The sequence below is a fragment of the Somniosus microcephalus genome, chromosome 15 (assembly GCF_052327205.1).
Source record: "Somniosus microcephalus isolate GS21.2 chromosome 15, FLI_Smic_1.0, whole genome shotgun sequence".
Taxonomy (NCBI): Eukaryota; Metazoa; Chordata; class Chondrichthyes; order Squaliformes; family Somniosidae; genus Somniosus; species Somniosus microcephalus.
In genome coordinates, this window is record NC_141001.1 from 86,957,296 (window position 1) to 87,101,474 (window position 144,179).

Genomic DNA, 144,179 nt, shown 5'->3' on the forward strand with positions numbered 1-144,179 from the left:
AGATTTGGGTGTCCTCGTGCAAGAAACATACAAAGCTCACATGCAGGTACAGCAAGTCATAAGGAAGGCAAATGGCATGTTCGCCTTTATTGCAAGGGGGTTGGAGCAAGGAAGTCTTGCTACAATTGTACAGGGCTTAGGTGAGACCACACCTGGAGTACTGTGCACAGTTTTGGTCTCCTTATCTAAGGAATGATGTACTTGCTTTGGAGGCGGTGCAACAAAGGTTCACTCGATTGATTCCTGGGATGAGAGGGCTGTCCTATGATGAGAGATTGTGTAGAATGGGCCGATACTCTCTGGAGTTTAGAAGAATGAGAGGTGATCTCATTGAAACATACAAGATTCTGAAGGGGATTTACAGGGTTGCTTCCCCTGGCTGTAGTGTCTAGAACTAGGGGGCATAGTCTCAGGATAAGTTGGCCATTTAAGACTGAAATGAGGAGGAATTTCTTCACTCAGAGGGTTGTGAATCTTTGGAATTCTCTATCCCAGAGGGCTGTGAATGCTGAGTCTTTGAGTATATTCAAGGCTGAGATCGATAGATTTTTGGACTCTAGGGGAATCAAGGGATATGGGGATCGGGCGGGAAAGTGGAGTTGAGGTCGATGATCAGCCATGATCTTAATTGAATGGCGGAGCAGGCTCGAAGGGCCACATGACCTACTGCTGTTCTATGTTCTTATCTTAAGCCCCACTATGGACTTGAGTGCTTTACCTAAACTGACACTTCAGTGTTGTCAGAGATGCTGTCATAACAATTGTGATGTTAAACCATGGCCCTGTCTGCCTGCTCAGCTGGATGTAAATCATTGTATGTCACTATTTGAAAAGTAGTGGGAGTTCCCGTGATACCCTAGTCAACATCAGCCCTAATATCAGATTATCTAGTTATTCATTCATTTGTTTTTTATGGGCCCCTGCAATTTGCTTACCACGTTTGCTTAGATAACAATAGTGAATGTATTTCAAAAGTAATTCACTTGACTCTAAAGCACGTGGAGACGTCCTGAGGACCAGAAAGAAGTTATATTATTTCACGTTTTTTGCTTTCTATGTGCATCATTAAAACTACAAACAAATCTCATTTCAATAGATGTGCACATGTGTGAACGGCACATTTTTATCGCAGGTCCAAAGTCAGGATGTCTGCCTGCTCCTCTGACCGCAGTAAACCATCAGCAGGGGATCCCCTTCAGCAGTGTTGGGGTCGTGCAGAAACAGCACGCACTATTGGAGGCGGCAACTGCTCCTGCGTAACGTGCTACAGGAAGAGGTTCTGCGATGTAAAACACACCAGCAGAGAGGTTGCCTTGCCTTTAGCTGCTGTTTACTGCAGCGTTAGTGCTGCCGGATGTTGACACATACAGCTGACAGCGACCGGAAAGTAAACTTGCAGTGCCGCCCACTGGAAAGATCCGTTTTACCAGGTTTTCGTGGTAAGGGTCTTGCCAAACCGAATAAATTTACCGGCTACGCGAGACCCGCACTTCAGTTACGTTATCGCAGCACAAAATAAGCTTTTGCTAACATGATGCAATTAGCTCCTTAGGATTGGTACTCGTCTGGTTTTTTTTGAGTGGGTTGTCTGAAAATTTCTAAAATGTAAACCAGACGTCAAAAGTTAATTTTATTTTTTTTCCATTTTCGGGTCTTCTGATTTTCTTGCTGACAAAATACAATAATTCAAACCCCAATCTCATTTTCTGACCCAATTCCTATTTTCTGCCCTACCCCTGTTCAGTTTTGGACTTGGTAAAATGTGGCATCCTTATTAGTTCCCGCAATAATAAGCAATATCAGTGATGAATGAGCATGAAAAATGGCCAGTGGATAGGATTTTAGCATTAGTCATTGTCTTAGGTCCTCGCCACAAACCCTGTTCCCTAGCCACCAACTCCATCCCTCTCCCTAGTCACTGTCGGAGGCAGAACCAGATTGTTTGCAACCTTGTCGTCCTATTTCACCCTGAGATAAGCTTCCGACAACATATCTGCTCCATCACCAAGACCGCCTACTTCCACCTTTGTAACATCGCCCGTCTCCATCCCTGCCTCAATTCATCTGCTGAAAACCTCATCCATGCCTTTGTTACCTCCAGACTTGATTATTCCAGTGCTCCCCTGGCCGGCGTCCCATCTTCCAAGCTCCATAAACTTGAGCTCATCCCAAAGCTCTGCTGCCTGTATCCGAAGTCCTATCACGTCCTGTTCACCCATCACCCCTGTGCTCGCTGATCTGCATTTCCTCCTGGTTCGGCAACGCCTTGATTCTAAAATTCTCAACCCTGTTTTCAAATCCCTCCGTGACCTTGCCCCTCCCAATCTCTGTAACCTCCTCCAGTCCTACAATACTCCAAGATCTCTGCACTTCTCCAATTCTGGCCTCTTGTTCATCCCCAATTTTAATAGCTCCAGCATTGGCGGCTGTGCCTTCAGCTTCCGAGGCCCTAAGTTCTGGAATTCCCTCCCTAAGCCTCTCCACCTCCAACTCTCCTTTAAGACGTGGCTTAAAGACTACCTGTCCTAAAATCTCCTTATGTGGCTCAGTGTCAAGCTTTTCTTGATAATGCTCCTGTGAAGCGCTTTGGGACGTTTTACTACATTAAAGGCGCTATGTAAATGAAAGTTGTTGTTCTGACAGCTCGATCTCGTGTTCCTCTACTTTTCTTTTAGTGTGCTATGGCAGCGAGGAAGTGAGATTAACAAGACTCATGGCAGACAAAAGACAGCGGGCAAGAGTGCAGGGTTCGTGGGCAGGCCCCAGTAAGACCGCAGCAAGCTCATTTCAAGGTATGACATGCAAACAGGAATTTAAAAAAATCAACATTTTTTTAGAAAACTTAGGTTATTACTGAAGCAGAAAATTCGGATTGTTGCTATCATGGGGAATGAGAATGGTTATCAGTGTTTACATATTGAATGAATAAGGGACTTATAGTTTTACTAAAAACTAAAATAGCGAATGCATAATCTGAGTTTTGCTCAGTGCTTTTTTGTTTATTAAACTATCTCATAAGAACATAAGAAATAGGAGCAGGAGTAGGCCAATCGGCCCCTCGAGCCTGCTCCGCCATTCAATAAGATCATGGCTGATCTGATCCTAACCGCCAATCTACTATCACAGAACCATCTCCTGCATCTAACAGAATTAGACACACGAAATAGGAGCAGGAGCAGGCTACACGGCCCCTGGGCCCGCTCCGCTACCCACAGGGCCATGACCGATCCAAACCTAGACTCATGTCCAAATTCCTGCCCGCTCCCCGTAACCCTTAATTCCCTTTACGTCTAGGAAACTGTCTATTTCTGTTTTAAATTTATGTAATGATGTAGCTTCTACAGTTTTTTGGGGCAGCATATTCCATGGACCTACCACCCTCTGAGTGAAGTAGTTCCTCCTCATCTCAGTTTTGAAAGAGCAGCCCCTTATTCTAAGACTATGCCCCCTAGTTCTAGTTTCACCCATCATCAGAAACATCTTCCCTGCATCCACCCGATCCAACTCCTTCACAATCTTATATGTTTCAATAAGATCGCCTCTCATTCTTCTGAACTCCAATGAGTAGAGTCCCAATCTACTGAACCTCTCCTCATATGTCCATCCCCTCATCCCCGGGATTAACCGAGTGAACCTTCTTTGTACTGACTCGAGAGCAAGTATGTCCTTTCTTAAGTATGGACACCAAAACTGTACGCGGTATTCCAGGTGCGGTCTCACCAATACCTTGTACAACTGAAGCAATACCTCCCTATTTTTATATTCTATCCCCCTAGCAATGAAAGCCAACATTCCATTGGCCTTCTTAATCACTTGCTGCACCTGCATACTAACCTTTTGAGTTTCGTGCACCAGGACCCCCAGATCCCTTTGTACTTCAGTACTTTCCAGTTTCTTGCCATTAAGATAATAACTTGCTCTACGATTTTTCCTGCCAAAGTGCATAACCTCACACTTTCCAGTATTGTATTCCATCTGCCAAATCTCTGCCCACTTACTTAGCCTGTCTATGTCTCCTTGAAGGTTTTTTATGTCCTCCTCACTCACTACTTTCCCCCCCATCTTAGTATCATCTGCAAACTTTGATATGTTACACTCGGTCCCCTCCTCCAAATCGTTAATATAGATTGTAAAGAGTTGGGGACCCAGCACTGACCCCTGTGGAACACCACTAGTTACTGATTGCCAGTCTGAGAATGAACCATTTATCCCAACTCTCTGCCTTCTGTTAGATAGCCAATCCTCTATCCATGCCAGAATATTACCCCCAATCCCGTGATTTTTTATCTTAAGCAATAATCTTTTGTGTGGCACCTTGTCAAATGCCTTTTGGAAGTCTAAATACACTACGTCCACTGGTTCCCCTTTATCCACCCTATATGTTACTTCCTCAAAGAACTCCAGCAAATTTGTCAAACATGACTTCCCCTTCATAAAACCATGCTCACTTTGTCCTATTAAATTATGATTATCCAAATGTCCTGTTACTGTCTCCTTAATAATGGACTCCAAAATTTTACCTACCACAAATGTTAGGCTAACCGGTCTATAGTTTCCAGCCTTCTGTCTACTGCCCTTTTTAAATAAGGGTGTTACATTAGCAGTTTTCCAGACTGCCAGGACCATTGCCGAGTCCAGGGAGTTTTGGAAAATTATTACCAATGCATCCACAATCCCTACCGCCACTTCCCTCAAGACCCTAGGATGTAAGCCATCAGGTCCAGGTGATTTATCCGCCTTGAGTCCCATTATTTTACCGAGTACCACTTCCTTAGTGATTTTGATCATGTTTAGCTCCTCCCCCCCCCCCCCCCCCCCCCCCCCTTTAGCCCCCTGTTTGTCCAGTGTTGGGATATTCTTAGTGTCTTCTACTGTCAAGACTGATGTAAAATATTCATTCAGTGTTTTTGCCATCTCCATATTTCCCACCATTAATTTCCCGGTCTCATCCTCTAAGGGACCAACATTTACTTTAGCCACCCTTTTTCTTTTTATATAACTATAAAAACTCTTACTATCTGTTTTTATATTTTTTGCTAATTTACTTTCATAATCTATCTTCCCTTTCTTAATCAATCTTTTTGTTATTTTTTGCTGTCTTTTAAAGTTTTCCCAATCCTCTATCCTCCCACTAGATTTGGCTACCTTATATGCCCTTGTTTTTAGTCGAATACTATCCTTAATTTCTTTACTTAGCCACGGATGGCTGTCTTTTCTTTTACACCCTTTTCTTCTCAGTGGAATATATATTTTTTGGAAGTTGTAAAATAACTCCTTAAATGTACACCACTGATCATGTATCGTCTTACCCTTTAATCTATTTTCCCAATCCACTCTACTCAATTCCGCTCTCATACCTTCATAGTCTCCTTTATTCAAGCTTAGCACGCTTGTTTGAGATCCAACCTTCTCACCCTCTAATTGAATATGGAATTCAACCATGTTATGGTCACTCATTCCAAGGGGATCCTTTACTAGGACATTTTTAATTAATCCTGTCTCGTTACACAGGACCAGATCTAAGGTTGCCTGCCCCCTGGTCGGTTCAGTTACATACTGCTCAAGAAACCCATCCCTAATACACTCAATGAACTCATCCTCAAGGCAGCCCTGCCCAATTTGATTTGTCCAATTAATATGATAGTTAAAATCCCCCATAATTATAGATGTTCCCTTATTACAAGCCTCAACTATTTCCTGATTGATACTCCGTCCAACAGAGTTGCCACAGTTCGGAGGCCTATAGACTACGCCCACTAGTGTTTTTTTCCCCTTATTATTCCTTACCTCCACCCAAACTGTTTCATTGTCCTGATCTTTTGACGCAATATCATTTCTCTGTATTACAGTGATTCCTTCCTTTATTAACATAGCCACCCCGCCTCCCCTTCCTTCCTGCCTGTCCTTCCTGATCGTTAAATAACCTGGTATGTTTAATTCCCAGGCATTGTTACCCTGCAGCCATGTTTCTGTAATGGCCACAAGATCATACCCATATGTAGTTATTTGTGCCATTAACTCATCTATTTTGTTGCGAATGCTACGTGCATTCAGATAGAGAACTTTCAGAGATGTTTTGTGACACTTAGTTCCTGCTTTTGCCCTTTTTATTACTTTACCTTTTACTCCATACCTTCTGCCCCTTCCTGACATGCTCTGGTTTTTAATTTCCCCACTGCTACCTAAGTCTATGACCTTCTCTGTTGTCATTTGTATTATTTGCTCTCTAGGAACCTCCCCCCCACTAGTTAGTTTAAAGCCCTCTCTACAGCCCTAGTTATATGATCCGCCAGGACTCTAGCCCCAGCACTGGCCAAGTGAAGCCCGTCCCAACGGAACAGCTCCCTCCTGCCCCAGTACTGGTGCCAGTGTCCCAGGAAGCAAAACCCATTTCTCCCACACCAGTCTTTGAGCCACGCATTTAACTCTCTAATTTTATTTGTCCTAGCCAAATTCGCTCGTGGCTCAGGTAATAATCCAGAGATTATTACCCTTGTGGTTCTGCTTTTTAATTTGGCCCCTAGCTGCTCAAACTCCCTCAGCAGAACCTCCTTCCTTGTCCTAGCTATGTCGTTGGTACCAACATGGACCACGACAACTGGATCCTCCCCCTCCCACTCCAAGTTTCTCTCCAGTCCAGAGGAGATGTCCTTAACCCTGGCACCGGGCAGGCAACACAGCCTTCGGGACTCTCGCTCTCGGCTGCAGAGAACTCTATCTATCCCCCGAACGATACTATCCCCTACCACTACAACATTTCTTTTAACTCCCCCCACTTGAATGGCCCCCCGCTCCACGGTGCTGTGGCCAGGTTGCTCATCCTCCCCACAGTCCCTGTTCCCATCCTCACAGGGAGTAAGAGCCTCGAACCTGTTGGACAAGTGCAAGGGCTGCGGCTCCTCCAACACTACCTCCTGGATCCCCGTACCTGCCTCACTTCTAGTCACACCATCCTGACCCTGGCCACGGACTACATCTGAATTAATTAATCTAATTGGTGTGACTACCTCCTGATACAGAGTCCAGGTAACTCTCCCCCTCCCTGATGTGCCTCAGTGTTTGAAGCTCGGTCTCCAGCTCTTCAACACGGAGCCGGAATTCCTCGAGCAGCCAACACTTACTGCAAATGTGATCACCGTGAGCATCAATGGTGTCCTCCAGCTCCCACATATTGCAGCAGCAACACATCGCCTGATCTCCCATTCTATATAATTAATTAAATTTATTAAAATTATTCTTAAATACCCTCTGCCTCGATTCTAGATGGTGAATATCACACCTTAGAAACTATAAACCAAGGAGATTTAAGCTTAAAAAGGGAGAAATACTTACCAACCAATCACTTACCTGCTTTGTGGTGACGTCACACCTTGAATACTTTTTACCTCTCTCCTTCCCTGAGATTGGAGATTGGTGAGGCCTACCTGAGCCTCTGGGGCCTCTTGTAGTCGCTCTGCCGCTCAGCTCCGCTTCCACCCGCTGCCGATGCTGCACTGGGGCCTACCTGAGCCTCTGGGGCCTCTTGTAGTCGCTCTGCCGCTCAGCTCCGCCTCCACCCGCTGCCGATGCCGCACTGGGGCCTACCTGAGCCTCTGGGGCCTCTTGTAGTCGCTCTGCCGCTCAGCTCCGCCTCCACCCGCTGCCGATGCCGCACTGGGGCCTACCTGAGCCTCTGGGGCCTCTTGTAGTCGCTCTGCCGCTCAGCTCCGCCTCCACCCACTGCCGATGCCGCACTGGGGCCTACCTGAGCCTCTGGGGCCTCTTGTAGTCGCTCTGCCGCTCAGCTCCGCCTCCACCCGCTGCCGATGCCGCACTGGGGCCTACCTGAGCCTCTGGGGCCTCTTGTAGTCGCTCTGCCGCTCAGCTCCGCCTCCACCCGCTGCCGATGCCGCACTCGTCCCACTGCCTTATCTTGTTTACATACTGCATCTAATGAAGTTTTGTCAGTGATGTGCCTCAATAATTCCGAGACTCGATGTTAGCGAAACAAAACAAGGCTTTTATTAACTTAGAAAGTAACACGTAAGAGAGAGAGGTATCTTCCTTCTGGAGACTGAGGCCAGACTGAGCTAGCTTACAAAAGGGGCCAGGTATGGGCGGAGCCCTACACACACAGCACATTCCAATAAACAATACAATGAGGACTGGGGGAAGGGAAATGACACTGAAACCGACCACAGTCACAGGCAGTGATGAATGGAATATTTCATCACATTCACCCCTTCTATAGATTTAGTCTGTTCGGGGGTTTGATAGTCCTCTGCGACCGACGTGGCTGTTGTGGTGCCGCGGGTGTCGGCTGGGTGTCCCCGGTAGTCTCCTGGGTCTCTGCCGGGGGTGCCGCCAGGGTTGTTGAAGGGGTAGTTGGTGGGGGTGCCGTTGGTCGATGTTCTTCCGGGGGTGATGAAAGAGTAGTGGGTGGGTAAGAGTTGCTGTGATCGTTGTTGCTGCTATTGCCGTGGTTGTTGTCGATGCCGGCTGGGGCGACGTCTTTTATGGACACGGTGTCCTCCCTTCCGTCGGCGTGCCGGACATATGCGTATTGGGGGTTGGCGTGGAGTAGGTGTACTGGCTCCACGAGAGGGTCCGTCTTGTGGCCCCTCACATGCCTTCGCACGAGTACCGGACCTGGGGTGGAGAGCCATGACGGCATGGATACGCCTGAGGTGGATTTCCGGGGAAAGACAAACATTCGTTCATGAGGCGTGGCATTAGTGGCCGTACACAATAGCGACCGTATCGAATGGAGCACATCCGAGAGGACTTCCTGCCAGCGGGAGATAGGGAGGCCCTTGGTCCTTAGAGCTAGAATGACTGCTTTCCATACTGTCCCGTTCTCTTGCTCCACTTGGCCGTTACCCCAGGGGTTGTAGCTGGTGGTACAGCTCGTGGCGATCCCCTTGGACAGCATGTACTGGCGTAGCTCTTCACTCATGAAGGACGCCCCCCTATCCGTATGGATGTAGCTCGGCATACCGAACAGGCAGAACAGGCTGTTGAGGCATTTAATGACCGTGGCACTGGTCATGTCTGGGCAGGGGAAGGCGAATGGGAACCGGGAGTATTCGTCCACAATGTTCAGGAAGTAAACATTGCGGTCGACGGACGGGAGGGGGCCCTTGAAATCTAAGCTGAGCCGCTCAAAGGGCCGTGTAGCTTTGATTAAGTGGGCTCTATCTGGGCGGTAGAACCGAGGCTTGCACTCAGCGCAAGTGCGGCAGTTCCTGGTCAGAGACCGAACTTCCTCAATCGAGTAGGGTAAGTTACGGGACTTTATGAAGTGGAACAGCCGCGTGACCCCTGGGTGGCAGAGGTCGTTGTGGAGGGTCTGTAGCCGATCCCCGGTGGCGCTGGCACACATCCCTCGTGAGAGGGCGTCAGGGGATTCGTTAAGGGCCCCTGGCCGGTAAATGATGTCGTACTCGAAGGTGGAGAGCTCGATCCGCCACCTAAGAATCTTATCATTTTTGATCTTCCCCCTCTGTTTATTATTGAACATAAACGCTACCGACCACTGGTCGGTAAGTAGGGTGAAGCGTTTGCCGGCTAGGTAGTGGCGCCAGTGGCGCACTGCCTCCACGATGGCTTGGGCCTCCTTTTCCACGGAGGAGTGTCTGATCTCGGGCCCTTGGAGGGTCCTCGAGAAGAAAGCTACGGGCCGCCCCGCCTGGTTGAGGGTGGCCGCCAAGGCGAAGTCAGACGCATCACTTTCCACTTGAAATGGAGTGTTCTCGTCCACTGCCTGTAGCGTGGCCCGCTCAGTATCCTGCTTAATGCTTTTGAAGGCGGCGTGGGCCTCAGCAGAGAGCGGAAAAGAGGATGCTTTCAAGAGGGGGCGGGCTTTGTCGGAGTAGTTGGGGACCCATTGGGAATAATAAGAAAATAACCCCAGGCACCTTTTCAGGGCTTTGGGAGTGTTGGGCAGGGGCAGCTCCCGTAGGGGGCGCAATCGGTCGGGGTCTGGTCCGATTTCCCCATTCTCCACCGCGCTGCCTAGTATGCAGAGGCGTGTGGTGTTGAAAACGCACTTGTCCTCGTTGTAGGTGAGGTTGAGTTTTTGTGCGGTTTCCAGGAACCTCTCGAGGTTCGAGTCGTGATCCTGCTGATTGTGGCCGCAGATGGTGACGTTGTCGAGGTAGGGGAAGGTTGCCTGCAAGTGGTGGTCATCGACCATGCGGTCCATCGCCCTCTGAAAAACCGAGACCCCATTCGTCACCCCAAAGGGGACTCTGAGGAATTGGTAGAGGCGTCCGTTCGCCTCGAAGGCGGTGTACGGGCGGTCCTCTGGTCTGATAGGGAGCTGGTGGTACGCTGACTTGAGGTCGATGGTGGAGAACACCCGGTATTGGGCGATTTGGTTCACCATTTCTGATATGCGGGGTAGCGGGTAGGCGTCTAGTTGGGTGTACCTGTTGATCGTTTGACTATAGTCGATCACCATCCGTTTCTTCTCGCTACCCCTTACCACTACCACTTGGGCGCGCCACGGGCTGTTGCTGCGTTCAATAATGCGCTCTTTCAGGAGCCTGTCTACCTCGGTCGCGATAAACCGCCTGTCCTCCCAGCTGTACCTCCTGCTTTTGGTCGCTATTGGCCGGCAGTTAGGGGTAAGGTTCGCGAATAGCGAAGGCGGCTTTACCTTCAGGGTAGCCAGACCGCACACTGTGAGGGGCGGCTGGGACCCACCGTACTTGAGCGTGATGCTTTGGTGGTTGCACTGGAAATCCAGGCCCAAGATCACGCTCGCACATAGGTTCTTCATGATTAATACTTTAAAATTATCGTATACAGTTCCGTTAACGCCCAATTGTACCGTGCAGTAACCCAGAATGGTCGATGTCTGGGTTTTATCAGCCATAGAGATGGTACCCTGAGCAGGGACCACCTTTAGGGAGAGTTGCTGTGCCAGTTCAGGGTGGATAAAACTCTCCGTGCTTCCACTGTCAATTAAACATTTAACCCGGCACCCGTTTACCTCGATGTCCACCATTGATTTGGATAGCGGGTGCGGCCTGGTCTGGTCCACTGTGACCGATGCCACTGTAGGGCCCTGATCGATACAAGATGACGTCCACGCTGTCTGCTCATAAGATGGCGGACCCCACGAGGTCGGGCAAGATGGCGTCCAAGATGGCCGCTCCCACAGCGCACACGCGGCGGTGGCGGGTTTTCCGGCGGTTGGTTTTCCGGCGGGGTTCCCTCTGCACACCTTCCCGAAGTGCCCCTTCTTACCGCACTTAAAGCAGGTGGTGCCTTTCGCCGGGCACAGGTTTCTGGTGTGTTTTGGCTGCCCGCAGAAGTAGCAGTTGGGTCCCTGACGCGTCGCGGCTGTCGTAGGGCTTCTGGGGGGAGAGCGGGGCCCCGCCGGTGTCGGGCTGCCGGGCGGGGAAGATGCCTTCCAAGATGGCGGCGCACACGTGGCGGCGTGGACGGCGCGGGCTGAAGAGTAGGCGTCCGAGTTTCTCTGGGCCACATCCAGGGATCGTGCGGTGTCCGCAGCCTGTTTCAGGTCCAACCCCGTTTTTTCCAGCAGTCTTTGCCGGATGTAAGTGGAGCTGAGGCCTGTGATAAAGGCATCCCGAACAAGCTCGTCAGTGTACACTGTGGCTTTTACATCTCGGCACTTACAGTCTTTGCCAAGCATTTTCAGGGTGCTTAGGAACTCCTCCACCAATTCCCCAGGTCGCTGTGCGCGAGTAGCGAGCAGATGCCTAGCATACACCTCATTCGTAGGCTGCTGGTAATGCGCCTTTAAGATGTCGCAGGCGGCCAGGTACGTATCGGCGTCTTGGATGAGGGGGTAAACCCGGTGGCTTACCCAATTCCGCAGAATTCCGAGTCTCATCCTCGCAGCGTCCGTAGCGTCTTTGACGGCTGCGGAATTGTCCAGGAAGAATTCCATACACTCAAACCAGTGTCCGAAGCGTGCTGATGCGTCCGGAGCATGTTGATCCAAATCCAAACGTTCGGGTTTCAGGAGTTGATCCATAGTGTTGAAAAATAAATTTGTAAAATTGATGTGCCTCAATAATTCCGAGACTCGATGTTAGCGAAACAAAACAAGGCTTTTATTAACTTAGAAAGTAACACGTAAGAGAGAGAGGTATCTTCCTTCTGGAGACTGAGGCCAGACTGAGCTAGCTTACAAAAGGGGCCAGGTATGGGCGGAGCCCTACACACACAGCACATTCCAATAAACAATACAATGAGGACTGGGGGAAGGGAAATGACACTGAAACCGACCACAGTCACAGGCAGTGATGAATGGAATATTTCATCACAGTCAGTTCATTTTAATTCTTTAACAATGTCAAGAGATATGGAATCTTAATAATAAACCATAGCTGCTGCTATGGAAACCTATGTTCACAGCACTTTAGCATTGCTACACAGTTGCTGTGTGGTGAGTTATGCAGCCTGAGGGCACAGTGTTAGAGTATCGGATTCTGAATTAGGACGCCCAAATTTGCGTCCCAGTCTCAACTGACAGTTAGAATTGGGGTTTGCCCATTGAGTTCACCAGTTTTACTTGGATCACCAGGGGAAGATGAGGTCCTTTTCCCTTCCTCTTCTCTCTGTACTTCCCCCCATTGCTTAAGGGCAGGACGTGCCAGAATGACTGAAGCATTGACGTGTAACAATGCGCACAGGATGGAACATTCAGCCTTCCTGATCAAAGATAATATATATGAATTGTGGAGGAGGTAAGGGAATGACTGAAGCAAATTTAATACTAAAATTTTCTAAACATTCAATAAGTGTACAGGATATCAATCCTTCACAAGCTACATAAATTTTGATGGGCTTCAGTACCCAAGTAGTTAACATTTTCTGTTAATATATAAAATGATAGTGACGTCAATACTTTATTGTGCTGTCATTACTGTGGCAATGTAATTTTTTTTTCTTGCTTTTGGGACAACACAAATGCTATTAAGTGTCATGTTTGGAAAAAATTAGATGAAAACACCATCCATGGGTCCAAACGACACATAAATGGATCCTCTGTAGACTCAACAGCATTTCTGCACCATAATGAAAAATAGAACATTTTATCAAAAGAATGTAATTGCTTTCTCAATTTTCAGTTGTGCTTCATATTATTCAGCACAACAACTGTACCTCAAATCATTTTTTTAGATTTTTTTTTCCCCTTCTCCTTGGGACTCCCACACAAGTGATCTGATCCAGGCTCCTGCAAATAGAGTCATAGAGTTTTACAGCACAGAAAGAGGCCCTTCGGCCCATCGTGTCTGCGCCGCCCATCCATCCCTGTCCAGTCTAATCCCATTTTCCAGCATTTGGTCCATAGCCTTGTATGCAATGGCATTTCAAGTGCTCATCCAAATGCTTCTTGAATGTTGTGAGGGTTCCTGCCTCTACCACCCTTTTAGGCATTGAGTTCCACATTCCAACCACCCTCTGGGTGAAAAAGTTCCTCCTCAAATCCCCTCTAAATCTCCTGCCCCTTACCCTGAATCTATGCCCCCTTGTTATTGACCCCCCTACTAAGGGGAAAAGTTCCTCTTTGTCTACCCTATCTATGCCCCTCATCATTTTGTACACCTCAATCAGGTCCCCCCTCAGCCTTCTTTGCTCCAAGGAAAACAACCCCAGCCTGTTTAGTCTTTCTTCATAGCTGAGGCGCTCCATCCCAGGTAACATCCTGGTGAATCTTCTCTGCACCCTCTCCAAAGCAATCACGTCCTTCCTATAGTGAGGCGACCAGAACTGCACACAGTACTCCAGCTGTGGCCTCACCAGCGTTTTGTACAGCTCCATCATAACCTCCCTGCTCTTATATTCTATGCCTCGGCTAATGAAGGCAAGTATCCCATATGCCTTTTTAACCACCTTATCTACCTGTTCCGCTGCCTTCAGAGATCTATGTACATGCACACCAAGGTCCCTCTGACCCTCTGTACTTCCTAGGGTCCTACCACTCATTGTGTATTCCCTTGCCTTATTTGTCTGGCCAAAATGCATCACCTCGCACTTTTCAGGGTTAAATTCCATTTGCCACTTTTGCGCCCAACTGACCAACCCGTCTATATCGTCCTGCAGCCTGAGGCTTTCCTCCTTGCAATTTACCACCCCACCAATTTTCATGTCATCTGCAAACTTACTGATCATCCCTTTTACATTCTCATCCAAATCATTTATGTAGATCACAAACAACAAGGGACCCAGCACCGATCCCTGAGGTACCCCACTGGACACAGGCTTCCAGTCACAAAAGCAACCTTCGACCATCACCCTCTGCCTCCTGCCACTCAGCCAGTTTAGGATCCAACGCGCCAAGGCACCCTGGATCCCATGGGCTCTTACCTTCTTGACCAGTCTCCTATGCGGGACTTTGTCAAAAGCTTTACTGAAGTCCATGTAAACCACATCCACAGCATTTCCCTCATCCACCTCCCTAGTCACCCCCTCGAAAAATTCAATCAGATTTGTCAGACATGATTTACCCTTGACAAAGCCATGCTGACTATCCCCGATTAATCCTTGCCTCTCCAAGTGGAGACTAATTTTGTCCCTCAGAATTTTTTCCAATAATTTCCCTACCACAGATGTTAGGCTCACTGGCCTGTAATTCCCTGGTTTATCCCTGCTACCCTTCTTGTATAATGGTACTACATTAGCTGTTCTCCAGTCCTCTGGTACATCCCCTGTGGCCAGAGAGGTTCTGAAAATTTGTGTCAGAGCCCCTGCAATCTCCTCCTTTGCCTCCCACAGCAGCCTGGGATACATCTCGTCCGGGCCTGGGGATTTATCCACTTTTTGGCCTGCTAAAACCGCTAGCACCTCCTCCCTCTCGATGCTAATATGTTCAAGTATGTCACAGTCCCCTTGCCCGATTTCTATGTCTGCATCGTCTTTCTCCATAGTGAACACAGATGCAAAAAATTCATTTAAAACCCCACCTACATCATCTGGCTCTACACACAGATTGCCACTTTGGGCCCTACCCTTTCCCTGGTTATCCTCTTGCCCTTAATATACTTATAAAACATCTTAGGATTTTCCTTTATTTTGCTCGCCAGTGTTATTTCATGGCCCCTCCTCGCCCTCCTAATTTCTTTTTTAAGTATGCCCCTGCACTTTTTATACTCCTCTAGGGCTTCTTCCGTCTTTAGTCTTTTGTAACTGCCAAAAGCCCCCCTTTTATTTCTAATGCATTTTTGTATCTCCCTTGTCATCCAAGGTTCCCTTTGCTTGTTGGTCCCACCCTTGACCTTTACAGGAACATGTTGGCGCTGTACTCTCTCTATTACCCTTCTGAAAGTCTCCCACTGTTTTGATGTGGATTTTCCTATAAGTAGCTGCTCCCAGTCCACTTTGGCCAGATCCTGCCTTATCATATTAAAATCGTCCTTCCCCCAATTTAGAACCCTTATTTCCGGGCCGTCTTTGTCTTTTTCCATGACCACCTTAAATTTCACCGAATTATGGTCACTGTCGCCAAAATGCTCTCCTACTGATACTTCCACCACTTGCCCGGCTACATTCCCCAGAATTGGGTCCAGTACCGCCCCCTCTCTTGTAGGACTTTCTACATGTTGGCTCAAAAAGCTCTCCTGGATGCACTTTAAGAATTCTGCACCCTCTAAGCCTTTCACACTCTGACTATCCCAATTTATATTGGGGAAGTTGAAATCCCCCACTATTATTACCCTATTATTTTCACACTTCTCTGAGATTTGCCTACATATCTGTTCCTCTATCTCCCCCTGACTGTTTGCTGGGAGTGTACTATAGGCCCCCAAAGTGCTTGCCCCCTTTTTGTTTTTAAGTTCTACCCATATGGCCTCATTTGAGGAACCCGCTAATATATCATCCCTCCTTACAGCAGTAATTGACTCCTTAATTAATATTGCAACACCCCCTCCCCTTTTACACCCCCCTCTGTCTCGCCTGAAGATTCTATACCCCGGAATATTGAGCTGCCAGTCCTGACCCTCCCTCAACCATGTCTCCGTGATGGCAACAATATCGTACTCCCATGTGTTCAACAACAACTTCAGTTCATCCACCTTATTTGCAAGACTCCTTGCATTAAAATAAATGCCTTCCAGCCCTGCCATATTCCCTTTTGCCTTCACATATTTGCTCTGCCTTCCCAGCTGACTTGTTTTTTCCTCTGTATTTGGCTGTAAATCACCCCCTACTATAGCTCCACTCTGTACCCCATCCCCCTGCCAAGTTAGTTTAAACCCCCCCCAGCAGTGCTAGCAAACCTCCCCGCAAGGATATTGGTTCCCCTCTGGTTCAGGTGTAAACCGTCCGACTTGTACAAGTCCCACCTTTCCCAGAAGCAGACCCAGTGATCCAGGAAACTAAAGCCCTCCCTCCTGCACCATCCCTTTAGCCACGCATTCATCTGTTCTATCTTCCTATTTCTATACTCACTAGCACGTGGCACCGGGAGTAATCCAGAGATTACAACCTTTGAGGTCCTGCTCTTTAATCCTTCACCTAGCTCCCTAAATTCTTGCTGCAGGACCTCATCCCTCTTTTTACCTATGTCGTTGGTACCAATGTGGACCACGACCTCTGGCTGTTCACCCTCCCCCCTCCAGAATGCCCTGCAGCCAGCCGCTCAGTGATATCCTTGACCCTGGCACCAGGGAGGCAACAAACCATCCTGGATTCACGTCTACGGCCACAGAAACGCCTATCTGTTCCCCTTACTATAGAATCCCCTACCACTATTGCTCTCCCACTCTTTTTCCCCCCTTCCTGGGCAGCAGGAGCACCCCCAGTGCCAGGAAGTTGGCTGCTGCTGCCCTCCCCTGGTGAGTCATCCCCCTCAACAGTATCCAAAGCGGTATACTTGTTTGAGAGGGGAATGGTCACAGGGGTCTCCTGCACTACCTGCCTGCTTCTATTGCTCCGCCTGGTGGTCACCCATTTCCTGTCTTCCTGTGCAGCCCTTCCCTGCGGTGTGATCAACTCACTAAACGTGCTATCCACGACCCTCTCAGCATCGTGAATGCTCAACAACCCATCCACCCGCAGCTCCAGCGCCTCAATGCGGTCTGCTAGTAGCTGCAGATGGATGCATCTCTGGCACACGTGGTCATCAGGGGCACCGGGGTCCCTGAATTCCCACATAGAGCAAGAGGAGCTGTTAAGCCAACTAATAGGAGGTAGTCTGGAATGATTCACTTTGATTTTTCCCATAGAGAGGTGGTTGGCCTTTGCTTGGCATTCCCTCTCCAGTTATATTTTAAATTGGGAATTGCAAGTGTGAACTTTTATTCTACTGTTCCATGGCATTGATGTTGATGCTCCATCATGCCTAATCACGTTTGTAGACATCATATTATCAGTTCTGACAAAGTCTACAGCTGAAACCTTGACCTATCTCTTCAGATGCTGAAGAATATGCTGTATATTTTCAGCATGTTGTTTGTATTTCGTATTTCCAGTATTTGAAGTTTTTGCTGTTTTATGATTTTTTTGGTAAATGTCAGGATTTGAAACCCGAGTGCAAGTTGCTATTCAAATCCTGCCATAGCCTCCAAGTATTTGATTGGATTATGTAACAGAATCATAAAAGGTCTCACTGGTTATGGCGGAAATATTAAATTAGTACTTTGCATCGGTCTTCACCCTTGAAGATGATGCTCAACTATTAGAATTTAATAACGTTACTAACAAAACTAGTATTAACATAAATGAACATATTGTTTTAGAAAGAATTAAGAACTTGAAAGTAGATAGAGCAGCCGGGCCAGATGATATCCACCTGAGGGTTCTCGGGGAGATGGGGCATGTGCTGTGCGAGCCCCTAGCCTGTGTTTTTAATAGCTCACTGCACTCTGGAATGGTTCCTATAGACTGCAAGGAGGCTAATGTAGTCCCCATCTTTAAAAAAGGTGACGAGACAGACCCGGGTAACTATAGACCCATTAGTTTAACATCAGTAATAGGCAAGATGTTTGAAGGAATCATTAGGGATGCAATATATGAATACTTGGATAGAGAGGGACATATTAGGGACACCCAACATGCTTCATAAAAAGGTCATGTCTTACAAATCTAATTCTATTTTTTGAAGAAGTTACAAAGTTGGTGGATGAGGGAAGTCCAGGTGACAGTGTCTACTTAGATTTCCAAAAAGCTTTTGATAAGGTACCGCATAAGAGGCTTCTCTATAAAATTGATGCCTCTGGTATTAGTGGTAATATATTGAACTGGATTCAGAACTGGCTGGCAGGACGTAGGCAGAAAGTAGTTCTAGATGGATTTGGATCTGTTTGGAGACCGGTCACCAGTGGTGTCCTGCAGGGATCAGTGTTGGGACCGTTGCTCTTTACTATTTTTATTAATGATCTGGATGTAGGTGTTGAGGGCACAATCTGCAAATTTGCAGATGATGCCAAGATCTGTGCAAGTGTTAGAACTGTAGATGATGCTCGACTGCTTCAGGCAGATCTTAATGTGTTGGGAGATTGGGCTCGACTGGAAAATTATGTATAACTTAGATAAGTGTAGTGTTATGCACATGGGCAGGGCAGGGCAGATGCTCAACATTCATACACCCGTCAGGGAAATGCATTAAAGATGGTGCAGATAGAATGGGATTTGGGAATTCTAGTGCATACTTCCTTAAAGGTACATGCCGTCAGCGATAGCTAGAGCAAATAGGGTCTTTAAAAAGGTGACAAGACAGACCCGGGTAACTATAGGACAATTGAGTACAAGATGAAGCATACTGTTTTGTCCTTGTACAAGACCTTAGTCAGGCCGCACTTGGAATACTGTGTCCAGTTTTGGTCTCCTCACATGGTGGGTGATATTGAGGCTTTGGAAAGGGTGCCGAGGAGGGCCACTCGAGTAATTTCCAGTCTAAAGCATCTTAGTTATCAAGATAGCCTAAAAGAGTTGGGACTTTATACGTAAGAGAAGCGTAGATTTAGGGGGGATCTGATTGAGGTTTATAAGATAATGAAGGGAATAGATTGTGTTCCAGCTGACAGTTTATTTCAATTAAACAGGTTAGGCAGGACATGGGGTCACAAATAAAAGTAGTATAAGGCTAGATCTAGGTTAGATGTCAGGAGGCGGGTCTTTGCCCAGAGAATAGTGGACCTCTGGAACAGGCTGCCGTCTCGTTCGCTGAATTCCTTCAAGTGAGAGCTGGATTTGTTTCTGGCTGGGGCGGAGATCACCTCTTTCAGAAGGTAGGTACTGCAGGGAATTCAGGGCCAGAGTGGTGATCTGGACTAGTTTTGATCGCCTAGATAGGCCGGAGAGGAATTTCCCAGATTTTTTTCCCCAAATTGGCCTAGGTTTTTAATCTTTTTTGCCTCTCGCAGGAGATCACGTGGTTTCGGGCGGGGTGGAGTGCATATGTTGTGATACACAAGGTATCGCAATTGTGTAAGACAGGCTCGATGGAGCTGATGGTCTTTACCTGTCCGTCATTGTTCGTAACCACTTATCAGGTAGCTCATCAAATTCTGCAGCATGGTGTGATATTTCATCTAGTTAGTGTAGGGGCATCAATAAAACTCATATTTTTAATTTAAATTTAAAATAAAGATGCTAAATAATTGCAAGCTGTTATGTAGTTAAGGCTTATTTAAGAAAAAGAAATAATGTATTTTTTTTTTCTTTTTAGAAGCCTAAATAATCCTTTTACCATTTGGGTTGAGGAAATGCTTAAAGCTGCAAATGACCCTCTTATTTGCTTGTTGCATCCCTGAGGCAGTTGATTGATGACAGTACATGTCCAGATGAGGGCACCAAGTGCTTAGCAACACTAATGACAACATTTGCAAATCACATTTTTTGAACAGTTGGACGCTGCTCATTGTTTGTGCATATGAAACTAACACTGCTGTGCCTGAAATAGTCATTTTTGCTTTGGTTACTGGATTAGTGTTATCTTATGTCAGGAGTTGGGAGATCTGCCATCCTATCGCAAAAAGCACATTTCTCTTTTTTGTTGTTTTTGTGAGGGTAACGATCTTTTTTAAAATGTGTTTTCTTTCCTTTCCTCAATTGTGTCTCCCCCTGCCACGCAGTGCCCATGGCTGAGAGATTTGAGTTCCTCCCAGATTCCTACCATTAGTTCTCTGGATCTGTTCATTGCTATTTAAGGCCATCGAGGGAAGGATTCTTCGCTCTCTGATTAAGCGCTTGGGCTCTTCTCAATATTTATTCGAAGTACTAGAGGTCAGAGCATGTACGCAACGATGTGGGGTATTGTAGATGTGAAGTCACATCCCACCTTGGTGCTAACTATGCAGGGCACTCTAACACACTGCTGACATGCAGGATTCTTAAAAAGCTTATTGATTTTCCCTTTATGAAAACAAAGGAATTGAATAATATACTGTCAGTATAGGACATAGAGTGATGGCCATGATTTCCCACATGGTGAGTTGCCAATTATGACTTGAAAGCAGAGTTGCCCAAGACCACTCTTCTGTACTTCATGAAGGATAGTTTAAGAGCAGTAATAGCAGAGGTCAGAGTGAATTGCCTGAATGTAGCAGAGGAAGAACCTGAAGAGGGGGGGGAAATCCAAAATAGTGGGGGGGGGGGGTGGGGGGGTGCGAAGAAGAGGTCAATTAAGGGGGATGTGACCAAGTCCCTTTCACTGTCCTTTATCCAGCTGCCAGTATTTTGTTCCACCTCACAGATGCCATGTTCTCCCACAAAATCATTAGTTGAATGGGCCTAATGAGATGATTGATTTCACAATAATTGACTTGAGACCATTTAAAAAATCACATGTTCTGGTGGAAACTTTAATATGAGACTGGAGGAAAAAATATCAAAATAACTGAAATGCCTACATAGAAATGTAGTCTTGTTAGAATATGCATCTTAATGGATGAGTGCATGCAAACTTTTAATTTTTAAAATGTTGCAATGATGGGACACCCTGTATCATTGGTGTATTTAGAATTGACGATGTTGATTTAGAATATAATGTAAAGGAGCATTTTGTGTTTGTAATATCTGCATTTTAAAGTGTAGTGTGACCCATTAACTTTTAGCTAGCAGACATTCTTCAGAAAATGTTGCTGGAGCGCACTGGCCACCGAAAGAAGAGGCTGCAGCTGATAGAAGATTTGTCTTTCAAGATCCAACAGAGGTAATCTAAAGAATGGAATGTTTTTTTTTAAGTATGTGATCCTATCTTGCTTAGTACATTGGGTCCAATTTTACATGCAGTATGATGCAATCCACTGACGTACAGTACATACCACTAATATCCAAAGTACACAAGAATCAAATGTGCCTTTCATGAATAGAGGCCAACTTTATATTTTGCTTGATACAAACCAGCAACAAACTTACCAGAAATGAAGCCACATCCCTGCGTTCACTCCACAGGTAAACCATGGGAGCATGAGGACAGAAGAAGTACATATTTCCCCAGGCAGGATGATCTTTGCAAGTGCAGTCATACTTTTCTCATGGGAAAAGAAAGTGCAGACATGCTCCTCCTTGATCATTGCTTAATGCAATAAAAATATGTTTCAAAAAGCTGTATGCTAAAGTATTGTGCTGTAAAGTGTTCCATGCAATCTGTTCCCCGTCCCAAAGCACAGTATAGTGTATTAATTTATTAACCCTGGGACAATTCAATTCAGTACTTTTTATTATGCATCAAGTCACAATGCTGGTTAACATTGATTTAAATGTTAGCCAATGGCATTGGTGTAATACAAAATGCTGAATATTCTGTGGTATAACTTCTTGATGCATGCTAGTTGCCCCCCAATTTTACTGTTTTTAACAAATCGCAACTGTAAATCACACCAGTGTACACGTTCCTGTTCTGTTTTTAAAGGGCATAGGATGTGCATCGTAAATTATTGAATGCTTTCTGCTTCGCTTTGCACATCGCAGTATGTATTGAGGGTATATTCGCTCCTGAACAGTCTGTAATCCAGGTGGATATAGAATGTTTGATTCCAGCTGTCTGTTTTTCAAAACATCTAAAAGGCTTGGTGGCTAGTATTGTATGCATGAAAACACACATGTGGCTTATTTATCAGAACTATTGATGAGGGAAGATTCTTGATCTTATCCGCCTTCTATAGTACAGAATTGCTTTAGGAAATGGTTCTGTTAATTAGGATTTTTGCTCTTTGGCTGTAAAAAATCGCTGCACATATGTGTTTTATATTTTTGCTGTATTATAATTTTGGTACTGAAACCAAAGGCAGAACCTGGGTTTGTGCTTCTGATATTCAGTAAGCCACTCCAATATAGGCTTCTTATAAGTTAAAGGGAACAAAATCACTACACTTAGAGTTAAAAATTATCAAATGAATGGGTTAATTTGTTCCTGCTATAAAGGGGCTATTACAAACTGTGCTGGATGATTTTATTGATTTTTAAGACCAAAAAAAGTCATTAGTACCTGCATTAACAATAGGAATATTGAGAATTATTAAATCGGATACTCTTAAATTGCTATCTTGCCTTTTTTATTTTGCTTCCTAAGTGGTGCCTACAGTGTGATGAAAGACCAAGATTAATGTGTGATTGATGAGGATAATTAATGTTTAAGTAAATTGTTGTGGTGATTGGATGAGTTCGGGCATAGGAAACTTCAAGTGAGTAACTGTATGTTGTGTGGGTGTGTGATAGCGTGGGCGATAGTGATGCATTGGAGAGGTAACTGTGTGAGCGACAGACTGTGGGTGACTTGTTTACTTCTGATTCAGAATAGAGAGAATATAGTTGTGTTTTGAGGACTGAGTGGCTAGGACAGGTAGTTTTCTCTGTCACTTCTCCTAGAGATGACATTCCAAATGATTTCTATTCCTAATGTTTTTGTAGAAACAGGATTTAAAAAAAAATCCTCTGTACTAAATTTAACCAGCAAAACTGATAATCTGCCTCTCGGAAGCCTTTCTGTTTTGAGGACACAAGTGACCTCTTACCAGTGCGAATGTTGAAATTGGTTTCTCTTGCAACTCACCCTACAAATTCTTTCCTCCTTGTGTGGGGACGGTCTGGTACCCACTTCATTAGTAGAACTGAGACGGGGAACTATGAGTATAAATCTGCATCCTCCCCACTGTGCTGCGCTTGTTAGTTTACCAATGTGATGTAGTTCTTGACCACCCTACATTTCAGTTTTGTTTTTCAATTTTGCTTCTCTTTTTTTCTCGTGCTTTTCCCAGGTTGTTAGAAAATGCACGAGTGGCCCGAGTTGACGTAGTGGCTTTCTCTGTGAGGAAGCACCTGGCCTCCACTTGGCTCCACTCCTGTGATCTGACCAAAATTGAGAATTTGACATGTAAACAAGTGTACAATTGGTCAGTTTAAAAGCAGCTTTGGGATCAGTCCTCTCCATAGAGGAATGGTGTATAGCATGGAAGGAATCTAAAAGGGAAAAAAATCAGTAAGGATAGTGTTAGAGTTGAATATATAAGTACAGGAAACTTTCTGGTATCCGGCACTGACGGGACCGAGTTGGTGCCGTTAGATCAAAACTGCCATATAAACCAGTGGCAATGTTAAAACATACAGAGCTTTTCAGCTCTGTGTGAATCAACAAACCCTGTTGCTTAGCAACAGCTTCAAAACAGTCGGCTGCAGCTGTAAGCGTCTCTAGCTGAAGCTGTTGCTTAGCTACAGACCTTGCAGAGCCTGACTGGGGAAAAAAAAAGCAACGAGATGTAAAAAAAACTTATAGAAAACGGCTCCTGAATTTTGCCGATAGATAGAGCTTTCCGGACTTTTAACCTCCGGTTAAACAAAAGTTTCCTGTAGTCTTTTTTTCCAAAGTAATTACTGTTTTTAAAAAAAAAATGACAGAAACAAAAGGTGTAATAAATTCATATAATCAGGTTGTCCTTTTGGAAAACTTAGACATACTTCAGGTTACGGACTTTTTTATGACCATAACCTTGAATATTCAACCAAAAATTACATACTCACAGGATCGGATCAAATCTTCCTGGAAAAAGTAAAGAAGTGATACGCCGTGAGTTGCGAATCTCCAAAACTTGCTGGCCAATTTACGCCACTCCGCCATTTGCTTCGTACAACTGGCATCTCACCCTTAGCCTCCATGTTATTTTTAAGAACTTGCTGAATTTGCACATTAATTGCCCATTAAACTCGCCGCAGAAAGTTAGGGCTCATAATTAACAGCCTAAGTACCTTTTTAACAATGTGATAATTGTTAATGCAATGCCAATCAATCTCTCCGACCCAGAAAGGGGACAGTTGAAATGGTTGCATCTCACTCCTGCACGTAATAAATTCTTCTTAGAGTTTTAAAATTAAAAATTTTTAAATTGTTTTCTTACTTTTTATAGCACTTAGCATTGACTTCTAGTTAACTTTTGCCTCCTCCTAGTCACTCATTTTAGTGGAACACCAGGAGGTGCTGGGAGCTGTACCTCAGTGCTATGTTTTTATGTCTAAAGGACAAAATAGAAAAAATCTGCAAACTAAAAATATAATAATGAATAGTCAGCATGGATTTCAAAAGAGAAAGTCTTGTTTGACCAACCTCATTAAATTCTTTGAAGAGATAACAGAGAGAGTAGACAAGGGTAATGCAGTGGATGTAATATATCTAAATTTCCAAAAAGGTACTTCAGTGAGATACTACGTAATAGACTAATGAATGAAGTCAGAGCATGCGGAGTCAGGGGATAAATAGCAGAATGAATAGCTAGCTAACTGCAAGACAAAAAGCAGAGAGATGGGGTAAAGGGTAGCTATTCAGAGTGGTAGAAGGTGGGAAGTGGGGTCCCACAAGGATCAGTGCTGGAACCACTGTTCACAATTTAGACTTTGGAATCAAAATAGGGAATTCAGAAGAAACTTCTTTACCCAGAGAGTGATGAGAATGTGGAACTCGCTACCACAGGGAGTAGTTCAGGTGAATAGTATAGTTGTATTTAAGGGGAAGCTAGATAAACATATGAGAGATAGGAATAGAGAGTTATGCAGCTAGAGTTAAATAAGGTAAGATAGGAGAAGGCTCGTGTGGAGCAAGAACATAAGAAATAGGAGCAGGAGTAGGCCATTCGGCCCCTCGAGCCTGCTCCGCCATTCAATAAGATCATGGCTGATCCAATCTTGGCCTCAACACCACTTTCCCGCTCTCTCCCCATATCCCTTGACTCCCTTGTAGTTCAAATGTCTGCATGCCGGCATGGGCCGAATGGCCTGTTTCTGTGCTGTATATTCTATCTAATTCTATGTAAAATTGTGTAACGGAAGCACTTCCATTGCGAAGTTGGCCCTTCTGAGACAAAACTATTTTGTGTTGAATACACAAGGTTAAAGCTATTTTAAGGCTTAACCCTGTAACATCCTAAGTACCTATCCAGGAATGTTTAAACTGTATCATTTTAAATTGCAATAACAATTTAGCAAGCAAGCCATTTATTGAGATTCAAAGCAGAATACCACTTAAATGTTAACTATAAGAGGGTGTTCTGTTCTAGCCCTTACAATACTATGTTTTCATATTATTATCTCTAGCCCTACAACCCTCCGAGATCTCTGCGCTCCTCCATTTCTGGCCTCTTGAGCATTCCCAGTTTTAATCGCTCCACCATTGGCGGCCGTGCCTTCAGCTACCAAGGTCCAAAACTCTGGAATTCACTCCCTTAACCTTTCCGCCTCTCTACCTCTCTTTCCTCCTTTAAGATGCTCCTTAAAACCCACTTCTTTGACCAAGCTTTTGGTCATCTGCCCTAATATCTCCTTATGTGGTTCGGTGTCATATTTTGTTTGACAACGCTCCTGTGAAGCACCTTACTACAGTATTAAAGGTGCTATATAAATACAAGTTGTTGTTGTTAACTTCTAAACTATACACAAACCTTGTGTAAAATAACTGATAGTCTGTGAATGTTGAATTCTCTGTATCCTTTTAAACATTCATAAATAGTTTCTTTGCTGCTAAAAAGGTGAGGGATTGTGGCAGATCGGCAACTCACTTTACACTACACCCGATTTTCTTTTCCATTGACTTACAATGGAAAAGGAAATCAGGTGTGGTGGAAAATGGGCTCCAGATTCGCTATGAGCCAGTTTCGCACTGCTGGTGAAAACAATTTTCACCCCAAGGTGACAAAAATTCAAACAGATTTTAAAACAAGTGCAGTATAAAAAGCTTATCCTCTCATCTCTTCCTACCCCCCCAAAAATGGATTTTACCAACTGAAGGTTGCTATTGCCAGGCAATTATACTTGTGTCATGAATAGCATGAATATTCTAATATCTTTAAAGGATTTGTAATGCATTCTCCTTCTGGTAAAGGTCTTTCCTGATTGCTTAACATTACTTCAATAATTTGACTTTTTTTTAATCAAATGTGCAGTACTTTCATTCTTTTGTGTAACTTGTTTCCTCGTTAGGTTCAGCGTAAAATTCCAGAAGAAAGGATCATTGAGTAAGTACATAAGTGCCATTCTGTATCACTCTTAGTAAAAAAAACTTAGGCCTAGAAATTGGGTTGGGGCGCAAAAGTCGCCTGAACGCAGGATTTAGCGCAGCGATCGGAGTGATACCGATCGCCAGAAATTCAGTTTCAGTGCCCCTCGAGGGAGATGGGGCGAGGCTCGAGGCGCTCCGCGTCCCTCTTAGGGCGCTGAAACTGATTATCGCAGCGCAACGTGCCGCAGCGCCACATGCTGCGGCACGGCACGCTGCGGTACTGCAGGCCTTCCTCCCACTGTTAAGGGGGAGGTGCTTGCAACAGCGCGATCCCCGCTCGCGAGTGCTGGCAAATGAGCCCAGCACCAAGGAGAAGTGCCGGGCTCTCGGGGAAACAGCCAGCAATGCCGCGGGGGGGGGGGGAGTTAGGAGGCCGGGGACGGAGGTGCTGGCAGGCGGCCGCCGAAAAAGCGGCCGCCCCGCACCTCTACCTTAACTTGCGCCGCTGCCGGCACAGTAAGGCCCCGTGAACCGGGCGCGGGTAGCGAGCGGCGCAACTGCGGCGTTCGCTACCAAATATCACGAACGGGGCACGAATGGGGCGGTGCGCACACCGATGACGTCATCGGTGGCGGCGCAGCGCAAATGCCTAACGCCACCATTAGCGCCCCTACTGAATATCGCCGGAGACGCAGCCAGTGGCGCTACAGCCACTGACTGCCTCTTTAGGCGCTAACAGGTGGCGCTACTCACCCAATTTCTCCCCCTTAAAGTCCTGCACTGTAATGTTTCTCATACTGATGCAGAATATTATCGTAGGCTATGATCTTTTGTTATGCTGTGAAAGTGATGAATGCAAACTGTTCCGAGAAGACCTAAAACAGCACATGTCTGGCTGTATCAGCAATTTGCAGTCCAGTTCCCAAAAAGCCAAGTCCTCAATCTTTGCCATAGAGTCAGAGTCACCGCTTCTTTCCCATAGGGAAAATAACAGACACATTCCAGGTACAAAATTCCAGTTTGCATAGAAAATATCCAATATTGGAAGTAATCTTGGGGCTCACACGTCAGTTGTAAACTGCTCAAACAGTAGCTTATGACATCGGATCTGACTCCCAAGTTGATTTTGCTGCTTGGGGATCAACTGCAGCTGTTACTCGCTAATAAGCACTAGTTTCCCTTTTAAGTCTGCTATGTTTGCATAGATACAACATACCTAAACCATAAATTAATTGGCTATGTTGTTACACACTACTAGATTATCTCACGCATCAAAGTTAATTCTTTTTCTGTGGGCTCATACTAATGATTGCTATTTTGGCCTAATTTTTAATCTTGTGTGTTTACTTCCTGATGATATGGAAGGTGCTGTATTTAAGGAAGTTTGTTCTATCCGTGTATATCATTTCAGATTTCTTCCTATCATTAATATTGATTTTTTTTCCAGGATGGTTTGAAATGCTCTGGGTAGGTAAAAGATTTCCCGTTTCATAGCTGCATTTTTGTGACTAAATTGGCTGATAAGTAGTCACAGGAATGCAGTCATAAAATAAAAAGTATTGAAGTCAGGAAAAACTCTGAAAATCCTCATTATACAAGGAAAATTTCATTACTATGAGAGGATTATGTGTGATAAATTGGTTTTCTGGCTTATGTATGTTTTCAGTGCTATGTAAAAATCCTCCAAGGACATTTCAACTCATTGTCTTAAGTCTTCCTCCATCTCTGACTGGGTTTCACTAAAACTGTTTTCAGATTGCTATTTAAAATGCTCCTGAGTAGTTTCAACTTGGGAATCATTATAGTAATATGGATTTTAAACAGCTGTGATTTTATGTTCAAATGAGCAGATTACAGTAAGAAAGGCAAGGTGGATCGGAGAGTCTGAATCATGCATTTGGAGACAATGGCCAACCGAAGAACAAATATTGTTTCAATTATAGTATAAACTAAACATCTATTTGAAGAGCAGTAAATTACAGAAAATAAATTACAAATTATTAGTCCTAGTGATGTTCCAATTTATGCATTCAATGCCATTGGTTTATTTTCCATATTGTATCCAACCAGTCTTGCCGGTTTCCACCTCGGATGTTAAACAAATTATTTCTTTGTTCTTAAGCAAAGGTGGTTTATTTGAAATCAGCAGTGGGCCAACAGGAGTTTCCAGGTAAGAAATGAAGGTTTTTCTTCTGTTCTATGTGTGAAAAGTCAGGGTAGAATGACTAATTTTGGAGATTTGCTTATCTTTGTACATTTTCTTTGTGAGTCACAATGTTGTATAACAAGAACCTGGAATTAGTGATTTAAATGCTGAATCATGAAAATTCACATTAAATTTAAGTGGATGGCCTTCACAGCTCCTGAAAGGTGCAGCCTCAAGTTAAGATATAATTCCAGTAGTGCTGGGAGCCCCCTGGTACTTTCCCAAGTGGATATGCTTTATTGCTTCATGAGATAGTCTGCTCAGAGACTGTTCGGCCATGAGGCATCACAATCATTTCCAGTCCTTCCCCGCGCACAAACTTTTCCAACAGGGTTCCTGTTCCTTTACAGTAACTCATGGTGGACATTTTTGCTCTCTAGCTCAGGGGCACTAAGGCCACTTGTAACAGCACCCTTACTGTCATTCCGATTTGAGATTAGCTAATTACAAGGCACAAGTAAGGAGTGAGATGGAATACTCTCCACTTGCCTGGTTGAGTGCAGCTCCAACAACACCCAAGAAGCTCGACACCATCCAGGACAAAGCAGCCCGTTTGATTGGCACCCCATCCACCACCTTAAACATTCACTCCCTCCACCACGGGCGTACCGTGGCTGCAGTGTGTACCATCTACAAGATGCACTGCAGCAACTCACCAAGGCTTCTTCGGCAGCACCTCCCAAACCTGCAACCTCTTCCACCTAGAAGGACAAGGGCAGCAGGCGCATGGAAACACCATCACCACCAAGTCACACGCCATCCTGACTTAGAAGTATATCGCCGATCCTTCATCGTTGCTGGGTCAAAATCCTGGAACTCCCTCCCTAACAGCACTGTGGGAGTACCTTCACCACATGGACTGCAGCGGTTCAAGAAGGCGGCTCACTACCACCTTCTCAAGGGCAATTAAGGATGGGCAATAAATGCTGACCTTGCCAGCGACGCCCACATCCCATAAACGAATAAAAAAATTAATTCAGTACAGACTCGGGATCAAATTTTGTAAGTTCCTGGTCTGTATGGTTCAGTACCATTTTGGGTGGCTCACTGGGTGTTTTTTTCATGAATAGCCAAAATGGCAGCAGTCTTTGCGATATAGGATTTCTCTCATCAAATAATGGTTAATTGGACATTATTAAATCCTTACTCAACAAATAATCCTTTTATTCCTCAGTTGTAATTTAACCAAATTGAAGGAGCTATATGTTTTTAGAAAACTTTTATTCAAAAGAAATCAAATTTTTATTTTTTTTAAATGAAACTGCAGTTTTGTTGTTTTACAATGTTTAAGGTTCTAGAACTGCACAACTATAATGCTCAAATCAACTGCCTCAATGGTTCAAGTTTTCTTTAGTCTCGCAGGAAAAAACTTGACGTGGTCTTCCTTTTGATGTAGCATTTCTTACTGCCATTTCAGTGATGAAGTGTGTTGCTGTGAATGGTTACACAATGAAAAAAGATATGACTACCAAAACCTTGTATTCTGGTAATCTAACAGCAAAAGTATATATTGAAAGATAGTCATGCACTTCAGTCTGCCAACCTTAATTGTGATGTGTTAGCTGGATTGTTTTGTAGTGCCTTGCAGTAGTTTCATTTTCTGCTGCCAAGTTCCCCAGTGACCAGTACCTGTCTCTCTGCTCCCCAATCTGTGCCATTCAGTTTGCCATTGTTTTCTGCATTCTCTACTGGGCTGATTTCCCACTGCCCTGCTCCCAAAATTGGTGCAATTTAGAGAAGAAATTGATGATAACCTTTTCCTCCCATTTTGGTCCTTAATAGCACTGCACTTCCTCTATGGCTCTTCTGATATTTTGAAGAGAGCACAGCAATATAAATTTCATCCAAATGAATATCCGAGACCTTTGCACTTTAGCTTTCTCTAATAGCACTGGGTGCAGTTCAGAAAAACAGTGCTACTGATTCCAGAGCTGCCATTTAGGTGCTATCTGTCTTAAGGGGCAGGCTCCTGCTGCCAAGTAAGGTCTTTATTTTTGGCCTTTTGAATAAAAAATGGCTTTGGTGCTTCTGTACTTATTGCAGAATGCTATTAGTATTTTACACCTAGTGATGATGGCAGTGCTCAGTACTGTGCCACCTGTCCTTTTGTGATGTGGCTTATTTGGAGGCAGCTGCTGAAGTCATTCTCTGAGCACCTGGCCATTTCCTGAGCACCTGTTTCTGCCCAAAAATGCCCCCACTTGGTGCCTCTTTCGTTTAACTTGGGCCCTTGAGCAAGTTTGGATGCTCCGCTCCTCGGCCCAGTGGACTGCACATCTGGTGCGTTCCATACTAATTACATCCAAACTGCACTGGGGATGGGGGACATATTGGCCTTATTTTTTTATTGCTTCACTCTTACTCCTCCATACCCACCAAAACAAAAGCTTAAAAATAGAAAATACAGCATCATAAATCAGATTGTAGGGTATCAGCATTCGAATAAACGTTTACAGTACCTGGAAATTATATCCTAAAACGTCTAGGTTTTACAGACAAGCCAGAGAAACTTTTTCAGTTTATTCTAACTTTTTTCTTCTGATATTTTTCCATTACCAGACTGCATCTGAAACCTGGTTTTGTTGACCCAAAGGAAGCTGATTGGATGTTTGAACAGCTGCATATGGAAATACCCTGGCGCCAAAAATCTAACATCAGACAGGGTTTGTTTCATCTTCGCATTTTTGTAGTTTTCTAGTATATTGTATTTGTGATAGAAATATTTAAAGTTTAATCCTAGTGCCCCAAAATTTACAAAATATAGGGATTTGTATTTTTTTCCCCTTGCAAGTGACCTGTGTCCAGGTTTCTGTTAATACAACTCATAAACCAGCTACTAGAAGGCGTGAGTGATGTGTATTCTCGCTTTTCTCCCTCGAGTGAACCACCCCAATTAGGTATGTCTTTCAAATAGTCCATCTTAGAATTCATAACCTATCATTAATGCACTTTGCCACCTCAAATATTATTTTTTGTTTTTTGCTTTTGGCTCCCACTGGAGCCACTGTGCCACGAGAGAAGAACCGGTCTGTACATGATCAATAATGAACTGTTGCTTGGTCTACTCTGTAACTTTTATAGCTTAATTCAAAACACTTTTAACTTGTGCAGTATCTGATTCAAATTTAAGTGATGTCTTATTTGCAGCATTTGTTGATGAAGTTAGATCGTCATTGGGCTGATAATCTTGTTACCGTCACAAAAAGTCTACTGAGTTAATGTTAACAGAACATCTATTATATTAATGGTACATTTTTAAAATCTTAACAGTCTCTACAAACTTAAGGTTGGTCAAAAATGCTAATATTTAATATTCCATTCGTAATTTCTCTTCAGTCCTCTTTAGTGAACGTTTGGGGCCTTCAGAAAGCTAGGTTTCAACTGTCATATGTTCCACTGAGGCCTTACAGGGACGCAAATGGAGAATTTCCCTGGGAAGCCCCAGAACCCCACCACCCCTGCCCCAGACTTGCCCCCTTGACATAAGTAGGCGGCAGTAGGTGGGGCCTAAGGCTCCCCCAACAAGAATTTTTTCTCTCCCACATGGCAACTGTCTCTCATTCTGCCAACACCTAATCTAGAGCCGTCTTTTGTCTCCACTAGTCCTATCACCATCTCGTCTCGTTTTGAATACCTCTTAATGTCTCTTCACTTCTCTCTTGTTCTCTCCCAGCCTGGCCTTTCAATCTGTTTCATTTCCTGTGCCTTTCCAGTCTTGACAAAGGGTTTGACCCGAAACGTTGACTCTATTTTCTCTTCACGGATGTTACCTGGTCGTCTGAGTTTTTCCAGCATTTTCTGTTGTTATTAAGAATTTAAAGGTCCTGTCTAAACAATGCGGAATCCCAGCAGAGCTAATTCCGGCCCATATTCTGGGCAGAGATGGGACTTGTGTCCTCTCCCAGCTCAGGAATTTCTGGGCCTAGATATTTAGAGAAGGCAGCAGACACTTTGAATTTTGCTCAAGACATGCTACAGTCTCCTGAGAAGAGTTGTTAAAATAAGCTACAAACCATTGCAGTCATTTTAACAGACCTTTTTGGACTCCATTCAGGGAAGCGAAATAAGTATTTACAACACTAGTATATTTTGAGTGTACTGGGGAAAGAAAGCTAGCAGGACTAGTCTCAGTCTACAGAAAAGTACTTCCTGTCAGATTTATAGAACACTAATCTGCACCCCAGCCTTTAGCGCCTACATGCAGAAGCAGTTGCAGTGAAAAATTATGTATGCATAAACAAAAAAACTTACCTTTAAACTGGATTAACATCCCTATGCTTATTCGTACATGATCAATAATGAACTGTTGCTTGGTCTACTCTAATTTTTATAGCTTAATTTGAAGCACTTTTAACTTGTGCAGTATCTCATTTGAATTTAAGTGATGTCTTATTTGCAGCATTTGTAGATCATCATTGGGATGCTGATAATCTTGTTACTAACACAAAAGGTCTACTGAGTTAATGTTAACGGAACATCTATTATTTTAATGGTTAATGGAACTTTTTTTTATTTTAATAGTCTCTACAAACTTAAGGTTGGTCAAAAAGCTACTATTTTTAATATTCCATTTGTAATTTAAAGGCTTGCTTACTGATGGATTCTGTGGTTATTAATTTTTATGATGGCAGGTTGTTCAGCAATTTATTTCAAATGCGCTCATCGCTCAAGTGTTTGTTGGACCATTAAGACTGAAGGCCAGAGTCTGCAAAATTTTGAAAAGTTTTACATTTGGAGATCAACTGTTCTCTGTAGAGGGACTGAATCGATGTAAAATTGATGTTTCTTGCTAAGCACTGCTTTACTACTATGCCTTTACTCCGTACACTACAGACACACTTTTACTGCATTTATGTGGTAAATAAAAAGAGGTTTGTATGCTAATTGTGCCAAATCCAGTCTCCATTCAGAACACTAAATGCTTGGAGTTCTGTCAGGTGTTCTCTCAACCTGCAAACTTGGGCACTGGCCCTAATAATCACCGTTCTATCCTCAAGCACCAATTGAGTGCTAGTGAGTCCAGAAATAGGACGGTGGAGCAGATGAATGCATGGCTGGAGAGATGGTGTAGGAGGGAGGGCTTTAGATTCCTGAGGCATTGGGACCATTTCTGGGGGAGGTGGAACCTGTACAAGTCGGAGGGTTGCACCTCAGCGGAGCCGGAACCAATATCCTCGCGGTGAGGTTTGCTAGTGCTGTTGGGGAGGGTTTAAACTAGCTTGGTAGGGGGATGGAAACCTGAGAGTATTTTCAGAAGGGAGAGAAGCAAAGCTGGAAATGGAGGGCAGAAAATTAATAAGCAAGTTTGGAAGGCAGAGGAAACAAGGGCTAGGAAATAGACAACAAGGCAGTTTGGCAATGCTAAATGGTATATACTTTAATGCTCGGAGTCTAGGAAATAAGGGAGATGAGCTAAGGGCACAGATAGACACGTGGGAGTATGATATTAAAGCCATTACTGAGACATGGCTGAAAGAAGGGCAGGAATGGCAGCTCAATATTCCTGGTTACAGGGTTTTCAGGTGAGATAGAGAGGGGGTTAAAAAAAGGAGGGGGTCGCAGTCTTGATTAAAGAGACAATTACAGCTGTGAGGAGGGATGATATCCTAGAAGGATCATCAAATGAGGCCATATGGGTTGAACTAAAGAACAAAAAAGGGGCAATCACACTGCTGGGAGTGGACTATAGACTCCCAAACAGTCTGAGGGAGATAGAAGAGCAAATTTGTAGGCAAATGTCTGACAAGTGCAAACACAATAGGGCAGTAATAGTGGGGGATTTCAATTACCCCAATATTAACTGGGATACTACCAGTGTAAAAGGTGTAGAGGGCACAGAATTCTTAAATTGCATTCTGGAGAGCTTTTTTAGCCAATATGTAGCAAGCCCAATAAGAGGGGGAGGCAGTTCTGGATTTAGTTTTAGGGAATGAAGCTGGGCAGGTGGAAGGAGTATCAGTGGGAGAGCTTTTTTGTGGTAGTGCTCATAATTCAGTTAGTTTTCGCATAATTATGGAAAAGAACAAAGAAAAAACAGGAGTAAGGGTTCTAAATTGGGGACGGCCAATTCATGGCTAACTAAGGAAGTAAAGGATGGTATCAATTTGAAAACGAAGGCATACAATGTTGCCAAGATTGGTGGGAGGCCAGAGGATTGGGAAATTTTTAAAAACCAGTAAAGGATGACTAAAAAATAATAAAGCGGGTGAAGATGAATTATAGAAACATAGAAGATAGGCCCCATTCGGCCCCTCGAGCCTGCTCTGCCATTCAATGAGATCATAGCTGATCATCCAAATTCAGTACCCTGTTCCTGCCTTCTCTCCATATCCCTTGATCCCTTTAGCCTTAAGAAATATATCTAACTCCTTCTTGAATATATTTAATGATTTGGCCTCTACTGCCTTCTGTGGTAGAGAATTCCACAGGTTCACCACTCTCTGGGTGAAGAAATTCCTCCTCATCTCTGTCCTAAATGGCTTACCCCTTATCCTTAGACTGTGACCCCTGGTTCTGGACTCCCCGACCATCGAGAACATCCTTCCTGCATCCAGTCTGTCTAGTCCTGTTAGAATGTTATAAGTTTCAATGAGATCCCCTCTCATTCTTCTAAACTCCAGCAAGTATAAGCCCAATCGACCCAATCTCTCCTCATACGTCATTCCTGCCATCCCATGTATCAGCCTGGTGAATCTTCGCTGCACTCCCTCCATGGCAAGAACATCCTTCCTCAGATAAGGCGACAAAAACTGCACACGATACTCGAGATGTGGTCTCACCAAGGCCCTGTACAACTGCAGCAAGACATCCTTGTTCCTGTACTCAAACCCCCTCGCTACGAAGGCCAACGTACCATTTGCCGCCTTAACCGCCTGCTGCACCTGCATGCTTACCTTATGAGAGTAAACTGGCAAAAAATATTAAAACAGAAAGTAAGAGCTTCTACAGGTATATAAAAAGGAAGAGAGTAGCTAAAGTAAACATTGGTCCCTTAGAGGATGAGAATGGGGAATTAATAATGGGGAATGGGGAAATGGCAGAGAATCTGAACAAATATTTGTGTCTGTCTTCACGGTAGAAGACACTAACAACATCCCAATAATGGATAATCAAGGGGTCACAGGGAGGGGGGAACTAAAGACAATGGCCTAGAAATTCACTATAGCCCTGTTTGGGGCGCCAGCCTCGCCAGGGTGCTAAAAGTAGCGCCCCGGAAGCATTTGCAGCCGCCCGCCGGAAATTCAGTTGGAGCGTCCCAGAGGGAAGCGTGGCGCTACTGGAGGCACCCCGCATCCCTCTTGGGGCGCTGCAACTGAATATCGTAGCAGGCCTTCCTCCCCTATTTAAAGGGGAGGGGCCTTGTTTTGCGCGATCTGGGGCCCAGCTGGGCCCCCCGAGGCTCGCGAGTGCCGGCAAAAGAGCCCGGCACCAAGGAGAAGTGCCGGGCTCTTGGAACGCAGCCGGCACTCTGCGGGGGGGGGGCGGTGATCAGGAGGCCGGGGACGGCAGCGCGGAGAGGTGCTGGCAGGCGGCAGCAACAAAAATGGCCGCCCCACACCCCTCCTTTAATTTGCGCCTCTACCGCCGCAGGAAGGCCCCCCTGAACCGGTCACACATAGCGTCCGGCGCTTCCTAATATCGCGGCCGGGGCGTCAGAGGGGCGCTGCGCACACTGATGACGTCATCGGTAGCGGCGCAGCGCTAACGGTTAGCGCCACCATTAGCATCCTGCTGAATTTAGCAGGAGGCGTGGCCAGTGGCTTCCGACCCACTTAGCGCCCTCTTAAGGCGCTAACGGGTGGCGCAGCCCACTGAATTTCTAGGCCAATCACTATTACTAAGGAAAAAGTACTTGGTAAAATAATGGGACTAAAAGATGACAAGTCCCCTGGACCAGATGTCCTGCATCCAGGCTCTTAAAAGAAGTGGCTGCAGAGATAGTGGATGCATTGGTTGCAATATACCAAAATTCCCTGGACTCTGGAGAGGTCCCAGCGGATTGGAAAACCGCAAATGTAACACCTCTATTTAAGAAAGAAGGGAGGCAGAAAGCAGGATACTATAGACCAGGTAGCCTAACATCTGTCGTTGGGGAAAATGCTGGAGTCCTTCATTAAGGAAGCAGTAGCAGGGCATTTGGAAAATCATAATGCAGTCAAGCAGAGTCAGCATGGCTTTATGAAAGGGAAATCATGTTTAACAAATTTGCTGGAGTTCTTTGAGGATGTAACGAGCAGGGTGGATGTGGAGTATTTGGATTTCCAGAAGGCATTCGATAAGGTGCCACATAAAAGGTTAATGCATAAGATAAGAGCTCACGGAGTTGGGGGTAATATATTAGCATGGCTACAGAATTGGCTAACTAACAGAAAGCAGAGAGTCAGGATAAATGGGTCATTTTCCAGTTGACAAACGGTAACTAGTGAGGTGCCACAGGGATCAGTGCTGGGGCCTCAACTATTTACAATCTACATTAATGACTTGGATGAAGGGTCCGAGTGTAATGTAGCCAAGTTTGCAGATGATACAAAGATAGGTGGGAAAGGAAGTTGTGCAGAAGACTCCGAATCTGCAAAGGGATATAGACAGGCTAAGTGAGTGGGCAAACATTTGGCAGATGGAGTATAATGTGGGAAAGTGCGAGGTTATACATTTTGGCAGAAAAAATATAAAAGCAAATTATTATTTAAATGGAGAGAGATTACAAAATGCTACAGTTTAGAGGGACCTGGGGGTCCTTGTGCATGAAACACAAAAAGTTAGCATACAGGTACAGCAAGTAATCAAAAAGGCAAATGGAATGTTGGCCTTTATATCAAGGGGGTTGGAGTATAAAAGCAGGGAAGTCCTGCTACAACTGTACAGGGTATTGGTGAGACCACACCTTGAGTACTGCGTACAGTTTTGGTCTCCTTATTTAAGGAAGGATATACTTGCATTGGAGGCAGTTCAGAGACGATTCACTCGGTTAATTCCTGAGATGAGGGGGTTGACTTATGAAGAAAAGTTTAGCAGGTTGGGCCTATACTCATTGGAATTTAGAAGAATGAGAGGTGATCTTATTGAAACATATAAGATACTGAGGGGGCTCGACAAGGTAGATGCAGAGAGGATGTTTCCCCTCGTGGAGAAATCTAGAACTCGGGGGCATAGTTTCAGAATAAAGGGTCGTCCTTTTAGAACTGAGATGAGGAGGAATTTCTTCTTTGAGGATCGTAAATCTGTGGAATTCTCTGCCCCAGGGAGCTGCGGAGGCTGGGTCATTAAATTCATTTGAGATGGAGATAGGCAGATTTTTGCAAGATAAGGGAGTGAAGGGTTATGGGGAGCGGGCAGGTAAATGGCTTTGAGCCCAAGATCAGCCATGATATTGAATGGCGGAGCAGGCTCGAGGGGCCAAGTGGCCTATTCCTGCTCCTATTTCTTATGTTCTTATGTTTTACTAGGTTGAGAAGTGATTTAGCAAAAGTGGACTGGAAACAGTTACTTGAAGGTAAATCAGTGTCAGAGCAGTGGGAGGCATTCAAGAGGGAGATGCATGGAGTTCAGGGTAAACATGTTCTCACAAAGAAAAAGGGTAGCGCTGCCAAATTTAGAGGCCCCTGGATGACAAGGTGCATACAGGGTAAGATAAGGCAAAAAAAGGAAGCCTATATCAGATATCGTGAGCTCAATACTGCAGAATGTCTAGAAGAGTATAGAAAGTGTAAGGGTGAAATTAAGAAGGGAATTAGGAAAGCAAAAAGAGGGCATGAAAAAAATACTGGCAAGTAGAATCAAAGAAAACCCAAAGATCTTTTATAATTACTTAAAGATAAAGAGGATAACTAAGAAAAGAGTAGGGCCTATCAGGGACCAAAATGGTGATCTGTGTGTGGAGGTGGAGGACGTGGGTAAGGTACGTAATGAATACTCTGCAGCTGTATTCACAAAGGAGGGGGACGATGCCGACGTTGAAGTTAAGGGGGAAGATAATGAAATATTGGACAGGATAAACATAGTAAGAGAGGAAGTACTAAGGGGTTTAGTATCCTTGAAAGTAGATAAATCGCCAGGGCTGGATGAAATATATCCAAGGCTATTAAAAGAAGCAAGAGAGGAAATTGCAGAGACTCTGACCATCATTTTCCAATCCTCCCTGGCTACAGGAGTGGTGCCAGAGGATTGGAGAACTGCTAATGTTGTACCATTGTTTAAAAAGGGAGGAAGGGATAAACCGAGCAATTACAGGCCAGTTAGTTTAACCTCGGTGGTGGGCAAATTACTGGAATCAATTCTGAGGGACAGTATAAACCTTCATTTACAAAGACACAGATTAATCAAGGACAGTCAGCATGGTTTTGTTGAGGGAATTTTGTGTTTGACTAACTTGATTGAATTTTTTGAGGAAGTAACGAGGCGGGTCGATGAGGGCAGTGCATTTGATGTGGTCTACATGGATGTTAGCAAGGCTTTTGACAAGGTCCCACATGGCAGGCTGGTCAAAAAAGTAAAAGCCCATGGGATGCAAGGGAGAGTAACAAATTGGATCCAAAATTGGCTCAGTGACAGGAATCAAAAGGTAATGGTTGAGGGGAGTTTTTGCGACTGGAAGGCTGTTTCCAATGCAGTTCCACAGGGCTCAGTACTCGGTCCCTTACTTTTTGTGGTATATATTAATAATTTAGACTTAAATGTAGGGGGCATGATAAAGAAATTTGCAGATGATACTAAAATTGGCCGTGTGGTTGACAGTGAGGAGGAAAGTTTTAGACTGCAGGAAGATATCGATGAACTGGTCAGCTGGGCAGAAAAGTGGCAAATGGAATTCAATCCGGAAAAGTGTGAGGTAATGCATTTGGGGAGGGGCAACAAGGCAAGGGAATACACAATTAATGGGAGGATACTGAGAGGTGTGGAGGAACAGAGGGACCTTGGAGTGTATATCCACAGATCCTTAAAGGTAGCAGGACAGGTCGATAAAGTAGTTAAAAAGGCATACGGAATGCTTTCCTTTTTATTAGCTGAGGCATAGAATATAAGAGCAGGGAAGTTATGCTAGAACTGTATAAAACACTAGTTAGGCCTCAGCTAGAGTACTGCGTACAGTTCTGGTCACCACATTACAGGAAGGATGTGATTGCACTAGAGAGGGTACAGAGGAGATTTACGAGGATGTTGCCAGGACTGGAAAACTTTAGCTATGAGGAAAGATTGGATAGGCTGGGTTGTTTCCCTTGGAACAGAGGAGGCTGAGGGGAGATTTAATTAAGATGTATAAAATTATGAGGGGTCTAGATAGAGTGGATAGGAAGGACCTATTTCCCTTAGCAGAGGGGTCAAAAACCAGGGGGCATAGATTTAAAGTAGTTGGTAGAAGGATGAGAGGGGAGATGAGGGGGAAAAAATGTCACCCAAAGGGTGGTGGGGGTCTGGAACTAACTGCCCGAAAGGGTGGTAAAGGCAGAAACCCTCATCACATTTGAAAAGTACTTGGATGTGCACTTGAAGAGTCGTAACCTGCAGGGCTACGGACCTAGTGCTGGAAGGTGGGTAGCTCTTTTCCGACCGGCACGGACACGATGGGCTGAATGGCGGCCTCCTGTGTCATAATTTTTCTATGATAGTGATTCATTTTCACTGCTTTGCCATAGACATTTTCACCGGATCTGATCATTTACTTTCTCACTAGGCTGTGGTTGCCTATTGCAATGAGTCCTAGTGGGAACTGTCTGTTAGATTTTACATTCAGAAATGGTAATAGCCAAACTAAAATGAAACATTCTGAATGTAGTGTTCTCTCCTCAAAATGCTCACACATATATCTATACCTTGATTATAGTACTAACATACTAATGCTCATTAAAACCAATTTGATCTTGGTTCAAGAATAAATACCGGAGTTGGACTGGGGTGGACAAATGTAAGAAGTCACACAACACCAGGTTATAGTCCAACAGCTTTATTTGAAATCACAAGCTTTCGGAGCGCTGCTCCTTCGTCAGGTAAATAATTAGAGGAGCAATTAGGATCCAGTGATAGCTCTGATGTAACAAAGAGCAAGAGAGAATAATGTTGTCGGGGGTAAAGATAAGAGAATGGATCTTCAGTTCCTCGGCTTCATCCCTTTCTGACACCGATGCCTTCTCCAGAGCAGTCCTGTTCACTGCTCAAGGTCATTTTCCATTGGAGTTGCTTGGACCCCTGCATGGGAGGTTGATTGATTTTATATATACCTATATATATTGGTTGTGTCCCTCCAGTGGTTCTGACAAATCCTACCCTAAGAGGAAATTATGTATTCAATTCATCTTAATCAGGCAAAATCCCTGAAGGTAGGATCTCTTTCCAAGAATGCTGTTCCAGAGTGTGACCAAGTAATCACTCAGACACATCTGATTAACTTGTCATGCATATAGGGAAGTTAGTGAGGTTCGTCCTAGTCCCTTCCCTTCTATTTTTGTTTCTTTACCTTCCTATCTCTATCTTTTTTCTTATTGAGAATGGGACCACATTAGTGATGCGATGTGTCTGTTTTTATTGCAAGTTTGTACTAAATAGTCTAAATTTCTTTGTTTTTTATAGCATGGGTATTGACCTGTGTTCTATTTTTCATTCCCCACCCTGAATAGCAATATAAGTACTGTGAAGACAAGAGTGCCGCAAACACACTGCTGTTTGTCTGAACGCCACTTATCTGAATTGGCCAGACCTTCCAATATGCCCAGTATTTTTCATCATGCTGTACCTTTTTCTGCTAAATTAATATAATTTAATACAGTACGACATTGGAATTATTGTGATCAGCTAACCAAACATTTCACTTACTGAAACAGTGGTGTTTCCTGAACTGATTGGTTAAATGGCGTGCACTTTGGTGTTACCTTCCTTTTTTATTAATCGTTCCTGGGAAGTCGGCGTCGCTGGCAAGGCCAACATTTATTGCCCATCCCTAGTTGCCCTTGAGAAGGTGGTGGTGAGCTGCCTTCTTGAACCACTGCAGTCTGCGTGGTGGAGGTTCTCCCATAGTACTGTTAGGGAGGGAGTTCCAGGATTTTTGACCCAGCGGCTGTGAAGGAATGGCGATATATTTCCTAGTGTGTGACTTGGAAGAGAACTTGGAGGTGATGATGTTCCCATGCGCCTGCTGCCCTTGTCCTTCTAGGTGGTAGAGATCGTAGGTTTGGGAGGTGCTGTCGAAGAAGCCATGGTGAGTTGCTGCAGTGCATCTTGTAGATGGTACAGACTGCAGCCACGGTGTACCGGTGGTGGAGGGAGTGAATGTTTAAGGTGGTGAATGGGGTGCCAATCAAGCGGGTTGCTTTGTCCTGGATGGTGTCGAACTTCGAGTGTTGTTGGAGCTGCACTCATCCAGGCAAGTGGAGAGTATTCCATCACACTCCTTACTTGTGCCTTGTAGATGGTGGAAAGGCTTTGGGGAGTCAGGAGATGAGACACTCGTCGCAGAATGTCCAGCCTCTGACCTTTTCTTATAGCTACAGTATTTATGTGGCTGGTCCAGTTAAGTTTCTGGTCAATGGTGACCCCTCCCCAGGATGTTGATGTTGGGGGATTCGGTGATGGTAATGCCGTTGAATGTCAAGGGGCGGTGGTTAGGCTCTCTCTTGTTGGAAATAGTCATTGCCTGGCACTTGTGTGGCGCGAATGTTACCTGCCACTTATCAGCCCAAGCCTGAATATTGTCCAGGTCTTGTTGCATGCGGGCATAGACTGCTTCATTATCTGAGGAGTTGCAAATGGAGCTGAACACTGTACAATCATCTGCGAACATCCTCACTTTTGACCTTATGATGGAGGGAAGGTCATTGATGAAGCAGCTGAAGATGGTTGGGTCTAGGATACTGCCCTGAGGAACTCCTGCAGTGATGTCCTGGGGCTGAGATGATTGTCCTCCAACAACCACCTTAATTTGTGCTAGGTATGAATCCAGCCAGTGGAGAGTCTTTCCCCTGATTCCCATTGACTTCAATTTTACTAGGACTCACTCGGTCAAATGCTGCCTTGATGTCAAGGGCAGTCACTCTCACCTCACCTCTGGAATTCACCTCTTTTGTCCATGTTTGGACCAAGGCTGTAATGTGGTTTGGAGCCGAGTGGTCCTGGTGGAACCCAAACTGAACATCAGTGAGCAGGTTATTGGTAAGTAAGTGCCCCTTGATAGCATTGTCACCAATACCTTCCATCACTTTGCTGGGGCAGTAAATGGCCAGATTGGATTTGTCCTGTTTTTTTGTGGACAGGACATACCTGGTCAGTTTTCCACATTGTTGGGTAGATGTCAGTGTTGTAGCTGTACTGGAACAGCTTGGCTAGAGGCGCGGCTAGTTTTGGAGCACAAGTCTTCAGCACGACAGCCGGGATATTGTCGAGGCCCATAGCCTTTGCTGTATCCAGTGCGCTCAGCTGTTTCTAGATATCATGTGGAGTGAATCGAATTGGCCGAAGACTGGCTTCTGTGATGTTGGGGACCTCAGGAGGAAGCCGAGATGGATCATCCACTCTTCACTTCTGGCTGAAGATGGTTGGAAATGCTTCAGCCTTGTCTTTTGCACTCACGTTCTGGGCGCTGCCATCATTGAGGTTTGGGGATGTTCATGGCGCCGCCTCCTCCCATCAGTTGTTTAATGGTCCTCCACCATTCACGACTGGATGTGGCAGGACTGCAGAGCTTTGATCAGATTTGTTGATTGTGGGATTAAACTGACAACTTTTATAAACTGATTGCCTAGCTTCTGATTTCTGTTTTGAAGCAAGATTAGAATCATAGAATGGTTACAGCACGGAAGAAGGCCGTTCGGCCCGTCGAGCCCATGCCGACTCTTCAGCTAGTCCCACTCCCCTGCCCTTTCCCTGTAGCCCTGCAAATTTTTTCCCTTAGATACTTATCCAACTTCCTTTTGAAAGATAAGATCGAGTCTGCCTCCACCTCATTCTTTAAGTGCATTCCAGATCTTAACCACTCGCTGCGTAAAAAAGCTTTTCCTCATGCCGCCTTTGGTTCTTCTGCCAATCACCTTAAATCTGTGTCCTCTGGTTCTCGACCCTTCTGCCAATGGGAACAGTTTCTCGCTATCCAGACCCCTCATGATTTTGAACACCTCTATCAAATCTCCTCTCAATCTTCTCTGCTCCAAGGAGAACAACCCCAGCTTCTCCAGTCTATCAACATAACTGAAGTCCCTCATTCCTGGAATCATTCTCGTAAATCTTTTCTGCACCTTCTCTAATCCTTCCTAAAGTGTGGTGCCCAGAATTGGACACAGTACTCCAGTTGTGGGCCGAACCAGTGTTTTATACAGGTTCATCATAATTTCCATTGTTACTATGCAATATAACAGTGTTCCATAAAACAAACTTAACATTTTGTACTCTTTGTTCTTATCATTTCAGAAGTGCTTTGTGAATAATTTCAGTTGCCCCATCATTTTAAAGGAAACATTCCATAGTGTTCCTTTCAATATGAAACATGGATAGACTATCCAAGAGGGTGCATTGGGAGAGGAGGAGGAGGAAACCGAATGAAACTACCCTGATAGATCAGTTACTTGTATTATGTGTTTTGAAGTGCAACTCCAAACCTGATGTGTTTGAAACAACCACTATAATGTCTAAAATGGTAAAAGAGTAAAGCAGAGATATTTTTTAAATTGCAACCTACCTGAAGGGACTTGTATTTGTTTCATTGTCAGCTTGTAGATAGTGACTGAAGACTATGGGGGCATCACAGCCAAACTCTCTCCTTTCCTCACCAGACATCCATAATGATGCACTTTCCAGCAGGGTCATAGAATGGACTCGAGTGAGAATCGTGGCTGATTCTCTTTTTGACTTGCTCTTGCTTGATATTGTGGAAATCCTGTTTTAAGGATCAATACAAAAGACTATAATGTGGTATATTTGGAACTATATAATGTTGGTGAAAGGACTTATTTTCACCTGTGAATGTTTTATGTGCTGCAGATAGATCATATCAGGAGCCACGACTCACAGCCTGGTATGGAGAGCTCCCTTATACATACTCCCGCTCGACTATGAAATCAAACCCTCGTGTATGTTATTTCAGCTTCTTTAAAACAAACTACCCATCTGTGATGCTATCCTTGGATACACCAGGTTTTTTTTTAATGATCTGGTGATAATCTATTGTGTTCCATTTAGTGGCACCCTTTGCTGACTATGCTGAAGGATCACATTGAGGAAGTAACTGGATATACCTTTAATTCTCTTCTTTGCAATCTGTATCGAAATGGCAAGGACAGCATTGATTGGCACAGTGATGATGAACCATTGCTGGGAAGAAACCCTATTATTGCATCACTCAGCTTTGGGGAAACCAGGAACTTTGAAATGAGGAAAAAACCACCTCCAGTAAGTTCAGCTTTTATTTTAAATCGCTTTAGAGACAAAGGACATCACATAATTGTATTATGATAAAATTAAGTGAAATACAGTCAAATCTGAATTATCACCTGTAATAGAGGGAAACCCCAGTAGTTAATGGTAATTGACAAAAAAATCAAGAGTTGGTCTTGCACATATAACACAGCAATACTATAGACACGGTAATAAAAACACATACAAATAACAAAAGAAATATTATGATGTCGTTTATTAATAAAATAATTTGAACTAGAAATAACTGAAGAAATGTTATTTGATTGTTTAAAGAGGAAATGTCTCGTGCGTGATTTTGTCTGGCAAAAATTCAAAGATAATCAGGATAATTGGAATATGGATAATCAAGGTTCCACTATATTACAGAACAAAGCGAGTTGCAGGTTATTTTATATTCGTGGTAGATCTCCTATGGCATTGCTCAAGGTGAGTCGGAGGTTATGGTGTTACAAGGGGCTGAGAGCTTGGATATGAGAATGGGGGGAGAGGGTGTACATCATCACGGTACAAATTTGATGAGTTTGTGACAGTGATTTTTCCTTGGTTTGTGAAGCATTGGTTTTTCCTTGTCCACTGCAGGTAGATAAAGACTTGTTTCCTGGTACAGTACATCAAAATCACATAAATAAGTAAACCCGCATGTAACTGCATAAATCTTTTTAATATAGTTGCCTCTGAAAGAGCTCAAAGGTTAATGCTTTGCATTGTTTTGATTTTTTATATATAAGTAAATAAATTCATAAGTTACTTCTGAAGTATTCCTGGCTGCAGATAAATCTTCCCTGTCTTTTCACTGCTGTCATTCCTCAATGATGCCACTTCCATCACTGGATGAGGGAAGGGATGAGCTGACAAAGTCCTGGCGCACTCTGTGAATACCCAGTCTGGCTGTAAATCATTAAAATTAATCACCTTCCCCAGCTCCAAAATGTGGGCATGTTTATTAGATTGTGAAGGGCCTTAGTGCATGCTTGGACTTTTCCTACACACAGTCACAGTGGAGCATGCTGTGATCTGTAATCTGCTACCTTGTTTGGGCTTCCTTTGAGCTGACCGTGATAGCTCTGGGAAGTCCCATGAACTCGGCTTGAATGCTTCTCAATCTTGGAGATATTTTAAACACAAAAAAAGGTACGTTAAATATTGTAATTTTTTTGTCTTTATTATATTGCAAACTTTATTTCTGGAAGTAAATCTTCAGCTTAATGGAGAAACCAAGATGGTGGCTGACATGATTTTCATTTTCAAATTACACCTCTGACTGTGACTTTCTTATCCATCCTTCTTGTCTGCAACCTCGCTGTGGTGTTTGATAAAACCATCCTCCTCCACCATCCAGTTCTGTGGGATTACCATTGCATGCTTCAACTCCTATCTATCTGATTGTAGCCAGCACATCTCCAGAACTGGTTGGCGGACAGAAAGCAAAGAGTTGGAATAAACGGGTCGTTTTCCGAGTGGCAGGCAGTGTGGTGATTATTCTTGTTTTATAAGAAGCATTGTAATTGGTTGCCTGTTTTCCTGCCTTGAGATATATGCTGTAAACTTATTGGTTAGTTGATTCCATGTGACCTGTGGTGGCCATCTTAAATTCAGTTTTCTACAGTGGTTGAGACTGGGTGCTCAACATGTACTTGCTGGTTTTTTAAGGTTAATAAAGCCTAGCTTTTGAAAGGCAATCTACTCTTTATTTCAATTTATTAACCTTTTGCTATAATGGAACGATATCTTCGACCGGAACGATTTAATGCTGACCCTAATTCTGCAGGAGTGGATGATCAATGGAAACATTGGTATCGTACATTTAAAAACTTTTTGGGTGTGTTGGATCAGCAATTTCTGAATAAGTTGGATATACTAATCAACTACATTGCTCCGGATGTGTATAAGTATATTTTGGACTGTGAAACTTATGAATTGGCTATTGCTACGTTGGAAAATTTTTTTGTTAAACCCAAAAATGAGGTATTTGCACGTCACCTTTTATCTGCCCATAGGCAGCAGGCGGGAGAATCCTTGGATGCTTATTTACAAGCACTCCGGCGCCTTGGTGCTAACTGTAATTATAAGGCCGTGTCTGCAGAAGAACATAAGGAAGAGTCGGTACGGGATGCATTTATTAATGGATTACTGTCTAGATCAATTCGTCAGCGGTTATTAGAAAATAAGACTTTGGATCTTAAGAGTGCTTTTGAGCAAGCCTCTACATTGGATTTGGCTCAGAGAAGTTCGGATTCTTATGCTCTTTTTGATCGGCCTGCGACCGTGGTTTCGGCAGTTCCGGATGAAAGGGAGTTACGTGGATTTAATAAGAGTGGTTTACCAGATTCCGAAACAGTTTCTACTTCGGCAGCTGTTGCCTCTTGGATTCAGAAGTGTTATTTTTGCGGGAACGCCCGGCACCCCCGTCTGAAGTGCCCTGCCCGGGAGGCTGTGTGTAGTAAATGCGGCAAGGGAGGTCATTATGCACGTGTTTGCAAATCGGTTGCCTCCTCTGCGACCATTCAGCCTTTAGATAGGGCGTTTATTGCATCAGTTTCTGCCGCCTTTTCCCATGGCCTAAACAAAGCTATAGTTATGGCCCAAGTTAATGGGTTAGAAGTGAAGGCCCTTATAGATACGGGCAGTACTGAGAGCTTTATAAGTTTTCAGTTTGTGAGGGAGAAGCGTTTGAAAATTTTGCCTGTTTCCTATCAGGTGTGTATGGCTCAGACGACTCTCACCTCACAAGTAGCTGGTTGTTGCCTTGTGAAATTAATTCTCCTAGGTAATACGTATACTGATATACGCCTATCCGTTCTGCCTAATCTCTGTGCGGACATTTTGATTGGTCATGATGTGCTTCAATTACATGAGTCCCTCAGTCTTTCTTTCGGAGGAACCAAGCAACTTTTGTCTATTTGTGGATTAACTTCTTTATTCATTTCTCCATTATCACTTTTTTCCAATTTGATGCCGGACTGTAAGCCAATTGCTACCAAGTCAAGAAGGTATAGCAGTCAGGATAAAGAATTTATTAATTCTGAAGTTCAACGTCTTTTATCGGGAGGAATCATTGAACCTAGTTTTTCGCCCTGGTGGGCACAGGTAGTTGTCACCACTAATGAGAGACATAAGAAGCGAATGGTGATAGACTACTCTCAAACTATTAACAGGTATACTCAATTAGATGCGTACCCCCTGCCTAAGATTGATGAGCTTATCAATAAAGTATCTCAATATAAGGTTTTTAGCACTATTGACCTAAAGAGTGCTTATCATCAGATTCCTATCGCTAAGAGGGACAAACCATATACGGCCTTTGAAGCTGGCGGAAAGCTGTACCAGTTTTGCCGAGTACCATTCGGTGTTACTAACGGTGTCGCCTGTTTTCAACGGGCAATGGATGCTTTTATAAGTGATAACTCTCTCTCTGACACCTTCTCATATTTAGATGACATCACGGTGTGTGGCAAATCAAGGGTGGAGCACGATTTTAATCTAGAAAGATTCCTTCAAGTTGCGGAAAAAGTTGGCTTAACTTTCAATAAAGAGAAGTGTATCTTTTCGACCACCGAGGTAAATTTACTGGGGTATATTATCTCGGGAAACAAGATTAAACCAGATCCAGAACGGCTGCGACCACTGAGTTACCTTGCCCTACTAATTCTAAGGCCTTGCAACGAGTTGTTGGACTGTTTTCTTATTATTCTAATTGGATTGCAAACTTCTCGCAGAAGATCCGGCCCCTTATTCGGGTTACGACATATCCTCTATCATGGGAGGCCAGGATGTGTTTTGATAATCTTAAAAAGGATATCCTTGGAGCAGTTGTGCATTCTATTGATGAGCAGGTTCCCTTTGTGATTGAGACGGACGCTTCCGATTTTGCAATTGGGGCTACCCTGAACCAAAATGGAAGACCTGTGGCCTTTTTCTCACGTACTCTGAGCAATAGTGAGCAGAGACATTCATCAATAGAGAGAAAGGCGTACGCAATAGTAGAAGCACTGCGTAAATGGAGACATTATTTATCTGGGCGACATTTTACGTTAGTAACTGACCAAAAATCTGTGTCCTTCATGTTTGATGTCAAACATTTCGGAAAGATTAAGAATGATAAAATAATGAGGTGGAGGATCGAGTTGGCATGCTATCATTTCGATATAGTCTATCGTCCGGGGAAGGATAATGTTGCCGCTGATGCGCTGTCGAGGGCTTATTGTTCTGTGCTTCACGGAGATACGCTTATTAATCTTCATAATGCTTTGTGCCATCCTGGTGTTACGAGGATGATACACTTCGTACGCAGTAAGAATTTGCCCTTTTCAGTTGAAGACGTCAAGCGGATGACTTCGTCATGCTCTGTCTGCGCCCGGTGTAAACCGAATTTCTTTAAGCCTCAACGAGCTCATCTTATAAAGGCTACTTCTCCCTTTGAACGCCTGAGCGTTGATTTTAAGGGGCCTCTTCCTTCAACGACTCAGAATCGATATATATTTACTGTTGTGGATGAGTTTTCAAGGTTCCCTTTTGCTTTTCCTTGTGCAGATGTATCAGCTGCTACAGTTATTAAATGTCTGACTCAACTTTTTGTCATCTTTGGGATGCCTGCGTATATCCATTCGGATCAGGGAAGTTCTTTTATGTCTTCCCAGTTGAAGGCATACCTCCAGAGTCGGGGAATTTCTACTAGCAGAACTACCCCGTATAATCCCCAGGGTAATGGACAGTGTGAACGATACAATGGGGTGATCTGGAAGGCAGTTATGTTGGCTTTGACATCCCGGAACCTTAAGAATACACAGTGGGAAATGGTACTGCCTGATGCCCTGCATGCCATTAGATCATTGCTTTCAACGGCTACTAATGTGACCCCCCATGAAAGGCTCTTCAACTATCCGCGGAGATCCACTACGGGATATTCGGTACCTTCATGGCTTACTATGCAGGGACCTGTGCTGCTCCGACGCCATGTTAGACTGTCAAAGTATGATCCTTTAGTGGAGGAGGTGGAGCTATTGGAGGCAAATTCCCAATATGCTCACATTCGATTCCAAGGTGGGAAAAAAAGTACGGTTTCAGTTAAAGACTTAGCTCCTTGTGGTGGCCAGCCCTCTCCTGAGGACATTAACAATAGCCATAATTCAGATAATGTTGATGTCGTCACAGATACTACGAACATTTCCAATCCTATTGCAGACACTTACAATTCTCTTAGTCTGCCCCCGATGGATGTTCATGACCCTCCCAGTCTACCTTCTAATGGGACTTCCAATCCGGAAACCGTTGATAATTGGGATGTTGATAGCCTCCCTGCAGAAGATATTTCTGTGTCTCCTGGTGTGGGAGGGCAAGGAACTCCATCAAGGCTAAGAAGGTCGACACGAACAAGATATCCGGTCGACCGATTAAAAATGGACTTTTAAAATAATTAATTAATTAATAGTAAAATTTTAAAATTGTTGAAGGCATTATACATGTATTGCTCTAGTCATAAATAACTAATTGTAAACTGTAAAGGCTACCTAGGTTGAAGTATATTTTAAAAGGAGGGGTGAATGTGCTGATTATTCTTGTTTTATAAGAAGCATTGTAATTGGTTGCCTGTTTTCCTGCCTTGAGATATATGCTGTAAACTTATTGGTTAGTTGATTCCATGTGACCTGTGGTGGCCATCTTAAATTCAGTTTTCTACAGTGGTTGAGACTGGGTGCTCAACATGTACTTGCTGGTTTTTTAAGGTTAATAAAGCCTAGCTTTTGAAAGGCAATCTACTCTTTATTTCAGGCAGTGACTAGTGGGGTACCGCAAGGATCGGTCCTAGGACCCCAGCTGTTCACAATATATATTAATGATCTGGACGAGGGAATTGGATGTAATATCTCCAAATTTGCAGATGACACAAAGCTGGGTGGGAGGGTAAGCTGTGAGGAGGATGTCGTGAAACTCCAGTACGATTTGGACAGGTTGGGTGATTGGGCAGAAACATGGCAAATGCACTATAATGTGGATAAATGTGAGGTTATCCACTTTGGTGGCAAAAACAGGAAGGCAGATTATTATTTGAATGGCAATAGATTGGGAGAAGGGGAAGTGCAAAGAGACCTGGGTGTTATTGTGCACCAGTCGCTGAAGGTAAGCATGCAGCTGCAGCAGGCGGTTAAGAAGGCAAATGGTATGTTGGCCTTCGTAGCGAGAGGGTTCGAGTACAAGAACAAGGATGTCTTGCTGCAGTTGTACAGGGCCTTGATGAGACCACACCTTGAGTATTGTGTGCAGTTTTGGTCACCTTACCTGAGGAAGGACGTTCTTGCCATGGAGGGAGTGCAGCAAAGATTCACCAGGCTGATACCTGGGATGGCAGGAATGACGTACGAGGAGAGATTGTGTCGATTGGGCTTATACTCACTGGAGTTTAGAAGATTGAGAGGGGATCTCATCGAAACCTATAAAATTCTGTCAGGTCTGGACAGACTAGATGCAAAAAGGATGTTTCTGATGGCCGGGGAGTCCAGAACCAGGGGTCATAGTCTAAGGATAAGGGGTAAGCCATTTAGGACAGAAATGAGGAGGAATTTCTTCACCCAGAGAGTGGTGAACCTGTGGAATTCTCTGCCACAGAGGGCGGTGGAGGCCAGTTCATTAAATATATTCAAGAAAGAGTTGGATATGTTTCTTGAGGCTAAAGGGATCAAGGGATATGGGGAGAAGGCAGGGACAGGGTACTGAATTTGGATGATCAGCCATGATCTCATTGAATGGTGGAGCAGGCTCGAAGGGCCGAATGGCCTACTCCTGCTCCAATCTTCTATGTTTCTATGTTTCTCTTCCTGCCTCCACGTTGTCTGTAAGGATTTATTTTCAATAGCCTTCTCTTTCGCATCTATATGCTGTCCCTTGGAAACATTGTCCACAGACACCGGGTTAGTTTCTATACATATGCTGACAACACCCAGCTCTTTCTCTCCAGTATCTCTGTGCTGTCAGACTGACTGATCAACATTGCCATGGGTGAGTCAAAATGTCCTCCAGCTAAACATCAGGAAGACCAAAGCCACTATTTTTGCAGCCACCATAAACTCCACTCTCTTGTGACTGACTCTATCCCTTTCCCCAGCCACTTGCTCAGCATGAACTAGACCCTGAAAAACCTTAGCATTCTGTTCAGTCAGAGCTGAGATTCAGACTTCACATCCTATCTGTCACCAAGACCACTTATCTCCACCTAAGCCCCTCCACCAGTAAGACCTATTGTCACCACTAAACTTGATTTCTCCAATGCCCTCCTTGATAGCCTCCCATGCTACACTATGCAAAATGTAGCCACACGTATCCTGTTCCTCACCAAGTCCAGCTTGCCTTTCAACCCCAACCTTCCTAACCTGCACTGGCTCCCTGTCCTCCATGTATTTAACTTAAAATCCTCAACCTTGTCTTCTTCCTGCAGCCTTGTATCGTATTTTCGCCCCTTCGTCTTATGATTCCTCCTCCCACAGCCCTCTATTCAGCTCACTATTGATGGCAGAGCGTTCAACTACCATGACCTCTCTCTGGAACTCCCTCCCTAAACCTCTGTGCCTCTTCACCTGTTCTAACTTTAAAAACCTTCTCGACCTATTTTTGCTCACCCATCCTAAACTCTCCCTCCATGGCTTAGCATCTATTCTTCTACTTTTATCCATTGCGAAACGCCTTGAAATGCTTTTTATGTTAAGGGCGCTATATAAATGCAAGTTGTCATTGGTAGATTTTGTTGTAAAGGCGCTCTGCTTTTGTTGTTTTCATACAGAAGAAAAATACTACAGATGCTGGAAACCTGAAATAAAAACAAAATGCTGGAAATACTCGGCAGGTCAGGCAGCATCTGTGGAGAGAGAAACAAAGTTAACATTTCAGATCGATGACCTTTCAACGGAACTGGAAAAAGTTAGAGATGTAATGGGTTTTAAGCAAGCACAGAGGCAGGGGAAGGGGAGATTAAATGACAAAAGGGATGATGGTGCACGGCAAAAGGGAATGGTAATGGAATAAATAAAGAAACAAAAGATGGGTCAAGAGGAGCTGTCAATAACAATAGCAGAATCATTACCAACAGCTGCTGTCCAAAAAAAAATGGAAGCTGTGGTTATGATCTGAAATTGTTGAACTCAGTATCGAGTCCGGAAGGCTGTAAAGTGCCTAATCGAAAGATGAGGTGCTGTGATGAAGGTAAACTATCCCTCCTCGTCCTCCTTGACTTGTCTGCAGCCTTTGACACGGTTGACCATGCCATCCTTCTCCAACGCCTCTCCACCATCGTCCAGCTGAGTGGGACTGCATTCGCCTGGTTCCATTCATATCTATCCAATCGTAGCCAGAGAATCACCTGCAACGGCTTCTCTTCCCGCTCCCGCATCGTTACCTCTGGTGTCCCCCAAGATCTATCCTTGGCCCCCTCCTATTTCTCACCTACATGTTGCCCCTTGGCGACATCATCTAAAAACATAGCATCAGTTTCCACATGTACACTGGCTCTACTTCACTGCCACTTCTCTCGACCCCTCCACGGTCTCTAAATTGTCAGACTGCTTGTCCGATATCCAGTTCTGGATGAGCAGAAATTTTCTCCAATTAAATATTGGGAAGACCAAAGCCATTGTTTTCGGTCTCCGCCACAAACTCTGTTCCCTAGCCACTGACTCCATCCCCCTCCCTAACATCTGTCTGAGGCTGAGTCACACTGTTTGCAAACTTGGTGTCATATTTGACCCTGAAATGAGCTTCCGACCACATATCTGCAGCATAACTAAGAACGCCTATTTCCACCTCCGTAACATCGCCTGTCTCCGCCCTTGCTTCAGCTCATCCGCTGCTGAAATCCTCGTCCATGCCTTTGTTACCTCTAGACTTGACTATTCCAACACACTCCTGGCTGGCCTCCCACATAAACTTGAGGTCATCCAAAACTCGGCTGCCCGTGTCCTAACTCGCACCAAGTCCCGTTCGCCCATCACCCCTGTGTTCCCGGTTAAGCAACGCCTCAGTTTCAAAATTCTCATCCTTGTTTTCAAATCCCTCCATGGCCTTGCCCATTCCTATCTCTGTAATCCCCTTCAGCCCCACAACCCCCCCCCCCCCGAGATATCTGCGCTCCTCTAATTCTGCCCTCTTGAGCATCCCTGATTATAATCGCTCAACCATTGGTGGTCATGCCTTCTGTTGCCTAGGCCCTAAGCTCTGGAATTCCCTGCCTAAACCTCTCCACCTCGCTACCTCTCTTTCCTCCTTTCTTCTTCTTAGGCAGTCCCTCGGAACCGAGGATGACTTGCTTCCACACTAAAAATGAGTTCTCAGGTGACTGATGAGTCCAATGCGGGACCTACAGTCTCTGTCACAAGTGGGGCAGACGGTGATTGAAGGGGCGGGTGGGTGGGGTGCTTGTGTTGACATGCGCTCCTTCCGCTGTTTGCGCTTGGCTTCCGCTTGCTCCCGGAGAAGAGACTCGAAGTGTTCGGCGCCTTCCCAGATGCTTCTCCTCCACTTTGTGCGGTCTTGGGCCAGGTGTCGTTGGGGATGTTGCACTTTTTCAAGGCGGCTTTGAGGGTGTCCTTGAAGCGTTTCCTCTGCCCACCTGGGGCTCTGTTGCTGTGTATGAGCTCTAATAGAGTGCTTGTTTTGGGAGTCTCGTATCGGGTAGTGCTCATCCGCCATATTTTAGCACCTCGGCAGGGATTCCATCTGCTCCTGACGTCTTGTTGTTCTTCAGTTGTCGGATGGCCTTTTCAACCTCGTGCTGGGCTGGGGCTGTGCCGAGGTGGTGGCAGGTAGCATGCTGCGGGATGGAGTTGAGGACACTTGCATCGAAGACAGAGTCTTGATTAAGGAGATCTTCGAAGTGCTCCTTCCAGCGGGCACTAACAGCGGCCTCTCTGTCCTTGATGTGTACCTCTCCATTCTTGGCCTGCAGTAGGGTATGACCTTGGGTGCTTGGGCTGTAGGCAGACTTAACTGCGCTAAAGAATCCACGCAAGTTGTGGTTGTCGGCTAGCTGCTGGATCTCCTGCGCTTTCTCCACCCACCATCTGTTCTTTAGGTCGTGAGTTTTTTGTTGGACCTTGGCCTTCAGGCGTCTGTAGAGCTGCCGCCTTGCTGTTGAGTTCTGTTGCTGTTTCCAGATCAGGAATGTTTTGCGCTTGCGATTTATTAGCTCCTGGATCTCCTGATCATTCTCGTCGAACCAGTCTTGGTGTTTCCTGGTCGAGTGACCGAGCGTCTCTTCACAGGTGCTGATTATGGAGGCCTTGAGTGCAGACCAGGCGCTTTAGACACTCTGTGTCTCTGAATCATTGGGAGTCGGCAGGTTGGTTGTGAGGCGCAGGCTGAATAGGGCTTTCTTAGCAGGGTCTTTGAGTGCTCCAGCGTTGATTTTCCTGCGGCATTGCTTCTGTTGCTGCCGCTGTTTTGGGGCTACGTTGATGGAGGTGATACAGCGGATTGGGCGGTGGTCTGTCCAGCAGTCGTCCGCTCCTGTCATGGCGCGGGTGATGCGGACGTCCTTGCGGTCCCTCGCTCAGACGATGACGTAGTCCAGTAGATGCCAGTGCTTGGAGCGAGGGTGTTGCCATGAAGCCTTGTACTTGTCTCTCTGATGGAACAAGGTGTTGGTTATGACAAGGCCATGTTCTAAGCATTTCGTCAGGAGGAGGGTACCATTGGAGTTGGCTTTCCCTACACCCGCTCTGCCAATCGCATCTCCCCAGAGGTCTGTGTCCTTTCCAACTCTGGCGTTGAAGTCACCAAGGAGGATCAGCTTGTCGCCCGTTGGGACTCGGGAGAGGGATTGTTCGAGACTGGAGTAGAATTCCTCTTTGGTCTCGTCTGTGGCTTCCAGTGTTGGGGCGTACACACTGGTGACCGTAGCGCACTGGTTCCGGGCTAGGGTGAGCCGAAGTCATGAGGCATTCGTTTATTCCACAAGGGGAGTCTCTCAGACGCTCAACTAGCTCATTTTTTAATGGCGAAACCTACCCCATGGAGGCGGCGTTCTTCTTCAGGTTTGCCTTTCCAGAAGAAGGTGTAACCACCGCCTTGCTCCTTGAGCTGGCCTTCCCCTGCCCACCGGGACTCGCTTAGGGCAGCAATGTTTATGTCGAAACGCCTGAGCTCCTGGGCAACAATAGCAGTACGGCGTTCCAGTCTGTCGCTGTTGGGGTTGTCCATGAGGATCCTGATGTTCCAGGTCCTGAAGTTCATTTTAAAGGGTGGAAGATGCATGTGCGTGAATTCTTTTAACATGGGGTGGCCGTTGCACACCAGTTACCACACGGGCTTGACAGAGCAAGGTCTTGGTCCAATGGCAAGGGGATCCAAGACAATTGGAGACCAGGCTCTGCTACATCGGCCTAGCACACACACACAAACATACGCCTACTGTCTTCCTCCCACCCTCCCGCAGGTCCTCACTGCCTGGGTGTCATAGGCTACAGTGTGGTTCTCCCGACCCCGCTGCTGGTCCCCGCTGCTGGTCCACGCTGCGACACTCCAGGGCCCCGTCCTCGCCCCTGGGCCCCGTCCTCCTTATAGTGTGTCTCCTTCCAGTGAGTGTGTCCCGCGGTGTCCCCTTCCAGTGAGTGCGTCCCCTTCCAGTGAGTGCGTCCCCTTCCAGTGAGTGCGTCCCCTTCCAGTGAGTGTGTCCCGCGGTGTGTCCCCTTCCAGTGAGTGTCTCTTTCCTCCTTTAAGACATTCCTTAAAACCTACCTCTTTGACCAACGTTATCGTCACCTGCCCTAATTTCTCCTTATGTGGCTCGGTGTCACATTTATTGTCTTAAAATACTCCCGTGCAGCGCCTTGCGACATTTTACTATGTTAAAGGCGCTATGTAACTACATGTTGTTGTTCCTCGAGCTTCTGTTGAGCTTCATTAGAACAGTGTAGGAGGCCAAGGACAGAGAGTTCAGAGTGGGATTCAGAGCTAGGAATTAAAATGACAGGTGATTGGAAGCTCAGGGTCACACTTGCGGTGTTTTCATACTTAGCAGTTTCATCTACCTGCCTTTCCCGCATTGCATTGGTATTTTGCCGGGTGTAGACAAGATAACGCGTGCTGCAGTAGCAGGTCTTTGCTTCAAAATACATCAAAAATTTGTACTGGCATTTAGTTGGCCAAAAAGCAGGCCTTTGGAGCTCTTTTCCAGACAGTTGGCGGCAATTTCTTTTTCTAGTGTTCCTTCAACCTCCAAAATGGACTGAGAGTCCAGAATGCAAAGAAAATAAAGAATGTAGTTTTAACTTAATGTTATTTTAAAGGCAAAAAAAAAGGAAAGCTAGAATAGGTTATATTAGAAAAAATGTAAATAAAAATAGAGGGGAGAGGGGAGAAGACGGGGGTGGGAGTAGGTAATTTCATACCACCTTGTGCTTAGTTTGAGAAAGGCATAAGGAGAGGCCTTAAATTGATATGTATGCCAGGTAAACCAGTAGAATGGGGGCACATTTAAAGTATATCATAAAATTGCGGGTGAGGAAGAAAGATTTCCTTTCACAATCACTAAAATGCAGCTTCTGACCAATGAACATCTCAATGTAAAAACAGAAAATTAAAAAAATACACAGGTCCATCAGCAACTGAAAAGAAGTTTAATCTGTTTTTGTTCTTTTTTCTGATGCTGATGGATCTGTTGGGTATTTCCAGAATTTTCTGTTTTTCAGATTTCTGGCATTTACTGGGTTTTTTCCCCACAACAATTCATATCTAGACATTGTGTGAGTGCCACAGAACAGCAGCATTAATGTGAATGACTTCTACTCTACGTATTAAAAAGGGAATCCTATCATCAAAATCCCACTCTAGGACTTAAGCACATAATCTAGGCAGACACTTCAAAGGGAATGGTGCAGACAGCGATGCAACATTAAACCAACCCCTTATCTGCCTATTCAAATAAATATAAACGATCTCATGGCACTATTCAGAGAAGAGCTGGATATTCTCCTGATGTCCTGGCCAACGTTCTTCCCTCAACCTGAAGTGCCAAATAGCAATTAATTAGTCATTGATCTCATTTGCTGTTTGTGGGATATTGCTGTGTATTTACAACTCTGTTTGTCTACATAACACTTCAAAACTAATTCACTGGTTCACTTTGTGATGTCCCAAGGATGTAAAAAGAAATTATACAAGTTCAATTTCATTCTTTATCAGATCTTGTTTTAAGCTGGATACTGTTGGCCATTGTTTTCTTGCATTGAATCTTTTGGAATAATTTTGTCTCAAACCCATGAATGCTGATGACTGGAGGAACCAGCGAAGAGGTGTTAACTGTAATTGGTGTGTGGGAGCTGAATTTACATTTACACCTGAACTGACTAGATTACTGGAATACCCTAGGTTTGAAACAATTTGGTAAATTGGTGTGAGTAAGGATGTGCAGGAGTAGGGTAGGGAAGGCAGAGTGATGGGGATGTGATGAGAGGCACAGCAGGATGAGGTTGCGTGTGGCTTTGTACTAACGTTTCGTGAGCTACTGAGATCATTGAAAGGTTTGCACCACTGCAGCCTGGCCCTCCTGACAACATCTCTGCTTGTGTCCTCCTGTGCAATGTACAACCAGGCTGCGTTGATCTCCTGGGGAGGTCTCTTCCGCCCATGGGCAGAAAAGAGAACCTCCCTGCGTGCTGTGACTCCCTCCATAAGCAAATGGAGGGAGTCATGGGAGAACCTGGGTGCAGCCATGCATCTCTGCAGTGTTTGCAGCACCTCAATGCTGTAGAACACTGACCGCATAACTGTCAAAATCAATTTGGACATGGCCCCTTTTAAGGGAACCGGCTGATGACGCGTCATCAAACGACATCATCAAACCCGCTTCCTTTTAATTGGCTGGGAACCTTGCTGGGTGGGCTTAACAACCAATCAACGTAAAATCACTTGGAGAGAGCGGGATGGAGCAGGCAGTGGGCTGGGACCACGTTACCAACCCCGGCCGCCCCGGATCCGCCCGGTCGGTGAAATCGCAGCTAATATATCTAGATTTCCAAAAGGCCTTCGATAAGGTACCACATAATAGACTGACTAATGAATAAGGTCAGAGCATGCAAAGTCAGGGGACAAGTAGCAGAATGGCTAGCTAGCTGGCTGAAAGATAGAAAGTAGAGAGTAGGAGTAAAGGGTAGCTATTCAGAGTGGTAGAAGGTGGGAAGTGGGGTCTCACAAGGTCAGTGCTGGGATCACAATTTATATTAATGATTGAGAATTTGGAATCAAAAACAAAATTTCTAAATTTGCGGCGACACCAAATTGGGAATGATAGTCAACACTGAGTAGGACTGCAACAAATTACAAGAATACATTAATCTGCAGAATGGGCATATAATTGGCAAATGATTTTCAACATAGATAAGTGTGAGGTATTATATTTTGGTAAGAAAAATAAGGAGGTCACATATTACTTAGAAAATAATCTAAATGGGGTAGAGGAGCAAAGGGATCTGGGAGCACAGATCACTAAAATTTGCGACGCAGGTCAATAAGGCCATAACAAAAGCAAACCAAGCACTAGGATTTATTTCTAGAGGTATAGAATTGAAAAGTAGAGAAATTACACTAAACTTGTATTGAAACTTGGTTAGACCACACTTGAAGTACTGTGTACAGTTCTGGTCGCCATATTATAAAAAGGATATAGAGACACTGGAGAGGGTGCAAAAAAGATGTACTATACAAGGATAATACCAGAACTGTGCAATTATGCCCATCAGGAAAGGATGAACAGGCTAGGTCTCTTTTCTCTTGAAAAGAGAAGGCTAAGGAATAACCTAATAAAGATCTTTAAAATTATGAAAGGTTTGATAGAGTAGATACAGAAAGAGTGTTTCCAACTTTTAGGGAAGAGCAAAACAAGAGGCCATCAATATAAGATAGTCACCAAGAAATCAAATAGGGAATTCAGAAGAAACTTCTTTACCCAGAGAGTGGTGAGAATGTGGAACTCGCTACCACAGGGAGTGGTTGAGGTGAATAGTATAGATGCATTTAAGGAGAAGCTAGATTAGCATATGAGAGAGAAAGGAATAAAGGGTTATGCTGATAGAGTTAGATGAGGAAGGATGGGAGGAGGCTCGCATGGAGTATAAACACCAGCATGGACTGATTGGGTCGAATGACCTGATTCTGTGCTGTATATTCCATGTAATTCTATGAAAGCAAAGAATGCTAAAATTCTAAAACATTTTTTTAAAGAAAACAACGGGCTGGATTTTCTGACCCCCACGGGTGGTACGAGGTGTGTACGCACCCGTAGAGGCCTCGCAAATGCAGGTTTCAGGCATGCGCTAAAACCCGGCACTTGCAATCTGTCAAGAATTCTCTTGACAGATCATCCGCGTGCTTTCTGCACAACTTCCGCCCGCTGAAAGCCTTTAATAATCTTACGCCTGGTAAAAGCAGGCGTAAGGCCTGTTTTTACCAGCATAAGAGTTTTTAAAAAAAAATGTTTTCACTCATTTATAATTTTAAAAACTTTTTAAAAAGGTAAGTTTATTTTTAGCCCTGTAAAAAAACTTTAATTTTTTTTTAATTTAATTTTTATTTACAATATTTAATTTAATATAATCTTAACTAATTTTAAATACATGATTTTTTAAAAATTATTTAATGTTTAACTTTTTTAAGTGATCCCCAGTCATACTTTTGACAGTTCTGTGCAGAGAGACCTGTCAAAAGTGTGAAGGGGGATTCCCTTCTTTGATTGGTTCCCCATGGCCCACGTGATCCCAGGGACGCTTGCGAACCGCCTGCACCCCTGGGATACCTGGGCCTCTACGCATTTCGTAGTGGAGAGGCCCAGGATCGCGAGCCTCGGGACCTACGGAGCCAGCAGGTAAGTGCGTAGATTTTTTCCAATCAGAGGCATCCGTCTGCAGGAAACCTCTGATCGGAAGTTGCAGAGAGACAACTAGCCAAAATTTGTGTTACGACTTTTGAAAATGGAAGACTTGCAAAAGTTATCGAGTCATTGTAGTCCAGCTGTAGTTCCAACAATTAAAGGGTTTACAAGCTCCCTCTTATTGACAGATGCTCTAAATAAGAACTTTCCAAAGCACAGTGCAACACTGCACACTGTAATAAAGTAATAAAAATTGTAGCCAAAATTATTGTAATTTTGCAATTTTCAAATATAGCTAAAATGATCCATCTTCGTGTGCACACGGGTTTTACAAAACTGGCTACAAAATTTCATAGTAATTCTGCAATATCAAGTGGTCCTGGCAGGCTGTTACTGATTAATCTTGTCTGTAATTTTATTGCTAATTAGAACCATTCTATGGCAATGTGAACAGTGATTGTTTGGAGAATATCAGAATACAGTGCACCTCCATTTTGTTTTAAAATGGCAACAAATGTATTTGAACAATGTGAGCCGCATGTGGACTTTGATGCAGTAAATTGTCCTCTGCTTGTATCTCGTAATGACCTTCCCTAGGTTTAACACACACAATACATTTAATAACAACAGAAAACGCTGGAAAAACTCAGCAGGTCAGGCAACATCCGTGGAGAGAGAAATAGAGTCAACGTTTTGGGTCGAAACCCTTCTACAGAACTGAGAGAAAAGGCAGGAAATGAAACAAAAGGCATTCCGTAGGGACCGCTCCCTCCGAGACACCCTAGTCCATTCCTCTATCACCCCCAGCACCCCTTCCCCTTCGCCCGGCACCTTCCCGTGCAAGCGCAGGAGATGCAACACCTGCCCCTATACCTCCCCCCTTCCCACTGTCCAGGGCCCCAAACACCCCTTCCAGGTGAAACAACAATTTACTTGTACTTCTTGCAATCTAGTATACTGTATTCGCTGCTCACGATGTGGACTCCTCTACACTGGGGAGACCAAATGCAGATTGGGTGACCGCTTTGCGGAACACCTCCGTTCAGTCCGTAAGGGGGACCCCAAGCTTCCGGTCGCCTGTCATTTCAATTCACCGTTCCATTCCCACTCGGACCTCACCGTCTGCGGCCTCTTGCATTGTTCCACGGAAGCTCACCGTAAACTCGAGGAACAGCACCTCATCTTCCGATTAGGCACTTTACAGCCTTCCGGACTCAATATTGAGTTCAGCAACTTCAGATCATAATCTCGGCCCCTATTATATTTTTATATTTTTTATCCACACTTTTGGTTTGTGACTTTTCCTTGTTTTTCTCTCTCCCACATGGCAGCAGTCTCTCACTCTGCCAGCGCATTTCACACTTCATTTAGAGCCATTGTCTGTTTCTTTACCTGTCCTATTACTATCTCGTCTCACCTTGAATATCTCTTAATGTCTCTTCTTTCATCCCCTCCCCCATTTCCCAGCCCCCAAACTGCCTTTTGTTTCATTTCCTGCCTTTTCTCTCAGTTCTGTAGAAGGATTTCAACCCGAAACGTTGACTCTATTCCTCTCTCCACGGATGTTGCCTGGCCTGCTGAGTTTTTCCAGCGTTTTCTGCTGTTATTTCGAATTTCCAGCATCCGCAGTATTTTGCTATCATAATACATTTAATATATTGCTTCACCGATCACTGCAGTAATCTTTCAGCACTGACTCAGTGTTAAGGCCACATCCTGGTCCATTTTTTGTCCATATATTCTAGTAATCATCGGGTGTCTAAATAAAACGTGTCCAAAAATGATTTTCGGATGAGAGATTAAACCAAGGTCTGCTCTCTAAGTTGGACGTAAAAGAGCCCATGGCACTATTTTGAAGAAGAGCAGGGGAGTTATCCCCGGTGTCCTGGCCAATATTTATCTCAACCAACATAACAAAAACAGATTATCTAGTCATTACTACATTGCTGTTTGCACAAATTGGCTGCCGCGTTTCCTACATTACAATAGTGACTACACTTCAAAAAGTACTTCATTGGCGGTAAAGTGCTTTGGGACGTCCGGTGTTCGTGAAAGGCACTATATAAATGCAAGTTTAAAAAAAAAATGAAATTACAGCTGCACTGTCTGTTTAACCTACTGAACAGATACGAGTATAAGATTTTCATTTCAGCTTTTAAACTGCACTTTTTAAAATACTAAAACATCTATTAAATAATAAATAACTTAAGATCAAAGCCATCTGTTTGACTGCTACTGGAAGCTCTGAACCCTAACATCTGACTCCATTCTGTTCCCTGGCCACTTGTTCAAGCTGAACCCAGTGATGCACAACCTCGGTGTCCTCTGGGTTGAGCTTCAAAACCACACCTGTCCATCAAGAAGATTGCTTAATTCACCTTAATAACATCAGCCACGTCCATTACGAGTTAATTTTCACGAACGCTGAGACTTTCATTTACTCCCTTGTCACCTCCCCGCTCAGTGTCTCCAATTTTCACCTTGCTAGCCTTCTGAGCCCCACCCAACAGAAACTAATTTGGGGTAGATTTTCCTGGAGCCGTCAGGCGGGGTTTCAGGCGTGTGGGGGGGAGAAATTCTGAATTCGGAGGTCCCGACACCATCCCGCCCAAAACCCGCCTCCACGTAAGTTTCACAGGAGGCGGGTACCCGCCCCGCATTGGGACCCGCCGACCCGAGGCGGGAAGGGATTAGTGCCAATTAACTGCCTGTTGACAGGTAGTTAACAGGCAATTTTTAGCCTAATCCCTATTTTGAGGGGTGTCGTGTGGGATTCCCGACGGCTCCAAACCACGCCAGGTTAGAGCCGTCGGGTTGAAGGACTTGGAGGGGTCGCGATGTCGGTGTTCAGGTGAGTGATGGGTGCATAAGTGCAAAGGTAAGTGTGTTTGGTGTGTCTAAAGTGTGTAAAGAAGTATAAATTACCTGTACTTACCTTAACAGCCTTTCTTCCTCTAGGTTTCGGGAGTCCATCACTCAGCCGGCACTGAAAGCAAAATGGCTGCGATGTCAAAAGTGACAGCCTTCAGCTTTCATTGCCGGTGAGAGTTCTAACTGAGTCTGTGTAGAAGGACTCGGGTTAGAAGTCAGACTGTCAGTGTTTGACAGCTTCAAACAGCTGTGAAACACTGATAGTTCATCTGTCAAGACTTCTTGACAGATGAAATTTCAGTCTGTGATGTCACCTGTTGCCGGGTGGCCCTTAATTGGCCTGCTGAGCCCGCTGGGCGGGCTGAACAAGGTCAATCAAGGGAAAATCGCGCGGATTGGCCGGATGTCGATGTAGGCGGGACTAAAACCCGAAAGTTGTAGTCCTGCTTCCTTCCCGACAGCTTAAGGAAAATCGACCCCTATGTGTTCAAAACTCCATTGCCCATATCCTGTCTACATTTGCCAACTCATTGATTTCAAAATCCTCATCCTGTTTGCAAATCCCTTCATTGCTTTGTTCTATCCTACTTCACAACCTTCTCATGTCTCCGCTCACACCCTTCAATTTTCTGACACTGCCGTACTGTGTGACCCTTCACTCAGTTGATGGCAGAGCTGTTAGCTATCAGGTCCTTGAACTCTGGAATTCTCTTTCCCTACACGTGCGCGCACACACACTTACTTTTTCTCTCTCTCTCCAATTTTGCTCTTTTTCTGTCCTGTTGTGCTTTTCTCCTTTTCTGATTCTTTCTGTCTTTTCCCACACTCTTTTACATATTTTCTCTTTCTTTCCCCTTTCCCCCTCTCCAAAATCCTTCTGAAAATCTACCTTTACAGCTATGCCTTCATGTTCCTCCCAACTCCTGCTCGGTGTCAATTCCCCTTTCTCTCGCTCTTCCTTCTCCCCCCCCCCCCCCCCCCAACCCCTCCCCCAGTGAAGCACTCTTGGGGCATTTTGCTACATTGAAGACATTTTCTAAGTGTGAGTTGCTGTTTGATGTGAGATAAAATTTTCAAGTGGCAGAAATTATCTATAGATAAGTGCAAGACCAGTCAACAAAACAAACAATGCTTAGTTATATTGCAAATCAGTAGAATATAATGAATCTGAGATAGAAACATAGAAGATAGGAGCAGGAGCAGGCCATTCGGCCCCTCGAGCCTGCTCCGCCATTCAATGAGATCAAGGCTGATCATCCAAACTCAATACCCTGTCCCTGCCTTCTCCCCATATCCCTTGATCCCTTTAGCCTTAAGAAATATATCTAACTCCTTCTTGAATATATTTAATGAATTGGCCTCAACTGCCTTCTATGGTAGAGAATTCCACAGGTTCACCACTCTCTGGGTGAAGAAATTCCTCCTCATATCTGTCCTAAATGGCTTAACCCTTATCTTTAAACTGTAACCCCTGGTTCTGGACTCCCCCCGCCATCGGCAACATCCTTCCTGCATCTAGTCTGTCTAGTCCTGTTAGAATTTTATAAGTTTCGATGCGATCCCCTCTCATTCTTCTAAACTCCCGCGAGTATAAGCCCAATCGACCCAATCTCTCCTCGTACGTCATTCCTGCCATCCCAGGTATCGGTCTGGTGAATCTTCGCTGCACTCCCTCCATGGCAAGAACATCCTTCCTCAGATAAGGCGACCAAAACTGCACACAATACTCAAGATGTGGTCTCACCAAGGCCCTGTACAACTGCAACAAGACATCCTTGTTCCTGTACTCGAACCCTCTCGCTACGAAGGCCAACATACCATTTGCTTTCTTAACCGTCTGCTGCACCTGCATGCTTACCTTCAGCGACTGGTGCACAAGGACACCCAGGTCTCATTGCACTTCCCCTTCTCCCAATCTATTGCCGTTCAGATAATAATCTGCCTTCCTGTTTTTGCCACCAAAGTGGATAACCTCGCATTTATCCACATTATACTGCATCTGTCCAATCACCCAACCTGTCCGAATCATCCTGGAGTTTCTCAGCATCCTCCTCACAGCACACACGCCTACCCAGCTTTGTGTCATCTGCAAATTTGGAGATATTTCATCTAGTTCCCTTGTCTAGATCATTAATATATATTGTGAATAGCTGGGGTCCTAGGACCGATCCCTGCGGTACCCCACTAGTCACTGCCTGCCACTCGGAAAAAGAGCCGTTTATTCCAACTCTTTGCTTTCTGTCTGCCAACCAGTTCTCTATCCAAGTCAGTATCTTGCCCCCAATCCCATGTGCCTTAGCTTTACACGCTAATCTCTTACGCGGGACCTTATCAAAAGCCTTCTGAAAGTCCAAATACACCACATCCACTGGTTCTCCCTTATCTATTTTACCAGTTACATCCTCAAAAAATTCCAGTAGATTAGTCAAGCACGATTTACCTTTTGTAAATCCATGTTGACTTTGTCCGATCCTGTCACTGTTTTCTAAGTGCTCTGCTATTACGTCAGGCCACAGCTTGAATACTGCCCTCAACTGAGGAACAAGGGAAGTATCCAACCTGGAAATGATCTAAAGAAGGACCAGAAGGCAGAGCCCTAGTATCAGAATTGAATTGTGAGGGAAAAGTTTAAAAAAAAACTCTGCCTCTTCAGCCTTGAAAAGAAGCAAATGGGAGGGGGGTCCTCTGGGCAGGAATATGATACTAAGTGGCATAGAAAACGTTAATCTGGAGCACTATTTCAAGTTAAATCATGACTAAGATGAGGGAAACAAGGTTTAAGCTGCTATAATGAAAGTTCAAGATTTAAATCAGGAAACACTTCACACAAAAGTGATCAATAGCTAGAGTGTTCTTTCAGGAAAGGTAGTGGAGGCAGAAGCTTTGGAATCATTAAAGAGACAGCTGGGTGCTGTGATGGGAGGGGCTGTAGGTGTCTGTGGAAGGATGAGTTTAGGTAGGTTTAATGGCTTCCCTAATCTTTTTTGTGTGACTGTTGCAGGACAGGAGCAGTTGAGATCAGATTACTTGAAGATATCAGTGCCTCACTCCCACTAGGTATTTATTATTTTTGATGAGACTTGAACGGGTGCATTACTGAGAGGTCCCATCCATCTCTGCATAACACTGCTTCTGTTTTAGGGGAGTATTAAAATAAGAATTGACTTGCAACCTCACCTTATCCTTGGTAATACAAAATACATTTGGTATTTGGCTTTTTTCAGTTTCTCTCATTGAACCAATTTAGTAATCACTTTATTAAATTCTGTAGTTAGGGGAAAGTTTGCAATCTACCTCATTTTGTTCGTCCAAATCAGAAGTCTAAATGTCTTAAAGACACAATATTTCCATAATTTGCCAGGGACTCCCAAGTTTATGTGCGTCAGAAACACAACCCCTTCCCCAGATAGCCATAGTTGCAGCTTCTTTTGAAATAGGTCTTTGGTAGCGAACAATTTAAAATACACTCAAGGTAATTGTGTCACTTGAACTGCACATCCTTGGCATCGACTAATTGTTCTTATACTGGCAAGTCAGGAGCATCTTATCCTGATGTTATAGCATATCTGCATAAAATCAGAATTGAAGATTACATTGATTTGCATAGTTTGGGAGAATGTCTATATTTATAACCTATTCTGAAAATCATAATAGATCAAAACATCAAACTTCTATGTTCACAGACAAAGCTGCTTTAAAAATAATCTGAAAAATCTATAATTTTTTGAAATGATTGCCTGTGGATAATGGTAGTGCTACTGAAAATTGTGTGGGTGGCATTGACAATACAGGAAAAATCTAACTTGTGGTGCTGAAGGTTTCCATAGCAACTGCATAAAAGTGCTGGTTTAAAGTATATGTTCTAGGCATCTCTGAATAGCCTTCCTGAAGAAAAAAATAAAAATCTGTTCCTTCCCATGGATAAATCAATAACAGTAATATGTCTAAGACCTTAAGAATTAAACTACAAACAGCATTTGTTTAGTTTTGCAATTAAAATGGTTAGAGACCTTTTGATAGAAAAAATTACTACGGGTGCTAAAAATTTGAATTTACAACACAGTTGCTTTACAAGGGAACATGACATGCAAATATTCATTTTTGTTATTTGAATGTGTTTTGTAAAACTGCTCATTACATGATTTGGGTAACTCAATGAACTAGGTTCAGATAAATGGTCCACACTGAATTCCACTATTGGAAAGGAAAAGGGAAGTACTGTACATAGCACTGACTATTGTGCAGGATTTCCGACGTTGAAGGGAACCGAGGGAGGGGAGGTTGGGGGCACTGCAAACTCTTTTCAGACACGTTGCTGACCGGAGCACGCCCTTGTTATTGGCTGACTCGTCTCTCCTGGGTAATCCAAAATTAGTTTTGATAGTGAGCCATGTGTGCACGACATTTAAAGCTTGCTAAATGTTTCATCTACATTGGCTTCTGGGTGCACATTATGGCAGCTTTTTTCTCTGGGTGGCAGGAGGGAGAAGAGTCATGCCGCAGGTCACAATACAAAATAGTACCATTCTGGTTATGTACAAACTCAGATTGTTTGATGTAAGATCTAATTTCAGTGATTCACTAATCTCTAAGCTATTTTTTAGGCAATGAGTGCATCAGCATTTGTGATGCAAAGGCATAACATTTTTGACTGACTGAAGGCTATGAAAGAGACTTTCTTCTCTCACTCTAGTGTGATAGTGAGTCGGTTGTCTTATATAGTATATATATTCCAGAATGAGGTAACGATTTTATCACAACATCGTTCTTCATTTAAATGATTTTCCATTTTGGTTTTGTATTTATATTGCCCTCCATCCCAAACACACACTATTTTTCTACTGTGGACAAAAAGGCAATCTGTCCCAAGGTTTCTGCCATAGCTGCTAGAGAAAACTTGCATTTATACAGCGCCTTTCACATCTCCAGGATGTCCCATTGCATTATTATGGGTTATTCACTGTTATGTAGGCAAATACAGCAACCAGTTTGTGCACAAAACCGGCCACACAATGAGATAATGCCCACTTTATCTGTTTGTGTTGGTTGAAGGATAAATTTTGGCCAGGACACCGAGAGAGCTGCAAAAATGTGCTTGGGTTGATTCATTCTCCATTACTTCCATTGCTTTCTTTGTATAGACGTGCTCTCATCCACTCAGCCAATCGTGTCTGTGAGGAGAGGCAGCTTCAAACAATTCTAAGTAATGTTAAAATGCAATCTAGTTTTAACAGAATATCCAAATGTGAAGGGAGTGAAAAATTTTAAGTTATTGAAGTCTGGTCATTCATCATCTGCTGTTCTAACAGATGTGTTAACCTGTTTGTTTTAAATGGGTTAATGATTCTCTTAAAATAGCAGAAAGGAATTTTATTTAATGTATTTGTGCGATAACACGCTCACAGTAATTTCCAGATTTAAGCCTTCCTTCATTCTGAAGTATCCTATATCTGTTATTATTCATAATTGTGTATACTCCCTTTATCAAATAACATTTTTAATATTAGTATATAAACATTACCAGCCTTGCACTGTTTTTAAAAAAAAAAAAAAAAACTAGTGATTAACAGCAGTGGTTATGCTAAGTATACAGCTTTGTAAATATTTTTAATGTAGGGAAAATTAAAGGGAAAATATAGTGGTAATGTAATACAAAAAATGTTACAGACTACATAAACTTGTAACATATTTCTGTATCATTTCCAAACTTCTATTTATGTTGTTTAGGGTGATACTCCCTCAAATAATTATTCTTTCATCCCCTTTCTTGGGTCCCCTGCAACATGCATCATCTATCACTGGGAGGGCAGGATCTTGTTCTTGAGCCTCTCCCAGTGTCATTGTGAAACCATCTGTTAGAAGTCACTTGAGCAGGCAGGCAGTGGTTCCCTCTCCAGTTTAACTCTTCTCCCTATTAAAAACTGCCTGGCTTTCAGTGTGTCTCTCCCCACAGCAGAATGGCTGAGAGTGGGGACATGCATGTGAAGACCAAGGAGGCAAAGCCATGTATACTACCACCACAGTACCTAACTGTCTTCAAATGTTTTGGTTCCAGGTCAGAATCAAATCTATTTTTCATTTTTTTAAGGAATGTTTTGCATCAGTAACAAAGTGTGATGCACCATTTTAAATCTATGAATATGTATTATGATTTGGGCTTTTTAACAATGCCATTTTCTCGCACAAATGGCTTGACAACTGCTATAATAGTGGATCATGCCTCTTATGATCTGAAAGCTACAATTTTCATTGTCTGCTGTAAGGAGTTAAGATAGCCGAGGGCTAACAATTAGTCTACTTATCAGTAATACTGTGGATTGCAACATTTCCAGTACATTTCATGTCGAACTGAAAGCCAGAAAATATGAAATGGTAAACCCACTTCAAACAGGCTAAAATTACTAATTGAATTCTTTACTTGATGATTCATAGAAATGAAGACATTGATACTACACAGTATAAGTTGTAATTTACAATTGAACCAGGAAGACTGTTCGGAAGAATCCATTGTTCCCCTAGTTTAAAATGACAGTCTCTTGTAATGCATAAGCTACTGCTTACAGAATTTGATGCATCTGATTGTATATAGGGGCACTGTCCCCATCAAAGGGAATCATTATCTTAACTAATTCTGGATCAAAGAACTCTGTGCCTACGAGACAAACAAATCGCCTTTGAGTAGCTATCTGAGTTTTCAATAAATTGTGTGTACCTTGTAAAACTGAGTCACTAAAACTTTTAAAAGACATCTGACTGAATCTCCTGTAGCTTTGCTCACCATATGTTGCAGGGTAGGCTTTCTGGTCATTCTTGTGGTGACATTTTCATGTTTGGTTCGTTCGCTCTCTTTCCCCACCTTCTTGTTATGTCTCTTTGCTCTTTTCTGTCCTGGTTTGCTTTTATGATTCTTTGTCATTTTTCTACTCTCTATTTTGCATATTTTCTCCTTCTTTTGTTCTTTTGCCTGTTCTTACTCTATTTTATCAGTTAGAGGTATAGACGATAGCCAGGGTAAGCATCAGGCCAGTGTGGGGTGCGTGCTTTTCTGGCTGCAGATGGTAATTGGAGGGTGGGGGAAAGGATTGGGCCCTGACTGCATTTTAAAATGGCAGGCATGCAGCATCGGCCAAGAGATGGATGCAGTGTGGATAGGAGGCTATTCCTCCAGGTGAGAAAAGGAACATGAAGCTAGTGGTGCTGCAGAACATAAGTATCACTGAGCTTGCAGACACAAATCTCTCAGTTTGGAAAACTAATTGTGAAAATAATGGAAGTACTGTATGTAGGAAATGTAAACATAAAAACCAGATGTGACACTACCATTATAAACTACCTACTCTGCCTCTCTCCACCTGATCTCTCTCTCTCTTGCTCACACACTGATCACTCAGCCCAATGTCTCTGACTTAATTTCCTACTTATCTCTGTCTGTCCCCAGCTTTCTCTCTTTTTTACTTGGTTTATCTCTCTTTCATTCCTGCTATCTGTCTCTTTCATCTCTTTTATATTGATTTTATCCCTTTGAAGTCTCTCTCTCCTGATTTCTTTCTTACCCTCACTGTTTCTGTCTTCCAATTTCGCTGTTTCTCTATTTCTCCCCATCCTGATTCCTCCTGATTTTTTGTTCCCTATTATCCTTTCACAGGAGCTCGTGCCTTCTTGCACATTCCCTCAAGCAGTCATTGCATGAACTCCAGGTGGTGTCTTTGAGGCTACAAAGTACTAGAACGCTGGCTAGTAGAGGAGTGAGTTTGCGAGCCAAGGGGGCAATTTTTTAACTTGCCACGCTGTCTTCATCATGAAAGTGGGAGGTGTTCTTTGTCATTATTTTGGTTTGCTCCTGCTGGCCTGTGTGAGCACAAGATTGATTTTCATTATTCATCTGTGTGCATTTTCCTGCTGCCTGCTGAGTGTGGGATGCAGTACTAAGCAGCAAACTGTGATGGTGGGTGGGGGTGAAGTTCTGTCAGTGAAGTTAGGGTAGACAAATAACAAATTCCACACAGAGGGATGCAGTTGTGGCCGAGAGATGCAGGGGCAGGTGGTATTAGCAATATTACGTTGCTCTCGATACTCCTAAAATTTCATGGGGTTGGGTCTAAGGTCACTCGCCCTCCAGGATTGTCCTGGAGTCTCCAGGAATCAAAGATTAATTTCCTGGACACTGCTGTGAGCAAAAACCCAGGAGAAAAATCATGGGGGCATTGAGAGAAATGAGTTTTTTAAATTTTCTTTGAACACTTTTGTTTATTACTTCTAAAAATACTGAGATGTGAAAAAAGGCTGTTGGACTGGGCAGGGTGATTGGGCGTGAGCGGTCATTTGATGAAATCTCCAGGAATATATCCAACCAGAACTGGCAATCTATCACACTCAGTACTAACATATCCTCTGTATATATTCATGAATAGTTACGATATTCTTAAATTGTTTCATCATCTCTCTCTTTTGTTCCATGCAGGAAGAGAAAGGAGATTATACATATGCAGAAAGAATTCGTATCCCACTGAATCACGGGTGTTTGTTGGTAATGGAAGGGGAAACCCAGAAGGATTGGCAGGTGAGAAACATACTAAGACCCTCTAAGTAACACAGCAGATGTTCCAGTAAAGGATATTTCTTCAATAAAAATGGTTTCCCTACCATGAGTCTCAGCATTTGCTAACACAGAGACTCACCACCAATATTCTGTGGTTGCACTTTTTTCAGGGGGAGAAAAGAAAGACTTGCATTTATACAGCGCCTTTCATGACCTCAGGATGTCCCAAAGTGCTTTACAGCCAATTAAGTTATTTTTTTTTGGAAGTGGTTACTTTTGTAATGTCGGAAACATGGCAGCCAATTTGTGCACAGCAAGGTCCCACAAAAAGCAATGTAGAACAAGAGCAAGAAGGAGTCGGGTTCCTGATGCATCTCTGATGTACCTTAATTTATCTTGCTTTAATTTACCATGTGTCAGCAGAACATTGTAATTAACTTTAAAGGGCACATGCACCTTTTAAAGAAAAACGGATGTAGGAAAGTGAGTGAGGAATTTAACCTGCCCCCTTAGCACATGATTTGTTTCAATGCCAGCAAAGCACTTTTCTGTATTCAGTGTAACCCTGTTTACAGCTGTTAACGTATTCTGTGCTCCAACAACAGAAGAATTATAGTACATATGGATTGATTTTATACATAGTAATTACCTTATGTGCAGCACTAAGCCTTTTTAAAACATATTATAGATTTTGAGTGAACAACAAAAGTATTAATGTATTAATACAGACCAAACTTCATGGAATAACAGTTAAAGATGCTTCATTAGTATTATTGTGTTGTTGAACTCAAGTGCTTAAAAAATCTGCTCCTCCAACCACGTGTGTGTGATCTACACAGTCAGTTCTTAGCTAAGATACTGGCTGGAATTTCCTATTCCAAAGGGATGTGACTAAGTAAACAACTCAAATGTACCTCGTGTTTACCAGGCACAGACTAAAAGCTATGTGAGATCCCCAACTCCAATTAGTCATCCTCACAACTAAACAACAACAATGACTTACATTTACATTAGGGCTGCCAATTAGTTGCAATTAACTGCTGTGATTAATGCATTAATTTTTCTTTAGATTAATATTCTTAATGCACATTAATCATGGAGAGTACCTCGGAGCTGCCTGCAACCTTCAGGACAACTCGCCATAAGCTTCTGAGCATGTGTGAATTTTACCTTCTGCGCATGTGCAGCCATTATATCCTTCTGTGCATGTGTGTTGTTGCCAGAGAGACAGCAGCGTGTGAGTGCAGCAGTGTCTGTCAGTGGTGTTCATCATGGATCCTGTGGCCAGTTGCAGGCTGTCTCTCCATGAGCCTTGGGCCCCAGCAGGCCTGCTGCTCCATGGATCACCATTCATGGCCTGCAGAGTAAAGTATTACCCCGATTAAAACCAAGATTAACTGCGATTAAAAATGTTAATCACAAGATTAATCACAATTAATGTTTTAATTGCTTACCAGCCATAATTTATACAGCACCTTTAACATCGAAAGTATCCCAATGCGCTTCACAGAAGTGTAATGAGACCAAAATTGACACCAAGCCAAAGAAGATATTAGGAGGATGACTAAAAGCTTGATCAAGGAGGTTGTTTTTAAGGAGGTCCTAAAGGAGGAGAGAGAGACAAAAGTTGAGAGGGAATTCCAGAGCTTAGGCCAGCGAGGGCTGAAGGCACGGCCGCCAATGGTGAGGCAAAGGAGCTCAGGATAAACGAGGCCTGATTTGGAGGGGCGCAGAGTTCTTGGTGGGGGTAATAGGACTGTAGGAGGTTACAGAGATAGGATGGGGCGAAGCTGTTAAGGGATTTGAACACAAGGATAAGAATTTTAATTTGGAGACTTTGGGGGACCGGAACCAGTGTAGGTCAGGGAGCAGTGGAGTGATGGGTGAGTAGGATATGGTGAGGGTTAGGATACGGGCAGCAGAGTTTTTGATCAACTGAAGTTTATGGAGGCCGGCCAGGATTGCATTGACATAGTCAAGTCTGGAGGTAACAAAGACATGGATGATGGTTTCAGCAGCAAATGGCTGAGGCAGGGGTGGAAGATGTTGCAGCGATGGAAGTGAGCAGTCTTTGGATAGAGGGGATCTGAGGTTGGACGCTCAGCTAAGGGTCAAATAGGACGGCGAGGTTGCAAACAGTTGGCTTCAACCTGAGACAGTGCCTGAGGTGGGGGATGTAATCAGTAGCATGGGTACAGAGTTTGTGGCGGGGCCAAAGACCGTGGTTTTGGTCTCCCCAATGTTTAACTGGAGGAAATTTCAGCTCATCCAGGACTCTGTCGGACAAGCAGGCTGACAACACCGAGGCAGTGGGGGGTTGACCGAGGTGGTGGGGAGGTAGAGCTGGGTATGGTCAGCAATCATGCGAGATGTGAGGGTAAGGGTTTAATTGGGGAGAAGGGCATTGAAGGTGAAGGTGAGGGAGTGATTGAGCAGATCAGCAGCTGCAGAAGCATCATGGCTCTAATTGACAGCCCTAATATAAATGCCAGTTGTTTAGAATGGAGGGCCAAAGTCCAGACATTTGGGAGTTTCAAAGTGCATAACTTGGGGGATGGGGAGATGGAGTTTTTTTTTTCCAGGGCTAGATACAGAAGAAAGAGGGATTGTAAGGAGGTAGGGGATATGAGGATCAGAGATGGCCTTGTCTGTGATCTAGATAATGGGGATAGAGTGGCCATGTGAGATGTGAAGTTCGAGGGGGTGGGCGTGAATATGAGTTAAGAGAGGTTAAGGGAGGACAGGAGGGCAGTGAAATCAGTGGAGAGAGAGCAAGGTGAGTTGAGATGGAGATTGAAATCACCGCGGATGAGAAGTCACTCAGTGCAGAGACTGAGGGAAGAAAGAAGTGAGGATATCACGGTGAGAAGCTTGGGGGTGTGACTTAGCAATTCATAGTGTGGGAACTATCCGGGGGGTGGGGGGGGCAGTAGGGTGGAGGTGCTATTAGAAAGAATATGTAAATTAAAGGCTGTTGATATTTGCATGCATTTTACTATTACTGTTTTCAGCATCGAGTGCCAAAAGAATACCATGATAGAAATCCACGAATAAACCTGACATTTCGAACAATTTATCCTGAGGCATGATGGAACTGAAGATAACGTTACAAGTGGAACTGCACGTACAGCATGACATTGTAAGAACAAGTGGAAGAGCAAGAGACCGCAACTGGGCCGTGTTAATTTTTGTTGGAAAGTAGGACTTTTGGGCCACACAGTTGAATTTTAAAAATCTTTAACCGGTCATTGTTTCTGTTAAATTAGACAAAAGAAATTTCATACGAATGTGTTTGAGTACATCTGCTAATATTCAGAGCGTAATTTTGGATTTTTACTTCAAAGTTGAATATCTGGAAAGTTTCACTATTACAGTGTTAGGAAACATGTAGTTTGGATCTTCTGAATTTTATCTGTAGTAGGGAAGCTGATCTCAAGAACATGTGTACAGCAAAGTTGTGACTAGTGTTGGAAAAAAGTTTTCAAATTCTGAATGTTCAACAATCTATGAAGAGTTGCTTGTATGGTAATATGCTTTGGAGTGCTTGGTTCCTGTCCCTATTGTTTTAAGGCTTGGAAGTCTGTTCGAAATAAGAATGAATGCCGAAATACATACTTTAGCTTTGCCCCTTGTGCTCCTGATTGAAAGATACAGACAGCATGATACCAAGTGGTTGAAAAAGAGTTGAAAAATAAGGTGCAAAGACTGATAGATTTTTGTTTAATATGATACTTATATGGCAATATGGAAACATTCATACAAACTTAAAAGTGTGGATGGAATTTTAAAAAATTAAACTGAGAATTCAACTGTAGATTTCTTCATTGGACCATACTAGTTAAAAGAGGTATGCTATTTAAAACAAGTTGCAGTGACCGAACATTGAGCACTGTCAAACTTGGTGAAGAACTGCAGTGCTGTGGGTTCATTATTTTGCTTCATTTGAAAGGAATCAAAGTTTATTACACCTTTAAAATAAATGTAGTCTTCCGACGACAGCAGATTTGGCAGCCAAAAGCTGGCACTGAATACCTCATTTTGAACACTTTCATATATCATTTTGTTAATGTACTTTCAAAGTAAGTTTAAAAAATATGAAACAGACCGTACGAAAGCACATTAAGGAAGAGCCCTATTGAAAGTGGTTTGCTGTCTGTTACTAAAGAATTAACTCGAGGGAACTTTTTTTTTTAATCCAAGAGCTTAATTATTGAAAAGGGTTTTTTTTCCTCCTGCAATCACTTCTTAAATTGTATTGCTGAGCTACACAATACGATTTCTTGTTGGAGACACTTTTTTGTACACCATTAAATTAGAAATTATTATGTTTACACATTTTTCAAACAAAATTATATCAGCTGATGGCTCAGTGAGTAGCTGAACCATGCAGACCAGGACAGTTCCAGGTTTGACTCCTGGTTTCTGTTGCGTTAGCTGATCTCAGCCAGAGTGCATTAGAGAAATCGCACATGACTTTGGCACCTCTGGATTAGGAAGGGGAAAATCGGCCGAGGTTCCCACTCCAAATTGCGATGCAGAAACCCTTGCTGGAATTGCACCTGTGGAGTTCAGTTGACGACAGGAGCCGGTTTGGCTGTGATGCCCCTATGGGTGAATTGCCTGTTGCCAGCCAGTGTCGAGATTCACACATGAATAATTATAACTTGAGCCAGAGTGGGATAGGAAAAACTTGGTGAGAAGAAGAAAGTAAAGTACTAACTGGATATATTTTGTAAAACTAGTTACAGAAAACATTATACACTGCAAGAGGTTAAATTGGTGGAATTTGTGATATAATGACACACACCAAATAAATAGAAAGATTGTTAAACCAAGCTGTGAACTGACTTTTTACTGCAATTAGTTCCAGTGGACATTTATTGGTTTGTACTCGAGAACTGCTCTCCATTGCTGATCAACTTTTTTAAACAGTGATGTTTGTTTTTGTGCTAGTTGCCATTCTAAAAAACAGGGCTGGCATATTTGACTTCAATAGATTTTCTGTATTCTGAGGCAGTGAAATAAGATTGTTAATAAAAGTGGATATAAACTTTCAACTTTGGAGCTTTAGGTTTCATTAAGAATAAGCTGCAAGAGGATTCACTTGCTACCTGCACATTCCAGTGATGGTAAACCAGCACATTTCAGTGCCAAAAATATGCGTTGAATATACAGCCCTAGTTTTCTGATACTGCTAGATGGAAGCCTAGAGTATATTGTTTAGAATAAAATAAGATATTTGTAATTTTCAGATTTAAAAAAAAATAAAAAATGAAATTATTGCTGGGATTTGAGTTCAATATCTACAGCCATTTTCTGGAGTATTTTTTAATCTTGAAGATCATTGTTTTGGAGAACTTCACCTGTTTCACGTGTGCAACAAAATTAACTAATCAATGATGGGCTAACGGATCATAAGCTCATTCCAGATGAGGAAGGCCATTCAGCCCAGCTTAGTTCTACCATCCAGAATGACTATAAAGTCCCCCATTACAACATCCAATTGGTTCTTAATATGTTTCCAGGGCTTTCACCCCACTACTTTAACTGCGAGTCCATTCCACGTGTTGATCACTCTTTTGTCGAATCATCTGACTATAAAATACACAATTTAAATGTTGGCTTTATCATCATTTAAACATATTTCATCTTTAACCCAGTGTGGTGATTTTATTCATATAATGAGCTCAAGTTTCCCGTTTGTTCTGTAAATTAGCTCCACTCCAGTGGGGAGCTTACTGAGGGTGAGATGGAGTATTGCAGCAAGGAAGATTGAGAAGAGCGTTGGTGCGATGACACAGCCTTGCTTGACCCCGGTGCAGCAACCAATTTGTGCATAGCATGGTGCACAAAAACAGCATTGAGAACTGAGCAGTTAATCTGTTTTGTGATGTTGATTGAGTGATAAATGTTGGCCAAGGTACCAGGAGAAACACCAGCTCTTATTTGAAGAGAGCCATTTTGATGCAGGGATCTTTTATATCCACCTGAACAGGCAGATGGGACCTCAGTTTACTGTCTCATTCAAAAGATGGGACCGCCAATAGCACAGCACTCCAGTACTGCACTGAAATGTCATTGGCAAATCCAATGCTACATTAAATTCTGTGCTATTTATAAAGGAAGGTTCTGATTGGATGATAACTCTGCCAGTGCCTATAATTGATGTATATTTTGTCATGTGATTTTTTTTTAAAAGTTGTAGCCTGATGGTGATAATGAAAGTCTAAATCTCCAGTAAATCCTGCACTTTTGTTTCCTTATAGACTACTTCAAAGGATTTCCATTTTCAAGAATATTGACAGATTATGTGATTTAAAGAGCCTATTGACCCCAGAACTTCAGGCCTTTTCATACCGTTAATACATCGCACTCTATTAGCCAGGAGAACTGATGCTAACATGATGAAGCTTGGTTTTATTACTGATGTAATTTTAATACATAGCAAAATTTGAGTGTTAAACTTAATGAAGATGAATCGGTAATGAGATTGTAATTTCAGACAGTTACTTAATAGTGTAAATATTTCTGAAATCTGTGACATCAAATGTTATAAGCAAGTAGTTTTGTAACAACAATGTACTTGTAATATACATTTCAAGAAATGTTACAACTGTAACTGGCTCCAGTTGCTCACTAGATTGATTAATAGAAAGCTGGACCCTACCCAGTGACTATAGGCTTAATTTTCAGGGATGACATTTAACTCTGCCAACTACATTTAGTCCTTGACATGATCAGGGTTGCCCCCTGGTAGTGGAGCATTTCACCTCCAGATTTGGAAAAGCTGACATGGTAGATGACCTCCACGGGCAGGACTGTGTCCTGTTGGTGATTGTGGAACTGAAGTTGTGGAGAAATTCACCATTTAAGTATCTGCTTTCTTTGCTAACCCACTGCTAAGACTAATGATTGGTGCTGTACTTTAACTGGCTGTGTTTGGCGAAACAAATGGAGAAGGCAGCTAAGTAATGTGAAGCAAAGCAAGAGTCCGAGCCAACGATTACCCTGCACAGCAGCCGTCTGTACTGACACAGTACACCAATTAAAACTGCAACTCAACCGCTTAGCATTGAACTTGACACTTGATGAATTACAAAGTCAGGAATAAGAAATTACTCATATGGAGACCAAAGTAAGTTTTTAAAACTGATTCAAGGATTAGACTGTATGAGGAACCTAGCTGATTAATAAATATGACCATAATTGTCCAATTCTCCAAGATTTGATTCTGGAGTGAAGACTGAAGCAAATGTTTGGATTGTACATTACTTTAAATGTGATACTTTTAAGGGATAACATGACCACTTGTTAGATTGTGTAATTATTTAACTAACTACATCTAAATTCGGGCAATTTCATTCTTTTGAGACCTCAGCTATTCGTTATATTAATATCCACAGCTATTAGATTGGTTTCTAAGGATGAAAGGTCGATATATTTTATGGGTGTTATGAATACACTGTTCATTCCCCTTAACTCTTGAGCTTCAGAGGCCATCCTGACTTCCTTAAGACAGTTCCTGTTCATGAATAGTCTTCCCTCATTTCTCCCTAAGCCAGTCAGAAGGATGAGCTGAACTCTTGGGTTTGGCTGAGTATGAATACCAGTTACTTTGAACTTGGCTCTTTTAGTTGGGGGTCCCATGTTTTTACATTGTAAATACAGGCTCTTTCCATAAATTAGAACCTGACAAATTCTCACACTCTGGCTAACTTTCAGTCTAAATACTGACTTCTTAAATGCCTTTTATATTTAAAAAATCAAATTACTGTAAATAATTGACACTGACTTTAACATCCTTTTATTTCTGGTTTAGAAGAGCTGGTGATCCTAACAATGTGAGGCAGTAGATTAACATCCACGGCAGAGACAAAAGCAATGCTTAGTTAATTAGTATACATTTACTGTTAATTCAGCTCCCTCATATTGTCAAGTTAAGTAACTCCTCCAAGCCAATTCCCCCAATTATGTCATCCATTACTATTTGAAGAAAAATGTTCATTAAACAAAAGCAAATAGCTGGGAGATGGAGTGTAAAAGTTAGAATGCAGGTACAGCAAGTAATTAGCAAGGCCAATGGAATGTTGGCCTTTATTGCAAGAGGGATGGAATATAAAAGTGGGGAAGTCTTGCTACAACTGTACAGGGCATTGATGAGACCACACCTAGAGTACGGCATACAGTTTTGGTCTCCTTATTTAAGGAGGGATATACTTGCATTGGAGGCAGTTCAGAGAAGGTTCGCTAGGTTGATTTCTGGGATGAAGGGGTTGTCTTAGGAAAAGTTGAGCAGGTTGGGCCTATACTCATTGGAGTTTAGAATAATGAGAGTGATCTTATTGAAACATAAACGATTCTGAGGGAGCTTGACTGGGTATATGCTGAGAGGGGGCATAGTTTCAGAATAAGGGGTCACCCATTTAAGGCGGGGATGAGGAGGAATTTCTTCTCTCTGAGGGTCGTGAATCTTTGGCATTCTCTACCCCAGAGAGCTGTGAAGGCCGAGTCAGTGAATATATTCAAGGCTGAGATAGACAGATTTTTGAACTACAGGGGAGCCGAGGGTTATGGGGAACAGGCAGAAAAGTGGAGTTAAGGCCAAGATCAGATCAGCCATGATCCTATTGAATGGCGGAGCAGGCTCGAGGGGCTGAATGGCCTACTCTTATTTCTTATGTTCTAATAATTCTTCATGTCGGTTTGATTTTTAGAAGATGATGGTACTTTTTAAACTAACTGTCACAAAAAGGAATACAGGCAATTTGAATTTCTGGCTTGAGCAGAGTAGTTTTTACTGCAGCTGAAATTAGAGTCTCCATTGCAGTTGTTTTCTGCTCCCGATAGCAAGAGAGTTGTGTTAATATTTAAATGTCTTCCTGGCAATATTCCTCATTTCAAGCATAAAGTTGTCTAATGCAGCCAGTGAGAAATTAAATATTAATCCAGGCAGACAAGGGATGAACAGATATCCAGCTCAGTAGCAAGTACTGGCCGAATACATTTGATAACAAAAATTTCAAGTGCCCAGTGTTTGCAAAAAAATCCAATATGTTGGATCTCTAATTTTCTGAACACAGGACTCCAGCTGATTTAAAAGGGAATTAATACATGAAAATGTTTTCTTTGGCCTAGGGTATTAAGGGCCAGATTTGCTTGTTTGTCCTCATCATTGCAACAGTTTTTAAAGTGTAAAATTAGGAATAGATAGCAATTACCATCAAACAACATCTTCTTCTTAGGCAGTCCCTCGGAACTCAGGATGACTTGTTTCCACATTAAAAATGAGCTCGCAGGTGACTGATTATTCCAATGCGGGACCTACAGTCTCTGTCACGGGTGGGGCAGACGGTGGTTGAAGGGGCGGGTGTGTGGGGTACTTGGGCTGACGTGCGCTGCTTGCGCTTGGCTTCCGCTTGCTCCTGGCGAAGAGACTTGAGGTGTTCGGCGCCTTCCCGGATGCTTCTCCTCCACTTTGTGTGGTCTTGGGCCACATAATATGCAAGTGCTCAGCAATCATTCCTTGTATGGGTATGCACTTAAAAATGGCTTACTGGGTGATGCGCTATCAATTCTAATGAGAGGCTGAGCAGAGTTCAGAACGACAGGCTTTTATTAACTACTGAATTGCACTTCAGACAGATCAGGACTATGCCTCTAGTGGATGACCGAATGCCTGGAGCTGCCATGCGGCCGTCCTTATACTCGGTAGCCGACGGCGGAGTCAGCTGAGGCATAGTCAGACATAACAGTTAAACAAGAGTGAACGACAACAACAACAACAAGTGAACTACAGTGGTTTACCACATTCACCCCTCGTTTAAAATTAAGTCCGGCGGGGTGAAGTGTATCAAAAGTTCGAGTAGGCGAGTCTGTCGGGCGGCCTCGTTTGCCGTCGAGATCTTCGTGGCGATGGTTGCGATGTTACAGCTTCCAACGACGCGTCTTGAGCGGGGTCGGGCACCGGTGTATCGTCCCCTTTGGTGTTGGGTGGGCGAGTGGACTCCGGCTGGTCCTGGGGTCGCGGCATGCCGTCTACTGGGGTGGAATGGATAGGGGTGAGAATTTGGTCTACTGAATTTTGGGCCGTGTCGAAGGGGGTCGTGGTGGAGGGCAATGGTGACGGGTCAGTGGACCCCGAGGGTGCCAGATCTCTAATGGAGACTGTATCCTCCCGCCCGTCCGAGTATGCCACGTAGGCGTACTGGGGGTTGGCATGGAGGAGGTGAACCTTCTCTACCAGGGGAGCCGTTTTGTGGGACCTTACATGCTTCCTCAGCAGGACGGGCCCTGGGGACGTCAGCCAGTGTGGTAGTGAGGTACCGGATGTGGACCTCCGGGGAAAAACGAACATTCGCTCATGGGGGGTGGCGTTGGTGGCCGTACACAGCAGTGACCGGATGGAGTGGAGCGCATCAGGTAGGACATCCTGCCAACGGGAGGTCGGAAGGCCCCTAGATTTTAAGGCTAGGAGGGCCGCCTTCCAAACCGTCGCGTTTTCTCTTTCAACCTGTCCGTTCCCCCGGGGGTTGTAGCTGGTGGTCCGGCTTGTGGCAATGCCTCTCATGAGCAGGTACTGACGGAGTTCGTCGCTCATGAAGGACGAGCCCCGGTCGCTATGAATATAGCTGGGAAAACCGAACAGAGCAAAGAGGTTGTGCAGGCATTTAATGACCGTAGCAGTGGTCGTGTCCGGGCAGGGGATGGTGAAAGGGAAACGGGAGTACTCATCAACTATGTTGAGGAAGTACACATTACGGTCAGAGGAGGGGAGGGGCCCTTTAAAGTCGACACTCAGGCGCTCAAAAGGGCGGGTGGCCTTGATCAGGTTTGCTCTGTCAGGCATATAGAAGCGCGGCTTGCACTCTGCACAGACTGGGCAGCTCCTTCAAAATGTCGATAGCCCCCTGGTAGCTCGTAGCATCCTGGATAAGGGCAAAAGCTCGGTGGTGTACTTTAGAATTCAGCACCCTGAGCTTGTCGGCATCGGTGGCGACGGTCTCGCCGGATGCAGCCAGAAAGGACTCAAAACAGTTCAGCCAGTGCGAGAACTTAGCAGTCGAGTCCGGTTCTTGCGGGTCGAGTTCCAGGCACTTGATCTTAAGTATCTGCAGCATCGTTATTATTATTATTATTTTTTTTTTTTCAGTAGTTAATAAAATTGATGCGCTATCAATTCTAATGAGAGGCTGAGCAGAGTTCAGAACGACAGGCTTTTATTAACTACTGAATTGCACTTCAGACAGATCAGGACTATGCCTCTAGTGGATGACCGAATGCCTGGAGCTGCCATGCGGCCGTCCTTATACTCGGTAGCCGAGGGCGGAGTCAGCTGAGGCATAGTCAGACATAACAGTTAAACAAGAGTGAACGACAACAACAACAACAACAAGTGAACACAGTGAACTACAGTGGTTTACCACACTGGGCAGAGCCCAGATAGTACCATTGCTAAAATCAGGCAGTAGCAATATGACTCAGCCAGAATTCCCCCGCCTCTGCCTTGCTGTTGGAACTTTAATATGCCTCCGCTTTATAGGGTGACTTCATTCTTGGCATGCTACATTCTCAAAAGGTGCTTGCGGGATAGATATCTGAACTTGATGAAATGCATGCATCCAGTTGAGCAGCCTCTGAGCTTCCTCCCCTTGCGCACCAAGCCAAACCTTTCCCCAGGCCTCCCCCTGCCCTCACCCTGATCTTAGTCTTTCTCTAGTTGTTCTCCCTACTCATTATGAGACCCACCAAACTGCTGACCACCTAACTTCTTTTCCTATCCCCACATGCTAGCTGACATTGTAAATGGTTTCCTCTCCTCGGGTACTGTCCCTCTCTTCAAAAAAAACAAGCCACCTTCAATCCCTTTGTCCTAGTAAACTACGGCTCCATCTCCAACCTTCCTTCTCAAGTGTTGTCATCTCCCAAATCTATGCCCACCTTTCTCGTAATTCCATGTTTGAAACTTGCTTATCATGTTTCCGCCCCAGCCACAGTACTGAGACAGCCCAAATCAGTTATAAACTATATCATCTGTGACTGAACATTGGGCATTTTCCCTCCTTGGTCTCTCTGCAGCCTTTGACAATGGTTAACCTCCTCCAATACCTCTTCTTTCGTTGTCCAGCTCAGTGGGACAGCCCTCATTGAGTTCCACTCTTACCTATCTAATTGTAGCCAGAACATCTCCAGCAATGGTTTCTCTTCCTGACTGCGCATCATAACATCCGAGGTCCCTCAACGATCTATTCTTGCCCCCCCCCCACCTTCCTTATCTACTAGTTGCTCCTTGGTGACATCATCTGAAGATATGGGGCCAGCTTCCACGTGCACACTGAAGACACCCAGCTGTACCTCTCCACCAACTCTCTCAACCCCTCCACTGTGTTTGTGCTGTCTGATATCTAGTCTTGGATGAGCTGCAATTTCTTCTAGTTAAACTTGGGAAGACCGAAGCTACCATCCTTGTCCTCTGCCACAAACTCTCTACTCTTGTCATCCATTCCATCCCCTTCTGTAGCCTTTTGGGGAGAGCTTTTCTGTATTCATTTTGCCCTCGCCTTCCCCTGAAGGAGGCATTTACCCTGAGGAAGAAAGCATTAGGGGGTTTTCTCGCTCAACAACAACAAAAACTTGTATTTATATAGCGCCTTTAGCCTAGTAAAATATCCCAAGGCGCTGCACAGGAGCGCTAATCAAAAAATTTGACAGAGCCACATAAGGAGGTATTACGGCAGTTGGTCAAAGAGGTAGGTTTTAAGGAGCGTCTTAAAGGAGGAAAGAGAGACGGAGAAGTTTAGGGAGGGAATCCTAGAGCTTAGGGCCTTCGCAGCTGAAGGCACGGCCGCCAATGGTGGCGCGATTAAAATCGGGGATGCGCAAGAGGCCAAAATTGGAGGAGTGCAGATACCTCATCAGCCCTCTCCTAGTTGAGGTAAGATATATAGGCCTTTTGGTACCTGGAAAAAATATACTTACAAAAATAAGGATGAAATAAATAGAACCTCTTACTTGATATTACATGATGTTTAGATTTGATACGAGCTAATCACTTGACATTTTATGAGTTTATTCCCATTTCATTGTAAAAACCATTTCAAGTAAATTATAGCATTATCATTTTTTTCTATTTTAGAAAATGGCCTGTAGCCCATGGGAGAGTTGACTGTCCAGTTAAGGAGTCCAGTAGCAATGTTCAGTTGGTCTATGATGTTACAGGGCAATGGTTCAAAATCACAAAATGATTATAACTTTCTGATTTGCAAATGTACTGTTACAGCAATAAACTTTTAGAAAATACAGAACAGTAAATCGTCTTATTCTTACCATAGAGGTTTACAGCATAGAGAAGGCCATTTGACCCATTGGCCAGAATTTTAATTTGGAGGCGGGGGAGTGGTGGTGGTGTAATGTGGTCACATTGTTCCTGTTATGTTCTGATGTCTCTCAGAGCAGTATAGATACAGAGCTTACAATGGAGAACGAGGTACACAGAAGGAAGCACTGACTACAGTGAGGCAGCTGAAATTCTGTTTGATTTTAAGATTAGCGTTTAGAATCACTGTTTCCCGCCCACAGCCAGCCAGATGGAAAGGCTGGCTGGCTCTCAGGCGGATAGGCCTGCGGTACTAAGATGCAGAGAGGAGGGGGGGATCGGGGGCCGGAAGGGGATCGGGGGCCGGAGGAGGGAAGCTCGGAAGGCTGTAGGGGTGATCAGGGGCCGGAGGAGGGAGGTTGGAAGGCTGGAGGGGTGATCGGGGGCCAGAAGGGGGAGGTCAGAAGGCCGTAAGGGTGATCGGGGGCCGAGGATCAAAGGCCGGAGGGGAGAATTGGAGAGCCGAGGCCTCATTGGTGGCAGGGTGCGGCAGCCGGAGGTCTCGTGGGTGGCGGGGGGGTTGGAGGCCTTTGGGGAAGGTCAGAGGGAGATCGTAAGGGTTGGGGGGGGGTTCTGATCACGGCGGGGTCGGAGGCCTTTTGGGGAAGGTCGGAGGGAGATCGTAAGGGTTGGGGGGGGGGTGTCCGATCACAGGGGGGTTGGCGAGGCCATTACGCTGGTTCCAGCAGGTAAGTGGAAAGGTACTTACCTCCTGGATCCAGCAGTCCTCGCCTCCCTTTATCTGGTGGGTTTCCCAAGGCCTGGTAAACCCGCCCGCCCACAGTTAAATTTTAAATCGTGGATCACCATGAGGCACACAGCCTCATTATAATATTAAAGTGCCAACCCGCCTCCTGCGAGCAGATTGGCTGCCCGCCATTGTCCCGCCTCCGTTAAAACTGGACGTGGCCGGGTTTGGGCCAGGAATCAGATTTTTAACTCTTCAACTTCTCACCTGATCCCAACCTACCCATTTTTTGGGGGGTTAAAATTCCCCCCATTATGTCTGTGTTGGCTATTTGCTACAGCAATCCAAAACTACTCCCACTACCCTGCTTTCTCCCTGTAGCCGGGTAAGTTCCTCTGCTTCAAATGGGTTTTAAATGTATCGGAGGCAGAGAAAGAGAAATAGGCCGGAATTTTGCCTACCTTGGCGGATCCGGTGCGGGCGGTGTCCATGGTGGGTTGTGACCCCGCTGCTGGCTCCATCCTGCTGTTGAAAATGAACTTACCTTAATGGGGCCTGTTAAGCCCACCCAGCACGTTACCTGGCCCAATTAGATGGAGCGGGTCTGGTGACGTCATTCATGACGGGTTTTCAGCCGGGATCTTTAAAGGGACCAAGGCCATATTACATTTGAAGTTTAATCTAACATAGTGCTGTCAGTGCAGTACAGTATTAGAGTGCTGCAAATACTGATAATGACTGCACAGAGGTGCAGGACTGCACCCAGGCTCTCCGATGACTCCCTCCATGTGCTTATGGAGGGTATCAGAGCATGCAAGGAGGTCCTCTTCCCTTCTGCTTGTTGGAAGAGACTTCCCCAGGAGATCAACACAGCCTGGTTGCACATTGCAGAGGAAGGCACAAACGGATGTGGTCAGGAGGACCTGGGTGCAGTGCCGCAAACCTTTCAATGATCTCATTAGATCAGGAAACATTAGTTCAAAGCCACACTCAACTGCATCCTCCTGTGCCTCTCATCACATCCCCATCACTCTGCCTTCCTTACCCTACCCCTGCACATCCTTACTCACAACAACTTACCTTGCACCTCCACTCAACCCTCTCTATCTACATTATCACATCTCCATCTCACTAGCCACCCCTCACACTCACCTTCATCCTAGTGCAATCATACCAACTAGCAACACACAAGGGTAGGCACTTGGGTGTTTTATCCAATGTTTATGTAAGGTTTCTGTTAATGTGGTGTCAAACATTAAAATCTTTATTTTCAACACATAGAAACATAGAAGATAGGAGCAGGAATAGGCCATTCGGCCCCTCGAGCCTGCTCCGCCATTCAATGCGATCATGGCTGATCATCCAAATTCAGTACCCGGTCCCTGCTTTCTCCTCATACCCCTTGATCCCTTTAGCCTTAAGAAATATATCCAACTCCTTCTTGAATATATTTAATGAATTGGCCTCTACTGCCTTCTGTGGTAGAGAATTCCACAGGTTCACCACTCTCTGGGTGAAGAAATTCCTCCTCATTTCTGTCCTAAATGGCCTACCCCTTACCCTTAGACTGTTACCCTTGGTTCTGGAGTCCCCGACCATCGGGAACATCCTTCCTGCATCTAGTCTGTCCAGTCCTGTCAGAATTTTATAAGTTTCAATGAGGTCCCCTCTCATTCTTCTAAACTCCAGCAAGTACAAGCCCAATCGACCCAATCTCTCCTCATACATCATTCCTGCCATCCCAGGCATCAGCCTGGTGAATCTTCGCTGAACTCCTTCCATGGCAAGAACATCCTTCCTCAGATAAGGCGACCAAAGCTGCACACAATACTCAAGATGTGGTCTCACCAAGGCCCTGTACAACTGCAGCAAGACATCCTTGTTCCTGTACTCAAACCCTCTCGCTACGAAGGCCAACATACCATTTGCCTTCTTAACTGCCTGCTGCACCTGCATGCTTACCTTCAGCGACTGGTGCACAAGGACACCCAGGTCTCGTTGCACTTCCCCTTCTCCCAATCTATTGCCATTCAGATAATAATCTGCCTTCCTGTTTTTGACACCAAAGTGGATAACCTCACATTTATTCACGTTATATTGCATCTGCCATGCTTCTGCCCAATCACCCAACCTGTCCAAATCATCCTGGATTTTCTCGGCATCCTCCTCACAGCACACACGCCCACCCAGCTTTGTGTCGTCTGCAAATTTGGAGATATTACATCTAGTTCCCTTGTCTAGATCATTAATATATATTGTGAATAGCTGGGGCGCAAGGACCGATCCCTGCGGTACCCCACAAGTCACTGCCTGCCACTCGGAAAAAGAGCCGTTTATTCCAACTCTTTGCTTTCTGTCTGCCAACCAGTTCTCTATCCAAATCAGTACCTTACCCCCAATCCCATGTGTCTTAACTTTACACACTAATCTTTTATGCGGGACCTTATCGAAAGCCTTCTGAAAGTCCAATACACCACATCCACTGGTTCTCCCTTATCTATTTTACCAGTTACATCCTCAAAAAATTCCAGATTAGTCGAGCACGATTTATCTTTTGTAAATCCATGTTGACTTTGTCCGATCCTGTCACTGTTTTCCAAGTGCTCTGCTATTACATCTTTTATAAAGGACTCTAGCATTTTCCCCACTACTGATGTCAGGCTTACTGGTCTGTAATTCCCCGTTTTCTTTCTTCCACCTTTTTTGAATAGTGGGGTAACATTAGCTACCCTCCAATCCATGGGTACTGTTCCAGATTCCATCGAATGTTGGAAGATGATCAGCAATGCATCTACTATTTCTAGGGCCACTTCCGTAAGTACCCTAGGATGTAGATTATCAGGCCCTCGGGATTTATCGGCCTTCAATCCCATCAATTTCCCTAACACCACTTCCCTACAAATACTGATTTCTTTCAGTTCCTCCCTTTCATCAGACCCTATGTTCCCCGACATCTCTGGGAGGTTATTTGTGTCCTCCTTTGTGAAGACAGAACCAAAATATATATTTAATTGGTCTGCCATTTCTTTGTTCCCCATTATAAATTCCCCTGATTCTGACTGCAAGGGACCTACGCTTGACTTCACCAATCTTTTTCTCTTCACATATCTATAAAAGCTTTTACAGTCAGTTTTTATGTTCCCTGAAAGCTTACTCTCATATTCTATTTTCCCCTTCTTAATTAATCCCTTTGTCCTTCTTTGTTGAATCTTAAACTGCTCCCAATCCTCAGGTTTACTGCTTTTTCTGGCCAATTTATATGTCCTCTCATTGGATCTTATGCTATCCCTAATTTCCCTCGTTAGCCACGGTTGAGTCACCTTTTTTGTTTTATTTTTATGCCAAACTGGGATGAACAAATTCTGTAGTTCATCCATGCGGTCTTTGAATGTTTGCCATTGCCTATCCACCGTCAACCCTTTGAGTGACATTCCCCAATCAATCCTACCCAACTCGCGCCTCAGACCATCGTAGTTTCCTTTATTTAAATTCAGGACCCTAGTCTCTGAGTCAACTACTTCATTCTCCATCTTAATGAAGAATTCTATCATATTATGATCGCTCCAACCCAAGAGGCCTCGTACAACAAGATTGCTAATTAATTCTTTCTCGTTACATAATACCCAGTCTAAGATGGCCTGATCTCTGGTTGGTTCCTCGACATATTGGTCCAGGAAATCATCCCGTAAACACTCCAGGAATTCCTCCTCCACAGTATTGTTACTAATTTGGTTAGCCCAATCTATATGTAGATTAAAGAAACGCATGATGACTGCTGTGCCCTTATTGCACGCTTCTCTAATTTCCCTTTTAATGCCATCCCCAACCTCCACATTACTGTTTGGAGGTCTATATACCACTCTCACTAACGTTTTCTGCCCCTTGGCATTTCTCAGTTCTACCCATACAGATTCCACATCATCAGAGCTAATATCCTTCCTTACAATTGTGTTAATCCCTTCTTTAACCAGCAATGCTACCCCACCTCCCTTTCCTTTTTGCCTATCTTTCCTGAATATTGAATACCCCTGGATGTTGAGTTCCCAGCCTTGGCCACCCTGGAGCCATGTTTCCGTAGTCCCAATCATATCATATTCGTTTACCTCTATTTGCGCAGCTAATTCATCCACCTTATTACGAATGCTCCTCGCATTAAGACAAAGCTTTCAGGCTTTTTTTTTAATGCTCTTAGACCTTTTAGAATTATTATTTACTGTGGCCATGTTTGATTTAAACCGTTGATTTCTCTGACTGAGACTTTTGTTTTTCTCTTTCCTGTCTTTTGCTTTTATCCTTGTTTCCCTTTCCTCTGTCTCCCTGCTCAGGTTCCCAACCCCCTGCCATTTTAGTTTAAACCCTGCCCCAGAGCACTAGCAAACACTCCCCTTAGGACATCAGTCCTGGCCCTGCCCAGGTGCAAACCGTCCGGTTTGAACTGGTCCCACCTCCCCCAGAACCGGTTCCAATGTCCCAGGAATTTGAATCCCTCTCCCTCGCACCATTCCTCTAGCCACGTATTCATCTGAAATATCCTTCTATTTCTACTCTGACTAGCACGTGGCACTGGTAGCAATCCTGAGATTACTACCTTTGAGGTCCTATTTTTTAATTTACCTCCTAACTCTCTATATTCAGCTTTTAGGACCTCATCCCGTTTTTTACCTATATCGTTGGTACCTATATGCACCACGACAACTGGCTGTTCACCCTCCCCTTCCAAAATGTTCTGCAGCCGCTCTGAGACATCCTTGACCCTTGCACCAGGGAGGCAACACACCATCCTGGAGTCTCGTTTGCGGCCGCAGAAACGCCTATCTATTCCCCTTACAATAGAATCCCCTATTACTATAGCTCTACCCCTCTTTTTCCTCCCGTCCTGTGCAGCAGAGCCACCCCTGGTGCCAGGAAGTTGGCTGCTGCTGCCTTCCTCTGATAAGCCATCCCCCCCAACTGTACTCAAAGTGGTGTATCTGTTTGAGAGGGAGATGTCCACAGGGGACCCCTGCACTACCTGCCTGCGCCTAGTACTCTGTCTGTTGGTCACCCCTTCCCTTTCTGCCTGTCCAACCTTTGCCTGCGGTGCGACCAACTGCTTAAACGTGATATCCACGACGTCCTCAGCATCGCGAATGGTCCAGTATGTATCCAATCGCAGCTCCAGCGCTGCAATGCGGTCTGCCAGTAGCTGCAGCTAGACACACTTCCTGCACACATGGTTGTCAGGGACACAGGAAGTGTCCCTGAGTTCCCACATAGCGCAGGAGGAGCATACCACGGGGCCGGGCTCTCCTGTCATGACTTACCCTTTAATTAATTGAATTAAATTAAATCAAATCAATTACACTACAGTTAAATGGTATATTTAAGGGCCCTGGTTTACCAAGAGTCCCCGCTACAGCACAGAGAGCTTAAAAACTATAAACCACAGAGTTAAAGTTTAAAAAGAGAGAAATACTCACCAACCAATCACTTACCTGCTTTCTGGTGACGTCACACTTCGATTACTTTTTACTTCTCTCCCTCCCTCTGAGTTTGGAGACTGGAGATTAGTAAACCTACCTGGTCTCTGCCGCTGCTTTAAATAACTGCCACCGCTCAGCCGCCTCGCTCCTCGCAGGTCCGCTCTCGCCGCTCTGAGGCCTACCTGGTCTCTGGCGCTGCTTTAAATAACCGCCGCCGCTCAGCTGCCTCATCTCCCGCAGGGCCACTCTGAGGCCACCTGGTCTCTGCCGCTGCTTTAAATAACCGCCGCCACTCAGCCGCCTCGCTCCTCGCAGGTCCGCTCTCGCCGCTCTGAGGCCTACTTGGTCTCTGCCGCTGCTTTAAATAACCGCCGCCGCTCAGCCGCCTCGCTCCTCACAGGTCCGCTCTCGCCACTCTGAGGCCTACCTGGTCTCTGGCGCTGGTTTAAATAACCGCCGCCGCTCAGCCGCCTCGTCTCCCGCAGGTCCGCTCTCGCCGCTCTGAGGCCTACTTGGTCTCTGCCGCTGCTTTAAATAACCGCCGCCGCTCAGCCGCCTCGCTCCTCGCAGGTCCGCTCTCGCCACTCTGAGGCCTACCTGGTCTCTGGCGCTGGTTTAAATAACTGCCGCCGCTCAGCCGCCTCATCTCCCGCAGGTCCGCTCTCGCCGCTCTGAGGCCTACCTAGTCTCTGGCGCTGGTTTAAATAACCGCCGCCGCTCAGCTGCCTCATCTCCCGTAGGGCCGCTCTGAGGCCTACCTGGTCTCTGGCGCTCTTTTAAAACCGCCGCCTCGCTCCTCGCAGGTCCGCTCTCGCTGCTCTGAGGCCTACCTGCTCTTTGGCGCTCTTTTACTTTCTGGTCTTGGACAGAGTTGTGTGCACCTTTGGAGATGGCTTCGTGAATTGGAGTGAATGGTGAGACCTACCAGGCTCGACCAGCCGAATGGCCCCCATCTGTGCTGTAACCATTCTGTGATTCTATGATAATGGTATCCCCCGCAATGGTGATGAGTGGTCATTGTAGGTGTTAGTGTTGGGTTAGTGTGGGGTGATGACAACCTGGCACATCATGTGGCAGCCATATGGGTGTCCAGCATAAAGTTAACTAAATCTGGCCATGATGAGGCCATCCCTGGCCTCCCGGGCAGCAATGTGGTCGGGTGCTGATTCCCTGTGTCCTGTGCAGCATCAGGTGTTTGTGGAGAAGGTTAGTGATGTTGGTGCTGTTGGTGTGCCTGGTGTTGCTGGTGTTGGGGCTCATCGTGGTCCGATTCTGAGGACCAAGGTGAGACAGTATAGACGGCACCCATGCTGATGGAATAGATGGCGGGTGAAGTACAGATGACAGAAACATTCTGTCAATGGTGAGAGAGTTCTTCCAATGAGGTGACACTGGATGGAGACTTTGCTGGAAAGACTTGCAGCCTGCAGAATCTGTTCAGGAAATGGACTAAGTAACAGCTTCTGCCTGAGGAAAGTGATCATCTGTCAGGTGGGAACTTTCACTGAACATTTGATGCTGTCAAGTAATCAGCAGGAGCAATGGCCACGGAACTCCCACCTCAGGTTGACAGGCGTGGTTCCCGAGCTGCATGAATCCTGTGGCCATGCAGGGAAATTAAAAAAGTATGTGAAAAAAGGCTCTTAAGTGCCTGTAAACTACCTGTTAATGATTTCAATTGGGTCACCCGCCGCTGTCGGTCGGGTCGGCTCCGCGATGACAGACACGCCTGGGGGAAACGCGCGTGGGGGTGGGAAACAACAACTTTCCCACCCGACCCACCACCGATCTTGCCCGCTACCACCCCAAAAAATTCTGGCCATACTGTTTGTAATTGTTTAGAGTGTTTAACTGAGATATAGAAGATGATTGGAATAGTGCATCTGCGCCCTTAGAAGAGATGAGTCTCTTTCATTGAACAACAGATGGAGCTCTTTTCAAAACCAGGTTTAATAAACTCCTACCGCAGAAGAAATTTGAAAAATGTATTTTAAAAGTTTGGCAAATCTTGTGCAGCCAAAGCTATTATAAAGATATCCTATATACAGAAAATATATCATTAGAAATGCAGAAGAATCTGCCTGTAGAAAATGCTCACCTTTTAAAGACCGATCACTCTAGTGTCATGCTAGAAAGGTATTTTTCTTGTACATTACCAAAATCTGTTTTGTCTTGTATATATTTTAGCATTATCTGGAAGAATATGTTGTTTTGTGTATTAAAAAAATATATCTAATTCAAAATGGTAACTGTCATATTGGGCCAGAAAGGGCACAAAGAATATTTTCAACTCTCTTTTGCAAATCTGTTTTGCATTTTTTTATGGTTTATTCTACAGTTAAGATATTTACTGGCATTGAGACAGTGATGTGAGTAACTAAGAAAGCCCCCAGATGTCTTCTTGTAAGAGTATTAATATTGGAGGCTGACGTTATTACTGTAATTGGGGTGATCGCCTTGGGTAATGTGATACCTATGTGGGAGTGGAGGTAGGCTTACCAAGCTGACAAATCTAGAGCATGGCTCTCTATGAGCTGCACATTCCTCTTCACTGACAGTGGCCTGGATTAAGACACAATCCTAACAGTAAATATATGCTCCTGTATCTAGTTTATATTAATAATGATTGTCCACCTCAAAAAATTGCTCCTGTTAACTTCAAGAACTGTCAATAACAAAATTGCTGCGAAGGAAAATATATAAAAAATGAAATAAACCCACATTTGGATACTCTGGGGATTTTTACACAAACTTTTTGCTTTTCTTGTGATTTATCAGTCTGCAAACTTTTGTTAATGGAAACACCCATGTTATGAGCAAACACTACCTTTCAAAACAAGCTCTTTTTAATGAAGTTGATAATGTTTAGCTTATTCTGATATATTTACTTGTAGTCAAAAGATTTTATAATCTTGCTAATTATAAAAATTTCCCGACATGTAGTATGAAGCTAGAAAGCCTAATAGTTAATGGCAGTCATAAACAGGATCTGACATAGGTTACTGACAAGTTTTAATGATTTATTGAAACTATCTAAACACCTGCAGCCAGAGCTTGATTGAATACTAATTCTCAAATTTAATTTTTTTCCATACTCTTGTAGACAATGGCAAATAAATAATGCATTGCCGTTAAACTACATAATTCACAGAACCAGTAATTGGTGGTAATTTGTGCTTCTTGTGCACCAGAATATTATTTAGCAAAAAATTGATTATGTGCCACATTAATCAGTCACTCAATTTATATTACGATGGACTTACTGAACTAATTTTGTGGAGAAACACACTCACAGAGGTGATTTAGCTATTGTGTGGCAGAAGTTTAAAAAACTGACCTATTGTACAAGTCTCTTCCTAAGGGTCTCCAGTATGAAGACATTCCAGTTTTTGCAGTTGATGTTGCGGTTTATGTATTTATGCTGCTACTTTCTCCTCGCCGCTGGGTTCCTGATGGAGCCATAAAGCTGGAGTAAAGAGCAGAGGTCAATAGTATGAAGACATAGATTATGCCTTCCTGAAAGTCACTTCTGTGTGGCACCTTTGAATCTCCATAATAAATGATGGTTGGGAAAAAAACACACACAACAGTTTAGGTTCCCTTCATTTTCAGATTGACAGGGATGGGAAAAAAGGCTCAAAATAATGATATAAAAAAAACGAGATTTGGTATTCAAGAAATTGAGATGTGCACATGCAAATGAAAATGCAGAGGAAAGGTAACTGATACTAAGAGATCTTCCAAAGAGTCTTTCAGGGGCACTGAACCTTGTGCATGCACGTAGGCTGTGAAATATAAATGGGAAGGCCTAGGGAAGTTGTGCTGGCTCCAGAAGTGGAGCAGAGCATAAGCACCAGATCTCAGAGAGGACTCTGAAGAGGAGAATTGGAGGAGGTAATTCTAGCATTAAATAGCTAAGTTTATGGTAGCTTTTGTTTATTTTATCTATAAATAAATATGTCTTGTGTATAGTGTGTGGTTCCTGTAATTCCTCACTTACTTTCTTTAAGACTTTTCTGTCACAGTTAAATACTTGCTTCCAAAACCTCCTAATTCCATCTCCAAGCTAGTCAACATGCCCTCCACGCACTACCGCTTCTCTTGTACCCCTCTAAACACCAATGTCATTTACCCTTTCCCAACTGTTCCTGACTCACAAATGTCACCTCCTCCTCTCTCCCACTTTATTCTTTCCCATTCCCTCTTCTCATCTTGGTCAGAATTCTCTAAATGCCATAGGCAGTCTTCATCCAGTTGTTTTAGTTCAATTAATATAAAATACAAAATGTGACATTACATTATTTGCTGACTGTAGACTCAAAAAGCATTTCAATAAGTGTCAGGCAAAAATGAAGTGAAATAAAATCCAGTGTGAAGACACAAAATGGAATCTGTGGTCAACTTACTGCAGTATCAGCTGTGGCTCAGTGGGTAGCACACTCACCTCTGAGTCAGAAGGTTGCAGGTTCATAGTCCCACACCAGAGACTTGAGTACAAAAATCTAGGCTGACACTCCAGTGCAGTACTGAGGGAGTGCTGCACTGTCTGAGGTGCCGTCTTTCGGATGACATGTTAAACTGAGGCCCCGTCTGCTCTCTCAGGTGGACGTAAAAGATCCTATGGCACTATTTCGAAGAAGAGTAGGGGAGTTATCCGTGGTGTCCTAGTCAATATTTATCCCTCTATCAACATCTAAAACAAATTATCTGGTCATTATCACATTGTTGTTTGTGGGAGCTTGCTGTGCGCAATTTGGCTGCTGCGTTTCCTACATTACAACAGTGACTACACTTTCTTTTTACTGCGCTGCCCAACATCCAGTCATCTATTTCATGGCTGCTGAAGTAGCCATTATGATGTATGAAGTAGGTACAGGGTTGGCTGGCTACTTTAGCACCCCAGGACACCCTCCCCATAGGACGGCAATACAGCTTGCCTGAAATGAACCTGAAGCCTAATAGGTGCAGGAGTAAGCCATTCAGCCTTCCAATAAGCTGGCTGATCTTCTTCCTCAACTCCACTTTCCTGCCCGATCCTCATATCCCTTGATTACCTATGGGGCATAAGGGAGCTGACAGCCAGCATTCAAGAATCACACTTAAGGTTGGCCTGAGGATTTGCGTAAGAAAATTTAGCCTCTAACTCAGGAAGGCACAGCAATTATACTTGTGGCCTTAGAGGGGTGACTGGGTTACACACAACAGAACTTTTGCAGCAAAATAACATATTGTAGTTTACATGGCAAAATGCTCCTGTCCTGAATGGGAACACCATCACCTCCAAGTTCCCCTCCAAGTTACACACCATCCTGACTTGGAAATATATCGCCATTCCTTCATCGTCGCTGGGTCAAAATCCCTAACAGCACTATGGGATTACCTTCACCACAAGGACTGCAGCGGTTCAAGAAGGTGGCTCACCACCACCTTCTCCAAGGCAATTAGGGATGGGCAATAAATGCTGGCCTTGCCAGCGATGTTCACATCCCAGGAACAAATAAAAAAAATTAAAAAACAGCACCTATCTGACCTACTGTGACCAGTGCTTCAAGAGATCTGCTGGTACACAAATAAACAGTTAGCAATGACATTCCCCTTCAGTGAAATCCTCTTCTTCTTAGGCAGTCCCTCGGAACCGAGGATAACTTGCTTCCACATTAAAAATGAGTTCTCAGGTGACTGATGAGTCCAATGCAGGTCCTACAGTCTCTGTCACAGGTGGGGCAGACGGTGGTTGAAGGGGCGGGTGGGTAGGGTGCTTGGATTGACGTGCGCTCCTTGCGCTGCCTGCGCTTGGCTTCCGCTTGCTCCCAGCGAAGAGACTCGAGGTGTTCGGCGCCTTCCTGGATGCTTCTCCTCCACTTTGTGCGGTCTTGGGCCAGGGACTACAGGTGTCGATGGGGATGTTACACTTTTTCAAGGAGGCTTTGAGGGTGTCCTTGAAGCGTTTCCCCTGCCCACCTGGGGCTCTCTTGCCGTGCCGGAGCTCCGAGTAGAGCACTTATTTTGGGAGTCTCATATCGGGCATGCGGACAATGAGACCCGTCCATCGGAGCTGATCGAGCGTGGTCAAAGCTTCGATGCTGGGGATGTTGGCCTGAGCAAGGACAATGACGTTGGTGCGCCTATCCTGCCAATGGATTTGCAGGATCTTGCGGAGGCAGCGTTGGTGGTACCTCTCCAGTGCTTTGAGGTGCCTGCTGTACATGGTCCAGTTCTCTGAGGTATAAAGCAGGGCAGGTATCACTGCTGCTCTGTAGACCATGAGCTTAGTGCCGGGTTTGAGGTGCTGGTCTTCAAACACTCTCTTCCTCAGGCAACCGAAGGCTGCACTGGCACACTGAAGGCGGTGTTGGACTTCGTCGTCGACATCTGCCCTTGTTGACAGTAGGTTCCCGAGGTATGGAAAGTGGTCCACATTGTCCAAGGCCTTGTCGTGGATTTTGATAATTGGGGGGCAGTACTGTGTGGCGGGGGCAGGTTGGAAGAGGACCTTTGTCTTACGGACGTTTAGCATAAGGCCTATGCTCTCGTACGCTTCAATGAAGGTGTTGACGATGGTTTGGAGTTCGACCTCCGAGTAAACGCAGATGCAAGCGTCGTCTGCATGCTGTAATTCAACGACAGAGGATGGGACGACCTTGAATCTGGGCTGGAGGCGACGGAGGTTGAACAATTTCCCATTTGTTCTGTAAATTAGCTCCACTCCAGCGGGGAGCTTACTGAGGGTGAGATGGAGCATTGCAGCAAGGAAGATCGAGAAGAGTGTTGGTGCGATGACAGTCTTGCTGGACCCCGGTTCATACATGAATTGGGTCTGTGGTGGAACCGTTGGTCAGGATCACGGCTTGCATGTCGTCGTGAAGCAGGCGGAGGATGGTGACAAACTTTTGAGGGCAGCCGAATTTGAGGAGGACACTCCATAATCCCTCACAGTGAAATCATTCCTGTTACCAGTAATGTTCAAATCATATCCTACTCCTGGACAATATTTATCCCTCAATCAACATCATTAAAACAGATTATTTGGTCATTATCACATTGCTGTTTGTGGGAGCTTGCTGTACGTAAATTGGCTGCCACGTTTCCCACATTACAACAGCGACTATACTTCAAAAAGTACTTCATTGGCTGTAAAGCGCTTTGGGACTTCTGGTGGTGGTGAAAGGTGCTATATAAATGCAAGTCTTCCTTTTTCTTTCCTGGTCAAGCCCTGCAATTCAATCAGGGGAGTCCACCGGCCATTCTTTTCAGCCACGACATCCCCTAGTGGTGAAAGCACAGGAAACCACAATCTGAACAGACATAACACACTCTGGATTCTGCTCCAAGCCACCTTGAGCTGGAGACAACTTAGCTGCACATCTCCAGCTTGGCTCTTGCTAGTGCTTGTTATTTCAGCCCCCTGTCCCATGCAACACGTTGCGTGTCGTTAAAAAAAAGCCATTTCCTGACAAAATACGCAGATTTATTGAATGCAGATTAAAGTCGATGTGCGACATGTATAAAGCGACCAAGGCTACAAGTTAAACCACTGCGCTCTGCAAGTCTAGCAAGCCCCGGTATTACAATAATTCCAGCCCCAGGGGCAGAGGTAGGCGTTCAACAAAAGTGCAACCGGATCTTAGCCCCAGAAAGGAGCACATCATTAATGAAATCATGTTTTTATTCCAAGTACGTCAGCCAAACAGCGGCGTGCGGACGGAGCAGGATCGCTTTAAATGGCAACTGGTGTCATCGGAGCCTGTGCACACGTGGGCTGGAGCTGCCTCTATAAATTGCCTCTCCACTGGCAGAGTGACTCAAAGTTGCGTCAAGTTGGAGAGAGCGCGGACACTTTGGGGCGGCGGTTGCTGTTACTCAACCGGCATCGCGCGATGGCAGCGGGCAAGCAGGGCGAGGTGGTGGGCATCTGCACCAGTTACCAGGCGGTGATGCCCAACTACGCCGGAATCGCGGAGGAATTCCCGCCGTCGCTGCGCCGCCAGTTGCAGAAGACCAAGCTGAAACAGCGGCGACCCCGGGAGGCCAGGTTCAAGACCCAGCCCGTCACCTTCGATGAGATCCAGGAGGTGGAAGAGGAAGGGGTCTCGGCCCTGGAGGAGGAGAAAGCCAAGAAGTCCTTCTTGCAGTCGCTCGAGTGCCTCCGCAGGAGCGCGCAGAACTGCCGCGTCCAGAAGTCAAGTTTGAGCAACTCAAAGCTGAGGTACAGCCTGGACTCTAGCGACTCGGATTCCGCCCATTGATCCGCCTGCTGAGCGGCCCAGGCCCCCCACCCACCCCCCACACACACACAAGTTACTGTGCTTCATAATGAAGTTTTTTTTTAGTTTGTATTTTGTAAAAAGAAAACATCTATTTTCAAAAGGGAAAACTTTTACGCTTTGACTCGTGCAAACCAGGAATAAGTGATGATGAGAGATGTTTTGTGCTTGGATTTTTGCAAGTCGTGGATGAAAGCTCTTCACAGAATTATCTTTTCCCTCTAAGTAAATGGAGCGAAATGTTGAAAAGCGAACTGGCAATTCCTGCCTTTATTGGACTTCACTGAAGTTGGGATGTGGATATAAATGCAGTTAATTTTTTTAACCCGTTGTTTTCTACTCTGCTTCCAGAATAATTAAAATGAGATGTAATTTCCAGTAACTTTCCTTTCATTGTCGAATGGGACAACAGATGCTCCAAGTGTTAGAGATTTAAGAATAGCGGGGCTCTTGACAAACTTCACCTCTGTATTGCTTTTAATACTTAAAATCGGTAATTTATATGTTTGTACTTTTGTGATATTTGCAGCAAAACTTTAAATTGTAATGCCTTGTGATTAATAAAATCAGTGTACATTAAACATCTATTAATTATTTAAAAGGTTATTTTTTTTTTTAAACCTGCTTGCTTGAGCTTTTACCATCGAAATGAAGCCAGCCTATCTCTGGTGGCTATTAATTGTCCCATTCGTAATGCATCTCAACCACCGTCTATTCAAATGGGCTTAGTAGGGTTTAGTTTCATGTTTATAAGAGTATTTTTCTTCCTCTGCAGCCAACAGTTAGATCATATTGTGCCGGATTAGCGTTTTCCACTTGGCGGTAATAGATAATATTAGAATTGATGTATGCACTTTGTGTTCCCCTCGGGTCTACACGCACTCCCAAATGGTTAGACAACCTCGACTTTCTTCGCTCCTTTAAATCCCGTGTTTCTATTCTACAAATTTAAAATTGCATTTGCAAAATGTATCAAATCCTCCCTTTTCAATTAACGCTACTGCTATGTATCCCCTCGCTCCTTGCTAGAATCGGGTTGGTCAAGTAGGAGGCTCGTGTGAAGCATAGTTCTGTTGGGCCGAATGGCCTCGTTCTGTGTAATGTCGCCACTGCTGCTTTAAGGAGCTGCGATTGTAACTTATTTCCTACGTGCTATTATAAAGCAAGAACGCCGTTCCGTGCAGCGACTGGCTCCAGCCTTTTATTTGCTTCTCTCGCCTCCGCCCCATTTGTTGGGCTGCAATTGTTCGCCCCCGCTACATTTCCAATTGAAATCTGACCAGTGTTTGTCTTACTGAAACCCCCAGTAAACTGGTGGATTCCTGTTTCCGTCCGGTGCAGCGCACTAGGGGTATTTCCTGTCAATTTTTATACTCATACCGTGTTATCTACACTTGATTTTTTTTTTAAAGTAACCGGGGAACAAGCAATCTCCTAGAACTATTCCTAATTTGGATCGGTCACGAAGCCTGGTGACGCCAATAAAGCGGAGTGCGTCCGTGTGACGACTGCTGGCCTTTATAGAATCACGCGTGTCTAAAATGCCCAGAGGAGGGGGAAATCTGTGACGGTGAAATCCATGTTATTAATTTCCAGAATACGGGCACTGCTGTAGGAAACCACCTGAACGTCCAACATTTTTTTTAAAGTGGTACTTTTAACTTTAAAAATGTATCTGAATAATACAAATGCAATGGATTTATTAGGATAATCTAGCTGGGGTGTGTTTACAAGGAATGGAGAAGCTCCGCTGATGTAGCACACCTCTAGATGATTTTAAGTGACCAGATTATCTGGTCATTATCACATTGCTGTTTGTGGGATCTTGCTTTGCATAAATTGGCTGCTGCGTTTCCTACCTGACTACAGTGACTCCACTTACAAGTGCTTCATTGGCTGTAAAGTGCTTTGGGACGTCCTGAGGTCATGAAAGGTGCTGCATAAATGCAAGACTTTATTGTCTGAACCTTTGATTGTACAGGACTGCTGTCTTGGAATGCACTTGTGTAATCTTTTATAATATAATTCGATTCGATTTCAGCTTTTTCAAACCAAATATGCAGTGCCAATAATGGTTCCCTTTCAACATCTGACTCTAATGGGGGAATGGGACTGACTGGCCGGCTCTACAGCGAGCCGGCACGGACTCGATGGGCCAAATGGCCTCCTGTGCCGTATGACTCTGACTCGATAACCAAGAGTCCTGTAGTCAAATCCTATGATTCAAACAGAACCACTGTAATCCAGTGTTGTCCACTGCTTTAGCTATTCGCCCTGTCTGCTCAATTGGGAATCCAGATGTGCCCAATTGGGAATCCAGATGTGCCTAATTGCATTTTTGATTAGTAAATAAATGAATAATAGATGCAGTTGTTGGGCATATGATTGCAATGCTCTCTCGCACAGCACATGCACGTGTATTTTAATTTTTTTTCTGTTGGCAAAATGGCAAGATGCAAAACAGTGCGCAAGTTTTTTGTGCGTGCTTTACTTCCTTGATTACTGCTTATTGGTTATCTGCTAAAATGGTGTGACGCGGATGAAACTGCTGGATTTCAGAAACATTTGCAATATTGTATGGAGAGGGGAGCTGTCATCGTGGTCAGCTCGACCAATCCAGGCCGTCAAAAGAAAGCAGCCCAACCAATTATAAGAAGCTTCAACAGGGTGGGTTATGGCAAAGGGCAAGCAGCATCCAAGCACAATCTAGTCAGGGCAGGGGTTGGTCTGGTGCATCTTGTGCGAGTCAATATTCTCAGAAAACACTGAAGAAGTCAAAGTATCGTTTGCAACTGCTGGACAAATACCTAGAAGCTGGACTAAGATGTACTGTGTCTGATAACTTTGTACCACAATTCCAAACTTTGGTGAAATAGAAAGATTGCAAAGTTTTGCACTGAATGGTGGTAGATATTACTTGAGCAAATATACACTAGGTACAATTACCTTTATTGTGTGTACTCTTTTGATTGGACCAAAATTAGAGCATGGGGCTAAAACTGTGTAGCTGAAGCCACGCCCGTGGCTAGTCAGCAAATTCTATTGGACAACATTGGTGTAATCAATAGCACAGTTTGAGTTTTATTTCACAGACTGCAAAAGGAAGAACATATCTTGTACCTATTATTTATGTAGGAGTACCTGATGTTTTCTTTTAGAAATGTACAAAGTTGAGCAATAAATACAAGTAAAATCATGTGAATGTGTTGGCTGTTGGTGAAATGCATAAACTAGAAGAGTACAGTGTGATCTCAGTCAGGTGTAACTTCAAATACTTCCAGATGATATCCTGTAGTCAGCTGTGCAATTATACATACTCCCACATGTAGGGCTGAGCAGAGAACTTTTCAGTGACAGTGGAAATATCATATCACACGATTATCATAACATTGTATTCATAGTATTTTTTTGCATACTTTGGACATTAAACACATTTTAAAAAGTAATTTCTTAGAACAAAAATGTCTGTATAATATAATTTTGTCAATGTGATGTGTTAGCTGTGGAATATAATTGCTTACCTCTTTTTCTGAGTGTTGTAAGTCAAGCTTGTGTCACGGCTAATGATTCCATACGGTAAACTTCATGGGTGATGTCGACTTAATAACTTGTGTGTGACTGGTCACTTGAGTTATGGTCACTTTGAGAAAACTATTTACTGAATGACATAGCATGCTATAATTTGTGTTTAATGGAAAAAATGATTTTAATAATTTGTCCAGAAAATTCCATTGACCTTTCTGATACTTTGTCATTAGGATGTGAAAATATAACTTTGTTTTAATGTATTTCCCCATACAAGTGTATTTAAAGAGAAAATATTATATCCAGAGGATTCCTTTATAGATGTTCTGTTTATTTATTTATACAAGTTATTAGTAGAAATAAATATGAAAACTGCATTTTGAGGAGCACTGATAAACAAGCTGCTGATAAAAATGATGTTGCATAATGCAATGTGAGATCATCACAAACCAGCAAATATATCAACAACAACTTGCCTTTATAGAAGTACCCTTTGATGTAAAGAAAGTCACAAGGTGCTTCACTGATGGCTATAAGCAAAACAAATACGGAGCTTCCCCTTAAATGCATCCACGGTATTCGCCTGAACGACTTCACGTGGGAGCAAGTTCTACATTCTAACTGCTTTCTGGGTAAAGAAGTTCCTCCTGAATTCCATATTGGATTTATTGGTGACTATCTATATGAACCATAGTTTTAGACTTGCCACAAATGGGAACATTTTCTCCACGTCTACCCGATAAAGCTCTCCCATTATCTTAAAGACCTCTATCAGGTCACCCCTGGAGCCCCAGCTTGTTCAATCTTTCCTGATCGGTATAACCTCACATTTCTGGTATCAGCCTTGTAAATCTTTGTTGCACCTTCTCCGCTTCCTCTCTTTTTTGTAATTTGGAGACCAGAACTGTGCCCAGTACACACGTGTGGTCTAATCAGGACTTGATACGAGTTGAACATAAGCTTCTCTGCTTTTCAATTCTATCCCTCTAGAAATGAACCTGACTGCTTTGTTTTATTTTGTAATGGCCTCATTAACCTGTGTCGCTAGTTTTAGTGATTTATGTATCTGTACCCCAGGTCCCTTTGCTCCTCTACCCCATTTATACTCTTAATTTTCAAGGAGTATGTGGCCAAGCAGATATGTTAGTACAAAAGATATAACTTTATGCACATAACTATAAAGATCACTTTTAATTATGTCTCTTGAAGGTGTGTAATGAACTACAACACCATTTTGCTAATATAATTCCTGATCTGGTGCTGTCATTTCAATTACAACTGTGAAAAGTGTGAATGTTGATCATTAACGTGGGCTGTTCAGATTTTCTTAATAATCCAGAACTAGCCACGCCTCTAGCCAAGCTCTTCCATTACAGCTATAATACTGGCATCTATCCGACAATGTGGAAAACTGCCCAGGTATGTCCTGTCCACAAAAAGCAGGACAAATCCAATCCAGCCAATTACCACCCCATCAGTCTACTCTCAATCATCAGCAAAGTGATGGAAGGTGTTGTCGATAGTACTATCAAGTGGCAGTTAGTTACCAATAACCTGCTCACTGATGCCCGGTTAGTGTTCCGCCAAGACCACTCGGCTCCCGACCTCATTACAGCCTTGGTCCAAACATGGACAAAAGAGCCGAATTTCAGAGCGTGACTGCCCTTGACATCAAGGCAACATTTGACCGAGTGTGGCATCAAGGAGCCGCAGTAAAACTGAAGTCAATCGGAATCGGGGAGAAAACTCTCCACGGGCTGGAGTCATAACTAGCACAAAGGGAAATGGTTGTGGTGGTTGGAGGTCAATCATCACAACTCCAGGACATTGCTGCAGGAGTTCCTCAGGGCAGTGTCTTAGGCCCAACCATCTTCAGCTGCTTCATCAATGACCTTCTCTCCATAAGGTCAGAAGTGGGGATGTTCGCTGATGACTGCACAGTGTTCAGTGCCATTCACAACTCCTCAGATAATGAAGCAGTCCATGCCCACATTCAGCAAGACCTGGACAACATTCCGGTTTGGGCTGATAAGTGGCAGGTAACATTCGCGCCACACAAGTACCAGGCAATGACTATCTTCAACAAGCAATTGTCTAACTACTGCCCCTTGACATTCTTTGGCATTAGCATCGCCGAATCCCTCACCATCAATATCCTGGGGGGTCACCATTGACCAGAAACTTAACTGGATCAGCCACAAAAATACTGTGGCAACAAGAGCAGGTCAGAGGCTTGGTATTCTGCAACGAGTGTCTCACCTCCTGATTCCCTAAAGCCTTTCCACCATCTGCAAGGCACAAGTAAGGAGTGTGATGGAATGCTCTCCACTTGCCTGGATGAGTGCAGCTCCAGCAACACTCAAGAAGCTTGACACCATCCAAGACAAAGCAGCCCGCTTGATTGGAACCCCATCCACCACCTTAAACAGAGAAAGTTACTTAGAGAATAACTGATAGCAGGGAGTTTCTTACAAGGCTGTAATATAAACAGCATACATCATTTCCTTGTATCATTCAGTTAAACAAGGCCTACATCATGAGTTATGCAGTTATGGGTGATCAGTTGTCCATCTTTTTTATACCTCAACTTACAATTCAACTATGCAATTTCTTGAGTTTTCTACCAGTCCAACGATAGACAATGGGGCAGATCTTTAGGTGATTAACAGTAACAACACGCAAAAATAAAGTAAGTGAGCTAATGATAACATGGATTTTTAAAGTAAATTTGAACTTTCAGTGATGTTGCAAAACAAACAATATCAAATCAGCCACCCATTAAAAATCCCACCTGACTTTCCTTTCCATTGACTTCAATGAAAAGGAAAATCATGTGAGCTCAATAATGGGCAACCAATTCAATATCTTCCATTTTACATCATCATCAAAAGTTACCCCTTTTGTGTTAGCCAGGTTTTAAGAATGTACATTATCACCTCTGGGAGCTGAGATCATGTCCAGCCCTGAGTCTTGTGATGAAATATTCCATTCATCACTCATCAGTATTTCTCTGCCTGTGACTGTGGTTGGTTTCAGTTTCATTTCCATTGTATTGTACTTTGTGTAGGGCTCCGCCCATACCTGGCTCCTATGTAAGCTGGCCCAGCCTGCAGCACATCCAGTACAGCAGACCTCTGGATGGAAGATACATTCTCCTCTGTGTGTTACCTTCTAAGTCAATAAAAGCCTTGTTTTGTTTCGCTAACATCGCGTCTCGGATTTATTGAGGCACATCAAGTCTGTGGCTATAATGGACATATTTATGACAGTCTCAATCAGGCATGAGCCAACAGCACAAAACGTCCCTAATTTGGCACAAATTACCCAAATTGCCAATCTTGCTGAAAAAAGACACAAGGATGGCTGGATAGGAAAGAGAAAATGTCACTTTGGTGTAGTCAAAAGGAATGTTGAGGAACATTGTTGGGGCAAAGTAAAGGAAGCTTTAACATCCCTCACCTTAAGCAGCATAAAGTTCACAGAAAAGGAAATTATAAAGAAAAAAATGAGCATCACAAAAAAACTTTCTTTATTTGTTCAGTCAGCTGTGCAGTAATTTGGCAAAAACAATCAATTCATAATTGCAGCTTTCAGCACATTCTACCACAAATTGACTTAAATGTCTTGGCACTCCCTCTAGGTGCCCCTCATGGAGCGTAATTAGAAAAAATTGATAGTAAAAGAAGGAGATATTGGGACGGGTGACTAAAAGCTTAGACAAAGAGGTAGATTTTAAGGAGCGTCTTAAAGGAGGAGAGAACTGGAGAGGCTGAGGTTCATGGAGCCTATTCAAGAGTTTAGGGTCTAGACAGCTGAAGGCAAGGCCAATTGTTGGGCAAAGGAAGTGGGGGATGCACAAGAGGCTATAATTGGATGGACACAGAGTTCACAGAGGGGCCTAGGACTAGAGGAGGTTACAGAGATAGCGTGGCGAGGCTGTGAAGGGATTTTAACACAATGAGAATTTTAAATTGGCGACTTTGGGGGACTGGAACCAATGTAGGTCAGCGAGCACAGGGTTGATGGGTGAGTGGGACATGGTGAGGGTTAGGATACAGGCAGCAGAGCTTTTGATAAACAAGTTTATGGAGGCCAGCCAGGAGAAGCAGTTGGCAGTGGAGAAAAGAAGCCGGGGATTAGCTTTGCATTCCAGGATGATCCTTGAGTAGTGAGCAGTTTTGATAGGGTCCTCAAACTGTCATAACCTCTTCCATTGGTGACCTACTCAAATTCTTTCTCACCTCTGCCTTTGGTGCCCTAGTTCCCACTCAGCTGCTTGTCTCCCACCGAGCCAGTCCCTGCCATATTCCTATCTTTACTCCTTTGAGTTAAGGCCTGCAAACTCAAATGCAACTGACACATACTTAAGTACTGTGCACAGTTCTGGTCTCCATATTACAAAAAGGATATAGATGCACTGGAGAATGTGCAAAAAAGATTTACAAGGATGATACCAGAACTGAGAGGTTACAACTATCCAGAAAGACAGGCTGGAGCTCTTTGAAGGCTGAGGGATGACCTACTGGAGGTCTTTAAAATTGTGAAGGGGTTTGATAGGATAGACATAGAGAAAATGTTTCCACTTGTGTGGAGTCCAAAACTAGGAGTCATAAATATAAGATAGTCACTAATAAATCCAATAAGGAATTCAGGAGAAACTTCTTTACCCAGAGAGTGGTTAGAATGTGGAATTTGCTACCAGATTGAGTAGTTGAGGCAAATAGCATAGATGCATTTAAGGGGAATGCGGGAGAAAGGAATAGAAGGATATGCTGATATGGTTAGATGAAGTAGGGTGGGAAGAGGCTCATAGAGTCATAGAGTCATAGAGTTTTACAGCACAGAAAGAGGCCCTTCGGCCCATCGTGTCTGCGCCGCCCATCCATCCCTGTCCAGTCTAATCCCATTTTCCAGCATTTGGTCCATAGCCTTGTATGCAATGGCATTTCAAGTGCTCATCCAAATGCTTCTTGAATGTTGTGAGGGTTCCTGCCTCTACCACCCTTTCAGGCATTGAGTTCCACATTCCAACCACCCTCTGGGTGAAAAAGTTCCTCCTCAAATCCCCTCTAAATCTCCTGCCCCTTACCCTGAATCTATGCCCCCTTGTTATTGACCCCCCTGTGGTAAACCACTGTTATAGTTATCACTGTATATTGTTCTCACTGTTTTCACTGTCACATCACTACACGAGGTCGCCTCTTGTCGCACTGTTATACCTGGGCTGACCACCTCCGACTCCGCCCATTACCTGCCCAGGTATAAAGGTAGCTGACTGGCTAGTATTCCTCCCTGTTGGATCGGATCACCCACGAGGGTGGGCTCTGTTATTTAGCCAATAAAAACCTTCAGTTACGTTCTTAACTCGTCGCCTTTTATTGGACTAATTGATAGGCATATCAATTTTATTGGCTAAATAACAGAGCCCACCCTCGTGGGTGATCCGATCCAACAGGGAGGAATACTAGCCAGTCAGCTACCTTTATACCTGGGCAGGTAATGGGCGGAGTCGGAGGTGGTCAGCCCAGGTATAACAGTGCGACAAGAGGCGACCTCGTGTAGTGATGTGACAGTGAGAACAGTGAGAACAATATACAGTGATAACTATAACAGTGGTTTACCACACCCCCTACTAAGGGGAAAAGTTCCTCTTTGTCTACCCTATCTATGCCCCTCATCATTTTGTACACCTCAATCAGGTCCCCCCTCAGCCTTCTTTGCTCCAAGGAAAACAACCCCAGCCTGTCCAGCCTCTCTTCATAGCTGAGGCGCTCCATCCCAGGTAACATCCTGGTGAATCTTCTCTGCACCCTCTCCAAAGCAATCACATCCTTCCTATAGTGAGGCGACCAGAACTGCACACAGTACTCCAGCTGTGGCCTCACCAGCGTTTTGTACAGTTCCATCATAACCTCCCTGCTCTTATATTCTATGCCTCGGCTAATGAAGGCAAGTATCCCATATGCCTTTTTAACCACCTTATCTACCTGTTCCGCTGCCTTCAGGGATCTATGTACATGTACACCAAGGTCCCTCTGACCCTCTGTACTTCCTAGGGTCCTACCACTCATTGTGTATTCCCTTGCCTTATTTGTCCGTCCAAAATGCATCACCTCGCACTTTTCAGGGTTAAATTCCATTTGCCACTTTTCCGCCCATCTGACCAACCCGTTTATATCGTCCTGTAGCCTGAGGCCTTCCTCCTCACAATTTACCACCCCACCAATTTTCGTGTCATCTGCGAACTTACTGATCATACCTTTTACATTCTCATCCAAATCATTTATGTAGATCACAAACAACAAGGGACCCAGCACCGATCCCTGAGGTACCCCACTGGACACAGGCTTCCAGTCACAAAAGCAACCTTCGACCATCACCCTCTGCCTCCTGCCACTCAGCCAGTTTAGGATCCAACGCGCCAAGGCACCCTGGATCCCATGGGCTCTTACCTTCTTGACCAGTCTCCTATGCGGGACTTTGTCAAAAGCTTTACTGAAGTCCATGTAAACCACATCCACAGCATTTCCCTCATCCACCCCCCTAGTCACCCCCTCGAAAAATTCAATCAGATTTGTCAGACATGATTTACCCTTGACAAAGCCATGCTGACTATCCCCGATTAATCCTTGCCTCTCCAAGTGGAGACTAATTTTGTCCCTCAGAATTTTTTCCAATAATTTCCCTACCACAGATGTTAGGCTCACTGGCCTGTAATTCCCTGGTTTATCCCTGCTACCCTTCTTGAATAATGGTACTACGTTAGCTGTTCTCCAGTCCTCTGGTACATCCCCTGTGGCCAGAGAGGTTCTGAAAATTTGTGTCAGAGCCCCTGCAATCTCCTCCTTTGCCTCCCACAGCAGCCTGGGATACATCTCGTCTGGGCCTGGGGATTTATCCACTTTTTGGCCTGCTAAAACCGCTAGCACCTCCTCCCTCTCGATGCTAATATGTTCAAGTATGTCACAGCCCCCTTGCCCGATTTCTATGTCTGCATCGTCTTTCTCCATAGTGAACACAGATGCAAAAAATTCATTTAAAACCCCGCCTACATCATCTGGCTCTACACACAGATTGCCACTTTGGTCCCTAATGGGCCCTACCCTTTCCCTGGTTATCCTCTTGCCCTTAATATACTTATAAAACATCTTAGGATTTTCCTTTATTTTGCTCGCCAGTGTTATTTCATGGCCCCTCCTCGCCCTCCTAATTTCTTTTTTAAGTATGCCCCTGCATTTTTTATACTCCTCTAGGGCTTCTTCCGTCTTTAGTCTTTTGTAACTGCCAAAAGCCCCCCTTTTATTTCTAATGCATTTTTGTATATCCCTTGTCATCCAAGGTTCCCTTTGCTTGTTGGTCCCACCCTTGACCTTTACAGGAACATGTTGGCGTTGTACTCTCTCTATTTCCCTTCTGAAAGTCTCCCACTGTTTTGATGCGGATTTTCCTATAAGTAGCTGCTCCCAGTCCAATTTGGCCAGATCCTGCCTTATCATATTAAAATCGGCCTTCCCCCAATTTAGAACCCTTATTTCCGGGCCGTCTTTGTCTTTTTCCATGACCACCTTAAATCTCACCGAATTGTGGTCACTGTCGCCATATGGAGCATAAACATAGACCAGTTGGGCCGGATGGCCTGTTTCTGTGCTGCAAATGCTATGTAAATAATCGAGTCATTCTTCATGAGACATGACTATCCTGCTGCCCTCTCCTTAGGAAAATTCTGCTGTTATTCCAGGATTATCCTGGAAGGCAAGGAAAACACATGGCTCCCTTTCTCCATGATGAAGTATCTCCTCAAATCCCTTTCACTTCCAACAAGTTCAAAGAGCTCTTAGAATTATTTCTCTCAGATTGAGACTATCCCCATAGCTGCCTTTGCTACCACCTCTCTCTCTCTCCACCCCTCTCCCCCGGGTTCCTGACCACCTGGGCTCCCTGCATAACATACCATAATTCTGCAGCTTCACTCCCATCTCCCCTTTCCAAGTTCAATGTTGCCACGAGACACACGTCCCACTCCCTCCACCCCCCCCCCCCCGAACTTCTGACCACTTAATTACTTTTCCTGACCACCACACTTCCTGACACTGTCTGGCTTCCATCTTCGTCAAAGTCATAAATGACATCCACTGTGACTGCAACTATACGATTATCCCTCCTTGTTCTCAGTCTCTCCATAGCATTCAACATGGTTGACCATCCCATTCTCCTACAGCACCTCTCTGCTGTACCAGTTCCACGGGATTGCCCATTATTGTTCTAGTCTGGTACCAGCACATCATTATCAATACTTTCTTATCTCACTCTCAATGTTATCTCTGGAGTTCCCAAGGATCTATCTTTGTTTTCCCATCTCTCCCTCATTTCCACATTGTCCCTAAGTGGCATCATCCATCGTTGCAGGGTGAGGGAATTGCCTTCCATATGTATGCCGATGACATCCAGGTCTACCTTTTCACCACTTCTCTCAACCCGGCTATATTGTCAGTCTGCCTGTCTAACATTAAGTAATCAATGAATCAAAATTTCCTCCAACAGAAGACCAAAGCTATAATTTTTTGCCCTCGCTGTGAACTATGCTCCCTTACCTTTGACTCCACTTCCTCTCTAACCAGCCAATTTTATCCATCACCAAGTCTACTTACTTCTGTAATGTCCGTGTGTAATTGAGACACGGACTGCAGAAGTTGGTTATAACAGGTGTTTACTGAAAGGAGACAAAACTGGAACTACTATACAAAGTTACTACACAGGCTTATATACAGGGGTGGTCACTACTGGTACTGCAGTATACAGGGGCTGCAGAATATAGTTCCTTCTTCAAGGTACATACACTACAATTCCTCCCCTTTTAGCTAAACAGTACATAACATTCGATTAATAATTAAATAACATATTTACAATTACAGTTGCTATATACATTAGCTGAAGTTAATCGATTATAAATTCAGTCTTTGAGGAGGCTTCCTGATTCTGTCCGGATAACGCCTCTTTGGGGTATCAGGTTCTTCTGGCAAAGTTGATTCGGGATCAACGTCGTTGTTTGGTTCGTCTGCTTCCAATATCACTGATTCTGAGGTAGATGCAATTGGTACTTCGGTTTCATCACCAGGTGTATAGGATCGTGGTGTAGATTTGACGTTTTCCAGTGACTCTAGAATCTGGTCAGCATAGCGTCTTACAATGCTCTCTCCAACGTCCACGGTATACATTAGAGGTCCTTGCCGTGTGCAGATCGTTCCTGGCTGCCATTTCTCTGTGCGGTAGTCCCGGGCCAAAACTGGTTGACCTATCTTGAAACTCCTGGCTGGCCTTTCATTCATATTCTGAAACTGCCTGTTCTCCACATCTCTTCTGATGTTTGGCTTAACCAAATCCAAGCGGCATCTTAGTCTTCGATTGAAGAACATCATGGCTGGAGTTTGGTTGGTAACTGCATGTGTCGCATTCCGGTAGGCAAACAAGAAGTTATCCACCTTGTGTTGTAGGGGTATGTCTTCATTACACATTGCCTTGATAGCCTTCTTGAATGTTTGAATGAACCTCTCAGCCAATCCATTGGTGGCTGGATGATATGGGGCGGATGTGTAATGCTTAACACCATTGTTCTTTAAGAACCTCTGGAACTCTTCAGACACAAACTGTGGTCCATTGTCAGAGCAAATCTGTTCAGGCAGCCCATTTCTGGTGAATATGGTTCGTAAGACTGTGATAGTTTTTTTCTGTGGTGGTTGAGGACATTTTTATTACCTCTGGCCACTTTGAATGTGCATCCACCACAATTAAAAACATCGAGTCCATAAATGGACCAGCAAAATCAATGTGTACCCTTTGCCATGGAGATGAGGGCCACTCCCATGGATGTAGAGGGGCTTGTGGTGGGGCGTTTTGGACCTTCTGGCATCCTGTACAGCTCTTGGTCATCTCTTCGATTTCTCTATCGATTCCCGGCCACCACACAAACGCTCTGGCTAAGTTCTTCATTTTTACCCCTCCCAGATGACCCTCATGAAGCTCATTTAGCACTCTATCCTTCAATTTGGGTGGAATTACTACTCTGGATCCACACATCAAGGTTCCTCGGCACACTGACAGCTGTTCTCTTCTCGGCGAGAATGCTGGCAACAGTGGTTCGCCATGTGCTGGCCATCCCTTCACCGTTAAATCATAGACCCTGGAGAGTGTCGGGTCATTTCGTGTTTCCTTTTCTATGTTTGCATTCATCACAGGTAGACATTCGACTATGGTCGAGTGGAATATCTCCACAGGATCCACTGCAGGTGCTTCTTCCACCGTCGGCAACGGTAGGCGCGACAATTCATCAGCATTCCCATGCTGTTTAATTCCTTTGTACTCGATGTCATATTGGTGTGCCCCTAGGAAAAGGGACCACCTCTGTAGCCGTTGTGCTGTCATTATCGGGACGCCCTTCTTAGGGTTGAAAATGGAGACAAGAGGTTGATGATCAGTTAGTAGAGTAAATTTCTGTCCGTGCAGGTAGTGATTGAACTTCTTCACCCCCCACACCAGGCTGAGGGCCTCTCTGTCAATCTGGGCGTAGTTACGCTCAGCTGCAGTTAACGAGCGTGACGCAAAAGCTATCGGCCTCTCTGAACCATCAAGGGATTTATGTGACAGTACCGCTCCAACGCCGTAGGGAGACATATCACATGCCAGTCTTATCGGTAGTGATGGGTTGTAGTGAGCCAATACTTCTCTCGAAGTGATCAGGCCTTTACACTTCTGAAAGGCCCGCTTACATTCATCGCTCCATTTCCATGCTACTCCAGTTGGTAGCAGGGTGTTCAGTGGGTGCAGAATTGTGGACAAATTCAGCAAAAACTTATGGTAGTAATTCACCAATCCGAGGAATAACCTCAGTTGCGACACATTTTCAGGCGTTGGAGCCTTAACTACCGCTTCAATTTTGTCGGGGGACTTATGTAACCCCTCTTCATCAATCACGTGGCCACAATACAATATTTGTTTCTTTAAAAACTCGCACTTGGGGCGATTGGCTCGTAGCCCATGTTCTCTTAGTCTAGTGAGCACCTGCACTAGGTTGGCAAGGTGTTCACTGTCATTTTCACCTGTCACTAGGATGTCATCCAAGTAACTCTGAGTCCCCGGAATCCCTTGCAGAACTTGTTCCATCGCTCTTTGCCATATAGCCGGAGCTGATGCTACTCTGAATACCAGTCGATTATACTGGTAAAGACCTTTGTGAGTGTTTATTGTGAGATATTTCCTAGAGGATTCTTCAACCTCCATCTGCAAATATGCTTGCGCTAGGTCAATTTTTGTAAAACGTTTCCCTCCAGATAGTGAGGCGAAAATATCTTCTATCCTCGGAAGAGGATACTGTACTGTGTGAAGGACTGGGTTCACAGTCACCTTGAAGTCCCCACAGATGCGAACCTTCCTTGGCTCCTCAGACTTATTGTTTAACGTTTTCTTCATGACAGGAACGATGGGTGTCGCCCACTCGCTCCAGTCTACCTTAGATAACACGCCTGCATTCTCCAGATTCTCCAGTTCTGCCTCGACGGCTGGGCGAATTGCATACGGTACCGGTCTTGCTTTGAAAAACTTGGGAATTGCATTCTCTTCTATTTTTATCAAGGCGGTTATGCCTTTAAGAGTTCCCAGTCCTTGTTGAAATACCTCTTTAGCGTTAGCTAAGATTTTTGACAATCGTCCAGGTGTGACGTCGTCATCCTTTTTACCAGCCACAGTCAGTGCCTGAATGGAGTGCCAGTCTAAACTTATCTTTCTGATCCATTCACGTCCCAATAACGGTGGTCCACCATCTTGCAGTATGTACAGATACAATTTTTGTATTTCCTTGCCGTTGTATTCGACAGGCACCCTTATTTTCCCTCTGGGGTATACTTTCTGCCCCGTATATGTCTTCAAGACAATAAATGTGTCTTTCAAGGGTATGTGTGAGAATAGCCGCTCGTAGTCTCGTCGATTCATGACGGTCAGGGCTGATCCTGTATCCAATTCCATTTTGACTTGGGACCCTGCTATCGTGAGGGTGACCCAAATGGTTCGGTGATCCTCTTGCAATTACGTTGTGTAGTTTGAGACAGCTTAGTCTCTTGTTCCCGGATTCACTATCGCTCTTCTGGTCTTCGGAACTACTGTCCGTCATCTTTTGTACTTTCCTGTACTGTTCCTTAGTAGTCTTTTTGTTGTCGTTAGTCTTCTTCCCGGACCTGCAAACTCGTGCAATGTGTCCCATCTTTCTGCATTGCCTGCCTGTTTTGTCCTTGGACCAGCAGTCCTTCTGGTCGTGGGTTGTTCTGCCGCAGCGATAACATTTTTCAAATCCCCGTGTTATTTCTTGGGTGCCGTATTCCTGTGGCTTTTGCTGTATTTCCGCAGCTCCCCTTGCTGCTGCTTCGTACGATACTGCCACGCTGAAAGCCTTATCTAGCGTCAGCTCTTTCTCTGAGAGTAACCTCTTCTGGGTTCCTTCACTCAGGAGTCCACAGACAAATTTGTCCCGTAGGGTATCTGCCAGTCCTGCTCCAAACTGGCAGTGCTTTGATAGCTTGCGTAGTTCCGTAAGGTAATCAGCATTGCTCTCATCTTTATGCTGATTTCTCTTGTGGAATTTAAATCTTTCTGCTATCAGCAGTGGTGTAGGATTTAGGTGTTCCTGTAGGATATCAACAATTTTGTTAAAACTCTTCGCCATCGGTTTGACTGGAGTGATCAGGTTCCACAATAGGCCGTACATTCTTGCGCCCATTAACTTTAGTAGTACCGATGCCTTTTTCTCATCGACTACTTCATTTGCCTTGCAATATACTTCGACTCTTTCCACATACGTGGTCCAGTCTTCTATTGCATTATCGAAGGCAGTGATATTGCCAGTCTTCGGCATCTTGGAGATCTAAGATGGCGCCTCCCGCGCTTTGCCTTCTTCCCCGATTGAACAAAATGGCGCCTCCCGCGCTTTGCCTTCTTCCCCGCTGGATTAAGATGGCGCCTCCCGCGCTTTCTGCCTTTTCCGCTGCTGCCAGTGCTGTTGCTGGCGTTTTTATGCCTTGATGGCGACGCCCTATGGTCTTCACGCGCTTCCCCCCGCGCTGCTGCCAACGCCGCTCTCCGCGGTCCCCGTGGCAACTGCAGCTCCTCGCGGCTTTCTGCGCTTCTAATTTCTTTTTCTTTTCTTTTTTTTTTTCTTTTTGGATTTCTTCCTTCTGGCTTCGACCTCTAATAACTTCGCTTCAGGGATGGATCCCCGTGAGGTGGTGCAGAACTGTAGGTAAGTTCGGATCTGTTCGTCGCCAATGTAATGTCCGTGTGTAATTGAGACATGGACTGCAGAAGTTGGTTATAACAGGTGTTTACTGAAAGGAGACAAAACTGGAACTACTATACAAAGTTATTGCACAGGCTTATATACAGGGGTGGTCACTACTGGTACTGCAGTATACAGGGGCTGCAGAATATAGTTCCTTCTTCAAGGTATATACACTACAACTTCCACCTCTGCAATATTGCCTGCCTTCTCCCCAGCTCACCCCAATAATGCTGAAACCCTTCATCAGCTCTAGGCTCAATTTCTCCAACATCCTCTTGCCACGCTCCCATCCTTCACCCTGGAAAAACTCACAATTCATCTAAAATTCAGTTGTCTGTATTCTGTCCTGCATTAAATCTCACTTGCCCAGCAACCCTCCTGTCCCACAATGCGCTGAAATTTAAAATCTGCGTTTTCATTTTTAAATCCCTCCACTGCATCCTTTGTTCCTCTGACTCTAGCTTTCTGTGCATTTCCTGCTTCCTTTGCCCCACCATTGGCGGCAGAGTCTTCAACTGCATTAGCCCTACTCTCTGAAATTCCTTGCTTAAATCCTTGTTTCTCTTTACTTTAGAACTTTACACCTTTAAAAGCCTTCTTTAAACCCAGCATTTTGACCAACTATCAGCTACTCCTCCCGCTGTGGCTCCGCATTGGTTTCTTCCTCCCTCTCCCTCTGTATGTTTTCTATCTTAAAGTTGCTGTATAAATACAAACTGATGGTTTGCTACATTGCAACAGTGACTACACTTCAAAAGCACTTCATTGGCTGTAAAGCGCTTTGGGACGTCCTGAGCTGGTGAAAGGCGCTGCAGAATGCAAGTTCTTTCTATCTAACTTATAAATAAATCAGTTTAAATGTGGTCAGTTTGATGCATCAAATATTGCGGTAACTCGTGGCGTTATTTCCTCGTTTTGCATCTGTGGCACACCTAATCTTGGAGCTTGTATTGTGCACTGGGCATTGCGCTCTGACTCCCGGCTGCACCATTGGCTGAAGCCAGCCTCTGCAAGGCTTGCAACGCGCGGCACCACGCACGCGCTGTGGCAGTGACGAGCGCCGTGGTCAGCTCGCGACCCCATTGGCGCATTTCCTCCCCTGACGTCATCCAGGGCTGCGTGGCACAATCAGGAGGCATCATTCATAACATTTCTGACATGTGGCTGGAAAGGCGCATCACTGGGAAATGGAGAAACTGGACGCAAATCTAAAATATTCCTCACCCCCTGTAATAATTGCATTATGAAGAATGCATCATTTTTATAGTGCATCATTTATATAATCAATTTGCGTTCTCGCTAGCGTCTGTATCTTTCCGTAATGCTAATAAATGACACTGGCAAAATAATAAGAAATTAAATCTTTAAAAAAAACCATAATGAGCAAAATGGACTAAAAGTCTTTCGAGATATATAAGGTAAAGGTATAAGGAACACCCGAGTCTAACATTCGAATTGAGTTCGTTTCATTTCCCCCCGGGTTTCTGTACGCTATTTAATGAGTGCGTCTATAAAACGTGTAGAATCCAGAACACTTTGCCGGGTAAACTTTTAAATAAGGGAATAACGAGAAGTCGCAAGAACATAAATAGCTGGCACATGGCGAGTTTAGTAGGACTGATTCTTGACAGTGTCCAACCTGACATAAGCATCCCAGGCACGAATGTCCAGGTTTCAATTCAGCAAATTCGGTTGGGTAGGACTAGGGCTGTGTTAATAGGACTGGTGAATAATTTGTGAATAAAGGATATTAATTTAAGTGGAATGGTTTCACGTGCTTTTACAAAACCGGACAGGAACTGGATAAGAGCGTTCCATGTACTTGGGATCTGCTCTTTTAGTTAATAAATAATCCTGTTTGAAGTTGAATTTTCTATTTAAATATTAAATATTTTGCTCTTCACAATCTGGAGCAACAGACTGTATCCGTGAATAAACTTTTCTTATGTCCCAATGGTCAGCACTTTGAAAGTATTGCTATTTATTGGAGTAAATGGTAGAAGTGGAGTTCACGACTTAGTGCAGAAGTCAGCGACTACCGTAACTGGTTGACACGTTTTTGGCTAATTTATTAAGGGGAAATTGAGGAGTTATAGTTGACTAGCTGAAGTACCAGACGGTTAGGAGGGCAGGAAAGCGGGCAACGAGAAAGCCCATTCAATTCACCAAGCAGTTCCTTCCACGGCGCATATCTAGTCACTGCCTCGTGGACTCTACCCAACTTAATCTAACGAGGAAAGGTTTGCAACATTTCTCCACAATCCTCTGAATGCAGACTGAGTAAAACCCCAAGGCCAATCCCACATCCTACATTAAACTATAATCCCTGTCTTAAAAATCATTCTGTACCCCTATAACTTCAGACCTGTTCTTCACCAGATCTTTTTAAAGGTGTTAAACAACACACCATTAAGTGCTTTTGTTGAAAATTATTCCACATATCCAATAATCATTGGAAAATTAGTACCTTCTAATCAAGTCCTAATTCTCACCCAATGCTAGCTGACACTGCCAATAGCATCAATTCCTCAGGCACTGTCCCTCCCCTTTCAAAACCACCATGATTACCCCCTCAAAAGAGACTTTTCAATCCATCCACCAGCTTCAGCTACTGCATCATCTCTAACCTCCCTTTCCTCTCTAAGGTCCTTAAATCAATTTCATCTTCTAGTTCTGTGGCCATCTCTCTCAAAATTCCCTTTTCGAATTCCTCCAGTCCAGCTTGCACCCTACTTACAGCACTGAAACATCCCTGTCCAAAGTCATGAATGATCTCCTCTGTGAATGGGATTGTGGTACATGATCTTTGATTTCTCTACAGGGTTTAATATGATTGACCATGTCATCCTCCTCCACACTTCTCCTCTGTTGCCCTGCTCCATAGGACTACCTTTGTGTGGTTCCACTCCTCCTACCTATCTGAATGCAGCTGATGCAACTCCATCAGAGCTTCTCTTCTCGCCCTCCACTATCACCTCCAAAGTCCCCAAAGGATCTATTCTTGGCCCCATCCTCTTCCTTGTCTGCATGTTCCCCTTCAATTACATTATCAGCAGGCACGAAGTCAGCTTCCATATATGACACCTTTCCACCACCTCTCTTGACCCCATAAACTCCTTTTATACTGTTAGACTTCCAAAACATGAATGAATAGCAATCTCCTCTAATTGAACAAACAGCAATTTACTTGTACTTCTTGCAACTTAGTATACTGTATTCGCTACTCACGATGCGGTCCCCTCTACACTGGGGAGACCAAACGCAGATTGGGTGACCGCTTTGCGGAACACCTCCGTTCAGTCCGTAAGGGGGACCCCGAGCTTCTGGTTGCCTGGTCACTTTAATTCTCCGCTCCACTCCTACTCTGACCTCTCTGTCCTTGGCCTCTTACACTGTTCCAATGAAGCTCAATGTAAGCTCGAGGAACAGCACCTCATCTTTCGATTAGGCACTTTACAGCCTTCTGGACTCAACATCAAGTTCAACAATTTCAGACCACAACCTCGGCCCCTATTTTTTCACATGGCAGATGTTGATGATTCTGCCATTCCCAATTACACCTCTTCTAGACTCATCTTTTGTTTCTTTACCTGCCCCATTACCATCTCCTTTTGCTTTGTACTATCATACCTTTTGTCTTTTAATCACTCCTGCCTTCCACCCTATCACAAACCTTCCCTTTTGTTCTTTCCTCCCCTCCCCTCTTTCCCTGCCCCTACACTTGATTAAAATCTGTTATGTCTCTAACTTTTTCCAGTTCTGACGAAAGGTCATCGACCTGAAACGTTAACTCTGTTTCTCTCTCCACAGATGCTGCCTGACCTGCTGAGTATTTCCAGCATTTTCTGTTTTTATTCCTCTAATTGAACATTGGGAAAATCATAGCCATTATTTACAGCCCCTACATAAATTCTGCCCCCTTGCCATTTAGTCTATCTCCTTCCCAGAATACACAGCTTTGAGATGGCTAATTTTCCTGGTGTTTCAACTAATTTTGTCCTAAACAACTTCCCAAAAAGCTGTGTCTCTCTGGGAGCTAACCATCTGTGAACTGAACCGAACATCATATTATAAATTATACTAAAACTCTGTCCCAGCCAAATAAGTAAAAATCTCAAAATATTACAGTCAAGCACGAGAAAAAAATCATTTCAACTCACCCAGCCTAGCATCAACTGCACCTTGAACTCCCCTTGCACAATCTTACTGGTCGGTCATTTCAAATGTTTTTCACCCTTTGAGTAAAGAAATAATTTTGAAGCTCTGTATTAGATTTACTTTTCACTAATTTAAATTTAAGTCCTGTTGTCTTTCTGTCTGGACTAACTCTAAGGTAATATCCTGGGTTCCCTTATCTATGCTACTTAATATTTTATGGAGTAGATTTTAAAATTTCAAAGGTCAGCATACTTTGCATGATTGTCTGTTATGGATGGAAAACTGTGCGGGGCATGCTGACCTCTGCATCCAAATTGCTAAAATGTGTTCACATTGCACAAAGCTCTGCACCCGGAGTGCTAATTTGTAAAATTTACCTCATACAGTATATATTTCAATGTGATGTTTCCTCAGCTTTTGTCTCCACTAGAGTTCCATCTGATCATTTCTGAGCACAATTGAAACGGAGCAGTTTTTTGTGGTGCAAAAAAAAGTCAGCCACTGATCAATGCTACTTCAAAAGATCCAGTTTTAAATAGAACTGGATGTTTAGAGAATGGAGCCTTTGTGGATGAGCTGTGAAGAATTGCTGCGCAAAGGTTTTGGAGAATTTACAGTGTGTTTTTCTCTGCTTTATAACTGAGTCCTATTCTTAAGTACTGAACGACACTGTCCCGCTTGATGAGAAAGAGCTGTCAACATTGAAGATCTGTTCATAGTAAAATTGCAGACTCATTTACACATATGTAAGTGTTTATTTTTATGAGTGAGGTACATCAAAGTGAGTGGCAGCCAATGGGCCTGGAAACAATGGGGTCACTCTTTCTGTCCATAACACCCGTTCTGCAACAGTTCCTGGGTGTTACAGACAGAAAAAGGGCAGGAACCCACAATGTTGCATGTCTGCCCATTTTGCGCATTTCCAGAATAAAACAGATAGGAGTGGGAACCTCCTGCCTGAAACAGACAGGAGCATTTAAATCAGATAGAAATGGCAAAGAAGTAATGTTATAATGCTTTCCACGTAATCTTCCTGTTGTAATGCTGATTGGGTGCCTGTTAGGAGTTGCTAGGCTGCACTTTGAGATCAAAAGGCCTTTAGAAGGGCAGCCAGCAACTTTGGGTTTGATAATGTATCTCATGTTTGACATTTGTTGCAGCGATTTAAAAAAAAATTGTTATTGCACTGGAGTAACCCTGTGTGGGACATGGGATTTATGAAGGTACCTGTGAGTTTGCATTCTTCACCTCCCACCATTCCAGTTTGCACAGTGGGTGTCCCTTTCAGAGTCCCATTGTAGATGTGCTACATGGAGGTAGAAGAGGAAGAGGAACAACTTTCAGAGAAGTGGAACAATGGGGGCGATTTTAACCCCACTTGCTCAGCAGAAACCTGGCAGTGGGCAGTTAAAATCGCCCTGGCTCTTACCTGTCCGAAAGCTGCCATAATCACAACATCTGCAATTTTAACCTGCTCTCCTGAGCAGGCAGCAAGGACATGCGCCAACAGGGTCCTTCTTTACACATGCATGTTGCGGCCCGATGACATCATTGAAATCCGAATGTAATTTTAACTCAGGCCTGAGCGGGGAATCCACCTGGAGTTAATGTTGGTCCAGATTTTGCGGTCGATATGGCGCCTTTGAAATGGGCCGCAAGTTCGGGATTTCCGCATGTGCTTCTGCTAAATCCTGAATCTGTGACCTGTCAAGTTCTGACTTGACAGATGATCCACACCAACGGGGAAATCCTTATTGCTGCTGCAGAGTTGGGCTAATTTTCCACTAACTGCCCAGCGATTAAGCCTGAAAATTTTACAGGCAGGGCCTGTTTGCACAGTGTAAGGGGATACCTCCGGACAAAGCCAAGTCATTTTAAAAGCTATATGAGGCCGGAAATGGAAGCATTTTAGGATTTTGTCCATGAAAGGTACTTATTGTCCATGAAAAGTTCGGAGGAAGCAGTTGCTACATTGAAGGTTTTCTTTTCTTTTTGCATCTATGTGGAGCATAAGCTTAAAATAAATCCATACAGAAAGTGGAGGAAAGGGAAAAAACAAACCCTCATTACTAGAGCCTTCCAGGATTTAATGTGCATAAACATCTATGTTATAAATAATGAGAGACCGCTTCTGTTTGCTGATTGGAGCACCGGCTCACGTAATCCCAGGTACGCTTCCGCACACAGAGCACCCTTGGATCCATGGGTCACTACGCTGCCCTCTACTACGCAGTGTCAAATAGCAAGTTCTTGAAGGAGGGTCCCCATCAGGTAAGTTCGCATTCCGTCCGGATGCCGGTGGTGTAATCTGTAGTTACGCTGCTGGCCGCAAAATCCAGGCCAATATCACATGAGGAAGGATCCTACCCATTGTTATTCTGCCAACCGAATACATCAGCCCCAGTACAACTAGCTGAATCTGATGGAGGAGGAATGCCTTTGGAGACTGCGATTTACCAACAAGGCAGTGACAGATTTGTGGAACATGCTCTGGGAAAACCCACAGCCAAGGCAGGCACGGTACTGCTGATGGCAGTGAAGGTGACAGCAGCCTTGAACCTGTTTCTTTGTATTATTTCCAGGGTGGGGACATCAGATGGACTACAGTGCACCATTACAAAATAAAGTGACTGGCGGCGCATTGTTTGCAAGGCCAAACAATCACATCAACAAGAAGAGCAACAGGACAAAGCCTGGGATTTTTCCAAATGGCAGGATTTCCAAAAGTTCTGTGTGTCAGTGGTGGCACACATATAGCTCTATGTGCCCATCAGCTGACCCAATGCCCATCTTGTGGAAACAAGAGGTCTCTCCTGAGCTATACTTGATGAATCAACATTTCATTGGCCTGTTGTTGCCACAGCTGCTTCAAAGATTGTCTTCAGCTGCTGACCCTGTTTCTGTAGTCATCTGTGCAAACTCCAAATTCCAATTTAAGCTACTGGAGCTTAGGCTGCTGCACCAGCAGGTGAATTCCCACCCTCTACTGGATGCGCACCGAGCTCAAAGAGGGAGCCCCACTCGGCCCTTGTCCGTGACAGTTAAGTTAGCTGAGCCTGGAAATACAGCCAATTTCAGCAAAGATCAAGTCGGGCACATGCCCTTGGGTGATCTGGGGAGCGAAGAAATATCAGCCCCTGCACATTTTAATCACAAAGGGGGTAATTTTCACCTTCACTATTTGGGTGGTAAACTGACAGCGAGCTATGGAAATGAAAATCAGATGGGTTCTATAATGGGCAGGCAATTTGCCCTGACAGTTTACTGCACAAAGGGTGAAGGTGAAAATTACCCCCAAAGATTCAAAATGATTTAACAGAACTCTGGAATTCCCTCCCTTAAACATCTTCGCCTCTCTCCCTCTCTCTCCTCCTTTAAGACGCTCCTTAAAACCGACCTCACCTGTCTTACTATCTCCTTAGGTGGCTCGGTGTCAAATTTGGTCTGATAACACTCCTGTGAAGTGACGTTTTATTACGTTAAAGGCGCTATATAAATGCAAGTTGTTGTTGTTGTTACCCTGTAGCCACAATTTGTTTCATGTGACTTCACTCAAGTATGGTGCAGTGTGGGGAACCTGATGACAGAGACAAGGATGGGAATGGCAAAAGATTAAAAAATTAGAGGCCGAGAAAATAAAAGTATATGTAGAGTACACTTTTATTTTTATTATTTGAAACAATCAAAAATTCTGTACCACAGAGCCATCTAGTACAGTACAGATCTTCTAATCAAGAGTACATTGATTGGCCTAAGCTATGACTTTATATGACAATATTTGGAGATACTTCCCTCTGCATTGAGGGTGCTTTTTTATGACTTTGTCCTCTACTGATCTATTTTAATATTGTGTTCTGTTTCCTATGCCTTCTGATATGGTTACAGGACATTAAAAGTCCTATATTTTAGCTGCAGTACAACATTTTCCTGTTAGTTCTGTCAATAACTCTTCAAAACTGGACTTAAGTGGATTTGAAGGAGCCTTCGTAGTTGGATTGTACCTGTTCCAACGTTGCCCCACCCATGCATTGTTTAGATGCTGTTAATAAATTCAGTTTAAAAATTACATTGTAATGGATTAAGACCAAGTGAAAAATGTTATGTATTCAGTGTAGAATATAATTCAATATTTTATTGGAAGCTCCTAATAGTACACAGAGCAAAAAAAGTGCCCATGCCCATAGTATTGAGTTTGAAATAGGGAGGGAGTGCACTAACTGTGATTCATTTTTAGACACACTTTCTATTTTTTTGTTTGCTTTACTTCCAACTGCTGAGCTATGGGAGTCTGGTGAGATTTTAACAGTTATTTCACTTAACTTACTTAAGCAAGCATGATGATAATAAATCAGTCTGCTTAAATCATACATGGAGACGCTTGTAAGTATTTGTCCTAATTTGTACAATTCTGCTGGCCAGAGGCAAATATTTAAAACAAAGGATCTGTAAAGATTAATATTTTGCTCGCTTCTGCTAAGGCACCCCAAGCAATATTAGGACAAAAGGTGGGAGAAAGGTCAGCACATTGTAAATTGACAAGAATTTATAGAGCCTCTCGTGTTCGTGGGGACATCCCAAAATGCTTCACAGCCACTGAATTACTTTCAAAATGTAGTCACTTTTGTTATGTAGGCAGAGGCAGCCATTTTTGCACAGCAATGTCGCACAGACAGAAAATGAGGTAACCGAACAGATAATCTGTTTTATTTGGCGATGTTGTTTGAGGGATATATTTTGGCCTCTTCTTGGAATAGTCATGGAATCGTTTATGTCAAACTGAACAGGTAGACAGGGCCTCAGTTTAACGTCTCCTCCAAAAGGTGGCACCTCTAACAATGCAGCACCTCCACAATACTGCACTGAAGTGCCCTCCTAGATTATATGCTCAAATCCTAGAGTGGGTGCTTGGACCTGCAACTTTCTGACTCAGAGATAAGGGTGCCTATCAGTTCAACCAACTGAACTAAACTGACACTTCATATGTATCTTAATAGATAGGAAGAAAGCCCACAATTTCACAGATGTATCACAGATTTCATACGTGACTCATGTTTTAGAACATACGAGGTATTACAGTTCAGACTCTCTCCCAACACTATTAACCTGTACGATAGCTATTAACCTGTGTTCACAGCAAAAATACAGTTTCCATAAGCAGGCAGAGTGCCCCAAGAACATAAATCTGTACCCTTATGTGTGAATGGGCTTACCATGGGATAATTCTCCCATCACATTCACCTGTATGCTTCAACTGGTGGTAAATACCACAACTGTCAGACATATCTTCAGGCTAAAACTAATAGATTTAACTACAAATAATATATTAAAATACAGAGATACCATAATATATAGCAAGATACTAGTAGTACAATCCCACCACTGATTGAAATTCCCTTTTCTAGAACATTTTTTATATAGTTCTTTTGCAATAAGGCTTTTGGATGAAATAGCTTTTTGTAGATTTTTAATGACCCAAAGCTGTATGTGGGTGACATGTTTCTTATATAAAAACAGAAAATGCTGGAGAAACTCAGCAGATCAGGCAGCATCTGTGAAGAGAAAAACAGAGTTAACGTTTCAGGTCGATGACCTTTCATTTTCTGATGCAATTCGTGATAGAACTGGTAGAATAGATAAAGGGAGAACCAGTGGATGTGGTGTATTTGGACTTTCAGAAGGCTTTCGATAAGGTCCCACATAAGAGACTAGCGTGCAAAGTTAAAGCACATGGGATTGGGGGTAAGGTACTGACTTGGATAGAAAACTGGTTGGCAGACAGGAAGCAAAGAGTTGGAATAAACGGGTCTTTTTCCGAGTGGAAGGCATTGACTAGTGGGGTACTGCAGGGATCAGTGCTAGGACCCCAGTTATTCACAATATATATTAATGATCTAGACGAGGGAACTAGATGTAATATCTCCAAGTTTGCAGACGACACAAAGCTGGGTGGGCGTGTGTGCAGTGAGGAGGATGCAGAGAAACTCCAGTACGATTTGGACAGATTGGGCAGATGCATGGCAGATGCAGTATAATGTGGATAAATGCGAGGTTATCCACTTTGGTGGCAAAAACAGGAAGGCAGATTATTATTTGAACGGCAATAGATTGGGAAAAGGGGAAGTGCAACGAGACCTGGGTACCCTTGTGCACCAGTCGCTGAAGGTAAGCATGCAGGTGCAGCAGGCGGTTAAGAAGGCAAATGGTATGCTGGCCTTCATAGCGAGAGGATTCGAGTACAGGAGCAAGGATGTCTTGCTGCAGTTGTACAGGGCCTTGGTGAGACCACACCTTGAGTATTATGTGCAGTTTTGGTCGCCTTATCTGAGGAAGGATGTTCTTGCCATGGAGGGAGTGCAGCGAAGATTCACCAGGCTGATACCTGGGATGGCAGGAATGATGTATGAAGAGAGATTGGGTCGATTAGGTTTATATTCGCTAGAATTTAGAAGAATGAGAGGGGATCTCATTGAAACTTATAAAATTCTAACAGGACTAGACAGACTAGATGCAGGAAGGCTGTTCCCGATGGCAGGGGAGTCCAGAACCAGGGGTCACAGTCTAAGGATAAGGGGTAAGCCATTTAGGACTGAGATGAGGAGGAATTTCTTCACCCAGAGAGTGGTGAACCTGTGGAATTCTCTACAACAGAAGACAGTTGAGGCCAATTCATTAAATATATTCAAGAAGGAGTTAGATATATTTCTTAAGGCTAAGGGGATTAAGGGATATGGGGAGAAAGCAGGGACAGGGTACTGAATTTGGATGATCAGCCATGATCGCATTGAATGGCGGAGGAGGCTCGAGGGGCCGAATGGCCTACTCCTGCTCCTATAAGAACATAAGAACATAAGAACATAAGAAATAGGAGCAGGAGTAGGCCAATCGGCCCCTCGAGCCTGCTCCACCATTCAATAAGATCATGGCTGATCTGATCCTAACCTCAAATCTTCTATCACTCTGCATCCCCCCGAACCCATGTGATCTCCCGGGAGAGGCGAAAAACCAGATAAAGACCCAATGGCCAATTTGGGAGAAAAAAATCTGGGAAATTCCTCTCCGACCCATCTAGGCGATCGAAATTCTTCCAGGAGATCACTCTGTCCCTATATTTTCTACAGTACTTACCTTCTGTAAAGGCGATCTCCACCCCAGCCAGGAACAGGAATAAAACCATCTCCTGAAATCTAACAGAATTAGAACACAGTAGGAGCAGAACAAGGCTACACGGCCCCTGGGCCCACTCCACTACCCACAGGGCCATGACCATTCCGAACCTAGACTCATGTCCAATTTCCTGCCCGCTCCCCGTAACCCTTAATTCCCTTTACTTCTAGGAAACTATCTATTTCTGTTTTAAATTTATTTAATGATGTAGCTTCCACAGCTTTCTGGGGCAGCAAATTCCACAAACCTACCACCCTCTGAGTGAAGAAGTTTCTCCTCATCTCAGTTTTGAATGAGCAGCCCCTTATTTTAAGATTATGCCCCCTAGTTCTAGTTTCACCCATCATTGGGAACATCCTCACCGCATCCACCCGATCAAGCCCCTTCACAATCTTATATGTTTCAATAAGATCGCCTCTCATTCTTCTGAACTCCAATGAGTAGAGTCCCAATCTATTCAACCTCTCCTCATATGACCACCCCCTCATCCCCGGGATTAACCGAGTGAACCTTCTTTGTACTGACTCGAGAGCAAGTATGTCTTTTCTTAAGTATGGACACCAAAACTGTATGCAGTATTCCAGGTGCGGCCTCACCAATACCTTGTACAACTGCAGCAATACCTCCCTGTTTTTATATTCCAACCCCCTAGCAATAAAAGCCAACATTCCATTGGCCTTCTTAATCACTTGCTGCACCTGCATACTAACTTTTTGAGTTTCGTGCACCAGGACCCCCAGATCCCTTTGTACTACAGTACTTTCCAGTTTCTTGCCATTAAGATAATAACTTGCTCTATGATTTTTCCTGCCAAAGTGCATAACCTCACACTTTCCAGTATTGTATTCCATCTGCCAAATCTCTGCCCACTTACTTAGCCTGTCTATGTCCCTTTGCAGGTTTTTTATGTCCTCCTCACTCACTACTTTCCATCCCATCTTTGTATCATCTGCAAACTTTGATATGTTACACTCGGTCCCCTCCTCCAAATCATTAATATAGATTGTAAAGAGTTGGGGACCCAGCACTGACCCCTGCGGAACACCACTAGTTACTGGTTGCCAATCTGAGAACGAACCATTTATCCCAACTCTCTGCTTTCTGTTAGAGAGCCAATCCTCCACCCACGCCAGAATATTACCCCCAATCCCGTGATTTTTTATCTTGAGCAATAATCTTTTGTGTGGCACCTTGTCAAATGCCTTTTGGAAGTCTAAATACACTACGTCCACTGGTTCCCCTTTATCCACCCTGTATGTTACTTCCTCAAAGAACTCAAGCAAATTTGTTAAACATGACTTCCCCTTCATGAAACCATGCTGAGTTTGCCCTATTAAATTATGTTTATCCAAATGTCCCGTTACTGTCTCCTTAATAATGGACTCTAACATTTTACCAACCACAGATGTTAGGCTAACAGGTCTATAGTTTCCAGCCTTCTGCCTACTACCCTTTTTAAATAAGGGTGTTACATTAGCAGTTTTCCAGTCTGCCGGGACCTTTGCTGAGTCCAGTGAGTTTTGGAAAATTATTACCAATGCATCCGCAATCCCTACCGCTACTTCCCTCAAGACCCTAGGATGCAAGCCATCAGGTCCAGGGGATTTATCCGCCTTGAGTCCCATTATTTTACCAAGTAACATCTTCTATGTTTCTATGTGATGCTATGAAGGTGACCCAAGACCTGTGGAATGGGTCTGAATAATGACTAGAACCTACCACCGCAGCAGAGCAGCTGAATGTGTCAGGCTAGATCATTGGTAACATAGGAACATGATCCACCATTCAATAAGATCATGGCTGATCTGCGATCTAACTCCATATATCCACCTTTTCCCCATATCCCTTAATACCTTTGGTTAACAAAAATCTATTAATCTCAGATTTAAAATTAACAATTGATCTAGCATCAGTTGCCGTTTGCGGAAGAGTGTTCCAAACTTCTACCACCCTTTGTGTGTAGAAATGTTTCCTAATTTCACTCCTGAAAGGTCTGGCTCTATTTTTTAGACTATGTCCCCAGTCCTAGACTCAGCAACTAGTGGAAATAGTTTTTCTCTATCTACCCTATCTGTTCCCCTTAATATCTTGAAAACTTTGATCAAATCAAACATTAATCTTATTAAATTATAGGGAATACAACCCTAGTTTGTGCAATCTCTCCTCCTAATATAACCCTTAGAGTCCAGGTGTCATTCTGGTAAACCTATGCTGCACTCCCTCCAAGTCCAATATATCACTCCTAAAGTGTGGTGCCCAGAACTACTATGGTGTCAAATTTCTTGTCTTACAATACTCCTGTGCAGCGCCTTGGGATGTTTTACTACATTAAAGGCACTATATAAATACAAGTTGTTGTTGTGTGGTCTAACCAGGGATTTGTCCAGCTGTAGCATAACTTCTACCCCCTTGTATTCTAGTCCTCTAGATATAAAGGCCAGCATTCCATTAGCCTTTTTGATTAGGTTCTGTGCCTGTTCATGACATTTTAATGATCTATGTACCCGTACCCAAAGTCTCTTTGGACTTCCACTGTTTTTAGCTGTTCACTATTTAGAAAGTACCCTGTTCTATTCTTTTTAGGTCCGAAGTGGATGACCTCACATTTTCCTACATTGAAATCCATTTGCCACAGTTTTGCCCATTCGCTTATTCTATCAATGGCCCAGAAATTCGGGTCGGGGGCTTCCCGCGGGTGCAAGCCTCCGACCTGCACTTACCTAGCGCGCCGGCTGTTGAGCTGTGGGCCCACGTGGGATTCCGATCCTGGGCCTCCTCCAACTGCCGGCACGCAGTGCTTGCGTATCCCAGGGGCGCAGTTAGTTCGATGCATCCCCTGGGATCACGTGGGTCATGGAGAGCCAATGGTAGCAGGGAATGCTTCATTCATAAGTTTGACAGGTGGAGCTGTCAAACCTATAAATATTGTAAGCCCCAAAACATCACTAAAACCTCAAATAATTTTTTTTTTAAATCACATTTTTAAAATAAACTATAAATTACATGAAATAACTATTTTAAACAATAATTTAAATTTTTGAAACAATTAATTACATTTTCTAACGGGGCTAAAAATAAACTTACCTTTCTTTAAAGTATTTAAAAATAATAAACCTGTTGAAAAAATGTTTTAATTTTAATTAATTCACCACTTACCTTGTTGCGCCTGCTTTTTAAAAGTGTAACTGCTGGAGACTTTCCCTCCTGGAGAAACCTGAAAAAAAAACGTAAGTTCAATGCGCACGCGCTGCCTCTCCGGCGCACGCATTCGACTTCTGAACCCCTTCTTTCAGGAGAACGGATGTGCCGGTTTCCCACGCATGCGCAGTGCATGCACGAAACCGGCACTTTCGTTGGGCCTACGCGTGAGTACCCAGCGCGTACTCACCCATGGGGACCCGAATTTCTGGGCCATTATCTCTTTGTAATTTTATGCTTCCATCCAATGCTTACAATGCTGCCTATCTTTGTGTTATCAACAAATTTGGATATATGGCTTTCTATCTATCGTCTAAGCCGTTACTAAATACTGTGAATAGTTGAGGCCCCAACACAGATCCTTGCGGGCCACCGCTAGTCACATCCTGTCAATTTGAGTACCTGTCCATTATCCCTACTCTCTCTCCTGCCACTCAGCCAATTTCCTAACCTGGTCAATAATTTGCCTTCAAATCATAGAAACATAGAAACATAGAAGATAGGAGCAGGAGTAGGCCATTCGTCCCTTCGAGCCTGCTCCGCCATTCAATGAGATCATGGCTGATCATCCAAATTCAGTACCCTGTCCCTGCCTTCTCCCCATATCCCTTGATCCCTTTAGCCTTAAGAAATATATCCAACTCTTTCTTGAATATATTTAATGAACTGGCCTCCACCGCCCTCTGTGGCAGAGAATTCCACAGGTTCACCACTCTCTGGGTGAAGAAATTCCTCCTCATTTCAGTCCTAAATGGCTTACCCCTTATCCTTAGACTATGACCCCTGGTTCTGGACTCCCCGGCCATCAGAAACATCCTTCCTGCATCTAGTCTGTCCAGGCCTGATAGAATTTTATAGGTTTCGATGAGATCCCCTCTCAATCTTCTAAACTCCAGTGAGTATAAGCCCAATCAACACAATCTCTCCTCATACGTCATTCCTGCCATCCCAGGTATCAGCCTGGTGAATCTTCGCTGCACTCCCTCCATGGCAAGAACGTCCTTCCTCAGGTAAGGCGACCAAAACTGCACACAATACTCAAGGTGCGGTCTCACCAAGGCACTGTACAGCTGTAGCAAGACATCCTTGTTCCTGTACTCGAACCCTCTTGCTACGAAGGCCAACATACCATTTGCCTTCTTAACCGCCTGCTGCACCTGCATGCTTACCTTCAGCGACTGGTGCACAAGAACACCCAGGTCTCTTTGCACTTCCCCTTCTCCCAATCCATTGCCATTCTGCCTTCCTGTTTTTGCCACCAAAGCGGATAACCTCACATTTATCCACATTATCGTGCATTTGCCATGTTTCTGCCCAATCACCCAACCTGTCCAAATCGTACTGGAGTTTCACGACATCCTCCTCACAGCTTACCCTCCCACCCAGCTTTGTGTCGTCTGCAAATTTGGAGATATTACATCCAATTCCCTCGTCCAGATCATTAATATATATTGTGAACAGCTGGGATCCTAGGACCGATCCTTGCGGTACCCCACTAGTCACTGCCTGCCACTCGGAAAACGACCCGTTTATTCCAACTCTGCTTTCTGTCCGCCAACCAGTTCTCTATCCAAGTCAATACCTTGCCCCCAATCCCATGTGCCTTAATTTTGCACGCTAATCTCTTATGTGGGACTTTATCGAAAGCCTTCTGAAAGTCCAAATACACCACATCCACTGGTTCTCCCTTATCTATTTTACCAGTTACATCCTCAAAAAATTCCAGTAGATTAGTCAAGCATGATTTACCTTTTGTAAATCCATGTTGACTTTGTCCGATCCTGTCACTGCTTTCCAAGTGCTCTGCTATTACATCTTTTATAATAGACTCTAGCTAACAGTCTCTTATGAGGGACTTTATCAAATGCCTTCTGGAAGTCCATATAAATAACATCCATAGACATTCCCCTGTCCAATACTTTAGTCACCTCTTCAAAAAATTCAATCAGGTTCGTCAGGCATGACCTACCCTTTAGAAATCTCTCTGATCAGCTGAAAAATTTCAAGGTGTTCAACTACCCTATCCATAACTGTAGACTCTAGTAATTTCCCAACAACAGATGTTAGGCTAACTGGTCTATAATTCCCTGGTTTCTCTCTCTCACTATTCTTAAATAGCAGAGTGACATGCGCAATTTTCCAATCTAAAAGGATGGTTCCTGAATCAAGTGAACTTTGGAAGATTATATTTAGGGCATGGTCACAGCAAATATGTATTTTAAATCTTTATTTAAAATATTTTTGTCAGGTTTTCAGTTATGTTTCCCTTGTTTGAGAATCCCTGCTAGCGCTGTCTGGGCTTTATCCCACTTACCAGGAAAGATGGAGCCTGGTGAGTTACTGCTCTGGAACATCTGTTAAGTGGTTCACAAGACCCTGTGTTCTGCTCTCAGGGTTAGTATCAGAAATGTGTTAGTCTATGTGTGGTTTCCTGCAATTGTTAGGACTGTTCCTAAAAGTTTTAGATGAATCTTTAAGAGCATTTGTACAGGAGTGCAGAGCACTTCATTTGGGGTTTCACAGGCTAGGTATATTCCAACAAAAGGGAAGGGTAAGGGAACCAAAGCAAGGGCTCCTTGGATGACGAGGGAGATTGAGAAGATGATGAAACAAAAAAAAGAGGGTGTATGATGAATGTCAGGTGAATTCTTCAAGGGAGAACCAGACCAAATACAATAAGTTGAGAGGGGAAGTGAAGATGAAAATAAGATTGGCAAAGAGAGAATATGAGAGTAGAATGGCAGTTAACATAAGAGGGAACCCAAAAATCTTCGACTGGTATGTAAACAGTAAGCGGGTAGGAAGAGGCGGGGTGGAGCCTATTAGGGACAAAGAAGGTGATATATGCTTAGAGGCACAGGGCAAGGCTAGAATACTCTGAGTACTTTGTATCGGTGTTTACTAAGGAGGTGGATGCTGCCAAATTATCGGTAGAAGTGGAAAAGGTAGAAGCAATGGAAGGGGTGAAAATTGATAGACAGGATGTACTAGAAAGACTGGGTATGCTTAGAGTGGATAAGTCTCCTGGTCCAAATGGCTTGCATCCCAGATTGCTAAGGGAATTGGGGGAGGAGATAGCAGAAGGGCTTGCCATAATTTTCCAATCTTCCCTAGATGTGGGGGAGGTGCCTGAGGATTAGAAAGTGGCAAATGTGACACCATTGTTCAAGAAAGGATGTAAGGACAATCCTAGTAACTACAGGCCGGTTAGTTTAACATCAGTGGTGGGTAAAGTTTTAGAAACAATAATCAAGGAAAAAATTAACGGGCACTTGGAGAGGTTTAAGCTAATTAAAGAGAGCCAACACGGATTTGTAAAAGGCAGGTCGTATTTTGACTAATCTAATTGAATTTTTTGATGAAGTAACAGGGAGGATTGATGAAGGGAATGCAATTTTAGCATTTTAGGAAGGCGTTTGACAAAGTACCACATAAAAGGCTGGTTAACAAAATTGAGGCTCATGGAATAGGTGGGTCAGTGCCAGCTTGGATAAGGAATTGGCTTAAGGACAGAAAACAGCGAGTTGTGGTAAATGGCTGTTTTTCAGACTGGGGGATGGTAGACAGTGGTGTTCCCCAAGTGTCAGTGCTGGGGCCACTGCTTTTTTGATATATATAAATAACCTGGATATTGGAATACAGTGTAGAATTTCTAAATTTGCCAATGCCACCAAACTTGGGGGTGTGGTTAACAGTGAGGATGATACCAATTGACTGCAACAGGACATAGAAAGGCTAGCAGAATGGGCAGACAAGTGGCAGATGGAATTTAATACAGAGAAGTGTGATATGATGCATTTTGACAGAAGGAACAGGGAGAGGCAATATACACTTAATGGCACAGTATTAAAGAGTGTGCAGGGACAAAGGGACCTGGGAGTTAATGTGCATGGGTCCCTGAAGATGGCGCGACATATTGAGAGAGTGGTTAGCAAAGCATATGGTATCTTGGGCTTCATAAATAGAGATAATGAGTACAAAAGTAGAGAAGTTATGCTGAACCTTTATAAAGTGCTGGTTAGGCCACAACTGGAGTATTGTGTCCAGTTCTGGTCACCACACTTTAGGAAGGATGTGAAGGCCCTTGAGAGGGTACAGAGGAGATTTACCAGAATGGTTCCAGGGATGGGGGATCTTAGCTACAAGGACAGGTTGGAGAAGCTGGATTTGTTTTCATTAGAGCAAAGGCGGTTGAGGGGTGATTTGATAGAGGTGTACAAGATTATGATGGGTTTGGATAGGCTAGGCGGGGAAAGGCTGTTCCCACTAATTGATGGTACAAAGACTAGGGGACACAGATTTAAGGTTTTGGGCAAGAGATACAGGGAGGATGTGAGGAAAAACTTTTTTACGCAGCGACTGGTGAGGACCTGGAACTCGCTACCGACGGAAGTGGTGGAAGCGGAGACACTCAATGTTTTCAAGGGGAGACTGGATAGGCACTTGAGGGAAATAAACTTGCAGGGTTAGGAGGATAGAGCGGGGGAATGGGACTGACTGGATTGCTCGACAGAGAGCCGGCATGGACTCGATGTGCCGCATGGCCTCCTTCTGTGCCGTTATGACTCGATGACTCTAAGACTCTATTGTGGTTTTTCAAACATTTTTGATGCAGGGAAGATATAACTTCATAGGAAAATATATTACTTCACCAACTCAAGTCTTTATGGACCTGGTTTGGGAGCTTGGTGTATTAGGCTCTGCCTTTCCAGCAATGTTCCTATTTGGCTTATTCAACAAAACATTTGCTCCATTCCTTGCAAAGATTGCAAACTCTTGACATCACTCCTCATGACACTGTTAGAGAAATGTTTATGAAAATGAGAAAGAATCAGATTTCCACTGTTCACATCAATGAAAAGTAACATCAAAAAGCAAGAAGAAGCCTAATGCAATTACTTTTCTCAGTTTAAAATCTATAACTGCCAGTGTGTTTTACTACCTATTGCTGTTTTTGTATGGCACAACTAGCCTTAGACCATGCAACAAGGCCTTGTTTTACAACTTTATCTCCTGAGTTAATGGCACCATTATGGCTGATCACACAACACAGGGCCTCAGATCATCATGTGGCTCTATTGATCTTCATAAACCACTCAGGTTTTGACCTTGTAATTTACAGTCTCACCAGAACCACTCAAATTAATTATTACTTGGTAACTCACTGCCAACCATCTCTTGCCCTTTAAAATAGCAACTTGACTTTGAGCAGATCCCAATCGGAACATAAAAACATTTACAAATACAACACCTTACTGATAAATAACAATATTGTATTGTTACATAATTCCACAATGATCTTTTAAGGTGGTAGTGATGTTACTCCAGAATGTGGATGCATTGTCAGTATGTAAAGATGTAATTCAGTCATGTTGTAGTTTTGTCTGTTAAACTTGCCTTGAACCATGCTGTTAAGAGGACCCTGTTTTTCAGCTATACCTTTTGAGTTAATGTGCCCTGCAGACTACAGAATACAGGGTTTCCGATTATGTCCTAACTTTAATTTGAATAATAGCTTTATTTGCCTTCCCGAATCTGCCTTTAGTTCATGCCTGTTTTCCTCTGTGCTTTGGGACACCTGCCATTCAGCACCCTGCTGCAAAAGGGGAAAAGGCTGCACTCTGCTCTTCCCACAATTCAATTAACTTCCTCTAACCTTCAGATCTTGCACTGCTTGTGAACATATCCTGATTTCCCAAAACACAACCAAAACAAAAGGGCCAGTGAATCCCAGCTGGTTTGAACTGTATAAACATGCTCCGAAACATTTAATCAAAGATGCACCCAAAACTGTATTCAAGCAATTAGAATACAAAACAGCACTGTTCGCGTTCTAACAAAGATGCCATTTAGTGTGCAGTCAACTGTGTTGTCAGTTTGATTTGGGTCTTTCACAACCCTAATAGAACATAGTAGAGAAAATAGCTAACAATGAAGAAAGGCTACAGCATTTATTATTTAAATTGTTTGGGTGGTTTGAAAAGGAAGAATATTTCCTCACGCTGTTGCTGTTATATTACTTCATACCAGTAATTTTATTTGTGACTCAAAGGACAGAGAATAATTAATATAATTTCTGAAAACTTTAAACTATTTAATTACAGTTTCAAGACAATGTAAGTTCACTGTGATTTCCCCTACATTGATGTATTGGAAAGAATTCAGAAAATAACTAATAATATGATTCTGGGAGGTAGAACTCTGGGCTACAAAGAACTGAACTGGCTCTCTGTGGAAACAAAAAGTTTAAAAGAGGATACATGATCCATCTTCTTAAAAGGGTGCCGTGAGAGACATGAAGAATACAGGCACAAAGAGGATTTTCACCTTAGGCTGTGTTTGTGGAACGAAAAGACTGGATTTTTAAAAATTAATTCCTGCGATGTGGACGTCGCTGGCAAGGCCAGCATTTATTGCCCATCCTTAATTGCCCTTGAGAAGGTGGTGGTGAGCCGCCTTCTTAAACCACTGCAGTCCTTGTGGTGAAGGTATTCCCACAGTGCTGTTAGGAAGGGAGTTCCAGGATTTTGACCCAGTGACGATGAAGGAACAGTGATATATTTCCAAGTCAGGATGGTGTGTAACTTGGAGGAGAACTTGGAGGTGGTGGTGTTCCCATGCGCCTGCTGCCCTTGTCCTTCTAGGTGGGAGAGGTCGCGGGTTTGGGAGGTGCTGTCAAAGAAGCCTTGGCAAGTTGCTGCAGTCCATCTTGTAGATGGTACACACTGCAACCACGGTACGCCAGTGGTGGAGGGAGTAAATGTTTAAGGTAGTGGATGGGGTGCCAATCAACTGGGCTGTATGTCCTGGATGGTGTCAAGCTTCTTGAGTGTTGTTGGAGCTGCACTCATCCAGGCAAGTGGAGAGTATTCCATCACACTCCTGACTTGTGCCTTGTAGATGGTGGAAAGCCTTTGGAGAGTCAGGAGGTGAGACACTCACCGCAGAATACCTAGCCTCTGACCTGCTCTTGTTACCACAGTATTTATGTGGCTGGTCCAGTTAAGTTTCTGGTTAATGGTGATCCCCAGGATGTTGATAGTGGGGGATTTGGCGATGGTAATGCCATTGAAAGTCAAGGGGCAGTGGTTAGACTCTCGTTTGTTGGAGATAGTCATTGCCTGGCACTTTTGTGGCACGAATCTTACTTGCCACTTATTAGCACAAGTCGGAATGTCATCCAGGTCTTGCTGCATGCGGGCATGGACTGCTTCATTATCTGAGGAGAGGCAAATGGAACTGAACACTGTGCAATCATCAGTGAACATCCACACTTCTGACCTTATGATGGGGGGAAGGTCATTGATGAAACAGCTGAAGATGGTTGATCCTAGGACACTGCCCTGAGGAACTCCTGCAGCGATGTCCTGGGGCTGAGATGATTGACCGTCAACCACCACAACCATCTTCTTTTGTGCTAGGTATGACTCCAGCCATTGGAGAGTTTTCCCTCTGATTCCCATTGACTTCAATTTTACGAGGGCTCCTTGATGCCACACTCGGTCAAATGCTGCCTTGATGTCAAGGGCAGTCACTCTTACCTCACCTCTGGAATTCAGCTCTTCTGTCCATGCTTGGACCAAGGCTGTAATGAGGTCTGGAGCCAAATGGTCCTGGCGGAACCCAAACTGAGCATCGGTGAGCAGGTAATTGGTGAGTAAGTGCCGCTTGATAGCCCTGTCGATGACACCTTCCATCACTTTGCTGATGATTGAGAGTAGGCTAATGAGGCGATAATTGGCCGGATTTGATTTGTACTGCTTTTTGTGGACAGGACACACCTGGGCAGTTTTCCAAATTGTCAGTGTTGTAGCTGTACTGGAACAGCTTGGCTAGAGGTGGCTAGTTCTGGAGCACAGTCTTCAGCACAACAGGCGGGATGTTGTCGGGGCCCATAGCCTTTGCTGTATCCAGTGCGCTCAGCTGTTTCTTGATATCATGTGGAGTGAATCGATTTGGCTGAAGACTGGCTTCTGTGATGGTGGGGACTTCAGGAGGAGGCCGATATGGATCATCCACTCGGCACTTCTGGCTGAAGATGGTTACAAATGGTTCAGCCTTGTTATTTGCACTTTTGTGCTGAGCTTCGTCATCATTGAGGATGGGGATATTCATGGAGCCTCCACTTCCCGTCAGTTGTTCAATGGTCCACCACCATTCACGACTGGATGTGGCAGGACTGCAGAGCTTGATTGTGGGATCCGTTGATTGTGGGATCGCTTATCTCTGTCTATAGCATGCTGCTTCTGCTGTTTAGCATGTATGTAGTCCTGTGTTGCAGCTTCCCCAGATTGGCACCTCATTTGTAGGTACACCTGGTGCTGCTCCTGGCATGTGCTCTTCTGCACTCCTCATTGAACCAGTGTTGGTCCCCTGGCATGATGGTAATGGTAGAGTGAGGGATATGCCAGGCCATGAGGTTACAGATTGTGGTGGTATACAATTCTGCTGCTGATGGCCCATAGCACCTCATGCATGCCCAGTTTTGAGCTGCTAGATCTTTTCTGAATCTATCCCATTTAGCACGGTGGTAATGCCACACAACATGATGGAGGGAGTCCTCAGTGTGAAGACGGGATTTTGTTTCCACAAGGACTGTGGTCACTGCTACCAATGCTGTCATGGACAGATGCATCTGTGACAGGTAAACATAGAAACATAGAAACATAGAAGATAGGAGCAGGAGTAGGCCATTCGGCCCTTCGAGCCTGCTCCGCCATTCAATGAGATCATGGCTGATCATCCAAATTCAGTACCCTGTCCCTGCCTTCTCCCCATATCCCTTGGTCCCTTTAGCCTTAAGAAATATATCCAACTCTTTCTTGAATATATTTAATGAACTGGCCTCCACTGCCCTCTGTGGCAGAGAATTCCACAGGTTCACCACTCTGGGTGAAGAAATTCCTCCTCATTTCAGTCCTAAATGGCTTACCCCTTATCCTTAGACTATGACCCCTGGTTTTGGACTCCCCGGCCATCAGAAACATCCTTTCTGCATCTAGTCTGTCCAGACCTGACAGAATTTTATAGGTTTCGATGAGATCCCCTCTCAATCTTCTAAACTCCAGTGAGTATAAGCCCAATTGACACAATCTCTCCTTGTACGTCATTCCTGCCATCCCGGGTATCAGCCTGGTGAATCTTCGCTGCACTCCCTCCATGGCAAGAGCGTCCTTCCTCAGGTAAGGTGACCAAAACTGCACACAATACTCAAGGTGCGGTCTCACCAAGGCCCTGTACAACTGCAGCAAGACATCCTTGTTCTTGTACTCGAACCCTCTTGCTACGAAGGCCAACATACCATTTGCCTTCTTAACCGCCTGCTGCACCTGCATGCTTACCTTCAGCGACTGGTGCACACGAACACCTAGGTCTCTTTGCACTTCCCTTTCTCCCAATCTATTGCCATTCAAATAATAATCTGCCTTCCTGTTTTTGCCACCAAAGTGGATAACCTCACATTTATCCACATTATAGTGCATTTGCCATGTTTCTGCCCAATCACCCAACCTGTCCAAATCGTACTGGAGTTTCATGACATCCTCCTCACAGCATACCCTCCCACCCAGCTTTGTGTCGTCTGCAAATTTGGAGATATTACATCCAATTCCCTCATCCAGATCATTAATATATATTGTGAACAGCTGGGGTCCTAGGACCGATCCTTGCGGTACCCCACTAGTCACTGCCTGCCACTCGGAAAACGACCCGTTTATTCCAACTCTTTGCTTTCTGTCCGCCAACCAGTTCTCTATCCAAGTCAATACCTTGCCCCCAATCCCATGTGCCTTAATTTTGCACGCTAACCTCTTATGCGGGACCTTATCGAAAGCCTTCTGAAAGTCCAAATACACCACATCCACTGGTTCTCCCTTATCTATTTTACCAGTTACATCCTCAAAAAATTCCAGTAGATTAGTCAAGCATGATTTACCTTTTGTAAATCCATGTTGACTTTGTCCAATCCTGTCACTGCTTTCCAAGTGCTCTGCTATTACATCTTTTATAATGGACTCTAGCATTTTCCCCACTACCGATGTCAGGCTTACCGGTCTATAATTCCCCGCTTTTTCTCTGCCACCTTTTTTGAATAGTGGGGTAAAATTAGCTACCCTCCAATCCATGGGTACTGTTCCAGAGTCTATTGAGTTCTGGAAGATGACCAGCAATGCATCTACTATTTCTAGGGCCACTTCCTTAAGTACCCTGGGATGTAGATTATCAGGCCCTGGGGATTTATCGGCCTTCAGTCCCATCAATTTTCCTAACACCATTTCCCTACAAATACTGATATCTTTCAGTTCCACCCTTTCATCAGACCCTATGTTCCGCGGTATTTCTGGGAGGTTATTTATGTCCTCCTTTGTGAAGACAGAACCAAAATATGTATTTAGTTGGTCTGCCATGTCTCTGCTCCCCATTATAAATTCCCCCGATTCTGACTGCATGGGACCTACGCTTGACTTCACCAATCTTTTCCTCTTTACATATCTATAAAAGCTTTTACAGTCAGTTTTTATGTTCCCTGCAAGCTTACTCTCATATTCTATTTTCCCTTTCTTAATTAATCCCTTTGTCCTCCTTTGTTGAATCCTAAACTGCTCCCAATCCTCAGGATTATTGCTTTTTCTGGCCAATTTGTATGTCCTCTCCTTGGATCTTATGCTATCCCTAATTTCCCTCGTTAGCCACGGTTGAGTCACCTTTTTTGTTTTATTTTTATGCCAAACTGGGATGAACAACTTCTGTAGTTCATCCATTTGGTCTTTGAATGTTTGCCATTGCCTAGCCACCAGGTGGATTGGTGAGGATGAGGTCAAGTAGGTTTTTTCCTCATGTTGGTTCTCTCGCCACCTGCCATGGGCCCAGTGTGGCAGCTATGTACTTCAGGACTCAGCCAGCTCGGTCAGTAGTGGTGCTACCGAGCCACTCTTGGTGATGGACATTGCTTCCCTCAGTGCTTCTTCCAAGTGGTGTTCAACATGGAGGAGTACTGATTCATCAGCTGAGGGAGGGCAGTAGGTGGTAATCAGCAGGAGGTTTCCTTGCCCATGCTTGACCTGAAGCCATGAGACTTCATGGATTGTGAAATTAACAAGTCTCAAGTGAGATCAAAGATACATGAAACATCTGGCCTGCTACAGCTGACTGGATATGTGGTGTAGATTTCTAGAAAAATCAGTTAATATAATGTCAATTGAGTCCTTTTAAACAGAACTAGCACTGGAGTGGGAAATTCACTCAGCAAGGCCATAAGAATGAATGGTGTACAAAATGTAAACTTTGCACCGGTGCAGTAAAGGATGTTTTACTGAAGTTGGGGATAGGCATATTATAGGAGCAGAGTAAAAGTACATTTGCTGCCCATCAACCTATGCTATACCTAATCTGAGTAATGTGATGCTGACACTGGGTGGTAAAAATGTTCTATGTGCCAGCTTTGACAAACACAGAAAAAAATTCTAAAAATATAAGTAATTAATGTGGATAATCTGCGGCCATTAATGTGGATAATGGTGACCATTTAGCAAATAAAACCTGAATAGACTGCAGCTTTACGTCCCTGTCCGCCCTATTCCACTCCACACATTATCCATCAGACAGTGATAGAAACATTATGGCCATTATAATATTTATTACTCCAACTTATCTGGAGGGAGGCAGCAACAGCTGAATTAGAGGTCCAAAGCAGCTTAACCAAAAAGCAGCTTAACCTTCGTCGACGACGAAGTCCAACACCGCCTTCAGTGTGCCAGTGCAGCCTTCAGTCGCCTGAGGAAGAGAGTGTTTGAAGACCAGGACCTCAAACCCGGCACTAAGCTCATGGTCTACAGAGCAGCAGCGATACCCACCCTGCTGTATGCCTCAGAGACATGGACCATGTACAGCAGGCGCCTCAAAGCACTGGAGAGGTACCACCAACGCTGCCTCCGCAAGATCCTGCAAATCCATTGGCAGGATAGGTGCACCAACGTCAGTGTTCTTGCTCAGGCCAACATCCCCAGCATCGAAGCTCTGACCACGCTCAATCAGCTCCGATGGACGGGTCACATTGTCTGCATGCCCGATATGAGACTCCCAAAACAAGCGCTCTACTTGGAGCTCTGGCACGGCAAGAGAGCCCCAGGTGGGCAGAGGAAACGCTTCAAGGACACCCTCAAAGCTTCCTTGAAAAAGTGCAACATCCCCACCGACACCTGGGAATCCCTGGCCCAAGACCACACAAAGTGGAGGAGAAGCATCCGGGAAGGCACCGAACACCTCGAGTCTCTTCGCCGGGAGCAAGCGGAAGCCAAGCGCAGGCAGCGCAAGGAGCGCACGTCAACCCAAGCACCCCACCCACCCACCCCTTCAACCACCGTCTGCCCCACCTGTGACAGAGACTGTAGGTCCCGCATTGGACTCATCAGCCACCTGCGAGCTCATTTTTAATGTGGAAGCAAGTCATCCTCGGTTCCCGAGGGACTGCCTAAGAAGAAGAAGAACCAAAAAAAAACTTTTATTAAAAGTACCTTCAGAGAAATACATGGAAAAATTATAAGCTCGTTTAAAATAACGTACACAAACCCTTCAATATTATCGTTGTTCATGGTTTTTTCCAAAAACTGAATTCTCATTGCTTGCCTTCTCCCAAATGGTTCATTGGGCATTATGGGATGTATGAACCAGGTAGACCCCAGGTTTGATTCTGGCTGCGTGTTGAGTTAGTCAATCTTAGCTAGGGGCAGTAACAGAAATGCCAGAGTTATTCTTAATATTCCTCGGGTGTGGAAAAATCAGCCC

The 144,179-nt window shown here is 44.2% G+C and overlaps 2 protein-coding genes across 6 annotated transcripts; both read left to right on the top strand.

Moving 5' to 3' along the window:
• The first annotated feature begins 1,053 nt into the window (after positions 1–1,053).
• alkbh3 (alkB homolog 3, alpha-ketoglutarate dependent dioxygenase) lies at positions 1,054–85,540 on the top strand. 5 transcript variants are annotated; one of them, XR_015081017.1, is made up of 12 exons: positions 1,103–1,439; positions 2,676–2,792; positions 21,018–21,115; positions 26,368–26,402; positions 28,509–28,556; positions 31,152–31,255; positions 44,553–44,641; positions 44,751–44,960; positions 72,167–72,265; positions 75,256–75,383; positions 78,511–79,379; positions 85,377–85,540. XR_015081017.1 is itself a non-coding variant. In XM_086008092.1 (10 exons), exons 1-10 carry the CDS (start codon positions 1,355–1,357, stop codon positions 75,331–75,333), a joined length of 963 nt encoding a protein of 320 aa, XP_085864218.1. In that variant the 5' UTR covers positions 1,100–1,354; the 3' UTR covers positions 75,334–77,301. The 5 variants fall into 5 exon arrangements, 2 of the variants coding, with proteins under 2 accessions (XP_085864219.1, XP_085864218.1); XR_015081016.1 differs by lacking the exon at positions 85,377–85,540 and having other exon boundaries at positions 78,511–79,458; XM_086008092.1 differs by lacking the exons at positions 78,511–79,379; positions 85,377–85,540 and having other exon boundaries at positions 1,100–1,439; positions 75,256–77,301.
• Positions 85,541–99,561: 14,021 nt separating this feature from the next.
• c15h11orf96 (chromosome 15 C11orf96 homolog) lies at positions 99,562–100,631 on the top strand. Its single transcript, XM_086008094.1, has one exon. It carries the CDS (start codon positions 99,644–99,646, stop codon positions 100,010–100,012), a length of 369 nt encoding a protein of 122 aa, XP_085864220.1. The 5' UTR covers positions 99,562–99,643; the 3' UTR covers positions 100,013–100,631.
• Positions 100,632–144,179: the final 43,548 nt, after the last annotated feature.

Excerpts from the sequence above, each read along its gene's own strand:
- alkbh3 (XM_086008092.1), top strand. The coding sequence starts at position 1,355 with ATGTTGACACATACAGCTGACAGCGACCGGAAAGTAAACTTGCAGTGC. Across the intron at positions 1,440-2,675 it reads CGTTTTACCAGGTTTTCGTG|TGTGCTATGGCAGCGAGGAA; the intron begins GTAAGGGTCTTG and ends CTTTTCTTTTAG. Across the intron at positions 2,793-21,017 it reads CGCAGCAAGCTCATTTCAAG|CTAGCAGACATTCTTCAGAA; the intron begins GTATGACATGCA and ends ATTAACTTTTAG.
- c15h11orf96 (XM_086008094.1), top strand. The coding sequence starts at position 99,644 with ATGGCAGCGGGCAAGCAGGGCGAGGTGGTGGGCATCTGCACCAGTTAC.